Genomic DNA, 127375 nt, shown 5'->3' with positions numbered 1-127375 from the left:
ACCCCCCCATTGGCTAATCTAACACTGATCCTGAAAATGGGAAAATGTGGTTAGTTTGGCACCACATTTGTTCCTGGGGCTCATGCCTAAGGCTGAAAAATGACTGCTTAATGATAGATTCTGATCTTTAGCCGGGAATGGACACTTACTTGTCCCAGATCCCACCTCTCCCCTTCTTCCTAAAGACTCCACATGTGTCATTTCTCTCTCATTGCTCTGGTTCTTCAGGCTGCACCCCTGCAATAGCTCCTAGCCTGGAGCAGGTCAGCTCTCCCGCCCCCTGCACTCAGGGTGTTAAAGCTGTAGGGCTCCTCCCCCTCTGGGTTTCACATCTCTAAGCTTATTTTTATTTTGCACTCCCGAGTAGAAAGATCGTTTTCCGTGATACGGAAACAAAAGCATTATTGAGGAGTTCTGAGTACTTCTGAGTGGTTCTGGAGCCCTTCCGGGTGGTATTTACACTACACTCTCCCTGGGGCCTGTGAGGTGTCTTCCTTGTTCCTTGGCTCCAATAGATCAACAGAGCCCTCTGCGTGGCCACAGCATTTCTCACAAGCCCTGAACTCTGCAGTGACACCCTTTTAATAGGCTTAGGCTTCCTGACACCCTTCCTAAAGGCCCAGGCTCCTCTTGGATGGATGGCCATAGAGAAGCCACTCAAGGAGCACGTGCCTGTGGGCACTGTCTTAGGATAATCTGTGCGTGGGGAGGATGCCCTGGTTTCTCTTTCCCTCGGTCCCAGGGATCAGCTGGCTGCTGCCACCTGCTTTCCCCCAGGCTTCTTTCTCCCACTTGGACACTGCAAGAAGGAACCCAGCTGTACACCTTGCTTGTTCCCCTTCAACTCTGAACAAGATTAGAAATACTTTTGAAGTCGTCCAAGGCAATTTAATGCAGGGAGGGCAGGAAAACAGTCAGAGGAGAGTATTTAAAAATAATAGGAAAACTGTAAGAAAACTTGTACATCCATTATAGTCATCCCTAGAGCCTGCTGTGACATGACTAATGGACACCTGCCCTTTCTCAGTAACCTCATGGGATCTGCAAGCCAGCTCTGCCCAAACCGTCCATCCCCATTTCAGTTGGAGCGACACTCGTGTTTTCCCGTCTTCCCTCTCCTTCTCTGTACCTTCCTGACTTAGATGACATATGCAAAGGTCAGACTATTTGGTCTGCAAAGCAGAAGTCCTCTCCAAATCCACAACTTTTTTTTCACCCCTATGCTTCTCCTCCCAGTGTGCCCACGAGTGGTCTGAGGGCTCGCCGAGCAGCTGTGCTGATTTCGAAGATGCCACTCCTCCCCAGGATCTTGCGGAATGCTATTAATACTCCATGTAACTGTGTGCGTGTGTGTGTGCGTGTGTGTGTGTGCGCGTGGCCAATTCTTGTTTTTCACAGTAGTGTGGTCTATGCAATCCCTGTGAACACCAACTGGTGAACCCTGAAATGTTGCTCCTGGGGGAAATACAGGGTGAGTGTCCTTCAAACATTTAGTCACATTTTCTTTCATCAACTGGTCAAGACATAACTTTGCTGTATGTGTGTTTCTGTTTAAAGACACCTTAGTTAATGCATGTTGTTAATTAGTTACACTGAACTCATGACAGCAACGCTGTCACTCATGCCTGAAGGGAGCCGATCTAACGTGTTCTTGGGAGGCACACCACAGCCTTCTCGAGCTTAGGAGCTCTAGACAGCGCTTCAGCACTGTGCTGAGCAGTGTCCTTCAAACTGACATCAACACAAAGCACCAATATGCGAAAACCGCGACACCAAATAGACGGTGAAAGGGACACTTGCTTACTGTCGGAGAGCAGGAGCAAGAAGGCAGAGCGCGGCCTTGTTCACCCTCAGCTGGGAACACGTCACGTCAGGGGAGGCAAAGTTTGGACTGCTCCGTGCATCTCAGCAGATGACCGAGGAAGCCGCACACCTGATGACGTTGGGGTTACAAATACGTATTAGTGAGTCTGAGAATTCGCAATTCAAAATCCATGAATGAGGATCAGCTCTATACTCACGTGCACACAAGCACTCACACATATACGCACACCCCTATGTACACACTCATACACACACACCAAATATAACTCCCAGGGCAGATCTCATCTGTCTGCGTCGCTCCTGCCGGTGCAGTCCCCATACGGTGCTCAGGACCTGGCACATGTCCGATGGGGTCAATCACGCCCTCACAGAGAGGCTACACTCCAACTGCCATCTACGCCAGGTACACAGTCCGTAGAGATTAGATGCAATTTTATAAAAGCTACCAAGGCCATTTTAAAGTTGCTCATCACATCTTCACCTTCATTAGATACATAATTGTTATTGATGTAATTCTTTATGAGTCAAAAAACACATCCATGTAGTTTCTAAGCCTATAGTGTCTATAGTATGTATATAAGTGGATTGTTGATCCAACCATCATCTGGAATCACTGTGGAGTGTTGTTGTTTTTCGTGGTTTTTTTTCCTTTTATTATTATTCTCCCCCCCCCCCCCCATTAATAAAGCCTAGAGGAGCACTGTGATGAACAGGGTAGTCCGTAGGCTCAGCTCTGTGTGTTCTGACTCATTAGTAATCTGGTTCTCTTTGCGTAGCCATTTGGGTTTCGGGAGCTTAAAGAGGGGAGCCGTGTTCACTATGCATTTCGTAAGAGTTCAAGGTCTCTTGGAGGAGAGAAAATAGGGATGTCTCCGCCTAGTGATCAAAAGCAAAATCTGGAAACGTTGAAATGGGTTTGAACCGTTAAGTATTGGTTAATGCACCAAAACCCTGCCCTTTTCTTGTGAGTCACAGGTTAGGGAGATGAGAAAGAATTAGATTGGTCCAGGAAAATCTGCCAAGATTACTACAGAAAGTGTTTTAAAGATAGTACAGTGTGAGCTTTGGAATCATAAGTTCGAATCTAAATTCCAGCTCTATCAATAAAGAGCTATGTGATTTGGGACACGAGACTTAGTTAACCACGTCTCAGCTTCAACTGTAAAATGGGAATAATAGTATTTATAGCACATTTATTTAATAATTAAGAAAATAATGCATATGAACCAATTAGCACAGGGTTTGGCACATAGAAGGCAGGCAGTGGCAGGAATCATTATTACTTAACGTCCGTTTGGAAGGAGGGACAAAGTAGTTCCTATAAAGGCAGCATTTGAATCACACACATGCATGTGTTACCAGTGAGAAGGCAACATGGATTGTAAAAATGTAAGAGATGAGAGTGTGATAGGTTTTAGTGCAATAGGACCTATTAAATTATCTATCAAATAAATAAATAAGGAGTTCTAGATAATTTGAGAAGAAAGTTCCTGTGTATTTCAGGTTGACTCTCCATGTCAACGGAAATGCACAGATAGTGTTAAACAGGCCATATTTAGTTCTTCTATGCCCACTAAAAATAAAGGGCAGTAAGCTAGTGACAAATATAAACTACAAGATATCCCAAATAACTAATAAGCCCTCATTGCCTTTTTAAGGAAATAGCACGTCTTTGAAATATATTTCTAATCCTATCAAAACAATGGCCAGTGTTTGGTATCATGGTCTTGTGCACTGTTGCCCACAAAGCCTGGCGTAACAGGGGAGTGGATGGACGTGGGAACTCAGGGAAACAACCAGCGTCGTTGGAGCTCCCCTGCTTCCGTATCTCCCACACCTTGAAACTAGTTGGTCTTGTGTTTTTTTGCCTGAGCTCTCTTTTGGGTTGAGTGTGTTCCCCAAAAGCTATGTTGAACTGCTCACCCCCAGTACCTGTGAAGGTGACCTTATCTGGAAGTCGGATCTGTGCGGGTGTAATCAAGATGTCAGGAAGGTGAGGTCATCCTGGAGGTGGGTGGCCCTCATCCGGTCCGACTGGGGTCCTATGAGAAGAGCAGAAGAGACACTCAGTGGAGTGCCACATGAAGACACAGGCACCCACGCAGGGACCCAGGGAGAGCACCGTGCTGTGCTGGGGGGAGACACTGGGTGATTGTCCACAAGCTGAAGAACGCCAGGCACTGCCGGCAGCTCCAGAAGCTGGGAGGGAGGCATAGATTCTGACCTAGCGCCTTCAGGGAGCTCCTGGCCCTGCTGACACCTTGATCTGGGGCCTCCAGCCTCCAGCACTGGGAGAGAAGACATTTCTGTTGTTTTAAGCCACCAGTCTGTGGTAGTTTGTTAAATGCACTATTCCTACCAAACAACTTCCAGGGTGCTGGGCGGTGGGTGTTGATCTAAGCAGTTTTTAGTTCCCTGAAACTCTGACCGTATAAAATCATGGCAAGCTGCCTCTACACAGAAGGGATGAATGGATTGAAATCTTTTGTGTTCAGGCCACACTGAGCAGCAGGTGACAGGGGAAGGACTGAAACATTTAGGATTTTGCACCATGCTGCCCGCCTGGCTGGGGAAGAGACATGAGTTTTCCTCTCTGGGTGGCTGAGCCAGCTTCTGAAGCCTGGGGTTCCAGGTCATGTGCCCACTTCTGCTTTCACAGGATGACATTTATTTAATCTGTCCATGCCTGAACTTGGATGGAAATTTCCAGGACATTTGCCTTGTTCCCTCCTCTCCTTCCCCGCGTCTTTCCCAGCCGCCCAGGGACTCGTCCCCGCGGGTGTAACAGATCCACTCTGCCCTCTCCACGCAAGAGTAGATGGAATTCCAGCTATGAGGCTGGGAGACGGCCTCGCTCAATTAGTGCCCGCCCTGCTTAAATCCACGGTATCTTAACGGGGCTTATTTGGATTTAGGAAATGCCCGACCATCCTGTTGACACAGCGCCTAAAATAAGAAGCAAATGCCAGGCCCCTTACGCAAAGGGACTCTGTTGGCAGCATAATGCCTGTAGTTGGGGACAACTCCGCTAGATGGAGCCCCACTGAAGCCTGGGCCCAGGGTCCCTGCATTGCCTCTGAGCTCCGGCAGTTTCGGGGAGCAATCCGGAACGGGTGAGATCTTTAGAAGGCAGACCTAAATTGCTCTGGCGTTACTTATCCTTAACGTTTGACATAATCCCCAGGTAAGGCGGATCCTCCGACCGCCTGCCTCATTAGCAGCCTCGTTCAGGATCAAGTTCCTCCCTCCCTCCCTTGGGGGGTCAGGATCAACACAACCAAACCACAGAGGCAGGTGGAGGCGAACAGAAGGAGGCTCTCGGGGCTCTGGGGCCTTAGCACCGGAGGCACCTGGATTAGGTATCCTGGTGCCCAGCACGGAGGTGGCTGGGGTGGGCAGCATCTCATCAGTGGATGCCATCTGTTGCTGGGCTGACTGAGCAGATGACCACACACACACAAAAATGACCGCTTTGTGCCCACGAGCATCCTCTGGAACACTCAGAGAGTGACCAGCTGAGCGGGATGAGATGGTTTGACGTGACAGGGTTAAGTGCATTCCAGTTGGACAGAAGGAAGGACCTTTCGCCAACTTCCCCCATCAGGATCGCTATCAGTATTTGAACTTGGGAGAACAGGCGGACATCAGGCTAAAAACAAAAGGGACTGAACAGTATGAGACCCTGAGAGGAGCTCTCCGGCCAGCACACTGTGCACCTTGAAAGAGGCTTCCCCTTTGATCGGTGATAGAAGAGTTTGCTTTTCTAAGTGACAAAGGTCCCATTCAACACTGGCTTCATGACACCCTCCTGATCCTCAGTTTCCTCAAGTGTGAGTCAGGCAAAATAGTTCTTTCCTTGTGGTGCCGTGAGGAGGCTTGGCAAGAAAACATGAAAATTCCTAGCAAAGGGTTGAGCACCTAGTAGGTCTTCAAGAAATAACCTCAATAAATAACTCCTTCCCTCCCCGCCGCTCTTCCGAGAACTCCGGAGGAAAGGGGCTTATAAACACCAGAGATTGACATAATTATTACACACGAATCACCAAAGCAAAGCCACTAAACACCTTGGTGCAGATTTTTGCCATAGACTCAGCCGGCACAAACCCCGCCGTCTCCACCTCCCCCAGTTTCAGTGTTGGTTGTCGGTTTGTGAACGGTGGGGAAGGGAGCCCGAGGCTCCCGGCTGCCCTCCACTTTGCCAGCTGAATGGCTCTGAGGAAGGGCCCAAAAGACAAAGCCAAGCGCTGACGTCCCCCAGTGACCTGGGCGCTGGGGCCTTGATGGTGGCTGCGCTTTCTGAGCCACCCCCTGGACATTGGGAAATAGATGAAGCTGATATCGGGTGCTTTCAATTTCTTCCCTATGTACCTTTCTTGCCTCTCTCATCAAAGTTGCAGGCTCCCAATTTCTTCCCGTTTCTCCCCTAGCAAAACTTGATCTCAGGGAAAAAAACTGATTATCAGTAACTCTTAGCGAACAGACATTCTTACACTGCTCTTCTCTAGACAGCTTTGCCCCCATTTCCTTACCATCAGGAAGGTGGTGGGAGTGTTCTGGAAGGCAGGGGTCTTCAGGTGTCCCTGAGATCACTCCAAAGGACACCTCTGCCCCTCACCCTAGCTAAGCTGTTGGAAGCATGAACTCATTTCAGAAGCCCCTCCTTGGAACAGCTGGGTACTTGCTACTGGAATTCCTGAAAAATAGCAGCAAATATCCATGAATAAATATTGCAAATGAAATACAGAATACTTGGCATTTAACGTGTTTTTAAAGCATTGTTTACCAATTTTCTTCCTCTTTGCCAACTAACTGTTAGATTGCCAAGCAGCTCTTAAAGATTTGGCCTGGCCCCACCTCTCAAATGATGACCCTGGCCCAAGGGAAGCAGGATCTGAATCCAAACAAGCCGCATGTGCCTTTATGCAGGGGTCGCTAATCCATCTCAGCTTTCGTTCTCAGGGAGCAGGGACAAAGTCCCACAGTCCTTCTCAATGCAATTATTTGAGAGTGGGCACCGAAATAAATCTGATTAGACCTTAATGTGGGTCCCTGGTGGGAGGGCCAAAGCCATCTACTGATTGTTAAGTTCTTTAAGACAGTACAGAGTAGGTCTTTCAAAAGAAACAACTGATCGCCCCTAAAATTCCTCCCAACTTCAACGATAGCTAATGCCTCAAATTCTGTCATTCCAACACCCATCCCTGGAGTCCAGAGCCTTGGCACCTACAGGGCAGACACGATACCAAGTCCTCTACACGTGTTTTCTCACGTGATTTTCATAATCTGCTTCTGTTCTCATTTTACATATAACACATAAAGGCTCAGAGAATGAGTTGCCCAAGGTCATACATCCAGGAAGCAGGCGGCAGAGCCAGGATTATCAAAACTAGGTCAGCTTTATCCCTAAGACTCTCGCTTTCTCCAGCGTGTCACAGACTTCAGCGGGTAGGGATCTGAGAAGGAGCCAGGGGGAGAGAGCGTGGGAGGCAGCGGAATTAAATTCCTGAAGGATAAGAGAGCAGGAGGAAGGCTTCAGGGCCAAAGATAAATCACCCACGTTTCAGTCCCGCCTCTGCTGGCCATGGGTTGGAATAAACCCTGAACGGAAGCTGCCGTTTTTCCCAGAATCAAGGTGCGTTCGACAGGACTCAGCAAGCTCTCCCTTTGATCAGCCGAGCAGCAGAGCGCGGATCTGCCGAGCGATAAAGACGCCGCAGCACGTAGGTACCAAAGCTGGCGCTGCTGTGGCAGTGACGTTATGCGCCGATGTTACACTCCGCGTGCAAGCGAGGGCAGAACCTCCCGGAATGCTCTGCCTGCTCAAGGTGGCCCGAGAAGTCACACCTGGAGTGGATTCTTTCAACAGCTCCCCTACCACACAACAAAGTTAGTTTTAGTCATAATCATGAAATTAAAGAAACAACAGCAGGGCAAGAAATGCAAATAATGAACTTTCCCTTTTATTAAACTTCAACTATATAGTCGTGGCAGTTAAATAAATAAATGAGTAAGTAAGTAGATGAGCCCATCGTTGCCACCAAAGGGAAAAAGTAAATACTTTTAAATGCCTTTTTTGTTTGTTTGTTTTTTAAGAAAAGGGGGAAACCTTTTGCCTACATGTTCGTAACACATAGAACGTGGCAGTTTGTTTTTGAGATTCTTTTGCAAATTTGTTGATTTCATCAGAATTGATCTTTCTTGAATAGTCACATGCACTAGGCAGCAGAGCCAGGTGTGTCGATCTATCATCGCGGAGGTGATGGAGGAATATTTGTCACCCACTGTAATTTCTGCAGCAGGAGACATGTAAGTAGTTAGGGAGAGTCTTACGCGTGCAGTGAAATCTGGCAGAGACCCGTATCAATCCGTGTCAGCAAATTCCAGAAACAGCAAGACAGCCCACGCCTTTGTTTCTTCACCATCCATGCAGTTGCAACTTTTTTTCACACACACAAAGAAACAGCACCAGGAAACTTATCACAAATTTCGATTGCATTTGAGTCTCAAGTTTTTCTTCTGCAAAAATCAGAGGATTGGCTAAATGACCAGCAAACGGGGACTTACTTGAACCATTGCTTTCTTGTCTGGCTCCTGGTGAAAGGGGCTCAAGTTTCAAACACAGCCCTTTTCATTTCACCTGGCGGTGCGAGACCAGCACCTTGGGTCAGCATTTCTTCTTTGAACTTGATTCTCTTTTCTAGGTACTTGTCCATTTCCCCACTTTATTGATCGATCGATCGATCGATTGATTGTTATGGAAATAACAGCACTCTCCACAATTCCATTGCACTGGTCTTTGAGGGAAAGATCAGGTACCTTGTTCAAGGTGGATTCCGACAGTTTGCAAATACTTTCTTAAGGTTCCATAGAACAACGGACTTGAGGTCCCCGAAGTTTGTCCCTCTGTCCCCAGTCGCTCCCACTGTTTACCTCTCATGCACCGTTTGGAAACAAAAGCACGTAGCTGAGTACTTGTGAGCAGATGGCCAAATTAACTTCCACATGGAATATGATATTTATAAGGGGTAAACAATAAGAATGCGCTAGTTTAGGCTTAAATGTATATAAGGTTAAATTCAACAGTAACCACAGTGGTTCGAATTTCGACCGAAGGAATATTATATCCCTTCCTTATTTAGAACTGCCAGTGCAAGGCGAAAATAAAAGGCAGATCAATTCCTAGGTGGTTTTATTAACGTTGTAAAATTCTTACAGACGATGCCCCCTCCCTTTATTCCTGCACGAGCCAGGCTGCTCCCACTACCTACTTTTCACCCACAATCCTTAACTAGAAAATTCACTGGCCTTGACCCTGGGGGTTAGATCTCAGGAACATCCTCTTTTGCTCCCATGACCCCATCACTTGTTACTGTGGAGCTGGCTTCAGTATACAGGATTTAAACAATGTAAAAACTGAAACCCCCTGGGTGATTTTCTCCCACTCAAGCTACCACCCGTTTACCTGGGAAGAGGCCCACGGATATGAGTCCAGCTCCATCTCTCTAGTCTCAAGGCCCAGCTCTCAAGGGCAGCAATGCAGCCTCCTTGCCTTCCTGTACACTCTCTCCTCCCTGCCTCTGGAAAGAACCCCAGGTTCTTGTCCCTTTTCAGCTGCTATTTAGCTTTGGGACCCTGGCAAAAATGACTTTCTCTCTGCTTCCTGAGTAATTCCTAAAACCCCTTCTAACATCCTCAGGGGCTGGCTGTGAGGTCAAATGACCTTGGCCACCAGCCTGGGCTCCTGCAAATGGTGCCTATTCAGTGCAAGTCAGCTCTTGGCATGGCGTCTCTCACACTCACCCTTGGACCCAGGGGCACCGCTGACTTATCAGATGGTTATGTTTTCTTGTTTGGCATCTTCAGAACGGTTGGGCCCTGGAGACTTTCAGATGTCTCTTTTTAATCAGAGCCAGATTTCGTGGGCAGTGCCTTCCTAGTGCCAACATTCTTATTTGTCATGGCACTGCCCTCAGAATGTGCAGGAATAATTTCTAAAAGGCAACCCCTGCTCTGTCCCGGGCCCACACTTCTGCTCCATCTATGCCTCACACCAACCTGTGATGGAAGATAAGGGCAGGATCATTCCCATTTTAGAGATGGGAAAACTGAGATGCCAAGGGTTGAAATACATCACCCATGGTGGTGCCTGCAGCTGCCCTTAGGGGCAGAACTGGGACTAAAACCCTCCCACCCAATTTCTTATTCACTCACCCACCCCTACTTGCCTCTAATCATTATACATTAAATATCAAGGTGTCATTAGAATATAAAAAAAGTAATCAGAGTACAGAAATAGCTTATTTCTATATTTCCGTATATTTTTATATCAGGACGTAAAAATCTGTTACTTATATCTGGTAACTACATATTTAGGAAAGAGTCCCCCAAAAGGTATATGCCGGGGATGACAAATTTGCAGCACGTGTCCTGATGGTTTCTGGGGATGTCTGTGGCAGATGGTGGCTTTATAATGATTCTCTTCCCACTTAGCACAGGTGCACCGCAGAATCTTTCCTAGCACAGCTCTCTGCCCAGCCACAGAGTTCACACAAGATTTCCACTAGTGGGCCAAACTGGATTTGCCATCCCTGCTAGCAGTTTTAGGCTGATTATTCTAAGAAATGTGACAAGAGTGAAATTCGGGTGTTTGCAGGCTGCTCCCTGGTGTACTTTCTCCTTTCTGCACCCATACTTCCCCCTAACCCCCGAACAGGAGCCAGGGGTCAGCTAATTGTCAGGAAGTGGATAATCATGGTTTGAAACAGAAGTTACACACCTCAGAGATATCAAACATTTGCAGGAATGAATGACAGCAAGTTATTATGGAAATGATCCTTTTACAAGGCACTTCCTCGGCCTTGCAGAATTGCAGAAATCCCTGGGCAGGCATTCTTTGTAAAGACCCCACACCCAGATGATCCTAAGTGCCCCACGCCCTTGAGAATCACAGCTGAGGAAATGATCTCTTGGAGATTCTCAAAGGACTGAGCCTTGAAGATGGAGTCCAATTGCTTAGATATTGGAAATGTGAGCCATAGGAGTGAGTGTGAAGGAGATACTTTGAGCACCAGCTATGGTCTGTATCCCTGTCATGACATCCACTCTCCCTGTCCTTTCAGGTCAGTCCCACCGTCAACATTAGGTAACTCCAGAATTAAGGACATGCAAGGAACCTGGAGCCCTGTGCTGGGTTGAATAATATTCCCCCCAAATTTCATGTCCACCCAAACCTCAAAATGTATTAAGATAAGGATTGAGATGAGATCATACTGGATTCAGCTGGCCTTAAATCCACTGAGAGTGTCCTTATAAGAGACACACAAGGACACACAGAAGCTCACAGAAGGCAAGTGACACTGGAAACAGATCAGACGGATGTAGTCACAGCCAGGGAGAGCCCAAGATTGTGGGCAAATGCCAGAAGGCAGGGAGAGGCAAGAAAGGGTTCCCCCTACAACCTTGATTTGCACTTCTGGCCTCTAAAATTGTGAGAAAATACATTTCTGTTATTTTAAGTCTCCCAGTTTGCGGTAATTTGTTGCAGTAGTCCTAGGGCATGAATACGCTTTCTAGTGAGAATGTCGGCTCCTAGTTCTTTACTCAGGCTCTGCTCTTGGGAGAGAGCAAATCCAAACCAAGACAGTAGATATATACAGGGTGTCCCCGAAAAATGTATACACACACTCGGATTAATTATAAAAGCAGTGTTAAAATACATTCATTTTCAAAACAGCTATCAGCTGTTAAAGTATGTATACATTTTGGGGGCGGGGACACCCTGTATATCCTCATATTTATAACTGCTGGTGACAAAACTGTGCCTCAGTTTCAGAAATAGGGTCACAAAAACATTAAAACATGGGATTTTTTTTTTTTGTAAGCAATGGTTACAGTGAGAAGGACCATGGGGGGCATGAAGGGTGGGGGAATAATCTTTTCCTTGACACCCTGGCTAAACAGATCTCTAACAGGCTTAATCCCCAGGTGCTTTATTTCTCTTATATGGTCATTGGTTGTGAAGATACAGTTAATCAGGGCATTTTGCCCAAGAAAACTGCTTTAACAATGAGTAGCTCAGAAGACAATACCAAGGTACTTCTCTTTCTCTTATTTGATATATTTTTCAAGGTAATATTTCTTTTTTAAAAAATATGTTTTTATTGCCCGGCCAGGCATGGCTCAGTGGTTGAGCATCGATCGACCTAGGATCCAGGAGATCGCAGTTCGATTCCCAGTCAGGGCTCAATATCCAGCAGGGGGTGGACAGGAGGCAGCCGATCGATGACTCTATCTCATCATGGATGTTTCTATCTCTCTCTCCCTCTCCCTTCCTCTCTCTGAAATCAATAAAAATATATTTAAAATTAAAAAAATTTTTAAAAATATGTTTTTACTGATTTTTTTAGAGACAGAGGAAGGGAGAGGAGGACTGGAGAGATAGAAACATCAGTGCATCGATCGGCTGCCTCCTGCACGCCCCCGACTGGGAATCGAACCGATGCCCTCTTGGTTCATGAGTCGATGCTCAAACACAGAGCCACACTGGCCAGGCTCAAGGTAATAAGCCATACTATTTATTTTTTCCAGTTTTTAAACACGCTCTGGCCAGTGTTATTAAAGCAAAATTTCGCATGGTTTCCTTTTCACCATCTGTCCTGGCATGCTTCCAACGATGTCAGAATCACCTGGATGATTAACAGCCAGTGTGCATACTCCTTAGTGCTTCCCACGCCCTGTGCCCGGTGGGTATCCCTGCCCGGGAGTGATGGACGACAGTCTTGGCCAACGCACTGCAGTGCCCTGCTCAGATTCCCTCAAGGCGGGGCAGGTGCTGGCGAGGATGACCAGTTCCACTCTGCCTTGTCTGCTCGCCCTCAGAATCTGCTTGTACGCCAGAATGTACTGTCCACTCTCCATAACCAGTCGGAGCCTAGAGTTGATTGGCTCCAGCGACGTTTTCATCTTCTTTGCGGCCACCGTCTTCCTGCCTCTGGTGTGGGATGGCCCTCCTTCCCCCAGAAGGCCGGGGAGCAAGACAGGCTATTTGTTACTATTTTTTGAGAGCTCCTGGGTGTGACCCATATTTCATCTTCGGGGAGGAAGAGCCTCAGGCCTTGCCTTTTCTTTAATTTGCAGTTGTTACTGAAAATAATACAAAAGCATTAGCAACCTACACTGTGTTTTCATAAACTTAAAAACCAGCAGGCCAATAGTCCTTCGCAAAAGAAAAATACCTTATCCAGTCAAGAAGTATCCTCATTAATGCTGATTTAAATCTCCGTGGCATTGTCTATTCCCTTTTGGTTGATGGGAGAAGGGCTCTTTTCAGAGCCCTGGTCGTTTCCAGACAGAACAATCGCCTGGTCTCCTCTGCTCCCAGCCAGCCCAGGCTGGTGTCTGAAAACATCAGGAATGGAGGGATCAGCAGAAGCAAACAGGAAGGGGGACAGACAGAACATCCGACTGCAGCATCCTTGTGTCCTTGGGTGTCCTGCATCTCCCCCACCTTCTTCCCGGGGACAAAGCCCCCTTGTGTCCCGCTCATCCGCCCCTTTGCTCCTGGTATCTCTCTAAGGATGACTCAGAGGCTCTGCTGAGCCAAGGGATTTGGGCATGGCTGCGCTTCCATCTCCCGAGCAATCCCCTGCGGCCAGAGGAAGGCCCGGGTGAGTGAGACGAGAAGGCAGGAGGCCTCCAGCTACAGGCATCCACGAACGGTGGCAGTTTCTGCCATGCTCCCCCCAGAGCCGGTGCCCCAGGCGGGGTGAAATCTTGGGACTGCTCACCCCTCCCTCCCGTAGGCTCCGCCGCCCATCCCAGGGACAGAAGGGGCTCCACAGAAGCTCCAACGTGGCTGAACTCCTGCTACCTGCCAGCAGGGGTTCCCAGAAGGGTGATTTTGTACAGGAGTCCCCGCTCATCCACTGGTTCACTTTCCTCGGTTTCAGTGACCCGGGGTCAACCACCACGGTCTGAAAAATATTAAATGGAAAATTCCAGAAATAAGCCATTCATAAGTTTTAAACTGCAGGCCCCTCTGAGTAGCGGGATGAAATCACTCATGGTCTGCTCTGTCCCGCCGAGACACGGTTCATCCGTTTGTCCAGGGTCTCCACTTGGCAACCCTCTCAGCGACCGGAGGGACTGTCTTGGTATCACAGTGCTGTGTTCGAGTCACCCTCATTTACTTAACACAGGCCCCAAAGCCCAGGAGCAGTGATGCTGGCAGGCCCGATGCTCCACAGAGAGGCTGTAAAGTGCTCCCTTTATGTGAAAAGGTGAAAGTTCTCAACTTAGTAAGGAAAGAAAAAAAATCCTATGCTGAGGTTGCTAAGATCGACAGTAAGAACGAATTTTCTACCGTGAAACTGTGAAAAAAGAAATTCCTGCTAGTTTTGCTGTGGCACCTCAAACTGCAAAAAGTATGGCCACAGTGCATGATGAATGCTTAGTTAAGGTGGAAAAGGCATCAGATTTGTAGGGGGAAGACCGAACAGAAAACCTGTTCTGATTGATGGTAACGGGTAGACCAGAAAGCATTGAGCCCATACAAAGACTTCAGCAAGGGATCCCCTGAAACGAGTGACACCAAGCCATTTACTGCGAGGGGGGGACGGTTACACAGATTCAGGACTATGTTTGTCACAAGAAGAAGAGAGAGTACAGAGCAGTAAGAAAGTTAGACACATTCACATAACTTATTACTGTATATTGTTTTAATTGTTCTATTGGTATTGGCTACTGCGGTTAATCTCTTACTGTGCCTAATTTATAACTTACACTTTATCATAGGTGTGTATATCTAGGGAAGACACAGCATCTATAGACAGGGTTTGGTACTATCCGTGGTTTCAGGCACCCACTGGGGGCCTTGGAAAGTATCCTGTTAGATAAGGGAGGACTCCTGTATTCTCAAGACGTGCACCAAACATATGCTTTATTTTCATGATTCCTGAACCATATTTTGATAAACTGGAGTGATTTGTGGGATATATTCCAAATAGAGGTTAACTCCACCCCACACCACTTTCCTGGGCGTCACATGTACCAGGATGCTGTGTGGAAATTCAGTCACTCCAGAAGGGCGGTACCTTCCAAAAGTCAGGAGCTGCCTGGGAAACTGCCATAATGCAGGGTGGGGACATGGCTCGGGAGCCCCAGGGGGCAGTGACCACAGCCTGGTCTAGATCTAGAGATAGCTCTTCTACTAACTAGCTCTCAGGTAAGGAAATACCCCTCTCTTGGTCTCTCGTTAGCTCACCTGCAGGATGGGCAGGTTGTCCTCTGTGGTGAACCAGGTCCCATCTATCCCCAACATTTCCTGATCTTGAAACACACGGAACACCCAGATTATCCTCAGACCACTGGTCAGATGCCCACTGGTTCTCTTGGATGGTTCCAAACTTTTCCTAGCCCTGGTAAATGAAAAAGAAGATGACATAGCCGGCTGGTCTCTCCTTCCCAAATAGTAAGCTTGGAAAACAGCCCCCTTCCCTGAGGGGTGGAGAAAACGAATCAGTTAGGAATAAGGGGGTGACAGTTCAGGTCAGGAAAGAATTTACAAGGGGGACCTGCAGGAGGCTGTTAAAGAAGAGGCCTGCAGATTGTCTCTCCATAAATCGTCACAAAGCTGTAGAGGCAAACCAGTAATCACGTTGTCTGCTACATGCTGCAGCGTCAACTGCAGCTGGGAAGGGGCGGGCAGAGAAAATGCTATCCTCGGCACCCAATTACGCTATAATGACTGTTTAAATTTTATTGAATAAATAATTATCTCTGTGGGTTTAACAAAAAACAAAACACAGCACAACACCCACTAGTCATCTGTCTGTGGTAGGCTTAAATATACATTTAACACTGGTTTTTTTAATTCAGTGCCCTGATTCAGAGGAAGGCCTGAGCTATTCATACCGCCAGGGGGTAAATGATAGTTTGTTTGGTAAATTAGGTTTTTGTTTTCCTCTCTTATTAGAATCTTTGTTTTCGGTTTTTAATTTGTCTGGAACCAAAGGCAAGAACGGAGTGGAACGTGCAGGTGGCTCCTCGTGGCCTCCGTGAGGACTGGGTGTGTGTTGCAGGAGGGAGCGCAAGCCCAGTGGGGTGTCCGGTGGCCCAGTTCACAAGGATCCAAGAGGTACACGAATATTGTTTAGAACAGGAAGGGAGGCAGACAGCAGAGCTTTGGACACACTGATTTGCATTTAAAAGGGTAGTTAGCAAGCCCTCTTTTATAATGTCTGCGCTGGCCTGAAAACAAAGGACAATACTTGCAGATGCAATGAGGAGGGAAGAGGGAGAGGTGGGCAGGATGTTCCCTTCTGATGACAGGAAGCCAAAGCTGTATGTGCCAAATCAGCGGGCAGTCCTCTGTAATTAAAAAATGAAGACATGGGTCATCTCTGGGGTGCTGGCCTCTGAGGTCAGATGTCCTCTTCTGGAGTCTCCCTCGGTCATGACTACATCTAAATTTTCTTGCTCACTCGGCTCAGGCTTAGGGAGTTGAAATCGCCGTGGGTGGAAATGGCAGTGCTTATGGGGGGCCTGGGGCTGAATAGTGGAGCTCTCCTGACGTTGGGAGACTCCGGCAGAGGATGCCAGAGAACTCAGAGTGGGGATCCCTTGGTGAATATGGAAAATATATGTATTGTCATGCTGTGGACAAGTTTGGATAAGGCTGAGCCATTTGGTGGAACTTTTGTGAACATTTTGGGCAACATATGAATTTCTTCACCATCGGGCACCCCTTCCTCAAGAACCCTTTTGTCTTGGTTTGCTACTAAGCCTAGTTTCTCATGGAAAAAGAAGAAAAAATATGTATATTGTGTTTGCTTCATCTTTGTTGGCTAAGTCATCTTGTTCTAATTAAAAATATATATATATATGTATATATATATATATATATACATATATATATATCTTTATTGATTTCAGAGAGAGGAAAGGAGAGGGATAGAGAGATAGAAACACCAATGATGAGTCATTGATCGGGCACTCCCTGCACGCCCCCGGCTGGGGATCGAGCCCACAACCCGGGCACTTGCCCGGACTGGGAATCGAACCCCGATCACCTGGATCCTAGGTCGACGCTCAACCGCTGAGCCACGCCCAGCTGGCCGGTCATCTTGTCCTAGCTTGAATCGCCTGGGAGCATTAATTGGTTGCTGTGGGTGCCCACCCAGGTGCCCATCACCTGGCCAGCACACCTGTTCCCCAGCTGCTTAGAGCTGGTTCCCTGGAGGGATGGCCTGGAACACGGGATCTGCCTTGCCTGTAACTGGCCAACCACTAGGGTACAATGACAAAGGTACAAAAGGCCAGTCCCCTTACTTCTAGATGGGACACCTCTGCCATGCAGTTAGCATTCCAGAGCTTTCTTTAAGTTGATTGACCTTAGGTCCTGATAATTCCCCGGAGAGATTTGTGTAAGAGGTTGTGGTGGCCTGGACAGAACATCACAGCCTTCTGGCTAGAACCCTGCATTTAGGCGTGGAGGCCCAATCTTCCCATTGGTGAGAGGGGTGCTGAGGATTGACTCAAGCTGAAGGTGGTGCCCGCCCTCCTTAACCAGCTCACCCTAACGTGCAGCTCTGTAGGACTATGCAGCTAGGAGTCGACTGAGGCAGCTGACATCAGGAAAACAGCACTGTCTCCAAGAAAGGGCATGCTATCAAAGCCAAAGCTTAAGGCAGTAATAACAACTTTGATTTATACCAAGAACTATTTGTACATAATTACTAAAATATTGATTGTACATCCAGCAATGGCTTAAATTAAAGACAAACCAAATCTGGCCACAGTGCCAAAAGAATCTTATTGCAAACAGACACCGTTTAGCTTTTTCCTGCAATAATCTGGTGGGATTTATAGAGCTCAGTTCAATGGATCTGTTATGTTTTCATGATTGTGGCTCATTGCTGTTCTTAAGGAGCTTCTGGGTGAAGGTATAAAACAGAAACCATGATACAATGTCAATTCTGTAAGTGCAGAGTGAGATAGAAACGGGGATGGGTTGCAAACAAATTCGACAGAAGGGGCAGGAAAAACATCAAAGAGGAAGGACTAGGGGGAGGAAAGGACTCCAGAAACAAGAGAAGAAAGTCCAGGTAAGACAGGATGGAAGGAACTGTAGAGATGGCTGGGAAGGCACATTTTATAATAAATTCAAATTTAAATTTATAACTACTAACTTCAGATGGGCCTTTAGGGTGTGATTGCTGCCTAGTATCACCCTTTAAGATCCTGAAAGACCTCCAGGACCCGCACCCCCCCTTATCTTTTAGACCCCCACCTTTCCACTCACATGGCTTCTTTGCCAAGGGATTGGATTTATCAAGTGTATCCCCTCCTCTGGGCCACTGTGCTTTCTGTTCCTTTTGCCCAAAATGCTTTTTTCCCGATATGTTCATGGGTTGCTTCTCTCTCCATCTCCTTCAGATCTTTACCCAAATGTTAACTTCTCAGTGAGTGAGGCCTTTTCTGTTCTTCCTCCTTAAAATACAGCTCTGCTCACACCCCTTTCCTGATTTACAGTTTTCAAAATATTACTCTATGTATTTTATTACTTGTTATAATCTATTTTGTAACCTATGTGCAGGCAGAGACTTTTGTCTATTTTGTTCACTGCTATATTCTGAGGGCCTAGAACAGTAGTCGCCTTGTGGTAAAATATTCAATAAATATTTGTTCAAGGAATAAATAAAATGACCTTTTCAACTATACCTAATTTGCTATTTTACCCACTCATGAAAGTGTTTGTTTTTTTTAACTTGTACAACTTTATTTTTCCCTTTTCCAATTTATGCCCCCCACCCCCCAAATCTTCCTGGTCATTTTTATAGTCTCTTATTGCTTGCTTATTTTTGTGATTTCTTTTTTTTTGGACTTTAAACTTTGGACACATTGTTATCTTATGTATTTCTGAGTCTGATCATTTCACTACCTGGAGGATGGGGGTGGATTCTGTGGTGCATCCTTCCTGCTGATTGTCACTCACGGTGGCCTATTTGCCTGTATTGTTCATGTCCTTGACTCTGAACTCATTGGCTGACCATAGTTTCCGGGAATCCTGAGGGCCTAAGATAAGGATGCTTTTATTCAGAGAGAACTTGAGTTTGCTTTTGCTGAGGGCCAGGGTCCTAATGCAAGAGTCCCCATTTTTGCTGCCCATTCATTAGGCTGTGGCCAGAGCCTTAGCCTAATCACTACAGTGCTGACCTTGGTGGTCAAGCTCAAGGCCGGGCTGCCTTCCATATGTGCTTGTTCCCCGATCTTCCCACTCCGGGTTCATCTCACTTTTTCCCCTCCTTATTTAACATGAGCTCAACAATGCAATAAAAAAGTCTATTTTCTACAGGGTTAGTTGCGGGCTAGTACACAATGCTGCTAGAATAAATCCAGGTTTTCCTTCAGCTCCCATGCATCTCCTGGTAGCTGTAAGCACTGTTTGGGGGGGGGAGGGTACTAGAGCTGTCTCGGGGCTCTTAGTCATCCCTCAAGCACAGTGCTTTGTAAATAGAAAGTGTCCATAGAGAACTCCTGGCTCGTTGCTTAATATTTACACATCAAATCAGGCAAATTCACATGCTTGCTAGTTGTGTTTTTTTAAGTCGACGCTCTAGTTGCAGGTGGTGTGGCCCTTTCTAACTACCAGAGTGGGCATCGTTCTCCAGGGCTCCCTCCCGACACTCAGGGATCAATGCCCTGTGGCCGGTACAGTCGCCCACCACCACCTCCAAGCCCAGCTTGGCCGCCTGGGCGCAGCTCCCCGAGGCCTGCTTGTTGGCCTCGTGTTCACTGCTTCTGGGCTGTGCTCGCACCTGCTGCCAGCGCGGAGTTATTTATATCAAACCCCAGCAGCCGGAGTGAGCTTTGCCGTGATCGCTCACATCCTCACTGCCTTGCCGCCCCAAGCACTTTGCAGGAGGTGTCCTCACAGGAAAGCCTGCCCTGCTGGGGAGGAGGGACTCCTGTTTCGGGGGACAGGGGCAGCTGCTCCGTCCATCTGCGTGGCTGATAAGGCGGCATCATTGGGATTGGGAGCCACTGCCTGGAGCGAGCCCAAAGAGGTCAAGACAGCTGAGCAACAGAAAATCACGCTGAAACTCCAGTCCTGGGGCTAGGAGAGCCCAGTGTTACTTGCTGTGTGTCAAAGCTTCCAGAAGAGGCAGTCATTGTTTAGAAGTCCCCGATCTTCCCACTCCCAGGCCTGCTCAGTGGGCTCTGCAGTGCTGAGACCCATGTGCACCCCCTCCGAACGACTGTCATCAGTGTCTCATTCTGGCTTGTAATCCATCAGCTCTCATTTTTTCAACCAATGTAACTTCATTCCAGCCAGCATTTCACAGTGAGACGCGGGTTAGAGCCAAACGAAGGCCTTCTGATGTTCTGGCAGGGCTCTAACTCAATTAACAAATTAACCTGAGTCTACAGGCACAGCTCTCTAAAGATACTAGATCACCTCTGACAGGGGTGAGGCGGGGAGGGTCAATAATCATTTTAAATGAAATTGAACAAATCATTGATAGGCAAAGCCACCCTCTTGTTGGTGCTTGCAGAAAGCAGCATAACACTGGGGAAAGGGCCAAAGAGAAGATTTATGGCTTTGCAGAATCTTGTGCTGAAAATAAATATTCAAATCAAATTTATTTATAAGTCACCCACTATACAATCATTATGTAGGGAAGCTGCTCCCCAGAAGCCTGCCCCATCCCATGGCCTCTGGGAAGGAGTTTCTGCCAGGGGAATATCAACATTGCACCACTAGACCAGTGTTGAAATTCAGCGGGTGCAGGGAGGTGGCAAGTGTAGGCGGTAAGTTTCAAAACACTCGTTTTGAAACACCCACTGTGCCTGGCATCACTGGATCTGCGTCAGGCAGAATCATCTTTGCTGTTTACAAATCCACAGAAGGTTATTCTGATTCTCACATTATAAGCAGACCGTTTCCAGTCCTAGAGGAGCAAAACTGGCTGCTTCCGCCCTTGTCTCCTTTTCTCTTAAATGCGGCGCTTGCCCCGGTGTGTGGCCACTGGTTAAAATAGTCCCTTTGCATGACAAGATTCCTTTCTCATTCTCTGAAGGTTGGTCATAATAAATGTTACAATTTGGATTTTGATTTAGGTTGTATCTGTTTCTTTCCTGTTCTCATGCCTTCAATATCCTATCCCCCCTTTTGATTATTGGCAATTGATCTCATTTCACCCAGAAAACGGAAGGAATCGGAAAAGAGCTTCTATGACCCACCTGCCCCAGTCTACTAGCCTCCCTGCACCTGTTCCCATCAGCTTCAGCTTCAGCCGTTACTCTAGTGGCCTGTCCTCCCATCGCCTCCCACCTACTCAAAAACTGCTCCTATGACTAACCGCTCTCTTTCTGGCTCTGGATCCTTCCCACAAGGATACAAACATGTGTCCTATTGCCAATCTTAAGAAACTCTCTTGACCCCACACTCCCCCCACCCCACCCCGGCCCTAGCCACAGCCTCATCCCTCTGCTTTCCTTTATATAGGGATGCTCTAATCAGGGCTGCCCCCACTTCCTTGTCTCCCATTCCATTCTGAACTCACTCGGATCAGCCTTTTGTTCCCACGACGACAGTGAAACCACTCTTGTCAACGTCACCCATGCCAAAGTCAATGTTGGTGGCCAGTGTCTGGGCTGAGGGCTGCGTCTCCGCCAGGCCAGCTCTGTGGAATGCTCTGGGGACACCCTTCCCTTCCTGTTCAGAAGCCCTTGCCCAAGCCTGGTTCTCCAGCCCTCTCAATATTGTTGCAGCCCTTTCAATAAATTCCCTTTGGGTTTAAATGAGCTAGAGCTGGTTTCTGAGGCGTGTAATAAAGAGCCCCGAGCTGATTCGCTGGGGGAGCTAGCCTGACACGGTTCTGAAGAGTCGTTCCTAAGATACAGCGATTTGGGAGACTTCCCGGGGCCCTGCACTGCCAGGGGGAGCAGTGGGGAGCGTTGTGGTTCCATCTGCTGATGGTGAAACAGTAGCCAGTTGCCACCATCCAGACGAGTCATTCCTTTCTCCCGATGCTGCCCCTTGGTGATGGCTTTGCGCTTTGGGAGTTGACCTAGATTCGTCTGTTCAGTGGCGCAAACCTGAAGGGGTTCACAGAAGCAGCATCAAAGGCCAATGAACGTGCAAAACCGCTAGAGCTCAGTAGTAATGAGGGGCATGCAAGCCAAAACCCCAAAGAGGAGCAGAACTGGGGCGGGCGCTGCTGGGTTGACGAGGCTGAGGGCGCTGGGAGCGCAGAGACTCAGCTCTCTCGGGGGGCAAACGGCACTACCCAGAAAGTTAGTGCCGTGCGCACCTTTGACCGCGGCTGTATAGAAACCCAAAGGAACTTGCGCAAGGTGATGCACAAGAATCTCCGTAGCATCGTTGTTTTCAATAACGAAAAACTAGAAACTGCCTAAATATTTATCATTAAAAACTTGGATAAATAAATGGCCTGCACCCACAAAGGAGTATTAGCGGCAAAAATGATTGAACTCAAGCTACCTGTTCAGCATGAATAAGTTTCATGGACATGATGGGAAACAAAAAAGCAAGGTTCAGAAGGAAGCATGTAGTATCCTAATAAAAGTTTTAATATATATATATATATATATATATACACACACACACAAATATATATACACATATATACATATGTGTGTGTGTGTGTGTGTGTGTGTGTGTATGGAAAGCAATGCTATATTTTGCTTAGGAATGCATACATATGTAGCAAAGTATAAAGAAACACTTGGGAATGATGAACACTAAATTATGAATAATTGTCATTTCGGGTATGGGGTGTGAAAGTGTGGAAGACAACGTAAATAATGAATAAGCAAAGTTCTATGAATAATGTTTTATTTAATAAGCTGGGTACACCTTTTCACAAATCTAAAAATATATTATAGTAAAATATTATAGTAAAAACTTAATGAAACAAAGGGATTAGGAAAGAAAGAGGGGTCAACTAGAGAGGTTTTCCCAGGTCACTCAGTGACACCTGTGGTCCTGCAAACACTGACTTTTCTAGAAGTGGCCTCTAGAATCAGCCTAGGCCCTGAACTGGCCAACATTTCCAGTACCATCACCCAGTTTCCTGGTTCATGAAATGATGATTCTGTTGATACTAAATACCTGCCTCCTGCAGCTCATATTACAAGATTTGTTGGGAGGAAAAGTGAGCAGCTAACAACCACTTTTCCCATTTCCTTCCTGCTGTGGATTGGGTTTATTTGGGGTAAAGTGGGTAGCTTGTTTCTGGCAATGCTTTCTTCTCTCTGAGATCTTCTTGGTCATGTTCACTAGCCTTCTCCAGCAGCGGTGGAAAAAATAACCAGAGCATTTGAATAAAAGAGGAGGGGTGCTGTTATTGTGGGCTTAGCGACACCTTTGTATCATAACAACGATGGGAAAGTTAGTTCCATATCCCCTGTACAACAGTACACTGGTTGTTGGCCTCCTACTCCACAAAGAACTGTCTACCCATACGTTCAATACAATACAAACAGCTGCAATACAAACGTAAGTCAACCCTATGATGTGGAAGGGACACAGGCATACACTTTCTGGAAATAAATTAGTAGTATTTATCAATACCTTTCAAATGTCCATGCCCTTTAACCCAGCAAGTCTACTTTTAGGGCACCAACCAAAGGAAATAATCAAATGTTATCAAACATGTATGCCCCCAAGCTATAAAACAAACCTAAAGTTCTCAAACAAGAGGACAGGTAATAAAAAGTATAGAAAATCTAAACAATGTAGGATGCTGCCACCATCAAGTATGATGTGAATAAGGGTTTTAAGTGACATGGAGAAATATTCATAATAGCACTTTAATTGGAACAAGCAGGATATCAAACTGGGATCTACAATACCAGCTCTGTTCTCTAAATTTATCTACCATCTGTCTGTCTACTCAGATACATAAGAGAACGTCAAAAGCATTAGCAGTAGTGGTCTCTGGGTAAAGAAAGGGATTACAGAATTTTAAAAATATATTTTCTCATTTTTCCAAAGTTGTATATGACTATGTATTACTTTAAAAAATTAGGGTAAAGGTTATGAAAAGAAAAGCACATTTGGATTGAGACATAGGTGTACCAAGTGGGTTAGAGAATGTTCTTCCACACCTCTCTGGGTCTCCTTGTCTCTGGCTGTAAGCAGAGGCAATGTCTCTTCCTTGCCCAGAGAGGAACACCTGAGCAGCAACTGGTCAATTGCTGGTGGCTCAGTGTGGAAAAGTCCGAGAGTTAAAAAACCCAGGAGGTCCCAGTTCGATTCCCGGTCAGGGCACATGCCCAGGTCGCGAGCTCAATCCCCAGTGGGGGCCACGCAGGAAGCAGCCGGTCAATGACTCTCTCATCAATCATGTTTCTATCTCTCTCTCCTTCTTCTTTCCTCTCTCCCTGAAATCAATAAAAATATATTTTAAAATAAAAATAAATAAATAAATAAAACCAAGGAAAAACAACAACACCTCCAAGGTGACCCCATGAGATTACCTCCAGGAGCTCAAACAGGTTACCTGGGTAAATACAAGGGAACAAAATCTCCCCATGCTCCTGCCAAGGGGAGGGGAAGGGAACCGTTTTGGAATAAGCTAGAGTACTCTGTTCTTTTTAACAAGACCTACCCTCAGGGGATGTTAGTTAACCAGAGTCTTACCTAACTAATCTGGGGGAAAGCACTTACCCAACTCCAGCCTGCTCTAGCCATCCTGGCCCCCATAAGGAGAAAGAATGAAACTAAGAAACACTTGTGAGGGTCACAGTCCAGAGGCACAGGCTCACTAAAAGACCAAGACCTATTGTGGGATTATAAGATGCTTCCCTTTGCCCCCACACCTCACCACATTATAGCCATGCACTGAATAACAGTCGGGCAATGACAGATCACGTATACAATGGTGGTCCCATAGGATTATGATGGAGTTGAAAAATTCCTATCGCCTAGTGACGTTGTAGCTGTCTCAATGCATTATACAAATATTTACCATCGTGTTACAATTGTCTACAGTGTTCAGTACTGTAACATGCTCTACAGGTGTGTAGCCTAGGAGCTATAGGGGAACATATTGTGTCATCCCAAAATATGTCTCTTTGCATTAGGATTTTTTTAGGCTGGCTAATTTTAAGAAACAGCAGACACGGGAGAAGCTCTGATTACCAAGTAGAAATTACCCTTTTGTAAAAGACATTTACACTTGTAAAGGTGTCTACCTCCCTGTACTAGGAAGAGGGGCATGACCTTATCTCTAGAAATTTTTATTGATGCAGAAGGCAGCGACTTCAATCTGCATAACAACCATAACCTTGTTTATTGTGCTTTTCCTGGTTACCTCCCATAACAGACTTCCCCCACCCCCAACATCTTCATTTGTCTTCAGCTAAAGATGGTATTTAAGGTGGTGGCTTCAGCCATTCGGTGAGTTACTCAGTTTTCCTGGGTCTCTCCCATGTAATCAGGAGGTGTACATGTTGTTAAACTTTGGTTTGTGATGTTTGCACAATGACGAAATCACCTAATAATGCATTTCTCAGAATATATCCCTGGTGTTAAGTGGCACTTGAGCCTTTTAAAGGTGTGTTTACATCAGTTACTTTAACCCAGCACATCATGTCTGGCTAGCAAGAAAAAAATTACAAGGCATACCAAAAGGCAAAAAACATAATTTGAAGAGACAGAGCAAGTATAGAACCAGACATGGCAGGGATATCAGACTAGGAATTTTAAACAACTATGATAAATAAGTTAAGGGCTCTAGTGTGGTAAAAGGAGACAGCATTCAAGAACAGATGGGCAATGTGAGCAGAGAGATGGAAATCCTAAGGAACAACAACAACAACAAAAAAATGCTAGAGATCAAAAACCCTGTAACAGACACAAAGAACTCCTCTGGAGGTCTTATTAGTAGACTGGATATGGCTGAGGAAAAAGATCTCTGAGCTACAGGATATATCAGTAGAATCTTCTGAAACTTAAAAGTAAAAAAAATGAAGACTGAAGAAAACACATAACAATATTCAAGGACTATGGAACAACTACAAAAGGTAAAGCACACGCATAATGGGACGCTGGGAAGAGAAGAGAGCGAGAAATGACTAAAATATTTGAAACAATAATAACTGAGAATTCTCCCCAAGTTAACGTCAGGCGCCAAACCACAGAACCAGGAAGCTCAGAGAACACCAAGCAGGATAAATGCAAAAAAAGAAAAAAAAAAAGAAAGAAAAGAAAAAGGAAAAAACCACCCTCATCTAGGCGTATCATTACAAATTATAGTCAAAAATTAAGAAGAAATCCCAACAGAAAGAAAAGGGGCAAAAACACCTTATCTAGAGGAACAAAAATAGGAATTTCATCTGACTTCTCAGAAACCATGCAAGCAAGATGAAAGTGAATTATTTTAAGTGGTGAAAGAAGAAACCATCAATATAGAATTCCGTAATCTGAAAAATTATCCTTCAAAAGAGAAAGAGAAGTAGACTTTCTCAGACAAACAAAAATTGAGTAACTTTGTTTCCAAGAGACCTGCCATGCAAGAAATAGGAAAGGAAGTTCTTAGAGAGCAGGAAAATGATCGAGGGCAGAAATGCGGATCGACATAAACGAAGGAAGAACAATGAAGAAGGAATAAGTGAAGATAAAATAAGTTTTTATTTAAAAAATTTTTAATTTATCTAAGATTTTGTTGAAGATAATAATAGTAACAATGTATCCAATTATCTATACTTATGTATATATTTTATGTACATTATTACTTACATACAAGGGAATGACAGCAGTGTCAAGGGTTGGGAGGAAGATTAGGGTTATTATGTTATTATAAGGTATTCACACTACCCATGAAATGGTCCAGTATTATTTGAAAGTGAATGTGGATTCATTGTAAATTATATTGCAAATTCTAGGGCAACCATTAAAAATTTTTTAAAAGAAATGTAGCTGATGTGCTAAGAGTGAAATGGAGTCATATAAAATATTTAAGTAAAACCGCAAAAGGGAGAAAAAGCGTGGAAGACAAAAATAAGACATAGATAAAGGGGGAACAAATAGAAAATAGTAACAAATATGGTAGATACTAACTGGGTGATATCAGTAATCGCTGGAACTATCCCTTCCTGATGGAGGTGAAGGAGTTGATTTTACCAAGCACTCTGAGCTCCCCAGCAGGATCTCAATGTTTGCCCCCCTCCAACGCACCTGAGGGCTCAGACACTCACCTCCAGGGCGCAGTGTATCGGAATCAGAGTGCGTGGTGGTGACTGGGGTGGGGGTGGAGGTCACCGTGCCAGCCTTCCAGGAGATTCCGGGATTCCCAACCACTCAAGGTGGGAGGGAGTGTGTGACCACCTTCTACTCAACGTCCTTCTTCAGAATTTTAGGCTCCAACCCGTGTGCACTATCTAGGGCAGGAAGAGTTGGCCTCATGGGTGTGCCTTTAGGACTCATAATCAACCCTTCCCCCCAAAACACCTTCCCCCTTGACCACCAAGGCCCAGAATTCCACTATGGACGTTCATTCATTGGGCTTAAAGCTGTGGTATCTGAAGTGTCAAGGTCATCTGTGGAAGGGGTTTAGACTGGTGAACTGTGAGATCTGGCACGAAGACGCCTTGATCCTGTGCTCCGACCCTTTAGTGTCAATTAATTTCAGATCATTTCTTGGAAGGAGGTTTGGAGAGAGGGTGAACTCAGGCCCTTGTAATCTGAGGAAGGAGGAATGAAAAAAGGGGGGCACACACCACGTTTGGGGTTCCTCACAAGCTGGCTTTTCTCCTCTTCAAGGGGTAGGGGGGCAGAGGAGGGAATCAATCTCATGATTTGAATTGAAAAAGTTGGAGAGCCTGAAACTGCAAAACAGGTATTAAGGAAAGGCCCACCTAGATGAGCGTTATGGGTTGAATTTTGTCTCCTAAAAATTCATATGTCAAAGCCCCAACTCCTAGAATATCAGAATATGACCTTATTTGGAAATAGGGTCATTAAGGATGTAATTAGTTAGGATGGGGTCCTACTGGAATAGGGAGGGGCCCTAATCCGATAGTGTCCTTATGAAAAGGGGACATTTGGAGACAGATGTGTACAAAGGGAGAACCCAGGCAAAGACTAGAATTATGCCTCCACAAGCAGGGAAGGACCAGACGCTAGAAGAGAGAGCTGGAGCAGAATTTTCCCCCATATCTTGAGGGGGAGCACGGCCCTGCCGACTTCTTGGTCTCAGACTTCTGGCCTCCAGAGCTGTGCGAGGGTCCATGTCCATGTTCTAAGCCACCTGGCACGAGGTAATTTGTTACAGCACCCCAAGGAAATCAATACAGTGAGCCTGCAAAAAATGTGGCCTGGTGAGAGAGGCAGGCCCATCACGCCCCAGAAGGGGTGCAGAGAGACTCCCCGGCTGCCTGCAGCCCCACAGGCCCTGGCCTGAGTCCATCGGAGCTCTGGGGGTCCCCTTTCAGAAGGGAATGCACCCCACAGTGGACAGGAAGGGTTAACAGAAACTCCTGTCATACGGGAGCACCGTTTATATAAGTGTCTGGTCCATCGTTATTACTGATGACACACCATCATACAAGTGACTCATAAAATAGGATATAAAAGGAGGGCAGTATCATTTTTAATCCCTTTAATGTAATGTACTAGGAAAATCCATCATGTTTTACAGCAGACGACTGAAAGCCACTCAGAAAGAGCGTCTTCTCCCTCCTGAAACTTGGCAGCAGATGGTTGGCTTTCCACAGTTTTCTGAAATCTTTGCATCTATTTTCTTTTCTTTTCTTTTTTTTTAAGCTTCTTCCTTAAAGAAGCAAACCAAACACTGGTAATGCAGGTGAGGTTGTCATTCTGCAGATGTTAGCGCTCGGACTTCATTGCCACATGAAAAGAGATTAAATGACCAGCTGGCCACCTGGAAGACAGGACCCAGGTCTCATTCCTTACTCATACTCAACAGTTACTCTCAGCTCTGCTGAGGCCCTCTAAAGGCTTCGCAAAGGGAATTGAAGCTTCACAGTGCCCCAAGGGATAGACATATTTCAGCTAAATTTGCAACACAGTAGTGTGAAAGGACATCCATATGGAGACAGAGCCGGTGGAGCCAGCTGGGCCACCCAGATGGGCCGGGCACCTGATTCAGTGCCTTCCCCCGCTTGGCCCCAGCAACCACACAGCAGGTGCTTGGTGCAAGTACATGAGGCATTCGCACCCGGGAATATGCTAAGTGTCCCTTTAAGGCTCATCCCCGGCCCTGACAAACCCACACTGGTCCTTCACTGCCCAAGCTCAGCCAGAGAGGCCGCGAAGCAGGTTCCGATGTCAACAGCGACCACACTGCCTGCAAGAGTACAGCCAGGGTGACAGTGTGGCGTGCGGCCACAGGCTGCCGAGATTGACGCCATCGGTATTATTTAGAAGGCTTCTGCTGCTGTGATGTGAGTGTCGCCAAGCTCACCCAGTGAGGAAATTGGATCTGTTCCAGGCAAACCTAAAATGCCAAAAACTAACAAACTGCCACCACCGAGGAGAGCAGTTAAAGCTACTAAAAAAAAAAAAAAAAAAAGGCTCTGGCCTTGTTAGTGTGTTATGGATTCAAATGGCAAAGCAGAGGAATGTTTCCAAAGAGTTTTTGATTCACGGATAAATAGTGGTTCCAAGAATCAGGCCTTTAAGCGTCCCAACTGAGAGAGCTTCCAATAAGAAATGTAATAAACTGACGCAGTTACGCAAAACCAGAGATTCTTTGGTGGTTTTCATTAGCCACCTCCTGCCACCTTTTGTGGCTGTGAAAATTGGCGAGAAGACCCCAGAGCAGTGTGCTTCACCCCCATCGACTCTGGGGACACTCACGTCTTGGTGGAGATGGCTCATGACGAGCCGTGCCCTCCACAGGCCCCTGTGCCTCGGCCAGTTGTCCTTCCTGCCTTCCGCTGTGGGATGCCTGCTGCTCTGAAGGACACGGGCTGTCCCTTCTGCAGGTGCCAGGTGTGCAATATAATTTCTTTTCTGCATTCCGTGAGCAATTTGTTGGGTGTCTACCGTGTGTCCAGTCCAAAGCTCAGTGAAAGACTTGGGTATGATCAGTCCTGGAAAATGTCTTATTTTACCCAGGCCCACCTGTTCATGTAGAAGCAGGCCTCGGGTTCAAATCCATTCACTTCCCGAGTTGTGGAAAGTGACAGCAAGAGATCAGATAGCAGTAGGTACTCTTTGTCCAAAGAGCTCTATTTCCAAATGTTTAGCTAAATGCTTCAGTTTCTGAGGAATGAGGGATAAGGGCATTGATAAGGTGCTTCCAAAAGAACCAACAGACTGACAATCCCAGCACAACATTCATTTCCAAATGCTAATGTGACACAGAGTCCCTCCTGGGAATGGATTTTATTGTGTGTTTTTTTATAAAACATTTTATTGTTTGAAATATTTGAAAAAAACATACCCAGAAATACGAATTTTTAAAAAATAATGCAAAATTCTCATCTTTTACAAACCAGTCATCTTACTTGCCTTATTTCCTACTAGCCTTTTTAAAAAATGTATTCATATTTTATACATAATTGCACAACATAGATGGAAATTTGCCCCATTTCTCCCATTTTGACCTTAAATCATAAGCATAAATCATAAACAAATTCCCCATTTTGACCTTAAATCATAAGCATCTATAAAGTTTTCATACTTATTCATGTTTACCGATTCAAGATATTCACCAATATCATAGACTTTAAAAAACGTCTAGTAAATGTGAAGCTATTTACCTACCAATATTTGCTGTTACAACGAGCTGTGACAGATCTTCATGTGTCTATTGTTTTACTCTCTGATGGAGTATTTCCTTAGGAAAATTCCCGGGATTAGGATTATTTGTCTAAAGGCCATTTTCATTTCATTTTATTGTTTTTACTAAATTGAAATGTGTTTGGCTTGAAAAATTTCACAACAGCTTTAGAGGTCATGGGAGCACGGAGCGTTACAAAACCAAGGCTGGTGATCCCAGTGCCTGCGCTGAGTCCGTTCAAGCTATACCACTCGGACAGGGACACACCCTGCCGACGACCTTTATGCACAAAGGAGAAAGCGAGACTTATATCTAAGACGACACAGACCTGGCATATAAATGACTAGACTAGAAAAGTGATCTTTTTGCCTTCACTGACTTTTTTTTTTCCTGCTGTTGTACAGCATGTTATGAAAATGGAGTTCCCAGTTTTCATTTGTGACTCATCAGAAAATCTTTTCAGCTACGTCCCGGGCCAGCTGTGGGCCTTGTAATAACAGGTGCTCAACCAATATTTGGGGAATTAAGTGAAAGGGAACTACATTTTTTTAAGGCTTCATTCCATTTCTGCAGTGGACATATAGCGTGTGCAAAATACAGACCACTGTGGTAAGCCCAGAGATTTGGGGCTTGTTTGTCACTGCCGCATAACCTGTGCTCTCTGTGCTAATTAATTAATTTATAGAAATATTCAGCTTGATTCTCTGAACTCAGAATCAAAAGCCAGACTCATTAAATACAGAAAAGCATAGCCCCACTGGTGCGGGAAATGGGGAGTGGGGATTTCCTCTTTAGCACTTAGGCTAGTTTTACTATGTTCTCCCAAGCCAGCAAAGAAAATTGCTCTGATTAACGAGTTCTTTCCTGAAAAAGGTATAGAACATTTCTAAATTAAAAACTAAAAAGAATTAGTGGGACACTCCATCTGGTTTTGAGTAATGTTTATTGTTTTACTGATTATAAAAATATATTCTTTGCAGAAAATATGAATGATGCAGAAAATTAAGAAGACTATACAGCTCATCTGTAATACTGCCACATAAAGAGAACCGCTGTGATTATTATGGTGAACCTCTATGCAGTCTTTTTCTGGAGCAGGGCTTGGCAAACCTTTTGGGCATAGGGCCAGGCAGTAAATGTTTTAGTCTCTGCAGGCCTTTGCTATTGCAACTACCCACCTCTGGCACAGTGAGCGAGCAGCCATGCACAGCACCTAATGAATGACCTTGGCTCTGTTCCCGTGAAACTGCATTTACAGAAGCAGGCAGTGGGCCTGATTTGATCCTGCCCGCAGTTTGCTGTCTCCCTGCTCTCGAGCCTTCAATGTGGAGAAGGGCAAGCATAGAGTCCCACATTGGCATTTCCCCTCCCTTCCTTGTCATTCTCATTGTCGTCACCCTACTGAAAGGATCTCATTTTGTCTTACCACACTCATCTGCCAACAGGCATTTACCAAAAAGCCTACTGCTATGCAGTGGAGCCTGGAGAGGGCAGGAACCCCTGCCCTCTTAGGGTTGCAGGCAGTAAGAAAATCATTACAAATATGTTCATAATGGCAAGTGTGCCCAGGGCAACTGGAGGCTCCCCTGGGAGCGTGTAACCAGAGGGTGTAACCTGATTGGAGGCTCGGGGCAGCTTCCATGGGAGTGTAGATGAAGCTGCAACTGGAATGAAGAGCTGGGGCTGCCTGGGCCGCGTGCTGGGAAGAGAGTTCCAGGGAGAGGGAACAGCAGACCTGCAGGCTGCAGTGTGGGGCAGCCCCGATGGCTGAGGAGCTGCAGGGAGGCCCACGCGGTCAGAGCACGGAGATACCATAGCCAGGGAGAGGAGCAGGCAGGGCTTTTACACCACTGGAAGCACTGGGAACTTGATCATGTGGGCGACAGGAAGCCACTTTAAGAGCTTTAAGCGGGGGCCCTAGCCGGTTTAGCTTAGTGGCTAGAGCATAGGCCTAAAGGGTCTCGGGTTCGATTCCGGTCAAGGGCACGTACCTCAGTTGCATGCTCAATCCGGGCCCGGGTCAGGGCGGATGTGGGAGGCAACCAATCGATGTGTCTCTCTCACATGAATTTTTTCTCTCTCTCTCTGAAAAGCAATGGAAAAAATATCCTCGGGTCAGGATTAAAAACCAAAAAAAAGGTTTTAAGCAGGGGACTCATGAGATCAGCGTTATTTCAGTGGGTCCTGAGCTCAGCGCCCACACCTGCAGCCTCTGGGAGGTCTCCCTGTCAGTCCTCTCTGTGCACGCTGCAGAGTAAGCTTTTGAGAACCTTCCCTTTGTCATGGCTCTGCTCAAACACCCTCACTAGCTCCCTCAAGGGTGTGAAATAAAGTCCAGACTCCTGGACTCGATTTACAGCTGCCCAATGCCCAATGTCCCCTTGCTTTTCTTCTCTCCAAACTAAGTCATTTGCGTTTCCCTGTACATATCCCCAGTGCTTTGGCTCAAGCTGTTTTTTCCATCTAGAATGTCCTTACTCTAAATTCCATAGCCTAGGCCCACTTTGAATGTAGTAGCTACCATGTCCCTTGTTCAGGTATTGCGTGAACGCCTGGCCACCCTCTCTCCTCAGGCTTCTGTAACGTAGTTACCTTCCCTTTGCCATCCACATCGCTGTGTGTCTTGTATGAGGGTCGTTTGTGCATTGATCTTATGCCCTCTCCTTGATAGTGTGAAGGAAGGGGACCGTGTCGCTTCACTAACAAGAACCGCTATTTGTGGAGCACTTAATCTATGGCAGGTGCTAAGTATTTTACACATTTTGTTTCATGTTTATGACAACATGGACGTCATGTGGTGCTAGTATTGCTATTTTGAAAATAACATTGAGTTATTTGCCCGATGCCATCGAGCAAATAAGAGATGATGCTAGGATTGGAACCCAGGTACACCTGACTCCAAAGGCTGTGCTCTTCTCTGCGGAAGTTTCCGTCACTGCTTAGTACTTACAGTGAGTTCTGGTTGGCAAACAGAATGGTAAGAGAAAGAACCGTTAGAAGTGCCTGCAGAACAATTCTGCCTAAAGCTTGCCTTTCCTTACGTGGCCCACTACGAATTTTCAACCCAGTAGGGGTAGTGAACCTCTCTTCGCAGTGAAGATGCTGATCCACAGAAAAAGATCCATCAATGTTATGGCTGCTAGGTTTAGCAAATAAAAATACAACACGCTCAGTTAAATGTGAAATTCAGATAAACGATGAATAATTTTTTCACATGTGTCCCAAATTCATTGCTTATCTGTTTCAAATTGAAGTAGCACTGCTATATTTTATCTGGCAATCCTAACCAACAACTCAAGGAAAAGTAAAAAAGAACTTCATTATTATGTCCAATAACAACAGTTTTATTTTTTTCTAAAACATTTAATTTCCAAAACTTAAACAATTTTAAAGCCTCAATGAGTAATGTGACAATTTGTTACTAACATTTTAATGAAAATAGTATTTGCGAAGAATGTTGAGACTTAAAATACAGAAATACCTATATATAAGAAAACGTGGAAAATAAAAATTACCTCCAGTCTTGCTCTCCAGAGGTGATCACTGTTAATCGATGGGGCATTTTCTTACAATTTGTATTTTAGCAGCATTCAGCTTGGGAAGTCAAAATGGCAACAACCTGAATGCAATGATGATTCTTAGGGAAAACGAGTAGTATTTCCCACTTATCTGCTTTTAAAGAGAAAAATAGAGGACGTGAGATTTTATGTGCGACAAATGCAGCACCACACCCCCTGGCCCACGCGGGCCTTATTCATGGAGACAGTGAGGGGAGAGGAGAAGCGAGGATGGTGAGAAGGGGGGGGGGGGTGGCAGGGGCAGAGAGGGGCAGGGACCCGCAGAGCAGAGAGGTGCCAACAGAAGGCCAGAGTAGGGAGGGGAAAGAAGCGCCAGTGCAGCAGGAGTCTGCAGGAGAGAAAGAATGGGGGAGAAACACAGGGAAGGAGAAGCTTCAGTTAGTTTATTTATCTGTAATCTGCTCCGGGCAAAAGGGAAATAAAGTGGAAACAGTGGGAGAGAGACTCAAGTTAGACAACAGGGAAGGTGCCGAACTCAAGTCCTGGGAGCCCAGGTACAGAGGCTGAAGTGGAGTCTTTTTGTTTTTAAATATTTTTAATGGAAGCATAACATGTGCTAAAGCGCACAAATCATAAATGCACATCGACAAATTCTGACGAAGTAAACACAGTAGTGGAGCCTCTACTCAGAACAGGAAATCAGGCCTTTTAAGCACCCCGAAATCTTCCCGTTTATGCCTTATTCTCCCAATAATGACCCCGCTGAAGGTAGCCACTATCCTGATTTCTACATAATAGATTAGTTTTGCTCACCTGTTTTTGAACCTTATAAATACATTTATATATAAATTAAATGAGATGACACCATAGGTATTCTCTGGGATCTGTTTCTTTGGCTCAATATTATGCTTGTGAGATATGTCAGTGTTGCTGTGAAGGGCAACATGTCATTTTCATTCTTATCACAATTTTCCTTTGCATGAGTGTTCAACAATTCATTTATTCCTTTGACTTGTATAGACATTTCTCCAAAGAAAATACATAAATGGCCAAGAGGCACATGAAAAGATGCTCAGCATCATTAGTCAATACAAAAATGTAAGTCAAAACCACAAAGAGATACCACTTCATACCAGCCAGGATGGGTATTATAAAAAAATAAAATAAAAACAAAACAGAAAATAACAAGTGTTGGTGAGCATGTGGAGAAATCGACACCCTCGGACACTGCTGAAATGTAAATCGGTGCAGCCTCTGTGGAAAACAGTGCGGCGGATCCTCAAAAAGGTAAACATAGAATTGCCATAGGGTCCAGAAATTCCAGTCCCAGGTATGTACTCAGAATAATTGAAAAAAAGTATCCAAACAAATATTTGTACATGAATGTTCATAGCAGTATTCGCAAGAGGCAGAAACAACTCGAATGCCTGCCAATCAGCGGATGGGTAAACAAAATGTGGCATGTCTATACATGGGAATCTATTCAGCCATCAAAGAGCTGTGGTTGCACAAGTCTGTGAATGTACTAAAAACGTTGAGTTCTAACTTTAAAAACTTATACCGAGGACAAAAACTGAAGGTTACTCACAAACCTCCAAGTCATCAGTCTACAGCTTCTGTTGTACTGTTACCTCTGGGACAGTGTGAATGGAAAGGTGGTGTATCCGGAGGGTGCGTTTTAACAGGAAGAAGAGCCTTAAATTGAAGTCCCAGAGCTCTGGGTACATGTCCAGCATCAAACCATGAGTCTGAAGTGAGGGCTGGGGTCTCCTAAAATAGTACTGGCCCTCACTGAAGGGAAGGCTCATCAGGTTTGCTTAACACCATTATAATTTGCTTTCAAACCTATTGGACTTCGGTGAGGAAGTCTTGCAGTAAACACGCCTGACTGTGAAATATTTAGAAGCCCTAATATAGCATTTACACTTCTGCTAAGATATGTGGGTAATGTTGAGAGCAGCTCAGGGCAACGCTGCGTCATCAGGATAGTGACAAATTTAATACGTCTAAGGTTTTTCTCATCTCACCCTCGATGTCCCTTCTGCCTTTTAAAGTAACCATTCCCCCACGGCATTCTTTCATACTTTTCCCTTCCCTCCATTCCACAGCGTCTATACTTAATTCTGCTCCCCTCCTCCAGCTCAAGATCATTCCAATGTGTCTTACGAGATCTCAGACTTTGAGAAAAGTGATTCTTGGAATGCCATCTGGATAACCATGAGATGTGTCCAGACAGACGGGTTGTGGATTAGCTCCAGGAAGGGAGAAAAATAGGAGAGAGTCTCAGAACTATTTATACAATTATACTGCAGGCTCAGGCCCGGAAAAGAAGAAACTAGGACTTTAAGGTATTTGATTGCATTTTTCCTTTCCTGCATTTCATGAAGTTTAAACTATAACCATCTGTTTCAGACGATATAAAGACCCTGATTTCCATCTTCTTCCACATTAACCAAATACTAACCCTTTGGGGAATCTTTCATTAATGGAGGTGCTCACTAACGACTCTACGAAAATCACAGTGTAAAACAAGAACCAGGCAACATCTCGTTACCTGTCTCCCTCATTTGCCTCTGGAATCTAGAGAGGAAAGGGGCATCTTTCCCTAAACTGCATCTTTTAATGTGGATGCTTGCCTGTGGACCGATACTGACGTTCTGTTTTCTGCTCGTTTAAGGATGGTGTTGAGGAGGGTGTGCGAATGGCAAAAAGCTCTCTTTCTTCTAGTTCTTATTAGAGACCATTAAATTACCTTGGGCTTATTCTTTCATTCATTTTTAGTTCTGAAAATATCTCCCAACCCTTCCTGGTGGATTCAAAAGCATTTCATACTTGGTGATTACTTTAATTCGCTTTTGTTCTTACGGCCTATAAGATAGCGTGGGTGTGAAAAACACTGAAATTCACCATCTGCAGTGAGTCCTGTCCCATTCCCCGCGGCCGCCCCTCCCCTCTCAATTTGGAGGGTAATCCTCCGTACCTTCCCTGAAAGCCCCAGGGGGAACCTGACCTTATGGCTGCACAAAAAGCCTTTCCTATGGCAAAGAGAACCACCGGGCTCCTTTCAGTTGATGTGCTAGACTCCCGTGTTCCTTCTCAACAGGCTTTCTCGTTGTTTCTCTCGGAAACATGTTCTTATCTTCTTGCCATTCATAAACCTTTATTGAGCATCCTCTGTTTTCTAAGCCCCATGCTGGGCACTGCAGATACTGAGATAAACAAAAGCGGGGATTTATCCCTGAATAACTGAAATTGAAAGTAGAACAAGCCATGTAAATAAATTACCTACACGGCAATGAAACAAGGGCTTTATGAGAAAGGTGTTGACTGGTGTGGAGGAGCAATGATTCATAAGCTATAAAATGTTATTTTTTCCTTCTACCATATCTGATTTCCAAGTATTTGAGGGTGAATTTATTTTTATTTTAATATTATTCTATATATCTTTGAAGTCTCTTATGTTCTCAAGACTTATGTTTTTCATCTTCTTTTATTAAAACACTCTACTTTTTGTGGGTCTCACAGATAAACATAACCTTTTATCGCACCATTTGGATTTTTATTTGGGATCTAGAAATCACGTAAAGAGAAAGATCTGGAGTGAGTCAAAGTGTGGCACCTTATTGGTAAAAAATGCTTGCTGGCATTGCTGAGTGCTGAGACAGAGTATGCAGTCCCTGTCCCTGTCTCTTAGGAGGAAGGGACAGCAAATGAGTCAGAAGGCATGAGGAGAGGACCCCCCCCTCCCCGCCCAGCCACAAAGAGGAAAGAGAAGGAGAGCTTGGAGGCCCATGTGCCTTTCAAGAGAGTAGCAGAATACATACCCGCAGAATTCAGCATGGATGGGCTGCCTCGCTGTCAAGGTGAAGTGTCTTTAAGAACTAAAACTAAAAGCAAGTAGATCTGCTCAGGACATTGTTCCTTCCTGTGAGGGCCCTAAATCCATGAAGAGGCTCAAACAAGCGTCTTAGAACTAAAAGTAAAATGTGGCGGTTTTGTTTGTTTTTTTTCTAAGAGAGAGAGAGGAAGGGAGAGCGAAACATGGATCGCTGCCTCCTGCACGCCCCCGACTGGGCACGGAGCCCGCAACCCAGCATGTGCCCGACCGGGGATCGAACCCGCGGCCTTTCGGTGCACTGGCCGCTCCAGCCGACTGAGCCACACCTCTGCCGACCAGGGCCATCTCCAGGAAAAGCACTCACACTCTTGTCTGAGCTGTGAGCTGAGCTAACTGCTTTTTTCATGGACCTCTTTTTGCTGGAAAGAACTGTGGTGGTTCAGACCTGGCAGTTTGGCACCCGTTTTCTTGAAAATGAACCAAGTGAGCTTTCCCACCAACGAAAAGCAACCGAGAGTATCTGTTTCTTTTGAGCTTTTAAGCAAAAATTAGATTTTTAAAAAAAGCTTGTATCAGGCATCATCAGCTTGGCAGCTTCTCAAGACGTAAAGGCTTCTCTGATGAGACTGGTGCTGATACGAATAGCTGTGGTTTTTTGATATTATGTAATGAAATGGGTCAACATGTGGAAGATCTCCACTGCTCAGCAAACCAGTATTTTCCAAATAGTCAGTGCATGATGTTATAAGATTACGCACGGGCACAGATGAAAGATCCTTTCAGGGTGCAAGATTAGAGCCCTGGCTGGTGTGCCCAGTGGTTAGAGCGTCGGGCTGTGGACAGAAGACTCCCCGTCAAGGGCACATACTTAGGTTGCAGGTTCAGTCCTCAACCCCAGTTGGGGTGCATGTGGGTGGCAACTGATTGAGAGGTTAATGCAACTGAGCAGACAGATATCACTGATAAAGTTTCAGGTTCCACATCGCAACTCAAGAAACTGCTACTTGGCTACTTTTGGTGAGGTTTCAAAGAACACCCAGAATTATATGAAAAGGCTACGAAAATTGTCTTCTTTTCCAAACACATATGTCTGTAGGAAGCCAGACTTTTTTTTCACATACTTAAACTGAAACAACATATTACAACAGAGTGAATGCAGAAGTAGATGGGAGAATCCAGCTGTTTGATATTAAAAAGATATCAAGCCCGATATTAAAGAGATTTGCAAAAATGTAAAACAATGCCACATTTCTCACTAAGTGTTTTTGGTTTTGAAAAATATAGCTATTCTTCATAAAAAATATGTAATTTATGTTAATGCATAATGGATTTATTGTTACTTTTAAATGATTTAATAACCTTTTAAAAATTTTACAATAGAGTAAATAATTAAAGCGCTATAACTCACATACACCAAAAACCGTTGGAGTTCCAATAATTTTGAAGAGTATAAAGAGATCTTAAAGCCAAAAAGGTCCAGAACCACTGCTGTAAAGATACAATTTTTACCAACAGGGCAGCCTGTGGAATGTGTGGAAATGATAGCAGAGGATGAGCTGAAGTTACAAGATATTTAATTGAGCAAAGGCTGCCACAGGGCACAGCTACTTACTGATCTGGGCCCCATGTACCCCGATGTATGAGCACGTTCAGCTGTGTTTGCACAGTTTTAAAACAACAGAGACTCAATATATAAACTCAAGAGAGTGTGTTACATACCTTGGAATACTCTACATCACCTAACTGGATGAGACTAAGTGATCTTGAACGTGTGTGCTCCAGGAGGCAGGAGACCAAGTGTGTCTTGTTTACTGGTGCCCCCTCTTGCCTAGGACAGTGACTGTCTCATAATAGGTTCTCAGTAAACAGTTGGTGAATGAACAAATGAATGAATGGCATGCTAACTTTTATACAATATTATTAATAATCAACCATCAAGTATTTATTACATAGCTCCTATATGAGAGCCGACCTAGAGCCCTGGCTGGCGTGGCTCAGTTGGTTGAGGATTTCAACATGGATTCGGGGGGGACACAAACATTCAGTCTACAACACTAGGGTTAGATACAATATCTGTGATCCACGGCTGAAGTCCTCTACTCTGGCAGTAGCAGTGGAATCGGAGAGGAAAAGTCAAATCTGAAATACAGGAGTTAGTGACAACTTGGAAACTGAGACGGAGCATGTGGAGCACTCAGAGATGACCTCCCAGGCTCCCAGACTCCCAGGAGGGAGATCGGACAGGACACATGTGTGAAGGTAGTGATGGGAAAACAGCTGACCTGTTTCCTGATTGCACCTCCTTTAACAACTGGTTCTTATTATTTATTATTCTCAATAAACCTAAAAAGTTTTTTGGTTTAATTCCATGAAAATATGTATTTTGCCTTCTCCCTCCATTTTTGCTTTTCTCCTAAATTGCTTCCTGTTCTTTGACCTCCAGTATCATCTATGTCACTAAGAATGGCACGGGACAGCGATACATCAATAAGATGACGAATTGCAATAAGTATCAGTTGATTTAAAGGCGAACACTGCGTGAATGTGGCTCTCCTGAATGGGCTGCCTTGGTTCTGCATTCAGTCAGTTCCTCAATGCTGTTCTCTGCTTTCCAGGTAATATCGAGGCATTGCTAAGCCAAAACAAACAATCAAAACCCTTTATTTATAACCAACTTTACCAAAGCAGGGCCAGGGGCATGTGACTTGTCCAAGTATTGTCCAATAGTCAACTAATAAAAAGGGCACTCAAGAACAAGCATAATACATTCCATGCAAGTTGCTCCTTTTGTTCTAATGCTGACAGCATGCACTGTACAGATCATTGCTTTGAATTTTTGTAACTTTTATAAACCTTATTTTGGATCCAAATAAATGTGTGGAATATCCGAAGTGTAGCAGGGCTACTGGATGTTAGCAAGGCTGTGTGGCAAAGACATTTTTTAAGCCTATGAAAGATACTCCAATGCCATGCATACTGGTTTCCTGGGTTTATTTCCATCTTCTCTCAAAATTCAGTCTAGGCCGCAGTAACGGTTTCATGCTAACATACAACACCTTTGTAAACACGCGGTGTTTACCTTGTCCCGTACACTAAGATACGAAGTTTGATCATGGACTGCATTATCCAACATAGGAGCCACCAGCCATAGGTGGCTATTTAAATTTAAACTAATTAGATCTACACAGCATTTAAAATTCAGCCCCTTGTTCTCAAGCAGCCCATTTCAAGTACCTCGCAAGGCCAGGGGCTGCCCCGTTGGAGAAGCAGCTAGGGGATGCTTCTCTAGCCACAGAAAGGCCTCCTGAACTGTGGTCATCTAGAGCCTCATCAGGAGTTCTCATATTTAATCTACGGCTGCATGAAGGTCATGCCTGATTCTTAAAGAATGTTAGTAATTTGAAAATGTCATTGCATTTTTAGAAAGACTGAGTTTTTGCTTTAGAATTCTGGTCACAAATCCATGATTTTAAAGTAATTAAAATGAATGCAGTAAAAGCGCATATTTGCAAAGCAGCTTTATTGCAAGCCGCGTATTTTACTCCGCCAATGTTCTTTTTTTTTTATTCAAAAAATATTTGCTGAGTGATTTTTGCATGCCAGGCACTCTATGGGGCCCTGGAACCAAACAAATAAAATCCCTGGCCTCATGGAGCTTACGTTGCAAGCAGTGGAGTGAGAAGCAAATATTTCTGTTTTCAAGGCCAGAGATAAAGCAATTATGTGCCAAAGCAGGGAGCAAACCGAGAGTATTCCAGTTCCTATGTTGTTGCTCATTAAGAAGTTATAGAAGAGGCAAATATTAAGACTATAACTTCTGATTTTAGGAGATATCCTCCCCATCAAAAACAAGACAGCCTTGTTTTCAAGTGTTATGTTAAAATATCATTTCTGGAAAACTGTCTTTGGCTGGCAAAGTGTGCTAAGAACTGACACATATTCTCCAATGTCACCCTCTTCCTTCACGGAAGCAGAGTATCTCCAGCTGGAAGTGGCTTTGGTCTCTTCGGTCCCAGCTTTCCTCCACAGCAGCCACGCAGTAACCACTTCATCTCCAGCCGAGCGCTTTGGGCAGGAGAAAGCACGTCACTGTAATAAACAGCAGGAGCATTTTCCTCAGTCCTAATTTTATTATTATCATTATTATTACTATTATTACCATGACTGTAGTATCCCATATCCATAGTTAAACGTTTAGATATAACAGATAAAATAAAAAATGTTAAATTAGTTGTATTCTTGCTCAACAAAGAAATAATTACCATTAGCACTTTGATATATATTCTTCAAGAATTTCTCTCGATCTCTCTCTCTGTGTCTTTTTCTCCATCTACATGTATATATATACACACACACACATACATGTGACATTAAAGTGGTACCATTTATATCCTGCTTTTTTCTACTTAACCATGTAGTACAAACATATTTTCATTCAAATAAGTATAGCTCTACATCACCATTTTAATAGCTGTGTAATATTGTATTTAATGAAGATACCATGATTTCTTTAAGCCCTTAAAAGTTTACATAGCTCTAAATATTTCACTGCTATAACCAATACTGTGTTGAACATTCCTGTACATGTATCTCTGTGAAGCTGTTTAAATTTCAGTGACCAAAATCTAGAAGTGAAATTCCTGGATCAAAGGTTCTGCACATATTCAAGACTTTTCATACACATTACCAAGTTTGTCCTAGAAAAAATGTATCTTTCCCCTTATTCCAGCAGTAATGAGAATGCACTTTCCCCACGCCTGACCCATGATACTCTTTTAGGGAGAACTTTACCTTTTCTCTGTTTTTCACTCATTGGTTCCCAGCACTGCCCTGGGACAACCCTTCTAGTGTTTGAACGAAACTGTCATGTCCTAACAGAGTCTCCTCCTCTTTAGACTGAACATCCGTCCAGTATGGATTAATAAATTATCATCAGCCTGGCACCTGGAAGATCAATAGTTCTGTCCTTGATCTTTCACTGCTCAACATTCTAATAGCTAACTTGGAGGAAGCTGGGGAAAGCATGCTTGCAGATTCTGCTCAACATTTATTGAGTGCTTACCAGAGGACAGGCAGGATGCCTTGTTCTTAGAACATAAATACTAACGAGCCCAGGCCCCAGCCGGGTAGCTCAGTTGGTTAGAGTGTTGTCCTGATATGCTTAAGAGTTCAATTCTCTGGTCCTGGCACTTACAAGAATCAACCAATGAATGCATACATAAGTGGAACAACAAATCTCTCCCCCCACCCTTCTCTCTGTCTCAAATCAGTAATTTAAAAATACAACAAAAATAAATGAGCCCTTTTCCTTGCCCTCAAGGAGCTCACAGTTCTCCCCAGGAGGAAAGGAGTATGACGGGGCTGGATTTGGGGTTTCCCACATGGCTAACGTAAGAAATGATAGTATTTGCAACAGAGGGCCGCAGCCCTGTCCCTTTCACAGACTATACTGATGGGAAAGTCTGCTCTCTTCAACAAATATTTATGGAGCCTCTTCTGTGTGTCAGGCCCTGTCTTCCAGGACAATCCTGTAGGAATGATTTTCGGTGTCACTTCCAAACATGTTTCCTTTACATTCGAACCCAAGTGTCCTCTAGCTTAACTATTCTCCGTCCTACATAATTTCTTTTCTCAGACAATTTCCCAAGAGAAATTTTGGCTGGCTAATATAAAACCAAATGCATTTTGAAGAATTTTAGAAACCAAACACATTGACCTTAATGGGAGATAAGCTGCTTTTAAATCCTTTTGGGAGGGACAGTGGGCAGTGCTTAAATACCAAAGAGGGTGATTCTAGAGGTCCACTGTGAAGTATAAATTAGGCTGGAATGGAAAAAGAAATGCTCCCAACTCTAAAACATGCAGCACTTGGTGGTTGAGGAATGATTCTGTTACTAATATCAAACAGCCAGAAATTTCTTCTGAACTGTACTCTGAGATCAACTCATCCCTATGTTCTATCTCCTCCTGGGCCTTAACAGTCAGGTCTTAGGTTCACTTCATCCTCAGAGAACAGGTGGTTACATGTGCCAGGAAACCCTCGTGACTGAAGGGCTTGACACAAAAAAACAGGCTTTCTCATGTGTGGGCCTCCTGGGCAGATGTTCTGGCAGGGCCAGAAGGACCTAGGAATGGTTACAGTACTTTGAGCTGTTGGGCGTTGGAAGCCAAAGTCGATGTCCCTTTTTTGCAGAGAAGTATAATCAGCTCACAATTTGAAGCATGAAATAATGAGACATGCATGGTTCTATTTCAGATTTATATGTTTTCATCGTTGGATTGGTGCCTGACGTTTTGTTGGATGTCACAATCGGTTGTGGTTGATTGGAGCAGAAACCGCTGATCTTTGCCCCCTACGTGTTTTATGAACCAGGGCCCACTCACTAGAGTTCAGGGAGCGTACCAAGGGCTGGCTCTGCCTTCCCCTCACTTTCCTTTCCAGAATTTTATGGCCAAAAGGGAGAGACACAAATGTGTCTGTTCCCCTCCCTCACCGGGTCACTGCCATGGGGAACTGCCAACAGTCTAAGTCTTCATTTTCCAAATCCAGTTCTGTTCACACTCTCTGCAGACAGCCAGGCTGAGCCCACCCTTGGCCCAGGGGGGTACAGGGCTACAGTGCAGTGAGATCGACCCAGGGGGATGGCGGAGGGAAAGGCCGCATGGGCCCTGGAAGTGGGCTGAGTCTGTCTCAGCAGGGCCTTCCAGCGCCCTGGTTTGGAAAGGGGAGCACTGAGCAAGTTCTAGACAAGACCCCTCAGCCTCTGGGCTCCTTGTCCTGTGAGGAGGGGCCAGGCTGAAGGTGGCCACAGGGGTCCTCTGAAGCAGGCAGCCAGCACAGGGGCAACTTGAGTGCAGGTTTATGGGCCAGCCACACCTACACACACACACACACACAGATTCTCTCTCTTCATTCCTCCCTCTTCCTCTTTCTTTTTTAATTTGAATTTTTATTGAGACAATTGTTGATTCCAATGCAGTTGTAAGAAACGATACAGAACTTGGACATGTTGGCTGGAGTGTCCACACATACAGGGTGTCCTCTAAAAATGCATACAGACTTTGAATAATTATTAATTCCAGTGGGTTAAATCTGAAGAAAGAAAGAAGAAGAAAGAAGGAAAGAAAGAAGGAAAGAAAGAAGGAAAGAAAGAAAGAAAGAAAGAAAGAAAGAAAGAAAGAAAGAAAGAAAGAAAGAAAGAAAGAAAGAAAGAGAGAAAGAGAGAAAGAGAAAGAAAGAGAGGAAGGAAGAGAGGAAGGAAGGAAGGAAGGAAGGAAGGAAGGAAGGAAGGAAGGAAGGAAGGAAGGAAGGAAGGAAGGAAGGAAGGAAGGAAGGAAGGAAGGAAGGAAGATCAACTGAGCTATCAGCTGTTAAAGTGTGTACGCATTTTTTGGGATGCCCTATATGTGATAGGTCCTTCCTGGAGTAAGACGAGAAGAGTGGTGGGCAGGCCATGGGCAGGGGCAGGGAATTCTAAATTGGAACCTGCTTTCCATGTCATTAGGAAGTTATATTTGTCAAGGAAGAAGGCTATAAATGTCATTTAACAGTCTGTTAGCTTGATTCATAACTTGATTTATAGACATATGGCACTCAGGCCTCCCTTTGTACCATTGCCCACACCCCTGCAGGTCAGGGGTGGGCCTAGGGCTCTAGGGGGGTATTATTCCTAAATTAGTTTCCCCAAGAGAGAGTATTAAGATTCTGACACCAACTAGAATAGCCTATTAGCTCCCAGTAAAGCTCGATCCTTCCCTTGCAGAGCCCTCTGAGTCTGGCAGCCAAGGGAAGGAATCTGCCAGCAGTACTGGGATGATGTGGAGCCCGGGGGTTTGGGACCAGATCCTCTTGCTAACGCTGAAATGAAGAACTCTTGTTCTCTCGGGATAAATGGCCCACGTTCAGTAACCATGTCTATTTCTCTGCTTTGGTGTTTTCTTCTCTGTTCTTCTTTTGCGATTTCCCTTAGCCTCCTAGGAAAATTCCATATGAGCAACTCCTATATGTGTGGGCTGAGCTGAGAGGCTGTGCGCTTGTGGGCTTGACCAGCTGGGGAGCTCAGAGCCGGGGCTAGGACAGACGCAGTAGCACCAGGGCAGGTGGAGCCTGGAAATGTTTTGCAACCTCTGCTACCTTGTGCTTCACAGCATTGACCAAGGACCCAGCAGCTTTAGAAAGGCGGGGGCTGTTCCTGTCCGACCTCGTGCCCAGGGTGTGTGTGTGCTCGGACAATGTTTGCTGAATGAATGGACAGATGTCCTCATCTAGTATGGGACACAAAGTAAACACTCAACAAATTGTTGAGTTGAAGCATTATTTTTAGCATTTCAATGAATTAAGAATTACTGATTAAAAATTATAATTAACAATAAACATAAATAATATAAATATTAACAACAGATTATAAGTAAATAGTATGAGCAATACATGATCATATAATTCATAATAATTTCATAATTTAGTTAAAATTTAAGTAGTAAATAATAAAATATCTTTATAAAGACCATTTGATTGAATTTATTTGAACTAAATGTACACCTAGAAAGTTCGACTGCTCTGTCAAAGAGTAAAAAGGGAATTGTTAGGTTACTAAACTGAAAATAAGGGGATAATTTAAAATAGCTTCAGGCAAATGCATCATAATTTCTTCCCAGTTTTACATAGGGACTGGCTCCTTCTGGATTGCTTGCAGTATCCTCAAGGGATCTGCCCTCGATGTCCACTTGTATCTGTAGGACAGTTCATCCACTAAGATGAGAACCATTGCTCCTAGGGCAGGCCTGCCAGTAAGTCTGCTCAGATTTTCTATATATTCATTTCAAATTCTTGAAAAAGTCCCTAGATTATTGTCTCAGCATATGTGGTTCTAGTATTTATGCTTAACGTTAACAGTTCTACTGTTTTATCAAGTATACCAAGTGCTGTGTATCTGACCTTTGGCTGGAATGTATTGATTAGTTACCACGACTCTGTGCAGGGTGGGCTGCAGCCCATTCTGACATGTTCTATCCACACCTATCAAAAATAATAAGACATATAGATCAATGGAACAGAATTGAGAGTCCAGACGTGAGCCCATAGACCTATGGTTAATTGGCAAGGGTGCCAAGACAATAAAATGGGGAAAGAATAGTTTTTCAACAAATGGTATTGGGACAACTGGGTATCTACATGCAAAAGAATGAAGTTGTACCTCTATTTTATAGCACATACAAAAATTAACTCAAAATAGATCAAAGACCTAAATTTAGAAGCTATGATACTCTTAGAAGAAAATATAGGGGTAAATATTCTCGACTGCATATTTGGCAATGCATTCTTAAAAATGACATAAAAGTGTAATCAACCAAAGAAAAACAAATTAGAGTTCATAAAAATTAAAAACTTTTGTACATCAAAGGACTATTAAGAAAGTGAGAAGACAATCTACACAATAGAAGAACTGTATTTCCAAAACTTGTAAAGGACTTGTATCCAGAACATATTAAAAACTCAACCACAAAAAGACAAATCACAAAATTTAAAAATGGGCAAAAGACGAACATTTTTCCAAAGAAGATATATAAATAACCAACAAGTACATGAAAAGATGCTCAAGATCATTAGTTCATTAAGGAAATGCAAATCAAAACCACAATAAGATAAATTCACACCCATTAGGATGGCTACAATTAGAAAAAAAAATGGAAATGAACAAGTGTTGGTTAAGATGTGGAGAAACTGGAACCCTTGTACATTGCTGGTGGGGACGTAAAATGGTGCAGCCACTGTGGAGAGCAGTTTGGTGGTTCCTCAAAAAGTTAAACATAGAATTACCATATGATCCATCATCCCAGGTGTATACCCAAGAGAACTGAAAACAGGACTCAAACAAATAATACGTGTACATGAATGCTCATTACAGCACTATTCACAATAGCCAAAAGGTGGAGACAACCCACATATCCATCAACGGGTGACTGGATAAACAAAATATGGCATATCCATAAAATGGAATATAATTCAGCCATAATGCTACAATGTTAAATGCTACGTTCTACAATGCAGATGAACCTCAAAAACATTATGCTAAGAGAAAGTCAGACGAATAGGTCCCTTATTGTAAGTTTCCATTTATAGGAAATATCCAGAATAGGTAAATCCATGGAGACTGAAAGCAAATTAGAGGTTGCCAGAGGATGAGGGGAGGAGGGAACGGGGAATGACTGCGTAATGCGTACAGGGTTGCCTTTTGAGTTGATGAAAAGGTCCTGGAACCGGATGGAGGTGATGGTTGCATAGCATTGTGAGTGTACTAAATGCCACTGAACTCTATACTTTAAAATGGTTACTTTTATGGTATATGAACTTTAACTCAACAAAGTAAAAGATACCTCTGTGGAGCTGGCTCTGTGGACTGAGCCCAGCGCCCACAAACTCTCAGGGGCAGGAAGCACAGTGCAGCCCTGTCCTGCCATTTGTTGGGGCGTGTGGAGAAGTCACACGTGCCAGGGCAGTTCCTGATCTCGCCGAGCGCCTCTCCTCCTTTTCCCACGGCCTGCTGCTAAGCAAGTTTCGGGTGTCATACTAGGACTGTGGAGCCTGGTGCAAAGTGAAATTGTGGGCCCTCTGTTCAAAGGTTATTAAGAGTCCAGCTGGCATGGTTCAGTGATTGAGCATCGACCAAGGATCCAGGAGATCGAGGTTGGATTCCTGGTCAGGGCACATGCCCGGGTTGTGGGCTCGATCCCCAGTCGGGGGCGTGCAGGAGGCAGCCGATCAGTGACTCTCTCATCATTGATGTTTCTCTCTCTCCCCCCCTTTCCTTCCTCTCTCTGAAATCAATGAAGACATATATATATACATATATATATATTTTAAAAGGTTATTAAGGGTTTCAAGATAGCAATAGCATTTCAACAAGCACAGCACTCTTCTCTTCTGAGCATGGCATCCTGCTCCACAGGTCATACATCTGGTGATGCTCATCCCTGTCTCTGGTTGCTGGCTTTGTTGTCACTTTGTATCACCACAGGTTCTCTCTGTATCAATGATGAATGCTTCTGTCCTGTCCAAGCTGCCTTGAACCACTCAGCTGTCCCCACAGAGCCATCTCAGAGCCACCTTCTGAAGCAGATTAGTTTAATATCCTCCCAGCCTTTCCCTTCTTGCCCCCTCCCTCCCATTGCTTGGGACTCAGTTTGCCTCAGTCCTCAGTGGGCCTTGCAGAAATTCTGGCTGCCACAAGATCTTACTCTGTGGACAGGAGAGATGTGGCCCTGAATGTGAGCATACTGGGAGGAAGCATGGCAAAAAAGAGGCCCTGTACCAGGGGAGGAAGTCGACTCTGCTGAGCTGTCCCTTCAAGCCCTGAGATTCTGTATTTAATCGAGGTCTATGTATACGATGACCCCTATTTCCACAGATGAGTGAACTTGAGACTCAGTGAGGTTCAGTCACTTCACTAAGGTCACACAGCTTGTTACATTCTTTATTTAAGTACAACTGTAACTTGGGAAAATTTAAGACATTTATTTCTTTTACTTTTGGTAATACTGGCTCATAAATAGTTTCCTGCTAGGACTCTGTTAAAATCAGGACCTTTTTTTTTTTTTTTTTTAAATAGCTTTGCCGGCTAAGTTTCAGTTTCGTTTCCTATAACTTAAATTTCTGTTCTGTTTCTCACGATATTCTAGTGGTATTGTCTGATCCTGTCTGCAATAATTGTTCCTTTGTGCCCATATAACCTGATTAAAATACACCAGTAGGTCTAAGGCAGATTTCCTAAACAGGAAGTTTAAACAGACTTAAGCTCAGTGCCATGCAAATTTAGCCTAGTAATAAGCAAAACTCGCCTCCTGCATTGCTGTCCCCAGGAGCTGCGTCAGCATCTCTGTATCCACGGCTTAACATATCCTGCCCGCACATTCCTTGATGTGAAAAGGCCACCAAGTATCTCTGACCCCCGGAGCAGCCTAACATGAGTGAACCACAGCCCAGGTTTCTGCCTTTGCTGGACAGAGAGCCGGTGGAGAACTTTCTGAACTAGCTGGTGTTCTGTACTTAAGGTGGAGGAAAGGAGCCTGGGGGTCTCTTCACTCACTGCTTGTTCTCAACTCTGTTGAAATCCAAACAGCCCAAGGGTCCCACGGGCCACCATCAACTGGAAAGATTGAGGAAATGGCTCAGAACAGTGACCAAGTGGTTAGATCATTCTTCAGATTTGACACCACTTAGAGAGAAAGAGAGAAGAAAGATTGAGCTTCTATTTAGACAACTACACATGCTTCAGACAGTAAATTGCTAAGATATTTAAACTCTAAAAAAGTTCGGCTTGAAACGTAAATCCTTGATGGCCTCAAATTTGAAATTACAGTGTTTTCTATCCCCAAAGTAATATATAGGCTCCATTTTGACAATTAGGAAAACAGGAAAAAAAATGTAGAAAGAGAAAGAAAAAAATTCAACTTGCAATTCTGCCATTAAAAAAGAACTCCCTTTAGCATGTTGGTACATTCTCCTCGATTTCTTTTTTCTACTCATATCTTTGCATATTGTTTTGACCATGTGATATGTAAAATTTTATACCCTGATTTTTTTTCACTTTAAAACATTTCTTTATGTTGATGCAAATTTTGCCAACTACATTTTTAATGGTTACATAACATTCTTTCATATGTATAGAATGTATTTGCCCATTCACTTACTTTTTGGACATTAATAATACAAATTATCCCATCAGGAACATATCTGCACATCAAGCGTTTTTTTTCCTTTTTCTGATTTAAGATTATTTCCTTAGGATGCATTCTCAAAAATAGGTATATGAAAAGGTACAAACAATTTTTAAGATTTTTAATACACACTTTTAAGTTACTTTACAAAATTGTTGTAGCAGTTTATACTCTAAAGTAATGTAAATGTTCCTGGTAAAAATCAGCTGCTTAAAGTTGTCTGAAGCACATATTCCATTAAAAGCAGTTTGACACTCATCTAATTTACACAAAAATGTCCTTTATTTTACCTATGCCTCTGAAAGATTTTTAGCAGTTCACCAATGTGACCATATTTTGGTTGAAAAATCGAGCTTTAATCAGTTTATCTGACACAGAGGCATAAAGAAGAGTATAAAATGTGGTCTGTGTCCGACAGGATAGAGAAGAATTACACACAAAAATATGGGGGGAAAAACAACAGGGTTGCTGAACTGGGTCGTTAAGTGCTCTGAAGGCTCAAGGGAGAGGAGACTCAGGGGACTGCAGTGGCTGGGAAAGGCAGGGCAGGTAGTTACACCGTCAGACTCGGGTAAATACAGATGAGGCGAGAAGGGCCTTCCAGACTGGGAAGATGGGATTTACAAACAGATCATCGTAAATATTAGAAAACGAAGAGACAGCAGGCTAAACTTTGCAAGTGCTGCAGACTGTATTTGTACACTAAATTCTGATGTCCCATTTCCTTATTTGCATTCAAAGACATGAGTCCACATTGGCTCATATAATGTTAGAGCTAGAAGAGACATAGCTCAGCCTAATACCTCTCATATCCTACATTCTGCAAGGGAGGAAGTGGACATTAGCGAGGGCTTAGAAAATTTATATGCTCATTTCCAGGACAGTGCTCTTTCTACTGGGCCCTACACTCAGGTACACCACATGGGAATCTGACAGAGACCATATTATTTAATGCATAGTATTTATATGTTTACACACACAGCATTCTTACAGAGCCAGAGACAATAAGGGGAGGGAAACACCAGATAGGAATGATTATGTAGCTATAAGGAGGTGACTGAGTTTTGAACAGCTTCAAAGTTTAGTCCCATACCTGTATTAGGATATTTTGCAAGCAATGATTAATGGTAACTATCTATCGGAACTATTTGTGTCTTGCATACATAAGTATATTTAAAGAAAACCCACAAATAAAATCATCAGATTAATCAAACTTTTTCTTGAACCCTTACTAATAGAAGTAACCCATTAAATTTTACAAGGAATTCAAGAAGTAAGGATGTAGCCCCAGGGAACTCAATTTAAGCTGAGGAAATAAAATACAGACTCATATCTACAGGTGGAGAATTATTTGATACGGACAGCTGTTATATAACTTCTGTTACCTAATCAGTGTCGCACAAAGAGAGAGCACTCAGTACATATTTGCTAAATGAATGAATGAAGGAGAGAAAAAAGAGCATTTCTGGTGGGAGAGCCATGGGAGAACGGAAATTTAAGCTTGGTCCTCGAGGATGGTTAAGATTTAAAAGAATGAAGAGCAGATAAGAAATATTCCAGACAAGAAATTAAACAGAAGCCCAATGTGCTTATTCTTGGCAAGTTAGATAAACACATTATCTGATCACTAAAAATTAACTTTCCAAAATAGATAAATGTGGTATAACCAGGCATGTGAACATACATAGCGTAAATTTAACACTATACCTCTCCAAGAGGTAGCTTTAGGGCAAGAGAAAATAAAAGTATTCTGAAAGAATACTTTTTGAAAAGTAAATAAACTGCTTGTCCTCCAAAAAATAAACACAACTAAAGAAAAACCAAACTCTAAACACATTTCCCCAATGATACTGCTATAAACTAGAACAGTCAGGAATGGCAAATATACCACTTGCTGAAATGTCTAAGAGATATTAATGATTAGTCATCACATAGTCAAAAAAAATACAAAAAAAAATACTGGTGGATGTAAATTCTCTCCTGGTGTAAAAGGTCCGTAAGTTCAGTTCTGCAAGGGGGCAAAGGTGATGCGAGTACACACTGATCACTCACTCTGAACACAATACCTTTGCCCCAAATAATCCTCTGCACCTTTTAGACTGAAAGAATTAGTTATTATTCTAGGCACTAGTCCCAAAAATATAAAGGCTTTCTTTCCTCTCTGAAGACTATTAAACCACAAGACATGTGCTACTGACAGATGCAGAGCATGTGTAAAGAGTTTTTGTTGTAATTATCTTTCTCCATTAAAAGCATTTGTTTTTTGAATGAAAAGAGGCTTAATAGGTATTGACTCTAAACCCTAAAACCTGTTTGTAGATGTATGTAGTAGACATACAGTAACATGGTGTAAAGGACAGGAGGTGGGGGATGTGTTTACACACCCTATAAATGGTTAATGAACCCTTTTATTACAAGGTAAATGAACCTGTGTATGAACCTAAGCAGTGGTAAATGAACCTATATGTAATAAGGTTTCTATATTTTGCGTGAAGTGGAAATAACATCAGGCAGTGAAATGTTAAGGATGTATACCATATTCCCATAATAATCAGGGGTTGTGGGAGAGGGGATACAGGGGCAGGATTACTGGGATGACTGAGGGAGAAGCACCCCCAAACTACAGTGTATAATATATGTACTCTGCGCACCTATACGCCTGTGTACACACCTATACACACACGTCTGCACACACACATACACTCTCAGGAAAAGAATGGAAATGAATTGTATAGCATTTACCTGTAGGTAGAATTATGGTTTATTTGAAATTTTTTATTAATAAAAATTTTAATAGTGAATGCATGTGGTTTTTAGAGTCAGAAACATGGTAAATTTTATTTTAAACTCTTTGTGTCCTTGACTTGAAAGCATTTCACATTATCTAGATGGTATAATGGTTGAAAATGTACTTGTGGAGTAGCCAACGAGGGTTTGAATCATGTCTTTATCACTTTCTTGATTGAGACCCTGGGAAAACGGCTGAATGTCTGGGTCTCAGTCTCCTCGTTGATAAAATGCCATATACCTGAAGAATGCTGTGAAGATTAGAAACTGTGTATAAAGTGGTTAGTACAACAGACCACAACCTAGTGCTTAATAAATGGTCTGAGAGCACACTGTTTCCGTGGCTCTGTTTAGACAGACGTAGGCTTTGCTATGGAGAAATGATTCTTTTCTCCTGGCTGCTGTTTCTCTGCTCGGTCTGACTTCTTCAAGTCACCAGAGTAGGGACCACCCCAGCCAGCAAGGATTAGGTGGAGGTGGAAATAATCACCGCATCTCTTTGCATTATTAGAGCTGCTCTACGTTTGAACCCTGCAGTCCCTGCACAACCCGACTTTTAAGGTCTCTGCCCAACTTCACAGGCAGAACGTGCTAGAGAGGTGAGCTGTGGCGTGGCCATTGCCAGAGCTGTCCCAAATGGGGATCAGAAGCTAGGATGATCCCACACTGGGGCTTCCCTCTTTGCCGTGGGACATTTAATGCTTGTGAGGCCTTGCAGCCAGAGGGCGAGGTGTGGAAGCGGAAAGGGTGCTGGGGGAAGGATTTTGAGAACTGATAAGGTCTATGTGGGTCTTTAGCACCATGTCCTCATTTCTTCCAAACAGCTGATGGCCTGACTCACCAATTGAGACTTATGATGAAAAACCTTTGAGGTTAGCAATGCTGATGGAACATTTTCAATACAAACATTACGTGTAAGAAAAAGAAACATTAAACCTGAGGTTTGATGGCAAAATAAATATCTTTGAATATTTCAAGTATAGTCAAACAATAAAACCAGTCTTCTGATGGATAGATAAGCTCTGAGATAAACACGGCCAAGAGTATTGTTTAATTCAGGTTATGTTTGCTTCTCTTGCATCCACATAGTTCCATCATAATTGGTTAAAAAAGTGAAAAATAAAACAAATATTCTTCTACATTATAAGCGAACTGGGTTTTAATTGATTAGTTTTAAATGAATTGAAGAAATTCCTCATTTATTTAACATAATTTAAACATATTTTTTGTTTTAAAAGTCAATTTTTAAGTTAATTAAATCTTATATAGCATCAGTTTTCATGGGATTTAAGTAAGAATTTTTAGTATGTATTTCTCTTTACATAAAGGTTTCTAATCAGCCCTCTGAAGTTTACAAGTAACACTTAAAATTTTATAGTTTATTTTTTTTAATTCTTCCAAACAGATTTTTTCCCCAAGAAAGATTAGTATTCTTGAGATGGTATTATTTAGATCTAAATGATGATTTACATTTACATGGTGTATAAATTAAAATGAAATCAAAGAAGACAGCAGGCTGCTCAAGTCACCATATATAGGCCAGGATCCAAGAAAGTGGTATTTGTTTACCTAGAATTGATAAGATTCAGGGTAAGTGACCCTCCAACTAAACTGACAAGGGACTGATAAACCAGAATGTCAGTGTATTTATTTACAATGTGGGATAGCCCTTTCTTGGGAGTGAATTATATATCTCTATTCTCCAGGGTATCCGGTCTCCCAGCATTAAGTATGGGAAGCTGAATTGCTAATCAAAAGATTGTTGGATTCTGAATCAGAATCACAGGGTGAAAACTACATGGTCTCAGAGATTTTTCAGGAGGGTGGGAGAAGAGTCCAAAGAACCAAGTCTTCTCCAGGACAGCGCCTGTCTTTCTAGATGGGAAAGCATGTCCACCAGATGTTTTACAATGAAAAAACATGTCCACTGCTGTTTATGACGAAAAGTCTGCACCAGTCTTCAATGCACAGACTGTCCGTTTCCCTTACTTTAGATTACAAGCAGTCTCCTTAAATCCCTTTTGAAAGAAGGGAGATTTTAAAAATTAATTAAGATAATTTAATTATGAGGTACTCCACATGGGACACCATCCTCCTAGTACTTCCCCGTGATTCCGTGGAATTCAGTTCCAGAGCAATTATTTTGTTCCGTTCCTTAGGAATGTTTCTGACTGAAGGTGACCTTGCTTGCATTTGGCTCTGTGCCAGGGCTCTTCAGCACACACTGACAAACTCACTCCCGGGAAGCCTTCTGACTCTGCAAGCCAGTACACTGATTCTAACCAGGGCTGCTCTCTCATTTATTTGAAAGGCCAATATATTGGGGTAACAAATGCAGAAAGCCAGTTTTCCATTAAGCTTCCATGTTCCTTTTACATATCTTATTATTCTATTCATCTGTAGTTCTATAGGGATCTTGATTAATGTTTTGACCCATTTACAAAACTATTTAACCAAGCTTAAATGTGTTAAACTGCATTCATAAATTTAATACATTTTGTTTTATTTTTTTATTCATCCTATGGATGTGTACTTGTGATCTTCATTTTCCCACTTTATTTTTTAAAATGTTTTTAATGATTTTTAGAGAGAGGGAGAAGGAGAGAGAGAGAAACATTGATGTGAAACATCGATGGGCTGCCTCCTGCACACCCCACACAGGGGATTGGGCCCACAACGCGGGCATGTGCCCTGATTGGGAAACGAACAGGCAACCTCTCAGTACACGCGATGACACTCAACCAACTGAGCCACACTGGCCAGAGCTTCACACTTTATTTTGAAAAAAACATATAGTGCACCTACAGATAGGTGGAATAATGTCTGCCCATAAAATCTTCACCTAGATTTGCCTATTGCTAATATTTTGCCACATTTGCTTGTCTATGTATATATAATTTTTAAATTAAAAAGTTATAAATATTATGACATTTCAACCTTCGGTGCTTCAGCATGGACTAGTTGAAAACAAGGGAATTTTTCTAAGAAAGCATCCAAGAAAGTTAGCACTGATAGTGTAAACACGTCTAATAACAAGTCCATATCCAAATATACCTAATTATCCCCAAAATGTCTTTTAGAGTGTTTTCTGTGTTTAACCCAGGATCCGATCACAGATTATGAATTACATTTGGTTGTCATGTTTCTTCGGTTTTCTTTCATCTAGAACAGTCCCTTGCCTGTTTGCTTTCATGACATTGACATTTTTGAAGATTGTCTCATAGAATGTCCCACGGTCCAGATTTGTCTTATTTTCCCATGTTTAGATCCAGTGTAAACAGTTGGGCAAAAACACTGCAAGTACTTCCAATGATATCCACAACATGAAGAATATTAGATTGTTCTGTTATTGGCAATGCTAACTGTGACCACATGGTTAAAGTGGCATCTGTCAGATTTATCCACGTAAGAGTACCTTTCCCCCCTTTTAATTAAGGTGTTATTTTGAAAACATGTGAATGTTTCCCTTCCCAACAACTTCTCATGCAGTGGTGAAAATGCCTCAATCAATCATTACACTTGGTGGTTGTGAAATTATACTTTGCTTCTAAATTTTTGGTTGGCACCCCTCTGTAAAGCACAGCTTTCCTGCACCCTCATCCACACCCTTTTCCTTGAGGACCCCTATGGACTTGGGTTCTTTTTTTTATTCACTGGTACCATCTTATTCTTTCTGATACTCAGATTCTGCCAGATTGGCCAGTGGAAGCCCCTTCATGTAGAGTTTATTGGCTTGTGTGTCCTCTGGGCATATCCCAACCTTTCAGGATTTCTGAACCAATTGGCAAGAAGTATGGGCTCTCCTAGTTGGGTTATTAATCAAGATCTACCCACAGAGCTGGTAAAGGTATCCCTCAAGCCACAGGGTGTCTTTGAAAGAAGGCTGGATACTTGGGGGGGAAAAATCAGCCTTCTATGAAGGCAAAAAGATGATGGGTTTAAGCTGGGTTGACAATCAATAGCTCACCAATAATTTGATGTAAGCATGTACTTAAAGAAGTATATGAATCCAGCAAATTCCATTCTGGAGAACACTGCTGGAGCGGTGACTATTTTTCTATCAAGCAAGCCAACTTTCCAGGACTTCAATCCCACCTCTCTGCAGGTCCTTAGACCATGTTGTCTTTTGGGGGAGACAGCCCCTCCCCGCTTTTAAACAGTTAGGCAAGAGGTCTATTTGCAGACATGCCATAGAACCAGGCAAGTGCCTAATGTCATCCAGTTCCTCAATTTCTAACACGAGCCAGTAGCTTGAGGATTTTCCAAACCAACCCACTTTAGAATCAAGTATTTTTCTGGACAGGCTTCAAAGATTTGTTGGGTTTTAGGGTTTCTCCAAAAGTTTAATGTACAATCTGGAGAACTTGGGCAGCCTGGTCAATCTAAATCCCTAAGAACCCTTCTGACAAAGGAAGTACAACTCCAGAGACTCTGAGTTGAACCCAATGGTAGTCTTCCAGAAAAGGTGGCATACACCATAGCTGGGCATGGATTCCCAGCATATCAATGGGAATATTGTCACAGCATCAATACTTACTATTTCTATCTCAAATCTGTCTTGTAGGGTGTTTTTGTAACCTTACAAAAACTTAAAATTTTTTAAAATATGCAATTACCTTTTTCCTAAAGTTGTATAGCAAGGAATAGCATACCTGTATTGTTTTAACACCTTTAGGAAAGCTTTTAAACTATTGGCAATTGGCAAGAAGTATGGGCTCTCCTAGTTGGGTTATTAATCAAGATCTAATCTTTAAAAACAATTTAAGGGAGCATTTGATATCTTGATTCATGGCAATTGCCAGTTTTGGCTCAAATAAACTCATAAAAATTCTCTAAAAAATTATAAACTTAATATTTAATCTCTCTTAAATGTATGATCTAACCAAGCAAAAATATGTGATCCCACTGAACAAACATTCATTTTTGAGGTACCTAAAACCCATGACAATTTAAGTGATCAAAACTACAGATGGTGAGTGCAATGACATCGGATACATATTTTCCTTCCTCCTTTCCAACAGCTCTTAATTTTTGGCGGGGGACCCACATGATTCCGAAGTAGCTGACTCCACTTCTCTGGTTCCAGTGAAATTACTAGGAATGGGCATGTAACCTAAGCCATTTCAGTTAGAATGAATCTCAGGACTAGTCTGGGTTGGGACACAGATGTTTTCTCTTCCCTGCTAGATATGAACAAGGATCCAGGTGACTCCAGGAGCTGTTTGCAGTTACTTTTGGTTCCTGGAGTGTTATTCAATCATCTGTTTATTCATCAAACATCTACTGTGTTCCAGATACCGAAATATAAAATTGAGTAAGACATGATCACTGATGTGAAGATATTTATATTCTAATGGAGGAAACAGACAGGGAAGTGTAATGGAAAAGGAAGCAACTAGGTCAACATTCCCAAGAGACAAATTCTTGGTATGGATCAGATTGGCTGCTTTTGGAAGTGGAAGTGGCTGTATCTGGGTATTCTTTTTCTGGAGTTGATATCATTATTAGTCTGCGCTGAATCATCCAACTAACTGTGGTTTCAGTGAAATTTCTTGCAGTAACCCAATTGCAAAAGGGAAGGTCTCGCCAATCCTCAATCACTGGCTACTGTCTTAATCCAAGGTATAACCTTAACTTGTAAACAGTGTTCTGGCTACATATAAATATTTGGACAGTAATGTCAATAATAGCATCCTCATTGTTAAAGAGGCAGATAAAACAAAGTATATTGAATATGCATTAAATATCATCTAGGGACAAGAGGCAATAGAACTTTGTGCCCTTAAAGATGCCTTTTATGGAATATATCCCTCATGAAAGATTCGGGTACATACACCCTACCATTACTACAGTAACACTATCTGGTCCATCTGAATGATTACACAGGCAATAAATAGGTGGGCCCAGTGGGAGGAATATCTTCCTAGGGCATTTTATTAGAATCTTCCGGGCAGTTTTCCCCAACTAAACACAACTACACCTCACCTTGGGATTTCCATCTGGGCCCCTCCCTGAAAAGCACTGAAACAGTACATTATTCTTACTGAAAGTGTTCTCTCTCACCTATGTTAGGGTGGGAAAAGTATTGAGGCCTAGTCGCGTGAGTTGCAGTATGGAGAGAGAGCTCTAAAACAATGCACTGGAGAGTAAAGAGCAAATTGTCCAGCTGATGGCTGACAACCAGAATCATAAAGTCATGTATATATGTCATGTATGTGTAGGAGCTTTGATCACTGCACTTTCTAACACTGGCTAAAGATAGAAGTACAGAAGTCATCATTATTGATTACAAATCTGAATTCTGACATAAAATTTAGGGATCAAGTGTTGTGAAGAGTTCATTCATACCATTGGCTTCTTGTTGCCAAGGAAATGTAGACTTTTTGCCTGGATCACATATAAAAATCACCTCAGGGGTAAAATATTAGCTTACTGCACAAAATATCCTGATCTAGACAGGTGACTATGGACCTGTGACTATCTAGCAAGAGTAGTATTATTAGTTGCCTAAAGTATTTCACCCTAAGCTTTATAAATGTGGGAAAAGGAGAGAGAGAGGGTAGAAGGTTACAGGGCAATTGAGGTTAATAGCAAAAAAGAGCAAGAATTGTTAACAAGTCTTCACAAAATTTTCTCCTGATTGTAAGCATTTCTACATTACACCCAAAGAATGCAAGGCAATGGCAAATTACATGAAAGAATGGCTTTTAAACAGTATTTTGTCAATCTCAAATGTGTTGAAAATAATTCTCTGTCTATTTTATAGAAGAAATTGACTTAGGCTTCAGTTCAGCCTTTTACTAAATTATAAATTAGCTTCTTAGGGCATCAAGTTTTGTGATAAGGAGGACTCGGCATAGGCTCTCCCACAACAGACATCAGACATTTCAGAAAAGAGTAACGACGTGACCCTTATTTTTTTACATACTCCTATCATGTAGCTGTAGTAGGACTTCTTAATTTAAAAACATTAAGGATAGCCCTGGCAGGGTTGCTCGCTGGTTAGAGCGTCCGCCGGTGGCCTGAGGGGTCCCGGTTAGATTCAGGCCAAGGGCTCGTACCCCGGGTGTGGCTCGGTAGGCTGGGCGCCCTCCCCTGCACCAAAAGGTTGCAGGTTAGGTCAGGGCACGTGGCGGGGTTGCGGGCTCCATCCCCCGTGGGGGGCGTGCAGGAGGCAGCAGATTGATGTTCAGCGATGTTTCGCTCTCTTTTTCTCTTTCTCTCTAAAAATCAATTTTTAAAAATCTTTAAAAAAAAGCAAAAAAACAAACTACCCTATTTGCCCTCCCCCGTCCCCCAATAGCCTCATTCTCTAATCCGCTTCAAAAAATAAATAATGGATGGTGTGTGTGTGCGTGGGGGGGGGGGGGCTTTGGCTAAACTGTCGTAGGAATAATTTCCAAAGAGCGTTACACACCAGAGGCAACGGCCGGGCCAGAGGCGGCCAACCCAGCGCGTCCGCCCTCCGCGCAGAAGCAGGGCGCTCCCTCGGGTCAGGCCGGCACTGCCTGCGCCTCTGGGCCGCGCGTCCCCCCCTCCGCAAGGTGCACCCCGCACTCGGCGTGCGCGCCTGCCCGGGATTAAGGTGTCCGGGGGCCCCCCAACCATGGCCACAACCCGGCCTCCCGCCCAAGGTCCGCGATCCTCAACCCTTGTGGAGTTGTGGTGGGAACGATCCCGCTGCTGACTTCCAGAAGGCCGGCCAGGCTGCGGAGGACAGACAGAGCTCCCGCCCGGGCCAGCGCGCTCACTTCGGAGGAACACCCGCTCCCCGGACGCGCTCGGCGCGGCTGCGGAGGGAACACGCAGCGCCGGCGGAGATGGGGCGGTGGCCCGAGCAAGGAGGCAGAGCGGGGGAACCAGGACTCAAACGCGGGGCCAGAGCCCGCGGCAAAGGTGACACTCCCCGCTTCCCTCCTCTCACGTGCGCCTCGCGCGTTCTTCGCCGCCCCCCGGCTCACCTGGCCCCCGCCCCACCGTCCCACCCGCGTCCTCCCACCCGCGGCCAACAACCAGACCTTAAGACCACGCGGAAACTGCCGGGAGGGAGGCGGCCGGGCAGCAGTTGGGCGTGGCTTCTTAGAGAGAGGCGGGCCTGGGGGCGGGGAGACCACGCAACCGTCGGCTCGGGCCGCTGATTGGCTGAGGTGCCTGCGCGAAGCCCGCAAGCGTCTCCACCCGGACGAGCCGCTCCTCCTCTTCTCCCAGCTGCTCGGTCCGCACCGGCTCGCGAGGGAACCGCTCCGGCGCCACCGCACCCGACAGTGAGGACGACGGGACCGAGGGAGGTAGAAGGTGGACCCGCTTTCTCGCTCCCTCCGGTACCGGGGCTCCCAGAGCCGGCGCGGAGCCCAGGGGGAGGAGCCGCCGCGGGCACGCCCCGCCTCCGGCCCGGGAAGACGACGCCAGCGACCTCGCCGGCCGGCCGCCGCCCCCTTCGCCGGCGGAGACCCGCCCCTGACCGTCCCCCGGCGGCATGGAAGAGCCTTGTTCCTGACCGCCGCGCCGCGCCTCGGCCCCCGCCCCTCCTCCCGACCCCTCCCGCCCGCCCCCGCTCGCATGTCCCCGCCGCCTTAGCCGAGGATGCTGAGGATGAAGCTGCCGCTGAAGCCGACGCCCGAGGCTGAGGAGCCCGAGGCGGATGCGCGGCCCGGAGCTAAGGCGCCGCCGCGCCGTCGCCGCGACTGCCGCCCCCCGCCGTCGTCTCCCGCGGGCCCGCAGCGGGGCCACCCGCCGCCGCCGCCGCCGCCCCGGGGGCTCGGGCCGCCTGTTGCTAGCGGGGCGGCGGCGGCGGCGGCGGGGGCGGGCATGCCGGGCGGCGGCGGACCCGCGGCCGCGCTGCGCCAGCAGGAACGGGTGTACGAGTGGTTCGGGCTGGTGCTGGACTCGGCGCAGCGCTTGGAGTTCATGTGCGGGCTGCTGGACCTGTGCAACCCGCTGGAGCTGCGCTTCTTAGGCTCGTGCCTGGAGGACCTGGCGCGCAAGGACTACCACTGCCTGCGCGACTCGGAGGCCAAGGCCAACGGCCTCTCGGACCCGGGGCCCCTGGCCGACTTCCGAGAGCCCGCCGTGCGCTCGCGGCTCATCGTCTACCTGGCGCTGCTGGGCTCGGAGAACCGTGAGGCCGCCGGCCGCCTGCACCGCCTCCTGCCCCAGGTGGACTCGGTGCTCAAAAGCCTACGCGCGGCCCGGGGCGAGGGCTCGCGGGGCGGCGTGGAGGACGAGCCCGGCGAGCACGGCTCGGACGGGGTCGGCGAGGAGGACACCGAGAAAGACGGCTCCGGCCCGGAAGGCAGCGGCGCCGAGTCCCGGGCCGGCGATGGGCTGGGCTTCAGGGCCCAGGAGGAATTGCTGCTGCTGTTCACCATGGCTTCGCTGCATCCGGCGTTCTCCTTCCACCAGCGGGTCACCCTGAGGGAGCACCTGGAGAGGCTCCGCAGCGCACTCCGTGGGGGCCCCGAGGACGTGGAGGTGGAGCCGTGCAACTTCGTCGGCCTCAGGGCCCAGGTAGGGCGCGCGAACCTCCCGGCCCTCGCGGGGCAGTCACCGCCCCGGCAGCCGCCCCGGCCTGGGTCTGGGGCACCATTAGGCGGAGCCTGACCTCCCTGCGCAGGTGGCTCGGAATCCCCACCCGGCGTCCCAGCCTGGTAGTACTAGTCTTCCTTTTGCTGGGCCACCTCGGTTCCACTCACCCCCCCGCCGCCTCTACCCCCGCATTCACATGCACCCGCCATAACAGAATGCTCTAGAAGTCTCTTCCGTAATGGAGTTTCCACGGAAAACGTGGAGCCCTGAGCCCGAGCCGTGCTCCGGGATGAAGGGCCTCGGGACATTTTTGGCTTTGAGCATCTCTCCGGCCCTAGGTGCTGAGTAAGGCGAAGCGCTAGAAAAGCCGGTGTGTGAGCCGCAGTCTGGTCGTGGGCCGTGCCTTCCCTTTCCCACTGGTGATCTGCTCGCACGTTTTAAAGCTCTGCCTTACTCCTTGGCCAAGTGTCCTAAGGCGCGCCCCCGGCTTGCTGCCCCGTCTTGAGCACAAAAGGGGCTCTTTTTGCTCAGTGTGTGCCTGTATTACAAGGGATCGTAAGGTTCTTTTGGCTCCTGTTCAAATAACTTGATTTCCAGAAGAAATCTTAAGTGCAGACCTGCGAATTGACTCAAATTAGTTTGGTAGCGCTGCTTGTCTGGGTAAGGAACCTCTCCTAAGGCTATACCTTTATCTCTGGCATAACCTGCTTTCTAACGGGCTTGAGTAGTGCCTCCAGATTTGGGTCCGAGAATATTTGTTGGGCCTTTACTGTACGCATAAGTGTTTTCTAAAAAGTTATTAAAAACCAAAGTGTAGTAGACGAGTGTCCAATGAGTCACTTGTTGCAAACATTAAGGAAGATGAAATTTTTATAGAGCCATGAAAACAATTTAATAATAATATAGGCCCCATATAAAGCCCTTGAGCATGACAGTTTAATGGTGGAGAGGAGAGGAGGTTTCAGTTAGAATAAAAACTATGTACAATAAGAATTTATTTTCATGGTTCACAAGTATTTAAAAAGTACTAATTTGTATGCCCTTACTTTTCAATTTAGGTGGTTTCCAGGCTGGTATACTGGAAGAGGGGCTTTGCCCCCTCCCCGAAAATTAATTTAACTCATATATTTGCTATCATTCAATGCCCTAGAACTAAAACTGGGCACCATATTTATCTAGTGACTGTATGGACTCAATACCCATAGAATCAAGGAATTGGGGGGACCAAAGATATTTAGTGCTAATCTAGGCAGAGCCCCTCCTTTTTAAAAGGCGGCTTCTGGGAAGTGACTGACTCAGTTTGAGGATATAGTATCAAACTCAAATATTATATCAGATATAATGTCTAATACTCTTGGTGAGCTTGAAATTTTATCTTAAAATGTTTATTTGCTGGTAGCATGCAACTGTAAAATGATGGTAAAAACCCTTTCAAATTCTTAAGAGTACTCTCTAAAATAATTCAGGGAAGTTCTATATGCACTGCCATTTATATTTCATTTTTAAAAAATTTCTTGTTATAGTTTATGTCGTAAAGATAACCGTAGGTTGTAGATGAAAATGCTACAATGGAACCGTTTATATCATTACGTTCATATTACAACAAGGGTAACCGATTTCAGATTTAACTGCTAGGAGTCTTTTTTCCTTTCCCCCTTTTTCCTTTAAATTTTGCTTGTTATGCAAGTGTTGGAAGGCTGGTGACTAGACAAGGCGGAGATGCGTGCAAACCAGAGTAATGAGATTTTTATCTTGACTGCAGTGAGTGCTGGGAGGAGTGGAGAAAGCGAGGCTGGGCATGCTGCCATTAATTTCGGCACATGGTTACTTGTCAGGAGTGCCCAGTGCAGTGGCCACGGGTTGAAGTGGGGGACAAATCGGGATGTACGTACTACAGATGGCGCCGAAGGTTATTTCTAGACACTAGTGTGTTCTACTTTTTTCTCCAGTAGTTTACCATAACAAGTCATTTGCGTCTCATTAAATTGTTATGAGCCCGCATTTTCTGCTTGTTAGCGTGAACTCCGGGTCCCCCAGCTGTGGCACGCTCTGGCCTTTAAGGCATTTCCGCTGCTGTTGCTCCCAAGCTGTCACTCGGGAGGCTGCTGACGGGTGGGTGCTGACGGTCCCCAGTCGCTGTAGCGCGGTCCAGCTGTTCTGGACCTTTTGCCGAGCCGCCCGGGGAGGGAGCGCTCGCCTTGGCGTCTTCAGGGAGGCGCCCGAGTCTCGCGTGTCCGTCGCGCATTCAGCGCCGCAGCTCGCTGAAGGCCTGGCGGCCACTCGTGGCCTGCACCCGCGGAGGGCCTTCGGGAGCCTGTCCCGCGGGGCTCCGCCCCTCCCCCGCCCTGCAAGATGGCGCCTGCGCGCCGCCCACGTGACTGCCGCGCCGGCCCCGCCTCCCGGGGGGCGGGCTGAGGGTGGGGCTCGCCCAGGGGTGTCCCCTCGGCTGGCTGGGCGGGGTGCGGGGCCCGGTGCAGAACCACGCGGGGGGTGCAGTCCGGGAGTGCTGAGGGGTAATTCAGGTGGCAGCCCTGGGACTAATCTTTTAGACACGTCTGTAACTTTTTAATTGCTTAGGAATCACTGTTTTTCCTGCTGTCTCAGTATCATCCTTACTGAATGGATACAAGTAGAACTAATGTTTTTATTTTTTTGTATTAGAGAAAGAGTGGACTAGCCCAGAATAGTGTTCCTGGCTCTTTCAAGACTTGTATTCAGTGCCTAATATACAGCAGCTTCTCCTTTAAAAAATTTTTTTAAAAACATGTTTACAGGTATAGCATGTGCTTAATGAGAACGTTCTAATAATGATCCGCTTTCTAGTTGACCAGGCTCAGCAACTGTTTAGTCACGTACAGTGGTTACCGTGTTAATGGCGGAGGTGGTAGGTCCACAAGTTTCACCACTAGAACATACCTACCAGGTCATTTTAGAAAAATAGAGGAAGATTAAACAAGTATATTTATAACTAACATTTCTAGAATTTTCCTGTGTGATTTGGGTGATTTTAGAGTGTATGTTAGATTGGATTGTAGTTGTGTTGGCATGCCTTTTGGAGACTTGTGTATAAAGCTTGTGTTCTTCATAATCGTAGTTGACTGCCAGTCACTTGCATTAAATTCAACAAATAGGCCAGTGGGCAGTAATGAAAATACTCTAATCATGTAATAGGAAATTTGGGCAATTGATGTAGTTACTTGAAAGTTACAGACTACGTGTATAATAGCATAACTGAAAAGACCTGGTTTTAAAAATGGATCCCTTTTTGATTGGGACCCAAACTGTAAATGATGTGTTAGTAATAACAAAAAAAACACCCTGCATAAATATTTTAAAAGGTGATAGCTTTGTTGCTTTTTCATTGAAAAGAGAAAAGACAGCCAAGCTTTCTCTCTTTGAATGACTAAAAACACTCTTTAACTGTTCATGAAAATGAATATTGTAATTGTGGAGACTTAACCCCTATGGAAAAAGCATAGTGGTTAGTGGTTAATATTCTTGGTATGGCTGTATTTCTCTGGAGATTGTGTTTTTAGTACCCTCAAAACTTAGTTGCTTTGCAGGTAGTACTAATGTTTGAATTAAAGGTAGAAACTGATAGATCATCCTGTGTCTTAGTGTTGAGTTCACAAAACATATTTGAACTCACAAAAATTAAGTGGCCATGGGTCCTTTACTTACAGAAATCAGTGGAGTTACTAAAAAAAAGAAAACTGCAAAATCATTACTTCTCATAGGATAGGTTAACTAACTATTTGTACTTGACAGAGCAAGTACCTCAACTCATTTTAATACAGATCATGTATTGGTAATGTTGGGGCCTGAAAAAGAAATTTTTCAAAGACTTTTAACATAAAAGCCCTACTCTAAGATAACTTGAGTGTGTATGTGGCAGCTGGAACCCTAGTGAGACAGACCACTGACTCAAAATGAGAGGAGAGAGGTTAGTGGTTAGAATTTCAGTTATTGTATTAGACACTGAAAAGATGCTTCCTAAAAATGATTTTTTTTAAAAACAGTTCTAAAGCTCACAGGTAATGAATACCATTAATTTGTTGGCCACTGCTGGGAGATTTTCCAGTGAATTTTCTCAAGGCTTTTCCCACTCCTACAGAAGGGATAATAATGCTTACATTAGGATTGTGGGAATTAAATGAATAAGTACCTACAAAATTAATGCCTGGCTCAGGATCTTCAATAAATGTCAGCAATTAAAGGTCAAAGTTAAGCCTTGTTTGGAAGGTGGTGGAAGAGTGGGTACAGCATCTCATAGATTGAAAGTGGGGTCAGAGCTAGCTAGCCATGTCTTTTATGGGAAATTTTAGGTTGGTTTGGCCGCAGCAACTAATAGAAGCACTTCAGTTATAACTGCCTTTTGGCAAAGGCTTTTACAGTATCAGAGTTAAGTAGTGATTATTTTAGTAACAAATGGGAGCTGTTGGGTATCCTCCCCCAGTTACTTACGTTGTCCTGTGCAATGGTTTTCTCAGGTAAGGAGAACTAGGGAAAGTCACATTTATACCTCAGGAGAAGAGGGTTGTAGAGACAGGAAGCTAGTTCTTTCCCTGAAATTAACCAGTGTAATATATATACTTTTTAAAAGCTACCTTTTTGATATTTTGGGGGGAGGGGACAGGAAGTGTGTTATAGAAGCTATCAGAGGCCTTGAGTGATAGCCATGTTTAGTAGATCCCTATACTTGGAGGCCTAAATTCCAGCTCTGCCACTAGCTCTTTGATATTAACCTGGGCGCTTAGATCCCTGTGCAGCAGGCAGTCTTATCTGTAAAATGAAGATAACTGCCTTTTGAGATTGGCATGATTGAATTAATGAGATAAGTTGTAAAATAATTCACATACTATCTTGAGTACGAGTTCTCTGTTGAGAATAATGCTCAATGCATTTTTCTTTTCCCCTAAGATGCAGTCATCAAGATTGTTCTAGCAGTTGTTTTTGGAAATGGGTTTCTCCACTCAATAAAAGGCCATACAGTGTAGTATTTCCTATATTGTTTTCTGTCACCGTAACTCTAAATTGATTGATGTTCAGGAGAGGTGGGTAATTGAAAAGGTAGTATTTGAGACAAATTTATTTGGGGCACTTATTTTTGTTAATACTTACTGACATTGACAAGATCTGGTATGCTACAGATAAAAGACGCCCAAAGAAAAAGGAAAGAAAAGAAAAGAAAAAAGCCCAGCATTTCTCTGAGTCACAAGTGATTAAAATACATATTCTCCCCATACTGGATTTGGGAATGGAGAAAATACATGTTTTTAATTTGGATTATCATTAACTATTATGCAACTGTAATCTACTTAGATTTTTACCCAATTTTCACATTTAGCTAGAAAACTATTCTAGAAAGTTATTTTTCAGTTTTGTTAAGTTACATAATTTTTTGTTAGTTTATAGCACAGACTGGAATCCATGGATAATTAAGGAACATTTTTTATATCTTTTTTATAGATGCTATTAAATTGACTAATATTTAAGCTTATTTAATATTTTTGTCCTTCCTGGAAGAAATACTCAGCTAGTATTTTTTTAAAAAGAGAAACAAAAGACCTGCATTCCCCTTAAAGCAGATGAGCTTCCCTTTTATGGACTCGATTTTTCATTATGGAGGACTGTATGTGACAGCACTCCTTTTACTCACAGAGAATGCTTTGTCACAAAAGCCTCTTTCATCCAGTCTATGTAAACAGTCACTCTAGAAGGGAAGTGCGTAATCGGGTGTTTATGTTACAGGTGGCAGAGCTGCTGGGCACTCAGTAGTCCGTTTCCTTCTGTTCTTCTTATGCTCCAGGGAACATTTGGCCTTTAATTCCCTTCTAAATGTCTTAGTGCATTAGAACGGTTTTATGTTCATTCAAGAAATAATTTGAGGTTGGATTAGGTTTTGAAAAGGTCACTTTGGCAAGTTTAGTCTTTCCCACTTTCAGACTGCTCAGTAGAAAATGGGGGTGTCATCACCATTTATTGTATATGTAACTGCAGTGAAGATGAACATGTATATGAAAATGCTTGCTAACAAGATATGTATACAGATATATATATCAATCTATATATCGATTGTTCAGAGGGTGACTGTAGCACAATTTGGTTGCAGTGGATGAACAGAAGTACAGAAGTTGAAAGAGAATAGTGTAAGGGTTGGGTTCAAAGGGCTTTGAAGGTCAGATGAAAGGGATAAGTTGCCAACAGTACAAATTTGTGTGTGTTTGTGTGTGTGTGTGTGTGCGCGCATGTTTGTGGGCCTGTATGTCTGCCTGAAATGGCCACTGTCACTTTAAACTTAATATGTATGCATCATTGATTTAAAAAAAAAAAAAGTCTTCCAGAGTCATCCAATACTCAATACTACCATTATACTTCTAGTCACTCTCTCATTTGCTTGATAACCTAAATCTTGGCTCCCCTCATATTCTGAATCCATCCTTTCCTCATCCTTGGCTAACACCATTCCCTTTTGGGACTTTATGCTTAGACTTTTTTTTTTTTAAACATATCTTTATTGATTTCAGAGAGAGGAAAGGAGGGGGAGAGAGAGAGATAGAAACATCAATGATGACAGAGTCATTGATCGAGCCCGCAACCTGGGCATGTGCCCTGACCGGGAATCGAACCGCGATCTCCTGGATCCTAGGTCGATGCTCAACCGCTGAGCCACGCCCGGCCGGGCATTATGCCTAGACTTTTAATAGTCATCTCCTAACTGGTTCCCCTGCTTTCAGCCTTCCCATCAGTTATCTGTTGGATACCGCTGCCAGATACATCTTACTAAAGCAATATTAATATCACATTGTATTTCAGTGATGGCTGGAGTCTGGCCACTGATAAGTCTTTGGACTCAAAATCTCTCCCACAATTTCATTTTCATACATCCTACCTTTCATCCAGGGCTGGCTCATGCCATCACCTTTCTTGCATAGTGGTCTCTGGAGTTGTCCCTATGCTGGTCTTCTCTTAAGATGCTTTGCCACCTCTGAATTCCAGTATCACGTGTGTTCTGCGATATAATTTTGATACTTCTCCTATAATTCTTTGAATTATTTTTAACATATAAAATTGACCTTCCCTCCTAGATTTTAAGTTCCCCAAAGGCTCAGACATCACATCTCATTTTTTTGTTGGCGTTGCATATATCCTGAGTGCTCAGTCAAAATTTTCTGTGCTTAGGCTTTTCACATATAGCTCTGAAAAATGCCAATATGATAAATTAAGAGAAAATGCATTAGGAGTAATTTTTTGGGGGGTCTTTTTTATAAACCTCTTTTGTAAACCTTTGCAGCTGTATATCATAAGCACAGTTGTTTTGGAAATAATAAAATGAATTGTTTCTTTAGGTAAAGAGCGTGGAACAGTATAGATTTGAACTGAGTCTTCAGTAGGTGAATGCTGAATAATTGTGCTTATTTGATTTCTCTTCCAAAATCAGACCACTGGTGCTCCCTAAGTTACTAAGCTTTGGAGGGGTGCATAAATTGGTGCAAACCTATGGGTGATTCTTTGATAGGATGGAAAAGGTCATAAATTACAAACTCTTTTATTATTATTTTGGCAGTTACCTGTAGTTGTCGGGTGTTGATCTTCAATTTATGATTTGCTTGGAGGCGGTAGGAGTCAGATGCGGAGGTGAGATTGTACTTTGCTTATGATCAGAATGTTAAAAACTTTAGTCACTGAGTGAACAATCTATAAGAGTTGGTGGAATTTTTATGTTTCTTGTTATGAATGTCTAAATTAGAGTAGTAAAGAAACATAACTTTCCTGCAGTATAATTGATTTTTGTTTTGGATATCAAATGATTGAAATTCACTAGGTTAGTGATCTTAGAAGGGACAGCATGGTCACATGTGAATCAAAATGCTGTAGCATTTGGAGAGTACTTCCTGGAGAACCGGGTCATCGTACTTATAAAGAGGTTGCACAGTGGGGGTGGTGTTGAGTGGTTTTGTTAGTTTGGGGAAGGTGCCTGTTCTAACAGGTGGCATTAAGCACAAGTTCTAATGCAGTGTTTCCCAACACTGTAATATTTACCAACCTATAAACCACTTATCATCAGGGATCCTTATTAAATCTTATAATTTCTTAAAACTTCAATTTCAACACAGTACCAGGAACATTTCTTCTTGCCACTAGGAGTGAAGGTAATGACTCTGCAGCAGGAGCCAGAAGTCCCAGTAGTTCCCTTGGCTGTCAAGCTTCTTAGTCCAGGACTCACTCCCTACCAGGGATCCCTGCTGGTCCCCTTGCTCTCATCTCCAGTGGGGTGGAGCTGGGAAGGAGAGGACAGATAGGTCATATATAAGCTAGGGAGGAGAGACACACCCTCTCTTGATCCTCTTGTACTCATGTTCATAGGTGTGTTCTTTTCACCTCACCCAAAAATATCCTGACAAAGTAGGGATTTAAAGATTTGGGGGCTGCTAGCCCAGGGATGTAGCAATTTTTGGTTCAACCTCCTAAAAGAGGAGAGCTTCTCCCTTCTGTGGTAGGAGAACAGAAGGTTGGTAAAGAAGCACAGATGCTGGTGCTAAAGAGGGGGGACCCCAGCTTTGGTCTAGGAGGGAAGCCATTACCACTCTCCTCTCCAGTCTAGACCTTTGTAGTTTTATGGTCCAATGATGTATATTTTCTGCCGGACCACCTGTCAACTACAGGTGGGGCTGTTCAGGTTGAAATAGAAACAGCAACGCCAGTTCTTGGGTAAAAACTGCAGTCCTCACTTCTCTTTTGTTCTCTATTCCCCTCTTCCCTGTAGGCTTCTGTATCAGCATTCTTTGGCTGGATCTTCCCTAATCGTGCCTCTTACAAGTTCAGTTCTCTAGAAAAGACAATGACATCTACAATTTTAATGTTTTTATTTGTAATAAATTCATAGAGTTTCCAAAATACATAAAAAGTTACAGCAATGAGTTTCCCTCGCCCATCTTGTTCTACCCACTGGGTTCCAGCCCCCCCCCCCCCCCCCAATAACTACTGTTCACAAATAATCAGGTTAAGAATAGCTCAGATAGCTGCGACTGCAGTGGCCTGGTCTGGTCAGTGGGCTGTGATAGGGAAGAGTATGTGCGGATTCAGTAAATCATCTGGCCCTTGGCACCACGTTCAGTAGCTAGAGTGCATTTAGCGTCACTTTTAAGAGAGCTCTGCTGCTTGGTCTTCTTGAGTCATCTTCCCTCATTTCCGATTAAACTAAACAGTAAGTTACATAGGAACGGTGTCCGTGATCATAGCTAAATCTATATCATGCTGTTTCTGAGCTGTTGATTCATTGGTCCCCCTTCCCTCTGAACTGTTGTATTTGTTTGGTTGGTTGAGCACAACTTTAATACACTTACCAGCCATGTTTCTTCTCACACCAGAACTTGCCTTTCATCAGGTGCTGTAGGTGATTCAAGGCCTTACTTTGGGTTGGGTTGTGCTATTTCATTGAGTAGAGATGAGACAAATGTCCGCTGCCTTGACCACATCCTCTCAATTAAAGAGACAGACAGTAAGTAATTCTTAATTTTTCCTTAGCATCTTCCCTCTTCTTCTACCAAAGTGGATAAAATTTGACATCTCAGTAATGTTTCTAATGAGTCATTTTCTAACATTCAACACAAGACTTTCTATGAATCTTACTTAAGTAACAGCATATGCTTTGGTTGTAGCCCTGGTTATTTAAATAAGAGAATTGGAAATCTGTAACTGTGTAACAAGTTACCCCAAAATTTAGTGGCTTAAACCAACAACTATTTTATTATTATTTCTCACAGTTCTGTGGGCCAGGAATTTGGACAGGTAACTAATAGTGAGGGCTGTTGGTCTCTGCTCTGGGATGTCTGGAGACACAACTGGGGACTGGAGGTGCTTTCTCCCTCCCGTCTCTCTCTGTGGTCTCTCAAAATGTAAGAGGTATTTTAAAATTTACAGTCTGCATCAAAGGACTAGAGGAAATATAGAGAGCATTGTTAGATGAGCTAAACTAAACTCCATCTAGACCTTCGTTAGAGTAAAATGAGGCCATTGTGTTTGACCTTTGTTCTCATGGTATGTTTTCAAAGAAGAGTCTTTTTCAGACTGTCCAGCCACTTGATTGTTTTACAGACTTTCCTACATTTAAGAAATCTCAAGTATGTAATTGTGATGGATCTTCACGTGTAAAAATTAAATCTGAATAATTTCTGAAATGAACAAGATGTCCAGCTCACTTGTGTTATCTGACACGTGGATTTTAGCTAACCAGGAGCTCAGAGGAGGCTTGCCATAGGACTGAAGAAGCTTTGCTCAAATGAGTTGTAGAAAGGAGGAGCACACACTAATGTTCTTTGCGTCTTTGTGTGTATTTTTGCAGGCTTAGAATTTTTTAACTTTGTTGTCTTAATCCAAGCAGAGAAACATTCTCCACTTTTCACTGGGTCCTAACACTTTCTAATTGGTCTTTGTAAATGCCAATTCTGGCATGACATCCGTATTGCATTTTCATGGAAATCTGAACTGGGTACAGAAAGTGGGTATAATTCCTCTCTATAAGATTCCATTAAACCAAAATTCTCAGGTTTTATGGTGCCCTTCCCCCTCAAAGTAAGGGAAACAGCAGAACTGACCATTTGCTGTTGGGACCAGTAAACTCTATGATTCTGATCTCTGTAGCTTATGAGGCCTTAGAGTACATTTTTATTAAAATTAATAAAATTTTAAATTTTATAAATAGTCTCTAAACTAGTGTAGGTGACTTTATAGCATCGATACATGCTGAGACTTGGCGTGGAAAAGAAAATTTAATTTGCAGGTATTTCGTGGGTTGATGAACTTAGGTCCTTGAATAGAATCAAACTCCATTTTTCTCCCTAGTTTATTAAACCAGGAGGCTTTTTCTTGGTTGCTAAATTGTGTTCTTAAAGTAATTTCAGACTTTAAAAACTGTGATTTTGATTATGAAGCAAGCCACTTTCTCACGATCACTTAAATATAATATTTGTGGAGGCAGCGTGATAAAATTTTTTAAAGTTTTTATTTTTTATTGTGAAATATATATAACATAAAATTTGCCATTTTTATTGTATAATTTAGTGGCATTAAGTACATTCATATTGTTGTGCAACCATCACCACCGTCCATCTCCAGAACTTTTCTTTTATCCCAACTGAACCTGTATATCCGTTAAGCAAATACTCCCCATCCCCCTCTCTCTAGCCCCATTCTGCTTCCTTTCTATATGAACTAGGTACCTCATATAAGTGGAATCATACAGTATTTGTCCTCTTGTGTCTGGCCGTACTATTTTACATTCCCACCAACAATGCAAAGAGTTCCAGTTTTTCCGCATTCTCGCCAGTAGTTACTGTTTTTATTTTTAGTTTTTTGGATAATAGCCACCCCAATGGGCGTGAAGTGGTGTCTCACTAGTGGTATCTCACTGTGGTTTTGATTTTTTTCATTTCCCCATTGAAAACTATAGGGTTTTGCATATTTTGCACTTATTTATATTTGAAGGTATGTGTAATTTTAATTTATGAACCACATATAAGTATGGTAGAAAAATATTCTATAGGAAATGGTTGACCTAGTCAACTAAACTTCTTCCAGTTAACGCAAGTATTTGAGAGGATTACAGTGCTTTATTTATATTGATTTTTAAAGTACTAAAAGCAGTGTTAGGCCAATGAGGTTTTATTACTTTGTAGTAAATGATTATATGGTCTGGGTTAGGATATACATTGATTGTGTTATCGTTAGAAGAATTTACGTATCCAGCTTTTAAGAATCAGTAATGATGGAAAGTGTCACATGAATGCCATAGTGCTACATGTTTCAGAAGTAGGATGTGGACTTAAGAGGTCTGTGCCGTCGTTCTCATTAAGTTGTTCTGTGTAGACAGTCTTTGTTTCTTGGGTTTCTAGAGGAAGACAGACTACTGTGTAAGGCTGAAGCTTAGCTTCCCAGAGTATCGAATGTGATACTTTATTCCCAGAAATAGAGCTGTCAACTGGCAATTCACACTCATTGTCAGACAGGATGCATAATGAGACAGCAGAACCAAATAGTTTATATTAGGATTCTTGGGAAGTTTAGGCTGTTCTGTTTGCTTTATTTCTGTACACAGTTTTTTTTGTTTGCTTTGTTTTTAAATATATCTTTATTGACTTCAGAGAGCGGAAAGGAGAGGGAGAGAGAGAAAAACAACGATTGGCTGCCTCCTGCATGCCCCCCACTGGGGATGGAGCCCTGACTGGGAGTCGAACCATGATCTCCTGGATCCTAGGTCGATGCTCAACTGCTGAGCCACACCTGGCCGGGCTGTACACAGTTTTAAAATATGAATGTTATTTCAAATTTGTAAAACTGTAATTGGTTCAAGAAACGGAGGTGATTTTGGTTTGAGTAGTGTTTTAAGATTATGAACATGAAGGACAGGGGTGGTGTGAGTTTTGATAAAGAACCATTTTCTTTTTTGGCTTAACCAGTGTATTGCAGTAACAATCCACGCACAACAGTGTTTGAGTTCTGAAGAGCTGTGTGTACATCAGCATGCTCTCTATCCCTTCAAGCAGCAGTTCTCCTAGGGGTAAAACTCCAGTTCACTAACGATTAGCTGAGCAAACCCAGTTAGACTTAGACCACCCGGTTACTGTGAGGTGGTATAACATTAGTAATAAACACATTCTTGTTTAGAAAGATTGGGCATGTGTTGATGATACCTTTTATAAAACTTTTTCCTAGCAAAGCATCTCATCAAACTGCCACTAAAATCAAGTAATGAATAAAAATTGCATAATAATTAATGGCAAAAATACCAGTGCCCTTACATAGGGGGATTAGCATAAAGGGTACCACCTTTTATTTATGTTGCTTTGATTCTCCTTCACTCTGTTATAGAATTGACATCATTGGCAATTCTGAATAGTAACATGCAGTATGTCCCATGAAAAGTGGGATAGTGAATAATTAATAGAATATTACTGTTAAGTGAAGATGTATATTGATACTTCTTTTTCCTTACTGCTGTGACACTTTACACATTTCTGCCCTTGCTTTGTAATCACCTATTTGATCGCTAAAAATTGCTATTAAAATGGTTGCTATTGCTTGGCCAGCTCTGGCTCAGCAGTTGAGCATCGACGAGGTTTGATTCCTGGTCTGGGCACGTGCTCAGGTTGTGGCTCGATCCCCAGCAGGGGGCGTGCAGGAGGCAGCCAGTCAATGACACTTATCATTGATGTTTCTATCTCCCTCTCTCTTCCTCTCTCTGAAATCAATAAAGACATATTTTTTAAAAAAATGGTTGCTATTAAAAGTATAGACTTTAATCTGGTTTATTCTTATGGAATGTACTCTTCTTAGTCAATTAACATGTGCCCCCTTTTCTGATCTAGAATGACTCTGCTCATGGTGATTACGTGCAAAGTAACGAGGCCAGTTTAATAGAACAAGCCCCAATACCTCATGACGGACTTACTGTGGCACCTCATAGAACCCAGCGAGAAGGTATGCTGTATTTTTTGCTAACTTAAAGCATCTATAAGTGGAAAGATTGCAGTGCTATTGACATTGGTTTGCTCTAATTCTTCTGCCTCCTTTTTGGAGTAGAAAAAGCCTGCTGGTCCTGGGTCTATCTCAAATGCCAGTCCTCCCACTTGTTGGGTGAGTCTGTGTCTGGGCTCCCGCTCCACTGCACTCAGCCTGTCCTAGTGTTTGCTTACTTGGCTCTGCCTTGTAGTCAGCTGTCTTAAATCTGGTTACATATCTCTGGAGTGCAAAAACCTTAACATATTCCAGAGTCTTTAGTATAGGGCTTTATCTGTAGGATGTGCTCAGTGTCTACTGAAAAATTAATTTTACAGAAGTTCGCTGTAAGAGAAGAAATTCCTTACAAGGCCATGCTTCCTACAATAATGCAGTTTTCAAGAGGGCTGGGGATGGGGGAATGAAAAGACATTCCTATGTAAAAAGAAATGAGTTCAGACATTCCCTTAGCATGTGGGGAGTCAACTACCTGTGTTCAGGGGAACACAGAAATGGAAAATGTAGACTGCCACCTGTTAGCCTTGGAAGAGTGAAGGACGGATGAGAAGCTCAGTTATCACTGCTTGGAATTGACGTTATGTCGTGTGTTTCTAGTCCTAATAATAATCCTTTTGGTGTAATACATTTTCCAGAGGAAGAATGGGTATGACTGTTTAATGTTTAAAAAAAGTTTAAATTTCTAATCAAGACTGTCACAGTACTTGAATCATAGACTATTTACTGAACATGGGAGTCACCTAAAGCAGAGTTTGGTTTTACAATGAATATCCTTTTTTAAAAAAAATAAAACTATTTTTTAAAATGGCTACATCAAAATGCTAATAGTTAAGGTGGTACTATAGATCATTTTTGTTATATTCTTAATTTTTAAGCAAATGTATGTAATCCATGCTTTTTAGTTGTAATGTATGAAGCTTAGAGCAGGCTCTCCCATTGTCGGCCATCCTCACCACATACTCTTTTGTCCTCTCGTCTCGATTCTGATAGATCACGGCAGGTATAACTTGAAATCAAGGCTGAAGACATAGCCATGTTCCAAATGCCCTGGTTGTCCCCTACCTGTAGCCCACCAATTTGCAGCAATAGAGCTGCTTTATATTTCTGAACATAGATTAGTTCAGATGGCTTTTATTTAATAGCATCATCCTTTACATAAGTTAATAGAAAAGCTTTTGAAAGCAGTAGACCCTCCCTTCCCTTGTTGGCCTTTATGATACTGCGGGAGTTCTGGTTCTTGAGATTCTTTTGTCTCCATCCTTAACATTTCTCACCCACTAAGGGAAAATTGGCCCAGAAGCAAGCCACCAAACACTGTATATTTGGAAACTTGTCACAAAATACTGGCAATGAAATCTCCTTAGTTTTTCATGAATGTCTGCTTACCAGCAAATTTCTGTATCTTGTTTCCTGCTTTCTCATTGCCCACCTTCCGTGATCTATAACAATCTTAATTCTTCCTGTATACTTTTATTACTTTGTATATTCTACTTCATCTGTTTTAACTTCTTCCTCTAAGGCAAAGTGAATCCTTCCCTCCTCTTCTCCATCTCCTGCCCCCTGAATCTAGCAGTGACGCTAGTCCGTTGAGTCACTTCCCTAATTTCTTCCCCAAGACCTTTATCATCTTCATTACTACCAGTCTCATTACTTTTTAAGTACTATTTCTTTTGAATGAATCTGAAGTACTGTATTTGTAGTAATCTAATAACAAACAGTTTTGATGATTATCATCTCTAAAATAATCTTCACTGCAGGCACCTTTTATTTATCTTTTTTATCTTTGGTGCTTAGCAGAGTGCTTGAAACTGCTTAGGCACTCAGCATGCCGCATGATACAGAGAAAGTTACTTCATGGATGGATGGCACATTGCTTTGCTTCTGGGGTTTTTCTGGTGCTTAATCATGATTTAAGGGCAGTAGTAAAGATGAAGATAAATAGTTTAATCGTGTAGCATTTGTCACATCGGGTAACTGAAATGTGTGTCTAGTCTCTGTAGAACAAGTCAGCATGTTTTCTTTCTTTCAGCTGTACACATTGAGAAGATAATGTTGAAAGGAGTCCAGAGAAAAAGGGCTGACAAATATTGGGAGTACACCTTCGAAGTAAGCTACTCTCACCCACAAAAGATACCTTATATTTTATGTTCAATAATCTTTCAGAAAGAATGAGAATTGATCTTCTGGCAGGTTTGCTAACTTAGAAAAGCCATACGTATGTATACATTTGTCTAAATTAAGGGAATGTATTGCTTTCAGTGTGTTCTGCATGGTTTGCCAAGTTTTAAAAATTATACCACCACATGAAAATTACTCTGACAGTTTTATTAAAAACAACAAAGAGCTTAGATATAAGGTGTAAGATGTATCTAAAAAGTAAAAGTAAGCATTTTCCACCAGTATTTTTAAAATCAGGATCACAGGCCTTGTCTTTTCCTGGCATTGCTTCCCTGATATTTTTCTCCTCTTTTTCTTTCCCCATGATGGTTTTATTCCCTGGCCTTCGTGGCCTTGTCTTCTTATCTCTAATTGCTCTCCTGTCATTCTGTCCTTCAAACAGCGCTACTTAGCCTTAAAGCCCACCTCCTTTAGTCCGCAGGTCTCCTTTCTGCCTGCTCACTGTCACGTGAATTCTTTGTCCACATCTTTCTTATCCCTCCCTGCTTGGGCTTCCCTGTCTAGCCCTTTCTCCTAAGGTCGTACACACCTTGAACCACATGGAAGGACTCCATGTTTCTGTGTTTCCTATTTCAGCTCCTCCCCAAAGGTACTGCTTGCCAAATGTTAGCTGTACCTTTCTCATGAAGCCTCTTCTGATCCTCCAACAAAGTGTTTTTTCATTCATCCAAGGTACACTACATCATACCTGTCACAGGTTCTTACATTTGGGTTACGTGTTTTTTCTTTCCAGTAGGTTATTGTCTCATGGAGAGCAGAAGTCTTCATCCTCTGTCATCCTATCATATCTGACTCACTTAGTACATTTGTTGAACGAATTTCGGAACTTTGGCTTCTGCTTTGTGGGAGAAACATCCTCAGTTTGCAAATTTTAAGTCGACTCTCCACCGACAGTTTTGTAACATGTGGCATACGCCGCTCTTTGCTGTCTTCATTCAATTTTACCAGCTCTCTTCTGTTCCTGGAGCTCTTAGATTGTTCCTTCCTTAAAGCCTAGACCCCTTGCCCTGGAATGATCTTCCCTCAGACCTTGGCACAGCTGTTGTCCCTTCAGCGTACAGATTGGCTCAGACGCACCCTCCTCTGACGCCTTTCTTGGCACCCGTCTGATGGGCTTCTTCCTGCTCCTGCACCATGCCCTACTCATTTTCTTTGGAGCATTGACCGCTGATGGGGATCCTTATATAGCCATTTGTTTCATCTGTCTCCTACACTAGAGTGACCTCAGCCAGCAGCGACTTTGGGCTGTCTTGTCCATTCCTGTATCCCTTTCACTGAAACAGTGTCTGACACAAGTAGCTGCTCAACAAACATTTGAATAACTAAAAAAAATCATCTAAAGGATGTGTCGGTTAATAAGGATATTTGCTTTGAGGGTTGCTGGATAAAACTTTGTATGTCCAGTAGGTCCTTGAATAACAATTTTTCATGTAACATTGTTTCATTATAGCATTAATAAGATGCTCTACGAACTTAACTCTTGTTTTTATCAGTTAGCCTCTGGTAGAATTGGTCTTACCATACGTTGTTTTATTTAATTCTCAGAACCTATTGATGATGTTAAGTGAGGACTTACTGTATTTTTAAGTGTCTGATTGATTATACAATTAGTTGATAAGCCTTAGATATTAGCATAGTTCAAGTATTTACTCAGCTCAAATAATTGTAAAGTAGAAATTATTAGTGGGCCACCATCAGGTCCACTGTATTAGAGGTATCCAAGAGGTAAGGCGGCATAATAAACTTCAGTCTGGCTCTGCATTTACTTAGGGTTTAATCTAAGTAAGTTAACCTTTTTGAGTTTTAGTTTCTCCATCTTTAAATGGATCATACTTGCCCTATCCACCTTATTAGGATTTTAAAGAATTGAGATGAAGTTGAAATCTCTTCATAAATCCTCATAAAAATACAATATGGTATTACCAACGAGGGTAGTAGGCCCTAATTATTTCTCTTAAGAGTGTGTATTTCCTAAATTCCAGGAGATAGAATTCTTATCTTCCTTGGGGCATAGAGCTGCACTGTCAGAGTGTTATTTTAGAGTCCTACAGCTTCACCAAGGGAATGTAAGACATTCCTCTTTCTGAAAAGTTACCAGAATATGGTCACATATTTTTAAAGACAGTTTTTTTTAAAAAACAAACAAACCATGTGATTTGCAAGGAGTTACTAAGATATTTTTGAGTAGAATGTGTCAGTGTAGAGTTAATTTTAACAATTTTGAAGAAATGATGACAATGCCAGAGTAACTTTATATTTCTAATTTTAATAGAATTTAAGTAAGGCTTTTTGTTTTACCCATGGCTTTTTTCTAGCCGTTTCCCCGCCTAAGAAATAACCATATAATATGTGTGTGTGTTTTTTAATCAGGTAAATTGGTCTGATCTTTCAGTCACTACAGTAACAAAAACCCACCAAGAACTACAGGAATTTCTACTGAAGGTAAAAGTATAGATTTTGTTGTTAAAATGATTTTTACATAATATACAGAATCTGAAAACCTTTATATCAAAATAAGTTTCAGAAAAATTAAAACACCTATATACAGGTTGGGGAGCTCTCCGTGAACGTTGACTGTATAAATGTCATGTTATTCTAAACATAAGTTTTCTTCCCTTACGTTACCAATATAAAGAAATGATGAGGGATTTTCAACATTTTTAAAAGATGAAACCTTATTTCTAACTTCCTTGCCGAGATATGTATTGTTGGTGGCTGCTTGCAGGAGTACATCCTTTGAAAGTGTGTGTCTGCAAAATGAGATGAGGCTTGTTTGCATTTGGTGGTGGTTCAAACAGCTATTCAGCTCCCTCTGTGGACTTTCGTAAACATATCTCCATTTGTTCCTCCTTTGAGTTCCATATCCCCCTCCACTCCCACAATGATAGAATCTCCAAAGTATTGAGAAGACAGGATAATGGAAACATCTCCCAGACTCGCAGAGGTGAAAGGTATCTAAGATAATCTTGTTCAAACTCTCACCTGTTTCTTTTATACTAATTTTATTTTATTGAAAAGTGTGTGGTAGAGATAAATATTAAAATAAGGGAGTAGGTTTAAATGGTTAACCAATAAATTACTGTTTCCCAATAAGCAGGTATTTTAAAATTTATAGTTAATACAGAGATAAAACAAAGTCCAGAAGCAGGAAACATTCCCAACTGAATTATTAACTTTTAGGTAAAGATGTGACATAGTTTTTGAACCAATAACATGAAATTTTCAGGACAGTGCTTGTCACCATAAAGCCATTCTTTCAGATCACGTGGGTCTCTGCTTACCTTAGAGCTGGAGCTTGCGCAGCTGTGGGCAGCATAGGAGGCGCCGGCAGGGTCAGTCCCGCGGGGTGAACTCCCTGGCACGACTTGAATATTTCTGTTTTCCTGTGGCTTATTTTAAACTAACTCTGGGTAAGCGATGAGAACACTTCAAGCTGGTAACCTAACCGCATGTAAAGACGGGGATTATTAATTTCCAGTTGCTGCAAGTCACATGCCTGTGACAGGTCAGCCTCAGAGAGTGTGGGGATGAGGGAGAGCGCGGTGGAAGGAACGTTGTTTGAGCACTGTTGTCCAAGCGCTCTTGTCCACAGCAGAGGCCCTTGGCACTGCAGAGAAGAAAGTAGCTCCTGGCTAATGTCCTGCCTGTTGAGGAATAAGGAAGGGTGGCCTCACCCCACCACACATGTGCTTTTAAATTCTCTTCTACTTATTTGTGACTTTTCTCTCTTGACAGAATAAATATATCCAAGTTTTAGGTCAGGTAATCATGAAGCGGCCTCATTTGGGTTAGAAAACAACGTGCTTCATTTCCCTTCTGTTGCCCTTTCCCTGACCAAATTCTAGTACTGGAGGGTGGGTTGCAGGGGATAGAGAGCTAAGACTGAAATACCCTGCAGTATAGATTCGGGCTTGGTGGGGTCCAGCACGGCCAGCTGTCAAGGCTGGTTACTTACCGAGTTTGAATGGGGCTGCTACTTACCTGTCCCCTGTGCCAAGAGAGCACATGACTGACCCCCAGCCTGGGGCCTGGCACCTGGGCAGAGTCTCTTTCTCCCACTGGGTTATCCTAACTTCAGCTGCTGTCTGTCTTGACACATTTCATTTTTGTTACACAATTTTTCTAAAAGCTTAGGTACTTGAAAAAAATACAGCCCCAAATAAATAATTCACTCTTCAGAGTTATGGTAATTAATGACCCCCCTGCTTAGCCAGCATTTGACTATTACTATTTTTCTAAAATAGAACAAATGCCTTATCAAGTTATATCAATAATTGGCAACATATTGTGTATGTCTAGAAATTAATTACCTATTTAAAATACACTTTCACATTTGCTTAATATCTTTTTTCTTTTTTACGTTCCTTTTAAAGTCATCTACAAAAGTTAAGAGCAAAAACTGTTGACAGCCTATACATTCTAACTTTTGTAGCTTCTGTTTAACCAAACCTCTAATTTGCTGTAATGTGGAAGAGAGTTTGAGGTCACTGCTTTCACGTTCTTTTCCATACACCGCAACATCTGTCCTCCGTGTCCTCCCAGCCTCCTCCCCCTGCTGCTCCTTAGCACCTGACACCCTGTCTGGTGTTTCTCAGGACCAGGTGGAAGCTCCACAGAGGCAGGGCTTTGTTTCTTCTTCCGCTGCTGTGCCCACAGTGCCAAAACAGCACCCGGGACTGGGGTGGAGTTTGAATATTCGTTGACTGAATGAATGAGCAAGAAGTTACAAAAACTAAATTGTGATGAGGTCTTATAGGTGGTTATCCATTAGGCCTCAGTATTGTTAAAAAACATCTGTGATAATGAGGTGTGAACCTCCCAGCACTCAGGGTGGGAGGCCTGGGTGTGCTGGAACCAAGACCCAGAGGTGAAAAAATCCAGAACAGTGACTAGAATAGAAGAGACATGATTGAAAGAGAGATTTTTAGCAAATATGCCTTCCTCTAGAACTGGAAATAGTCTTTGGAAATTAAAGATAAAAACCACTTGAAAGTAGATCAGTGTGCAAATACCTATGACTACACATCCACTCTGCCCCAACATCCACACTGCCTGGTCTCGTGAACAGTCATTGAGCAGGTGAAAATAGATGTACTAGAAGAGCCTTCAGCAATTGGGTAGTGGAAACAGACTTCTCCATGGAGCTGGTTTTTTTATGCTATGTACACATATTCAGGAGAAATCTTATTTAAAATGGGGGTGATATATGTAGTATCCTAAATCTATTAAGACAATGATATCAAAATGTAAATTTTGAAATGAATAGTCATTTCTGTAGAAAATGTGTCGATCCAGAACTTGTTTCTTCCTGTTAGTGGTCAGAGGCCCACAGTGGGTGTGTGGGATGCCAGCAGAGCCTTCGACCTCAACAGGTTAATAAAAAAGCTTCATTCTCACATAACATCTTGCTTCCACAGTCTCACTGTGCTCAAAATTAAGAATACTTTTTGCTACCTCTGTTGAATTTTCCATTTGTGAGTTGTTGACTCAATTCTGATTTGTCAGACGAATACTTACTTTGGGTTCTGCTTCTCCAGTTAAAGATCAGTCCGTAAACTGACCATTTGTATAGATTGTTCTATTCCTGGGGCTCTTAAGAGACTGTGTTAATGGTTCTACTCTTAATTTTAGTGAAAGTGCCAGTAATTTGGGAGTTCGTTGCAAAGACTAGGTATCAAAAGTCAAATTTAAAATGTTGAATTCTTGAAAGACTTGGAAAGTCAGTTTTATATAGAATTTTTTATTAAGAATTTATAAAAGGAAATTAGTTACTAAATAGAATGACTTCAAATTTTGTTTTTAATTTAAAAACCTTCCTGGCCAAGTGATTGTTTTTTGTGTGGTTTCTTGTACATTGCTCTGAGGGCACCTCCACCACATTGAGGCAGAGGTAACTAAACCTTCAGTTAGTGTTGTTTTTTAAATGTAAGTTAGATTAAGAATTTTCACCCCATTTTCCACATCCAGTTCTTCATTTGACATCTAGCACTGGTAGCCTGACATTGCCTGAGATTCAGTGTAAAAGGAGGCGTAATAGGATAAAAATAATAGTGACTGTGCTGTGCACACATTCCTTTTAACTGAGAACCTCGGTGTGGGTGTTGCTTAGTGTGCATGTGGGAGTACGAGTGTGAGGTATATGCAGGTATGTCCCAGCAGCGTGTTGAGTGCTGCCAAGTGACCTGCTCCCTGGGATGCCCTGAGGTGTGTCCGGAAGGCAGATGGCGTATTTCCTAGTGGAGGAACCTGTGCTGCTTCAGTATGGGCCCTGCATGTGAAGATTTAGAAAGGAGCTGCTTTGAAGTGGTTCCTGAGCAGGAGCTATTTATCTGCCTCTGTGCCTGGGTTTGTAACATGCATGTTTACCAGCAAGTGAGAAACTAAACCCTGGCCATGCTCTTTTTTCTTTTCCAGCTTCCCAAGGAACTGTCTTCAGAGACTTTTGACAAGACCATTCTGAGAGCCTTGAATCAAGGGTCACTGAAGCGGGAGGAACGGCGACATCCTGATCTAGAGCCCATTCTAAGGTAACGGTTCACCGGACACTCGCCCAGCGTCACAGCGTCAACGGCTGTCCAGAGCACTTTTCCCCAGAAAATATTTATTGAAAGAGGCCCTTGTCCAAGAGCTCAGCTTTGGAGATGTTTTTGTGTTGTTTTGTTTTGCTTTAAATTGTCAAGTATGATTAGGCCAGTGAGTGAGAAAGTGAAAGGACACAACACTTCTGAACAACGCTCTTCTGTGCAGAGGTGGTTCAAGCACAGCGGTGGTGGTTCAGGCATGGTGGTGGTTCAGGCACAGCGATGGTGTTTCGGGCACAGTGGCTGTTCAGGCACAGCAGCAGTGGCAGTTGAGGTTCACTGGAATATAAGGTCAGGTCTTGCTCTTGTGAAGTTGAAGCATTATTGGAAAAGACGGTGTAGGTGAGGCGAATGTTACATATGCTGCTAGTGGGGCACAAACCCTGTCTAGGGTTAACTTCCAAAACATCCTGTGTGCTGGGAGAGAGAGGAAGAGAAGATAGAGGTGGGAGGGGCACTGTGTTTCCGAGGGCATACACTTGGGGTGGTTCCAGCAGGATGTTGGAGCCCACATGGGGTCAGGAGGGTAGCTGTGCAGAGGTTGGAAGGGAGTAGCAGTGACAGTGGGAGGTAGATTCCTACAGAGGAATTGGCCGAATTAGTAAATATTTTAATAGAACCAGGTTTCTCTCTGTTGGAGAAGGGAGTAATAGTATGGACAGGAGAAAACCAGAATGAACCCTCAAGTGTGATGTTCCAGAATTGAAGATACTAGTGCAAGCTCATGACTTTCGGTGTATGTAGGTAGATACAGAAATATGTTCACATGTGTTCCCCGGCTCTGTTCATTGAAAGAGTCTGGAAGCAGCCACACCCCAGTAGCAGTGGGCTTACCTGGTAGACTTGTAGCCCCCTTCTCTACTAAATGGAACTAGGGCTCCATGAGGAAAAGCTGATTGCAGGGCTGGAGTAGGAGAAGTACAAGATGAGCCTGTTGGGCCAGGAAGCAAGGGAGTGCTCGAAGAATGAGGTGGCTGGGCCAGAAGGACACACAAGCCAGCTGGAAGGGGCTCCTAGTGGGCAAATCGGACATCCAAATAAATAATAACACTGAAGAAAACAGGAAATCATGAGTGCACTTGAAATAAATAAGTTAACAGATTAAAAATTTGAGGAATAGGATATTTATAATATCAAAGTCCTTTCCCACAAAGTAATGCTTTTTCTAATAAAGGGAGGAAGAGTAACTTCAGAGTGGAGAGGCCTAACAGACGCCAGCCACTTTAATCCAGTAAGGTGAACTTGATGAGTGAGGGTCAATCACATCGCTCACCACCATAGGCTGCAGGGAAGGAACATAGCCTCAGGCCCATGATACGCCTGCCGGGAAATCTAATCCCTAAGGAACATCAGACAAACCCGACAGAATACGTGGGCTGTCCTCTTAAACCCACAAGAGTCACAGAGGGCTGAGGAGCCAGCCAGGCTGCTGGGTACAGCACAGGGTCCAAAGTGGTTCTGTGTGGAACAAACGGACTTTAGGGTCAAGTGGCAAAACTGAAATGGAGTCTCAGGAGCTTGTAATTTATCAGTGGTCATGTCCTGATATTGATTCTAGGACAGTGTCTTTATTGGAGATACTAGTGTCTTACCAGGTGTGGGGACATCAGAGATGAGCTACTTATGGTTCAGAAAAAAAAAATCCTTTTTACTGTATTTGCAACTTTTCTGTAAGTTTGAGGTTTCCAGAAGGAGAAAATATTTCCATAAGGAGCCATTTTCAGAAATTTGGCTCTTGGCCAAGACCACAGTTAAGAGGTCTGTGTCTGACTCATAGCTGTTAGGGGTCTCCATGGCGTAGATCATGGGGGCGGGGTGTGTGTTAAGCTAGCCTATTTACTATAAAAGTGTTTATTCAAGATATTTGTGAAGAATGCAAAGGAAAGTGTAATGTGAGAAGCCTCTAATTTCCCTTTCTCCAAATCTAGTCACTAGAAGTAGCTTTCATTAAAATCTCATACGGCTTTTCAGAAATTTTCTGTGCATGCATACATCCTTGAATTTATGCATTTGTGTGTATTTCCTTTACTGTACAAATTGCATTATCCTATACACTTTTCTGGCACTTACTCTTTTCATTAAATATATAGGGTGGGGCAAAGGTAGGTTTATGGTTGATATGGAAAATAATGCAATAATTAATAAATAATAATACAATAATAAACTGTTTCATGCACTCACAACTGTTAACCTGCTTTTGCCCACCCTATATTGGACATAGTAATAGGTCAGCACATGTAAAAAGATTGCCGCCTAGGTTTTTTTTGCTTCACAATATTCCATTTTTAGGTGTTCCATACTTAATCAGTATATTTTACAGCCATTTTGGGTCCTAAATATTAGGCTACTACAAACAATATTATAGTGAATGTCTACATTAATGTTCTGTAAACATTTAATACATGTATCTGTAAGAGGAATTTCTAGAATTGTTTGGTCAAAAGTTACGCTTTTTTTTTTTAATCCTTACCCGAGGATATTTTTTCCATTGCTTTTCAGAGAGAGTGGAGGGGGGGGGAGGGAGAGAGAGAGAGAGAGAGAGAGAGAGAAACATTGACGTGAAAGAGACACATTGATTAGTTGCCTCCTGCATGCGCCCCAACCAGGAACCAAGCCTGCAACCGAGATACGTGCCCTTGGCCGTAATCAAACTCGAAACCCTTCAGTCTGCGGGCTGATGCTCTAACCACTGAGCAAAACCGGCTAGGGCAAAAGTTATGCATTTTTTAATAGGCAATATTTCCAAATTACTTTTAAGGAGATAGCAACACTTTATACCCTAGCATTTATTTGTATGTCCAATTGTAAGCCTTGTATTTGTATGTCTACTAGACCTCAGCAGACGTAAAATACTCTCAATTTCTCATCTTTGCCAGTCTGAAAAAAAAAAGACATCTCATTTTAATCTGCATTTGAGTGGCCACTTGCACTTCCCTGTGAATGGGCTTTTTCAGGCCTTTCCACATTTTTATTTGTCTTACTAATGTGTAAGAATTATTTGTTATATTAAAGAAAAAATCCTGTTTGTCATTTCTCGACTATGCAGATAGTTGAAAATTTTATGTACATATTATAGATGGATTTGTCAGTATTTTATGATTTCAAGGTTTTGTGTTCTGCTTGGAAAAGCCTTTTTTCCTCAAAAATTATGTTAAAAAATTTTTTTTTAATACTTCCTTTTTAAAAAACTCTTTGGAATCATTTTTTGAATTCAATTGTTTGGCTATCCTGTGGTTTCAACACCGTTAAATAGGATATTAGGACACTTAGTTCTCAGTTTGTGAATTTTAGATTAGTATCATCATTTGTTGCTTAAGAAATACAGCAATTTTTTGGTGTATTTGGTGTATGAGGGGGTACAGTGCAAGTGAGAAATAGGAAATGAGTCTATAAGTGAAGTAGAGATGGTTGATACAGGACACACTGCATTCAGTCCCAAGTACACTATAAATTAGGGAAATGAGAACGTGGCCCTGAAATGTACACTTGGGGTTGGATGATTTGTGACGGTGAAGTGTGGTCCTCTTCTCTTCGTCACTGCATGAAGGAGTTTGTGGCCATTTAGACTTTTTCATGCAGGTGGGATCGCCGTGCTGTGGTTAGGAGTTAATGACCCTTGACTTCAATCTCTACACTGATTTTAAGCCTGGTCCTTTATCTCAGTCATGGTTCCTGTAGTGGACTTGCAGTTGACATGTGGAGTTGCGGGTTGGATCTGGCCTTCTTTTGTGACTTAAGCTTTGAATCAAAGGTGTGCCTGCTTGTCCTTTGGACCAGCTGGTTCGTAACTGGAGAATAGGTTCTACCGTTGCCTTTGGATTTTATCCCCAGTTTTAGGTTATGTGTTCAGACCTGGAAGTTTAGATGTGCCTCTTCATATCTCAATTTTTCTTCTATCTGTTCATTTCCCCCTCTTTGTCTTCCTATGGAATATTTATTTACCTCCACATTTTGAGTACCAAGAAGCAATTTTGCTTTATGTATAAGGCAACTTTGGCCCGTAAGGGCCATATCTTGGTGTGGTATTTAATGATTTTATAATTAATCTGAATGAAAGGTCAGAAATCTTGGGGAGGAATTAAGAATTAAAATTTTAAATGAGCATTTAAAGTGTTCAAAAGTCATGGAAGGGGATTTGTGTGTTGAGCAGCAGGGTTACAGTATAATTTACCTATACTTTCTGAGTGGTAACCTTGAAGAATTGGTAGTATCCCCTGTGAGGAAATTGAAGCTGAAAGGCCTGTTGGGGGTGGTTCAGCTATTCAGTGGTTCAGCTGGTGTTCAGAGTCATGAGTAGACACTCCATTAGACCGTGCTGTAGCTGTGTCCCTTTTTGTAGGGCCCCTTTTGTAGGGAAGACCTCCAGTTGGAAGCTTTTAATTATAATAATAAAATATGAGGAAAGCTGGTTTTCAGAGATAACAGCTTACAGTCATGGTGTGATACACATTAAAATGAATCATCGCTTAGTCATGCCTTAGAATGTGGTAATACTTGTAACTGACCTGACCACTATGCTCCATAGTTTCCAGGACTCTTAGCATCCCAGACTTCCATCTCCTATGTCTAGAGTGTAGGAAGGTTTCTTTATGACACGCCAAATGATGAAAGGTCACACCTATGAAGAAGTGTACTTCTTTTTCTGAGCAGAAAGACTGGACCACTTGAGCAAAAGGCTGAAGTAGTATACATTTTTTGCCAGAATTGAAACCTTACCATTAGATTATACAAAACTAAAAGCCTGTTTATTAGATTTTTGCAAGTAAGTTTTGTTAACTTTTATTAGTTCCGGCTATGGGAAATACATTAGAAAATATTATTTTCCTTAGGAAAACAATTTTTTTTTATATCCAAATTAAACTGCCACTTAAGTTTGTGTTACAGTCTAAACTGAGACTCTTGTGTATTTATATTGCATGAATTAACAGATCTCTTTTCTTTTTATGTGCAGGCAGCTATTTTCAACTTCATCACAAGCTTTTCTCCAGAGTCAGAAAGTACACAGTTTTTTTCGGTCCATGTCATCAGAGCCTCGACACAACCTCAGTAAGCACCTTGTTCCTCTGTAGAAATGTGACGTGTGGCTCTGTGGATAGAGCGTCAGCCTGCACACCGAGGGGTCTCGGGTTCTATTCCCAGTTAAGGGCACGTACCTGGGTTGCGGGTTCGATCCCCAGCCCTGGTCAGGGTAAGCGGGAGGCAACCAGTCAGTGTCTCTCTCTCTCTCTCTCACATTACTCTTTCTTGCTCTCTCTCACTCTCCCTCCCACTTTCTCTAAAAATCAATGGAAAAATATCCTCGGGTGAGGATTTACAAAAAACAAGGAACAAAGAAAACATGTAATTTTAAGTGAATTTTACACTGCAGTTTTAAAGAAAATACTGTGTAAAAGCTAATGTCACAAAACAGACCGATTCCAAGGCAAGGACCAAGTCTCTCAAATGCCTGCACATACAGGATCACCAGGTTCCCTGACAGACCTCGCTCCGGGCTGTGAAGGAACCGCGGTGCTGGGTGCGTGGTGCCTAACAGCCGCTTACAGCCTCCCCTCCCCCTGCGTCCCGTGTCCCGTAGTGAGCTCAGCTGCCAGGCTGCATGCCGTGGCCTGATTCCTTTCTTTTTCCCTTTATGCAGCCATTTTTAAGGCCGGGCCACACTGGGCGGCGGGTGCTGCCTGCGCCCTCTCCTCACCAAGCTCGTTGTTCGTGAGGCCTTTTTTTTCTTTCCGTGAAGAGACTATATACAAAGCCTGGCCCTTCTCTCCTGTTCTGATTTCTCATTGTACTTTCACCTCTCCCAGAATTATCTCAGGGATCAATTTGTTAATCGCCTGCTCAAACCGTTCAGAGCGTGGTATGAGATTCCGTCCTGCGGGGCCTCCTTGGCCCCCCCATCTCCCTGTTCCAGCTGCTGGGAGTCTGCGCGGTCGCTCAGTACCCCTGCCATTTCCTGCCCGGTGTCTTGGCTCATTCTGCACCCAAACTTAATATGCTCCCTTTTGTCACAGACTGTTAAAATCACATCTGTTTTAAGACCCAACTGACATATCACCTCATGAAGATTTTCTAATTTTTTTTCACGTTCCTGTAGTTTGATTTTGCCTTTTGCTTCAGCATTCATCACAGCCTGCCTTGTGTTTAGTTTTATACAAATCTATCTCAGGTGCCTTTATTTTTAATCTTCATCTGAAGATATGTTTTTATTGATTTTTTTTTTTTTTTAGAGGGAGAGGAAGGGGGAGAGAGAAATATTTATGTGAGAAACATTCATTGTTTGCTTCCCATACTTGAACCCACAACTTAGGTATGTTCTTTGAGAGAATCAAACCCATGATCTTTTGGTGTACGAGACGATGCTCCAACCAACTGAGCCATCTGGCCAGGGCTCAGCTGCCTTTTTAACAAAATATTTGCCAGTAACAATGATGTGTGCTTTAGAATTTCTGCTAATTTTTTTTTTTTTTTTTAAATATATCTTTATTGATTTCAGAGAGAGGAAGGGCGAGGGAGAGAGAGAGATAGAAACATCAATGATGAGAGAGTCATTGATCGGCTGCAGCCCGCAACCCGGGCATGTGCCCTGACCTGGAACCCCGATCGCCTGGATCCTAGGTAGACGCTCAACCGCTGAGCCATGCCCGGCCGGGCTAAAATTTCTGCTAATTTTAAGCATAGCCACTATCACAAGTGGCTAAGTTGGTTTTCTTTTTTAAATCATCTTTCTTTCAAAAAAGTCATGTTTTCCTATAAAGGGGAAAGAAAATACATATTTTCTCAATATGTGGGAAAGAAAGGTGGGAGAGAAAGGTAAAAAAAAAAAACATGATTGAATATCATAACATATAGGTTAACTTTGAAAGTTTTCAAGTCATTTGTGTGTGTGTACATATATGCCTTAAATATTTTAAACAGATAAGTAGCAATTAGAATTAATGACTCTTCATGACTAATAGACTAAGACAGGATTAACAACTCTGTGGCTAAATTTACATTTGAATAGTGGTAATAGCTTTTTAATTTTAATTTATTTGTAATCCTCACCTGAGGATATTTTTTCCATTGCTTTTCAAAGAGAGTGGAAGGGAGAGAAAAACATCGATTTGAGAGAGACACAATTGGTTGCCTCCCACAAGGGCTGGGGATCAAGCCTGTAGCCGAGGTACGTGCCCCTGGCCAGATTTGAACCTGGGACCCTTCAGTCCGGGGTCCGATGCTCTAACTACTGAGCCAAACTGGCTAGGGCAGCAGTAGCTTTTTAAAAGAGAATCCTGGTCATTATAGAGCTTTATAGATTTAACAGTCAGTGCTTTCTGCTTAAACTAAGTAAGTATTTTTTGATTACTTGTAAATCACACCTGACAGGCATTGGAGCACAAAGTTAAACTTTTAATTCAGATTTTAATAGGCTGCCGAGGAAAACTCATCCAAGTGAGTAGTACATACATAAATGACAGAAAACTCATCTTGAGAGCTTGGCAGTATTTGAATGATGTGGGCAATGACTGCAAAACAAGCTGGTAGATTTTGTTTTAAGATACCAAGTTGTTGTGAAAATAATGTATTAAAATACATGTTTGAAATTATGGACAATCCAGTCAGGATGTCCAAGCTGTTTCACCAAAGAACATGTTGTCAGAGTTCATTTGCACTCGCTCTTCTGATAAATAACAGCTCTTACCTTTCTTCCCCTGTGGGATAGAGAGCAACATTCCATATCCTACCAGCTGATTAAACAAATGTTAAACTTATAAATGACTTCAAATGTTGAACGCTGGAATCCCACTGGATTTTCTGTATTTACATGGAGAAGTAACCCAGTGCTATCACAGTGTGTTCTGTGGGTCGGTGCTGATCCAGAAATGACTTGTCACTGGTCTGCAGTAGAAGAACGAAACTGAGAATAGACACTGAGTCTTTTGTAGCAGTTTGATATTGCACAACGTTATTTTTGTATTTTATAAAAGGAACAGCCCACAACAAATTAGACATTTTAAAAAGCCTTACAACACTACAGATATTTGAGAAGCACTTGAGGAGGTGGGGTTGGGGTGTGAAGGGGGTGCAGGCAGATGTGAAGCAACTTGCTCCAGTCCTGTGGTTTTTATGGGGAGACCTGACTCCACAAATTAGGGTCCCCATTCCCAGTCCTGCGTTTTGTGCTATGTCATCTTGCTTATTAAAGGCCCTGTTTAGTAGAAATGTTCTCTGCTACTAACTCTCCATTCTAATCTTCCTTGGGAGAAAAACTGACATTGTATTTGTTTTCTTTATCTCTCTATTATAATTTTCCTAAAAAGTTAATGGCATTGCATACTTCCTACAGATAACTTACAACCCTCTCTGAAGACTTCCAAGACATTAGAACACTTGAAAGAAGACAGCTCAGAAGCTTCAAGTCAAGAAGAAGGTAAATGTCCATTCACTGGGATAAGTTCTTCTGCCTGGTATTGGAACAAGGATAGGCAAACAGACCATTAGAGCAGATTAAGGAGCCGAGAAACAGAACATATGGGAACTTGGAATGTGACAGGTGGCATTACAAATAAGTGGGGAAAGAACAGACTATCCAATAAATGGCGGCTGGCTTTCCAATAAAAAAAATATATATAATTCCTTATTTATATCATGCACAGAAATTACAAGTGAATGATAAATTAAATGTAACATATAAACTTAATGTAATATGTAAAATATAAAACTTAAAATTTTAAACTTTCATAATCTGGGACAAAAAGGCTTTCTTGAAAAGGCAAAGCATGACCATAGTGGAGATCTTTCTAATCTAAATTAGAAATTAACATGTGACAAGAAATCAGAGGATTAGAAGACATTTGCAGGATATTTACAGATAAAGACTGTCCAGACTATAGAAAGAGTCTTCTAAAAATGAATGAGAAAATCAATCTGATTGGCAGTATTTGCAAAAGATAGGCAATTCATAGAAGAAAAAACTTGAAAGCCATTAAACAGTGTTCAACCTCATGAGTAGTCTGGAAAATGCAAATTAAAAACGATGTGTGGGGAATACATATACAGATGATACAGAATTGTACACCTGAAACCTATATAACTTTATTAACCAATGTCACCCCAATAAATTCAATAAAAAGAAATTATTTAAATAAACTATAAAAATAAAAACGAGATACCATTTCACACTCTTTGGATTGGCAAAACATTTTTTGTCTGACATCAAGGATATGAAGTCATGGGAATTCTCATCTGCTGATGGGAATATGAATTGTCAACTATTTTGGACAGAAATTTTACACTGTGTAGTGAAGTTGGAGGTAATTAATTTTATGCTACTGCTGGGCAATTCTGCTTCTATGAAAATAGTTTTCCATGTGTCAGGGGACAGGGACTGAGGTTCTCAAGGTACCAATAGCAGATACACGGATATTAACCCAAATGCTTTAAATGTTAATAAAGGTATAAGTAAATTGTGACATACTCATATTCCTACTAGATGGCATATAAAATAATTACAGTATATTCAAAAATGCAATACCACTGTATGTGTTTGTGAATACATTTACGGGTAGTTAAAATAAAAACAGGCACTGGAATATTTCCACTAGTTTATCTTGGTAGAGAGAGGGAGTTGAATGGAACGGAAGAGGGCCTTCCGTTGCTTCTGTAATATTTTGTTTCTTAATAAGAAGAGACATAGAGATATCTGGGAGGTGGGCACATGAGTGTTTGTTATACTAATAAATATGTATTTTTCATATTTGAGACACTTCATTTTTTTAATGGTTTTAAAAAATAGCCTGAAATTGAGTATTGTAGTTTTGCAGTGGCATGGTCATAGTAAACTCTCGTAGTTTTGGACAGAATTGATTTACTATTAGGTGAACACATTTGAGAGTATATTTAAGGAGATTGTCATTTATTTTGTTTTTTGAAAAATTGATTCTTTAAGGAATTTTCTGTGAAAAGCGCTCTATAAGGTCTGTCAAAACTGTTATAGTCACTCCAATTAGTTGCATGACCCTGTTGGATTTTTGCAGAAGCATTTGGCATAACAAATTGTTTTTCCTCCACTCTAGAGTTACAGCACACCATAATCCATAAGAAACACACCGGGAAGAGTCCCACTGTGAAGTAGGTATCTAATTCGTAAAAGGAGAGATGTGTGTGTATTTTAAATCAGTGTCTCATATACTTTAATTACTGATAAAGAGTTGGCTAATATTCTACCATTTTACTATTTGCTTGTTATTTATTGTACATTTTCTGTGTTTTGTTTTCTCTCCCTGCTTTTGGGTGATTTTTTATTCTTTTTTATTAGCCTTGATAGTTATACATTGTTTTTTGTTATTCTAGTCGTTACCCTGGAAATTATATTGTACATCTTTGACCTATTAAAGTGTGATATTGCCCGGCCGGGCGTGGCTCAGCAGTTGAGTTTCGACCTAGGATCCGGGCGATCGGGGTTCGATTCCCGGTCAGGGCACATGCCCGGGTTGCGGGCTTGATCAATGACTCTCTCATCATTGATGTTTCTATCTCTCTCTCTCCCTCCCCTTTCCTCTCTCTGAAATCAATAAAGATATATTTAAAAATAAATAAATAGTGATATTAATTGTCCTTGTGCCACTTACCATGTGAGGATCTTCAGTTACCTCACGTATCTCCTCACAACTTACAAACTGTAGCAGTCATGCATTTTAATTCTGTCTATATTTTAAACCTCGTGAAACCTTTTTTTATTAATTTAGCATTGACCATTCCATTGTTTTTCATTCCTTCCTGTGTTTTTCGGGGTATCCATCTATGATTGTTTTCCATCTAACTGAAGAACCCTCAAGTACTTCTGTAGTCATATCTGCCAGTGATGAAATTACTTTGTTTTTATCTGTAAAAAATATTTATTTTGCCCTCATCTTTAGAGGACATTTTTCCTGGGTATAAGATTCTAGGTTCGCAATTATTTCTGTTAGCGCTTTGAAACTATATGGGCATACCTTGTTTTATTGCACTTCACAGATACTCTGTCTTTTACAAATTGAAGGTAAGACCCTTCATCTGCATAAAGATTACAGCCTGCAGAAGGCTCAGATTGTGGTTAGCATTTTTTAGCAATAAACTATTTTTTAATTAAGGGATGTTCATTGTGTTTCTAGACATAATGCTATTGCACACTTAATAGACTACAGTACAGTATAAACATAACTTTGATATGCACTGGGAAATCAGAAAATTTGTGTGATACTCTTTATGGCTGTGGTCTGGAATCGAGCCCACAGTATTTCCAAGGTATGCCTTTAGTTTTACTGTCTTCCAGTCTAATGCCTTTGATCCCTTGCATCATATCTTCTCAGCTCAGCCCTGATTTCTGCTGCAGATCACATAAAGTCGTTTATGTGATTTCTGACTCTCCTCACATTACAACTCTTCCACGGGAAGCCCATGCCACAAGAGTTTCACCTTCTGCCTCAGGGCCTTTGCTGATTCTATGGGCCTACTTGGCCCTCAACAAGCATAGTCTAGAAGTGCAAGTTAGTTTGCCTTGTGGTGAGGGGGTCAGTCCTCAAGCTTCCTGTCCTTTGGGTAGATCACTTGAGGAGGTCGCAGCTGGTTTGAGCCACTGTTGCTTATTGAAGCACCCTCAGTAATGGACCCTCACATTGGTTTAGTCTTCTCTCCTATTTCATTCTCCCCATTCCTTGCTCCTGTTTCCTGGGGTCACCTCCCAAATCAACTATGACATTCCAGATTCTGCTTTTAGGGGGAACTCAAACTTAAGATAGCTGACATCCATTGTTTAATCTTGTATTGCTCTTTGGAAGTTAATGTGCTTTTCAAACTTTTACTTCTTTTTAAGATTTTCTCATTGTCTGGTTTTCAGCAGTTTTCCTACAATATGTCTGTAGCTTTCTTTGAATGAATTCTGCTTCTTCAGTCTGAAGCTTGATACCTTTTGGTTTTAGAGAAGTCCAAGCTGTTAATCTCGTCAGATATTACTTCTTCCCTATTCTCTTGTTCCCTCTTTTTAAAAAAAATATATCTTTATTGATTTCAGAGAGAGGAAAGGAGAGGGAGAGAGAGAGAGAGAAACATCAATGATGAGAGAGTCATTGATCGAGCCCGCAACCGGGGCATGTTCCCTGACCGGGAATCAAACCCCGATCGCCTGGATCCTAGGTCGACGCTCAATCGCTAAGCCATGCCCGGCTGGGCTCTTGTTCCCTCTTTTAAGATTCGGAGTACTTATGTTAGACTCCTCACCATGTTCCCCATCTCTTGAACATTTTTTTTGCATTTTCTGTATTTTTTTTCTCTCAGTGTTCCAGTCTACTTTCTTCTGACCTTATTTACTATTCACTGATTTTTTTTTCATTTGTTTCTATCCATTGCATATTTAACTTTATTTCATTTTATAGTTCTAGAATTTAAATTTGGATCTTTTTTGTATTTTTCACTATTCTTCCAAAACCCTCCATCTTGTTAAGCACTATTATTTACACATCCACACACAGTAACTTCATTCTCAGGATTCTGTTTGCGTCTGGTTCTATAGTCTGTTTCTTTTTCAGTTACATTGTTTGTCCCTTCATATGCCTTAGACATCCACAGTGCTTAGTGGTTCTCTCAAGATTGGGGTTACACTCTGACTATAAGTGGTGCAGGATGACCATTGCATAGTCTAAAGACAGAATGTGCATCTGTTATCAGTTTCCTTAGAGGCAGAGATTAATTATTAAACAGATAAGATGGCTGTATAGTGGTTTATTCTCATAGTATATATACGTTTTTCCTTTAGTGTATTCTATATATACTAAAGAAAGGGTTACTGTAGCTTCTTCATTATATGATACAGTAGATTAGATGATTGAGGACAGATTTTCATACTTGTATAAACTTGCCTTTTAATAGCACCATTGGTACAAGTTGTTCTCCATTGGATGGGCTCTGTGTGCAGTATTCTGAACAGAATGGCATTGTGAACTGGAGGAACCAAAGCTGCACCACCATTCAGCACCCTGAGCACTGTGTGGCCTTAGCTGACCAGGTATTTGGGACCTTTGCTTTGTCTTCCTGCCATATTGTTAAAGCATTGCTATTTGGTAAGAGCCGAGTTCTATAAGCATTATTATGTCAGGTAGTATATCTGGTAAGGGCTGAAGGAATGTTTGTTAGACTTTAAATTTAGTTGGTTTATATGATCTAAGCTGTTCTGAGACCTGAAAAAGTTTTAGATTACTTTTATTGTTCAAAAAATTAGTACATTTTAATATGATGCCTAAAACGTTAATTCTAACTAGGGATACATTAAATTGTTATGTCAGTTTTTTGCTTTTGAAAGAATTATTCACATTTCTGTCATTAGATTGCTACTGGTGATGTGAATTTTGAAACTGACCTTCCCTCATGAGTAGTTGGGCCAGTTTACTGGCCCTCTTGAGTGTAATTAGGACATCCCTGCTTCCTTAGGGATTGGTGGCATTGGAAAGCACAGTGCTCTCAAATGTGTTCAGGTAATTTGGCACCACAGATACAGGGGGAGTGGTTGCTGGTGCAGCCATAGAGAGAACCACTTTCTAGAGCATAGATTTGTTAACCTGATTTTTATTTCTGGACAACACTCAGATCCAAACTTTAACCTTTACTGGAGTGTGTTTTTATGAGCTTAAGCATTAAAGCATATTTTGAGAAGTTGTATGTTATCTTAGCCATACTTATTTAATGGCCCATTTTCAGAGTACATCGTTTATACTTGTCTACCTCCACTTCGGTACCTGTGCACCTTTTCTTGTTACAGTTGACAAAGTCATGTGTTGCAGTTTTCTCAACCTGAACTTTAAGAAAACACTAGTAAACCTATAGCAAGTACCAATTACGTGATTGTTTTATGTGGTCAGAAGGAAGAATACAGGTCCACTTTAAAAGCAAAATACTAAATAGATATTTTTCTCATGATTAATAATAATAAATACTTGTCAGGGAATATAAAAATTTTAGTGGTTCTGGTAGGTAACTTCAAAAATAGGTTGAAAATCAATTTATTAGAATATACAAGTGGGACTGTGCCATTTTAATGCTGACGTCAGAATAAGAGGATACCTGCAGAACTGAGGGTTAGCTTAGTGTTTAATTTCTTTTTATTCTCTCCACAGCATTCCACTGAAAAGCGAAGCTTATCTTCAATAAATAAGAAGAAAGGAAAGCCACAGATAGAAAAGTAGGTTCAATTCAGTGTCTCCAGTAATAGAAGTTGGTAAGAAAGGGCAACGTATAGCATTTGATTATGGGCATGTTTAGTTTATGTAGTATACATAGTATTTCGCCATTAGTTTACTTTATATTTTTATTTCTGGGCTTAATTTTTTTTGTTCAAAATAATCAATATATGCAAGCAATAAAAATGAAGCTGTTGCCAGGTATTATGTTCAGTTTGGAGGGGCAAAGCTCTCAGAACTGTACGCTAAATCCTGCTTTTAGATTATACCTTACTAAATTTTTTTTTCATTATAAATATTTTTTGAGGGGAATTTTAGTAATACTACTGTACTTAATGTGTTCTCTGCAGAACCTTATAAAAAATGTTGGCAACTTGTATACTTTTGATTTAGGGAGAAAATTAAGAAAACTGACAACAGATTGAATAGTAGAATGAATGGTATTAGACTCTCCACTCCTCAGCATGCCCAGGGTGGTTCTGTGAAAGGTAAGAATGCTTGTTCTTATTTCAAATACCTATCACCAAAATGTATTTGGTATGATACCTTTTATAGTAGGTATTGTTATGTCAAATCCTGATTTGCTTTTATCCTGTGTTGATGTGAACAGCAATGTCTGACTTAAACAGTTCTGAAGTATTATTGGAGTTAATGTAGGAAATGCGATTCAACTGTGGAGTTGGCTACAGTTCTGCTGACCCGGCTCTTCTCTCCTCTGGTGCCAGCAGCCTCCTCGCCTGTTTCCTTCTCAAGCTGGTCCCTGCTCCAGAGGAGTGGTCCAGGGGACCTGGCAGGTCTTTCCCACCATCATGGAAATCGGGACCCATTCTTATAGGAAGTCACTTTTTAGAATCTTGTTGACTTTTTCATGTTTAATGACTGTCCTCTAGACAGTCGTGTCTAGACTGTCCTCTAGAGTTTTATGGGGCTTTAGGAGAATTCAGACCCTCAGATTCTTGTTGTACTAGATTTTTGTGGTTTCCTTTTACCTACCATTATTTTAAGGTCCCTTTATTTTTAGGTGAAAGGTTTTGTGTTCATTTGACTGAGAAATGTCCCTTTTGCTGGTTCATTGATAACTTTTCTGTGTTATGTTGACCTTTCAAAAAGGACAAGCTCACATATCACTAGGAGAATGTTTTGTTCACTTGTGTACCTAACACATTTGTTGACTGATACCATAAATAAGGATTTAAAATTTAGGTTTTATTCAAATGTTACTACATTAAGTTATGATGCAACATAAATAACCAGAATATTTTTTAATGGAGTATTCTTTTAACCAGATATTTGTTTAAAGATTGAATATTGATAAAGGAAATGTGGTTAATTTTGACTATAAAATCATTGGACCAACTCACTGAATGAATTAACTGAGCTGTCTTTAGAGGAAAAATGATATGGAGGGAAAAACATGTTGTTTAGGAGTATATTGTAACACTTTCATGTTTCCTGTGGTGATGGCAGCTAAAAAAAGGAGGGAAAAGCTGAAATAAGACAAAAGGTCTCTGCCAGTGGGTAACTGGAAATAGCTTCTGCTCAGTCTCCCTGTGTCTGTGCTTTCCTCCAAGTTCATTGTGTACACTGCCGCCGTATTGTCTTCTAAGGCACATACGATAAATCAGGCCATTCTCCAATTGAAATTCCTGTCAAATACAGGGTGGACCAAAGGCGGTTTACAGTTATAATACAAATACATAATAAAATCACTAATATATAGTAATAATATAAGAATAAACTCACTTTTTCACAACTGTAAACCTACTTTTGCCATCCCTGCATATGCCACACACACAGGATCACTCTCTCGTCTCTCACATAATTTGGGAACTAGTGCTCACCCAAGAAGTTTGTAACACTTCTTTCCTTTTTAGCTTCATATTTTCAGAAGAGAAATGCATGGACTTTGATCTCAGACAGATGTGGGTTTGAATCTTGTACTCCACCAGTTCTTTAAATGTGTGGCCTCTCTGAAGCCTTGGTTTTCTCACTTGTAAAACAGGAATAATACGTACCTCACGGGATTGTAAAACTTGAATGTGACAGCATATGAAAGCATTTAGCTAGCACTAAGCACATAGGTGTTCGATAATTTAGTTCCTTTTCACTATCCTGTTAGAAGAAAACATATGCTGTAAAGTTTATTAAGAACTTTTTAGTAATGTCTCAAGCTCCAATTTCTTTCTCTGATTTCAAATATTATGAAAGTACAACCTCAGGATGTTTGATTAAGATAAACCTTAACTTACTCTGTCTGTTTTATCTTGTATATACATGTCATGGATTCATATATACTTACATTTCTAGAGCATGATTATAAGTAAAATATACTTTGTACAACTTGTCTCATTGATATGTTTACTGTCTCCAACTTAGGAAAAAACCCTCTGTTAATTTCTCTTTAAAATATTGAGGTATCAAGGGATTATCTTTGGCATTCAGTAAACTCAAGAGATATTTGTGATTTCTTTTTTTTATGGAATAATCATGCATGTCATAAAATGGAGATACTATATTAAAACTGAAAATATTGAGTCCTGATTTGTATGTTGTTCAAATTTTTAAATAACTCAATCTAGTTTAAGATAAGTATTATTTATTTTTAATTTAAAAATTTAACTTCTGTTTTGAGTAATAATCCATCCATGTAGTTCAAAATTCTAAGAGTACAAAAAGGAACAAAATAATCCCTCACTGTCCCCCTCTATGTTGCTGCCTCCCCAAAAGCTCTCAGTGCTGGTCATCATTGGTATTCTTGTCAGTGCATTTATTTTAAAACTCCATGCTTTAACTCTCTCTGCTGTCGAGATGTATTAGATTTACCTCTCTACGCTATAAGAACTCTGTTCCAGTAGTGAATCACCTGTGTTTCTTCCACTCTGCTTTTGTGTTGCTGATTGTGGCACCAAAAAGTTTGGGGGGGGGGGAGGATGAAGTAGTTGACTTCTCAATTTCTTTTAAAAGGTTTTGGTGATTTAAAGATCTATGACTTCCTTTAATTGTGGTTCTGATGTACCTGAACAGTTAAGTCTTAACTAATTTCTGTTTGTTCATAAATACTGATAACCAGGATTTTTATTGTTAGAATGTAAGTTTTTGCTTTTGTCTTCTTGCATGATCTTTTACCCTGTGAGACACAATAACATTTTGGCATTTTATTATTCAGAAGGAATTAGCAATATTTAATGACTTTATTGTTATTCAATATTCATCCACCATTATGATGGGGCTAGGCTAGGTCATCTTAAACAATCTTAACAGTTACAGATTTACTCCCTTCAAAAGATACAGATTAGTCAACTAACTTGGTCATCACAAACCATCTTTTCTCTAAGACATATTTTGTCCAAGTGATTAATAGTTAATACCTTTCATTGGTTTTACCAAGTTGCCATAGTTCTAAAGATCCCTCTGGAATCCCTTTTATGGGAATTTATACACAAAACTATACACTAAGCAAGTTGATTGCTTGCTGCAGACTAGAAACTGTACTAGTTATTGGATTTACAGAAATAAATAGGGCAGTACCCTAAGTTAGAGCCAGTGCAGGAATGTCCAGTACTAGGTATACCAATAATCTCTCCTCTGTGCTCAAAAGAGATGTAGCTAATTGATCATGACAGGTTTTGCATTTCACCCCTAACACCACCTATGTGTCACCTTGGCTTTCGGGTAGAACTCAAAAGAGCTACTCAGTCCACTAGTAGGACTTTACTGTTTTTGAATACTCAGGCATAGTAATTTTAACTGAATGGGCATTTTTGGCAGTCATTTCTATTCTTGAGGTCTTTTAAAGAATGAATGTCCAACAAGTTCTGAGAAGTTTAACTATGTAGACTTCGAAAGTGGCCCAACATGCTGTTATTGGACAGACCCTACAAAGAACCTTAACTCTGATTTTTTTTAAGTCAATAAGATTGACTTTTTCCTCTGCCTTTGTTGTTTTAAGAATGTATTTATAAATTATTTTCAATTAAAATTGTGATTTAATAATGAATTTTTACCTAGATCAGAAACCAGCTTTTTAGGTAATTGTAGAAAAACTGAAAGAAAAAAAAACCACAGGTGTAACTAATTTCTACTGGTTCAATTCAGAATTTAACTTAACTACTTAACATGATTTTTTAAAATAGAATTATTATTTTTAGATGCGAATTTGGACATTGGATCTGGACATGACACATGTGGAGAAACATCTTCAGAGAGTTACAGTTCTCCCTCTAGCCCACGACATGATGGAAGAGAGAGTTTTGAAAGTGAAGAAGAAAAAGACAGAGGTTTGCTCTTTGGAGTGAACATGGGGGTAGTGGAGGGAAATACGTGTTGTCTCTTAAAACCAGTCAAACATAAGTATTTTTATGTTCTCATAAATGTCATTGATTTTTAATTTAATTGATATAAAGAGTGTATAGACCATTGACTTAGCAGGTCTTGGCAATGTTGATTTTTTTTTAAACATTTCACTGCATATGAAATTAAATAGAAGACAGTCATAACAAAATGTAGAGTTAGTGTAGAAAGATTGAAAATTTATATGCTATTAGATGCACATATATTTATAATTTTTGTCTTCCTGATGGATTTACACTTTTATCATTATAAAATATCCTCCTTTGTCTCCAGTAACAATTTTTGTCTTAATTTTTATCTGAAAGCGATATAGCCACTTTAACTCTCTTTTGGGTATTATTTACAGGGTACCTCTTTTTCTGTTCTTTTACTTTTAAACCTATTTGTGTCTTTGAATCTCAAGTGTATTTCTTATAGATAGCATTCAGTTGGGTTATGGTTTTTTAGCCATTCTGCCCATCTCTGTCATTTGATTGGAGTGTTTAATCTATTTAAATTTACTGTCGTAATTGATGTTAGGATTTACATCTTTTGGTACTTGTGTTTTGTATGTATTATATCTTCAATTCCTCCTTAAACAGATGCTCACATTTGGCCAGAAATGAGAGTTTAGGGACTTCTTAGGTCTTTCCTGGGCATGCATACGGCCCTAGACAATGAGTGTGGCATGGTCTTCTAGAGTCCCAAGAATATATCCAAAGCTTTTCAAAGCTCCCTGTGGACATCTCATTCTCCAGTGTTTCCTTTTAAGTTTTTTGGTCAGCCTTTTGTTAGCCCTAACTGGTAATGCTGCCTCAGGCAGCCAAGTTGTTACACAGTTGATGCTGATTGATTGTGACCAGTGCCCTATGGGTAAAAGGCTTTTAATATAGAGTGAATTGAAGCTACCACACAGTCAAATAGTGACAGTTTTTTGGGAATGGCTTTTAAAGAGCTCCAAACCCATGCTTCTTCTAGTGGTTGCTAGGCTGCTGGTTTTCATAGCTAGTGTAGTTGCAAGACTGTTAGTTTATAGGGCTACTTCAGGGCTGGAGAAAGTGAGATAGAATTAGGCAAGGTAATGCCACAGTACATGGAATTCCTGAGATTTAGCTGTTTTTCTTGAATAAACACTCCTCAGGCTACTGCAAGTCGTTAGTTAACCTCCAGAGTTCTGAAAAATTTGACTTTGACAGTTTTTGCCAGGATTCTTGTTGCTTTTAAGGAGTGAAGTATCAGAAGTCCTTACTTTGCTATTCCAGAAGTGAGATGTCAAAAATGTGTAAGTTGAATGAGGATATCATTTTCGACATCTGATTGACATCTGATTGGTGACATCTTGGTTATAAGGTGAACTATGCTGGTGGGAAGTAATAGATGATTTATCTTGGACCACCTGAAGATCTATAGAGATCCTTAGACCACAGTGTTTCAGCCACGTGTGGCGTCCCTTGGGCAGTTCACAGCTCTCTGAGACCCTAGTTTCTGTGTTACGGTATTTGGTCATATCTCAGAAACAGTGACAATTGCTCTGCTATATCACATACAATTAAAGCCACTCTTTGCAGTTATTTTTGAGTCACATGCAGTGACTCTACTCCCCCAGTTTTACCAGCCTGCGGCAATACCACATTTCTAGTCTGCAGAGTACATCTGTACTCTTGGGTTACTTCACGCTGTCATCTGTAGGGTGAGCTGGTGGGCCAGTGTAGAGGAACTTGCCCTTTTTTGGATAGGCTGTTATCAGTGACTAAATGAGCCTTCTCTAAATGAAAACTCATTTAGGACTCTCTAAAACCAGCAGGTGGTGAATATCCACTGTGATATTTTGTAAAAAAAGCTTTAATTTTAAGTGCATGAAAAGGTTGCTTTGAAAAGCATGGGACTTTGTTGTTGCCTTATTGTTCCTAATGGGGTATTGTTTTGAGACTTTATACTCTTTCAAAGTCAACACACAAAAAAGGAGGAGGCCTACCTCTAAATAGCTAGATGAGTCCTTCCAATGCCTAGAAAATCATTTGGGACCATTTAAAATCATGGGGCTGTTTGCTGCAACTTAAGGAGATTTAGGTGCACCCTCCCTCTCTGGAGCCTTTCCACCCCCCTCCTCACCCCAGGCTCCTTACCTTTGCCTGTAACTCTCCTGTGCTCCAAGGGCCCTTCCCTTGTTTCTGTAACTTGTTTTCTGGGCCTACGCAGTCCAGCTGGCTCACTTCTACTACCTCTGTAACTTTCAAAATAAACTTCCTCTTATAATCTGAAAAAAAAATTTAAACAAAGCCCAGTTTATATAAAAATTTAATTGGCCGTCTGAAAAACGTTGCAGCGTTTTTGTGGACTTCAGGGTTTATCTTTAACTCTGTACTCATAATGATGGTACAGATTTAGATATAATGCCTTAAGTAAGTGATTACTTTTTGGGTACTTTTTGTTTTGTAAAATTTAGCAATAACCACCTCAGTTATTAAGGGGAGTTTATGCTAGAACCATTTACTTATAAATTGAACCTCTTCCCTCTGATGTAAATTATAATAGTTAAATTAATATAATACCATGATGTTCTGTCACTGAGTAAGTTCTCTTTAATCTTTTTCCAGGAAGACTTGTATGATTTGTTTCTAGTTTCCTGCTTTTAAAAAATTTTAACATCTTAGCTAACTATAACTAGTTTTTACCTTAATAAATATAAACCTTTAAGTATTGCAATTCTGCTTATATATGAGCAGAGAGATGCTAATTGCATGGTCTCTGTACATATTATTGCAGTGCCTGGGTTTATCATATTTAAACATTGTGAATTAGATTTCATCTTTTCCCCCTTTATACCAAAAGTCAGGAAATCCAGGGGAAGTCTGGATTGAAGTCTGTTTACAAGCATAAGAATGCTGCAGTAATAAAAACAAACGCAGTTTAATTTTGTCTCCGCCTCTCTCATTTTGCTTTGGGAGACAACAGTGCTCTCGTACCTGCCCTGCTTCCTCTGTGCCAGCACATTTGTTTTATGATTGTGACAGAAGATTTAAATGTTTGTTCCCCCACTGAAATAGTTAAAAGTCAGAATATTTATTGCATTCTGAAAAAACTCCCATTCCCTACCTCTAGATATTTGAGTTAAGTACAGTCTTAATTGAGCTCTTTTAAATTATATAATTTATGTGAGACAAATAGGAAGACCTTGGGTTTGACAGCACAGAATATAAATCAGGTGAATTGCCTAAAATTGATTAAAATTAAAAATACTTGATCCTTTTTTCAGTAATAAGGTCATATTAAATAAATCTCTGTATTTTATACTGTGCTTCATTCAGTCTCTAATTAACCTTTTATTCTCTCTCCATTGATTTTTTTTAAATTAAAGACTTTATTTTTTTTAGAGCAGTTTTAGGTTTACCATAAAAATGAAAGTACAGAGATTTCCTGTGTTACCCCTTTTCCTCCCACACATGTATGACCTCCCCCATTTTCAAAATAACTCACTAGAATAGTGCATTCACTGATTTGTTTATTTTTACCAAGGATGAACCTACACGGATGCATTATTATCACCCAAAGTCCTTAGTTTACCTGAGAGTTCACTCTTTCTGTTGTTGTTGTTAATCCTCACCTGAGGATATTTTTTCCATTGAATTTTAGAGAGCAAGGGAGGGAGGGAAGGGGGGGAGAGAGACAGAGACAGAGACATTGATTGGTTGCCTCCCGTGTGTGCCCTGACCAGGCTAGGGATCAAACCTGGAATCCAGGCTCGTGCCCTTGATGACCCAAGTCGAGCTCACGACCCTTCCACCTTTCGGTGCTACACCCACCAGGGCTGAAAGTTCCCCCTTGGTGGCATACTTTCAATGGCTTTGGACAAATGATTAATGACATGGTCTATCATAATGATAATATTGTAATATAATATCACAGAGTGTTTTTGCTGCCTAATAATCCCTGTGCTCCTCTTAGTCATCTCTCCCCCATTTTACACCCCTAGCAACCACTGATCTTTTTGTTGTCTCATAGTTTTGCCTTTTCCAGAATCTCCTTATTTTTTTAAATAAAATCTAGAAATCCAAAAATTAAAAGAGGGCCAGCTTGGTAGGTAGGAAGCTGAAGGGACACATTTCCTCCAGTTCCAAATTTCAGAGCTCATTTTGAGTAGTTTGAAAACTTGTTTCCAGCAGGAGAGACTGGAGCTAACATTTGTGTTAACATGTATTTATATTTGTTTCCCTCAGACACAGACAGCAATTCCGACGACTCTGGGAATCCATCTGCAACCAGGTTCACAAGTTATGGCTCTGTCAACCAGACTGTCACTGTCCAGCCACCTGTAGAAATGGCTTCCTTAGGAAACGACAGCGGAAGCCTTTTAGATGATCCCTTACACTCGCCCAAGTATCAGCATATTTCTTTTATGCCAACTTTACACTGTGTCATGCACCACGGTGCCCAGAAGTCTGAAGTGGTGGTTCCTCCCTCCAAATCTGCTGACGGCAAAACAATAGGCATGCTTGTTCCAGGTCCTGTTGCTATTTCTGCCATAAGGGAGTCTAGCAGTGCAACTCCTGTTGGGATACTAGGGCCGGCGGCTTCTGCTGGGGAATCAGAAAAACACCTGGAACTGCTGGCTTCCTCTTTGCCTCTTCCATCAGCGTTCCTTCCCCATAGCGGTACTCCTGCTTTGCACCTAACGATTCAGAGGCTAAAGCTGCCCCCACCACAGGGGTCTTCAGAGAGCTGCACACTGAACGTCCCGCAGCAGCCGGCTGGGAGTCTGAGCATCGGATCACCAAACACAGCCTTCATTCCTGTCCACAACCCAGGCAGTTTCCCAGGATCTGCTGGTGCTGCCACGGACCCCATCACCAAATCTGCATCCCAAGTGGTAGGACTCAATCAAATGGTGCCTCAAATTGAGGGAAACACAGGGACAGTCCCTCAGCCTACCAATGTGAAGGTAGTTCTTTCAGCAGCTGGCCTCTCAGCCCCACAGCCACCAGCGCCCTATACCTTACCAGGCTCTCCCCTCGCTGCCGGTGTGCTGCCCAGCCAGAATTCCAGTGTGCTCAGCACAGCGGCGACATCCACCCAGGCCGCGGGGGCCGGTCTGAGTCAGGCCCAGGCTACAGTCCCTCCTGCGGTTCCTACCCACACCCCAGGCCCCGCTCCCAGCCCGAGCCCTGCTCTGACACACAGTACTGCACAGAGCGACAGCAACTCTTATATCAGTGCTGCAGGAAACACGAACACTAATGGGACAGTGCTGCCGCCACAGCAGGTGGGCTCAGGTCCATGTGGTTCTTGTGGGCGAAGGTGCAGCTGTGGGACCAATGGAAACCTCCAGCTAAATAGTTACTATTATCCTAACCCAATGCCCGGACCTGTGTACCGACTCCCTTTCTTCCCTCTGCCATCCCTCTGCAATGGCAGCTACCTCAGCCAAGCACATCAGAGCAATGGAAACCAACTCCCTTTCTTTCTGCCTCCGACTCCATATGCAAATGGACTGGTACACGACCCGGTCATGGGGAGCCAAGCCAGCTATGGCCTGCAGCAGGTGGCAGGATTTGGGAGATACTACCCTGTCTATGCAGCACCCAGTGTAGTTGCCAACACAAGCGGTTCGGGGCCTAAGAAGAATGGGAGTGTTTCATGTTACAACTGTGGTGTAAGCGGACACTTTGCACAGGAGTGTAAGCAGTCATCCATGGAGGCCAGTCAACAAGGTAATCATGAGAGCTCCCAGAGGACTTGCTTTTAGTGTGCCCATGTCTCCCCGCCTTGCTGGTCGTGGGGATTCTGTTGAAAGTCGTGTGTTTGTTTGTGGATATGACGAATTGTAAAGTGCAGACAGCAGAGCCTAGTGTAGACCCAGGTCACACAGCACCAGGAAAGTTTAGAGGAGTTCAATTTCCAAGCCAGGAAGAAACCAAAAAGGCACTTTTAAAGGAATATAATGGGAATTGGCATTACAGAATGTCAAATCTCTGGTTTGCAGCACTTTTTTTTAAAGCTACAATCGTCTTTCATAAAGTAAGCAAAATTTTAAAATATTGAACTAGGAAGTAATATAGTCATCTGCCATGTAAGATTTTTAGTTACTATTTAGTATATCTCTGCATAACCAGCTGGCCTCAGTGTATTGCCCATGCTCTTTTCCTGCCCAGCAAATATTTGAAATAAAATGCTACTGCATTTTAAGGAACAAAATATTTTAAGCACTATTTTGGGAGTAAGGGAATTTGAACTAAATTGAATATTATCACCACCAAAAATACAAGAAAATGTTCTTAAATAAGTGTAAGATACCAAATTCCACATGACCTCAAATCGTTACCTTTAACTTGCATTTGGCTTTTGTCATTGCGCCAAATATCACCCAGAAGTAGTCTTGAATTGGGAGTATGTACTTGGCATTGTTAAAGGAAGCTGGAGTTTGATAGCTTTAGGTTGAACTTAGAGCACAAACTCCATATTACTTTTAGAAAGTAATTTTATTTACCGTTTTGGAATGGAGGTAGTGCGGAAGAAGGTGCCTTCTGCTGAGCATGCCCATTTGATATCTTGTAGTAGTTTGTGATGCGTTGCTTTGTGAGCAGTGACTTAGCAGTTCTCTTTCCCGTTTTAGGCACTTACAGACTGAGATACGCACCTCCCCTCCCCCCTTCTAATGATACGTTGGACTCTGCAGACTGAACCGAGTAAAGCTTGCCTACCTAATACACTGAAGTGTGGGGAGTCATGGTGGGGTGTGGAGGGGAGGAAAGGAAAGGTATTTTGTTCGTGTTTCTTTGTCTATACATTTCTGAGATGTCTATGCAGTTGGGTTTTTCATTTCTTCTGTACTGATGTCCAAAACAAAAAAGAATGCATTGCTTTTGAGCCTCTGGTCTCCTAGTTCAACAACAGGCTTATCTGTATGATACATGTAATTTAAACATCCAAACAAACTATCAACAGGAAAATGGATGCGTGGTGGTTTTTTTTTACACTGAATCTTTGCTGTGTGCAATGTTTACTGAATCTTTAAAACTGTGTATTTGACCTTTTTTTTTTTTTACAACACTGGTGACAGTTGTATGGTTTTGAAAAAAAAGATATTTTGCTTCTTCCCCAGCTTTTCTCACTTTCATCCTAAAGTACACTTTCTCCCCACCGCCCTCCCACTTTCCCGGGGCCCACTGCAGGGGGCGGCTGGTGCGTTAGTCCACACTTCTGTAAACTGCTCAGCACATAAATTGAGAGTTAAACTGTTTCACCTTCCTCATAAGGGAGAAATCAAATTCCCCAAGTAGGGTGTATATTTGTAATAAACAGCATCACGTAAATATATGCAGCGCTTGTTGTCCAAATAAAACTTAAAATAAGTGGAAGAAGTAAAACCATATGAAACTGAAAAAATATGATATATGAAGTGGACAGAGAGCTTTTTCTTATAAACAAACAACTTTTTTTACTTCATCATACTTTTGTAGCCTGTTGCTCAGAGACATAAAGTGAACAAACTAGTGTGAATGCTGTTTTCTGTGTTTGTGTTGGCAATGGCAGTCGACAGGCTGTCTTACTTGTAGTCTACCATGTGTCCTGCGGAGACACTACCTGAGCGAAGATCTCTTTTTTCCTGCACCAACTGTTACAGTGTTACGTTGTGTTGAAATGTGTGTGGTTTATCGCAGTCTGAACAGAACTCTAGATTTCTGCAAAAGTCAGGTCTTTGTTCCCTAACCTCTCATAGCAAAGTCACTTTTATACCAGTTTACCACTGTGCTCGATTATAATGTGAAAGACTGAATTCCGAGTGTGTTAAGACGGTATTAATCATGTCAGTGTCATGTCACTAAGTTTAATGCTGCTGTTTAAAAAAAAAAAAGGTTTTTTTAAAGCCAATCTATGTACTAAATTGCTTCCAGGTAATTTTTGATTTCCTAAAGTGCACTGAGGTTATCTGGAAGATTGGGTGTGTTTGTGGGCTGCTGCATTCAACAGCAAGGAGCACCTGCCACTGCTGGTCACGGGCAAGGGGTGGGGCTTGGGTCTGTTCCTGTCCCTCGGGACAGAGCAGAAACGAAGGGTTTTTGTTCTGTGCAGCAATGTTGGTGTGCAGCAAGGAACCGCGATGTTCGGTCTGGGTTCAGAAGCCCAACAGATTGCTAGACAAGAGAAAAAACTTGAAGAAAAAGAAGCTTCATCCAATGCTTCCTAGGTAGCATTTCTATTTATAGCACCAATGTACATTTTGAAACTTTCAGGGGTGGGGATTAAAGGGGGAGGGGCGGGTGTGAAGGGGTAGATGAAAGCTTTAATTTAAAAAGAAAAAAAGTTTGAGCAAAGGCAATTATTTTGATTAATTATATTTTATTTGATCTGGGTATTTTTGGACCACATTATAAATTAATTGTTAAGCTGCAGTTGAGTTCAAGTGAGAGTTTTGATAAGCCACGTACTGACCGCGTTGTGAATCACTCACCAGTTGTACTTATGGAGCTTATTTTATGATTTAAAATACTGTACTGTACATAGGAGGTGTGCTGCCTTCTCCTTACTTGTATGTTTACCATATACTTTGATATTTGAAATGTTATGTACTGGAAAGGCCACTTATATTTCTAGAACAGATTGGATTTTATGCAACCTTTTTTCCTTGAATTAACAGCAATAAAAAAATGAAAAACAGCTTAAGAATTGTCCTTTATTACAAATTTTGTAAAAGTGAAAGCTGAGAGAACATCATAATCATAAGAAAAAAAACAATTTTTCTTTTTAAAGAATCAACCCACTATATCCCTGCAGTGTGGGCTTGTGAACCCCTGTTATTTACCACCCGGAAATTCTTTAGTTTTCCCCAAGCAACCTGACTATATAGTTGCGTGTGTGACCACTCAGAGCAGAGACCATTTCTGTGCTTGCGAACATGCACCGTGTGCTGCTGTGGTGCCTGGACAGAGTCCTTGTCACCCTGGAGCTATGTCTCTGGTTTAGGCGTTTCTCACCGAAAGTGTAGAGGACTTCATTTGCTTTCTCAAATTCATCAATATGATTTTGTTTTCCTGGAAATTCTCTCAGTACAATGCTGAATATCTTTATTTCATTGCTCGTGTCTTCTATAATCAATTTATAAGAGATTATGGGGAGGCGCTTTCCAAGGATTCCTACATCAGTCGTGTCCTCTTGCAATGGCATGACTAATGTCACTCTGCCCAGGCCCCTCAGGTTGTCCCGCAACATTCTGCACAATCACTCAGAAGGGCTCCAGCTCTCAGGGCAGATGTGATTGGAGACATCTAACGCAATTCCCCTCTGTCCCTAGTGGGTGGGGTTTGATGGCTTAAGTGCACCACCTTTTCCCTTTAGCCAGCAAGTGTGCACCCACGCGTAGCCTCCGTAACTTGCCAGCCACCTCTAGATTAGCATGCAGGTCTCCAGTGTCACTGCCTGTGTCCTTTCCCACCCCTTCCCCTCCTTCCCCACCGCACAAGGTGACCACTACCCCAAATTTTACTCTCACATTTCGTATTCTCCCTTAAATACACGGATTTTACAGAAGGGGTGTCCTGGACCTGGTCTTCTGTGACTGTCTCAACTCACCCGATTTTATAGTCCTGATGTTGCGTTCCTGAGGTTCAGCCATTTTTTACTAACGTTACACTATTCTATTGCATGAGGTGGTGGGGCTATAAATATAAACACCCCAAGATGTGCTGTGCCTCTTCCCAAGAGGTTTGCACTCACACCAGCGGCATACAGGTCCCTCAGCCCATCTCCGGACACCCTCCTGAAATGATGGTGGTGACAGTGCCTGGAAGGTTGGAAGTGGGGACACAGCACGACCTGGACACATTTGTGTCAGGCTCTGTGGAGCAGGTGAGTGTGCAGAGCGACAGTACAGGCAAGTTTTGGGGGGGCCCGGTGTTGGGGAAGGGACTGCACTCTGGGGAGGAAGTGTGTGTAAAGAAAGACAGACTAGGAGTGGCAGAGGTGTGTTGTTGGGAGGTGGGGAGGGAGACAAGGGCACTTGTAGTCAAGGGAACATTTTGAAAGAGTGAGGAGATTTGTGGTTCAACAGAACAGACCTTGCCTGGAGATTTTGGAGCTGACTGAATGAAAAATGAGAAGTGACCAAGTTTTAAATAGAGGAAGAAACACGTTGACCGTAGTTTTTGAGGAGACCATTAGGTGGCTGAGCTTAAAGAAAGCCTAGAAGTTCAGGGACTTGTTAGGGTGAGGCAGCGGGAAGGCAAGGGGGAAGGAGCGACGAGTGGAAGGAAACTGGCCTCCGCTTCATTGTCCATAGACACAGAACGTGATTGTTCATTTTAAGTTATGGCGACAAAGATGAAATGAAAAACGGGAAGAGGTCCAACCTACTGCATGAAGAAGCACCAGGAAGGCACTCAAATGGTAGCTGAATTCAGCTTTGATGAGCAGGATCGTGACTGGTTTAGAGACAGCATGTGGAAGAGGGTGAGGCCTGAGAGCGGTGGCGGTGAGGAGCCTCGCAAACAGTTCTGCATTACATTAAGGCTGTTTCCGCGCTCGCCACTGAAAAAGACACAGCATATCCCTGGTCCTCAAAAATGAAGTCTAGTTGGAGAGCTTCCCGATTAATGGCAATATGGGATATATACACATACTTATATACTTTTTTGTATACACACTTCAACAGCTGATAGCTCAATTTTGAAAATGAAATGTATTTTAATAAACACTGCCTTTATAATTGTTCAAAGTGTGTATACATTTTTGAGGATACCATATATGTGTGTGTGTATGGATATATATATATATGTTTATATGTATACGTATATACACACACGGGCTCAGTCCCATAGTCCTGATTTTTTCATACAAATAGAATAAGTTTATTACAAGGCAAACCCACATTTAATTTTTTATGCAAGTGCTAAAAATCAACATTTTCTGAGATGGTTCTGAAAACATTAAAGCACCATGTATAAAATAATCTTTTTTTTTTTTTAACAGGTAGCATCTAGTATTTATGAGCATCATCCATCTGAGTGGAAGACACCTCTTTTTCACTTACCCATACTGATCACAAGACCATTCCAAGGTTAAGGCGATGAAACCAGATGGAGGCACGCTGAGATGATAGCCCAACCCTGTAACCTCCTATCATTTTATCTCAATAAGAAAAAACACTTCCTCCACCCTGCTCACCCTCCAAAAGGACCCATTTATTTTTAGAGAAAGGAGCTGAGGAGGGAGAGGAAGTCACGGAAGGGGTGCCCCGGCTTCCAACATGGTCACTGCGCTCTGGACCTTCCTTCTCTGGGGAGTGAAATGGAGGGGGCAGCTATTAGGAGGATGAAAGGCTCTGGGGTCCAAGGGTGGAGAGGCAGGTGTGAGCTCAGGCACAGGGCGTGTTTTCTTCTTCTGCACCACCCTAGACCCTCCCACGACCGTGTGCAGGGGCCAGCACCGTCCTCTCCAGCACACTGATTCCTAAGGTCAGTCTCACATGTGCCCTCTTGAAAAATGTGAGCCCTCTGGACACATTGTCTGAACTCTGTGCAAATGTCTGTCTGTCCACCTCGGAAGCACAGAGGCTTTAAAAGGCTTCCTCTTTCCTGCTCTGGGAAGAGGCTCGTCACAGCAGGGGCATCAGAGGCGCGCCCCCCCCCCCCCCCCCCCCCCCCCCGCAGTGACGACTCCTCGTCAGCGACTTTGAGCCTCAGTCACTGGCACCCTTAATCCGGAGATCCTGTTTTGCTATTCATATCTGGGAGTAGGGGGAGGGCGGGGGGGAGGGCTATGGATTCTTCCTTGTGTTTCTTTTTCTTCCTGCAGTTTTTCTTCTTGCAGCTCATTCGCAGTGAAAGGTCTCAGCCAGCCTCTCAACCAAAGGAAATTGCTAATTGGGAGGCAGTGCCACCGCGTGGAGGATGACAGTGCACGCAGGCAGATGCTACTTCCCGCTGACCTAATCTAGAGAAAATTGAACATAAGACAGAAAACATTTGAGATTGTAAGCCTGTGCCCAACACCTTCGAGAGTGCAGGCAGATGACCGTGAAAGTAACTTGAGCAGTCCCCTCCCTGGGCCATTGCAATCCAAGTTTGTTACAAACATCTTAAATGCATCGATGGTACTTTGCACTTTTTCTCTGGGGTCACTGGTCAGCGTGGGATCTTTCTCCTCCCTATTGTTCAGAATAGGAACTTGGGGTACAGGGGGGCGAAGTGCCACAGACACACCAATGATGGAGGCCAGGCCCCAACTTCAGACTAATGCTTACCTCCCACACTGCTTCCTGCCCCCAGGTGCTTCTCAGCAGAACCAAGGGCATGGCCTTTAAAAACCCTATAAAGCGATAGGGATCCATGGTCTTAACCATGGGGCCCCTGGATTCCTGAGATGGGACTGGGCCGGGTCCTAGTTGCTCAGAATGTCTCTTTTCTGTGTCTGCGTTGAAGGATTTGAAGAGGTGGGAGGAAGGAACATTTCCAGAGATGGGAACCTCGGGGCTCTTGGAACCAGGCATTAAGCGTGTGCCGGTCTCAGATCTAAGTTCACAGTTATAGACACGCATACATACATGCCCCCGCTGGAACACCGAGTTTCGCTCTGCACAGGTTTTTATGATCCCCGGGCATCTTGACAAACTGAGCCTTAAGTGAATATCAGTTTTAAAACTTAAGAAATTAAAGCATAAAGTAGTAGGGCAAGTAGAAAAGACACATAACTGCTGATATTTTTAAAGCTCTGACATCTGCCTAAAGATTGCCCCTCCACCAGCCACCACTATTCGATCAAATACACTCCAAAGGCCAAGAAAGATGGCCTTTGTCTTCAAGCAGGAACAGTGATGGCCACACCCACACCAAACGAATGCTGAGAATGCGGCCAGGTTAGCAGTCCTGCTCAGTGCTCATTCTTGCTTGCGTAGCAGGGGTGGGTCATGCTTGCAACATGGTAACTCAGTTGTGCATTGGACATCAGACTGACTTGTACAGGAGGTGGCATCGGTCATGGCTCTATTCTCGGCACCCACCCACTGTACACAGACCCTTTCTCAGGCTTGCTTACAGAGTGGGGATGGCATTCATTTTGTAGAATAGTGACAGGGGTTAGATTTGGCAAAATACATAAAGCCCTTGATGTCGAGCTCATAGCAGGGACACAGTAAGTTCCTAGTGGTAACCACGCCTGAATGCCCTTTAGAGCCCAGACACTATTGGCTCCTTTCTGCCTCACAGCAGCCCTAAGAGGTAGGGACTGTGCCCCGTTTTACAGCTGGGGAAGTTGAGGCACAAAGGTTATGTAAGTGTCCAAGGACACAGAGCAAGTGACAGGGCTGGGATCGGAACCCACTGCTGTTAACCGCCGGGCCACTCTGCTTCTGCTCTGTGCCCATGTCACAGGGCCTCCTGGGTATGTGAATGTGACGGCACAAGCCCCGCGCTGGTATCAGGCAGGCAGCACCCTCGGGCAGGCCCGCCTCACCCTCTGCCGTCGGGAGCCCCCGGTCCCCCTGGTCCTCTCTCCCCTTACCTACAGGCCGAGTGTGTGACTGGGAAAGGATGGTAGAAATCAAACTCCGTGATCTCAAAATTCTGTGGCTGGAAGCTTCTCACTTTAAATGATTCATCAAGGTTTTCTAATTCTTTACACTTATTTTGGGTTTAACTGATTTGAAGTCCTTACTGGGTGAGGTCAGGGACACAGACCCCAGCTGTCCCCACGTGCTTTTTCCAGGCCCCTGGGGCCGGCCGAGAGGGAAGACCTCACGTTGGGCTGACCGGTCACTAGGTGGCAGCCAAGGCAGCGTTCCAGCCAGGCTGTCTAGCTGAGGAGCTGTGTCCCCCCTTAGCCCCTGTCATAGTTTCTAGGCGCTTCTCTACTTGTTTCGGTAAAGTTGTCGTTTGTGGGCCTTTCAGTCAAAGCATGAAGCTCACGAACAGTCTTGTGCTGAAGGACGGGGTGAGGTGTAGCCAGCAGGGGGGCTATGAGGGTCAGCAAACCACTACCGCAGCTAAGAATGGTTCCTACATCTTTAAATGGCTGAAAAAGAAAGGCATGATTTTTCATGACACGGGAAAATCAAGTGAAATTCAAATTTCAGTGTCTACCAAGGAAGTTCCCTGGGCCCGGCCGCTCCCGCAAGTGTGTGCATGGTTCGGGCTGGTTAGTTCCTGCACCGCGAAGGTGAGCAGTTACGACAGAGGCCGTGGCCCTCAGAGCCTGATCGTCACTGTCTGTCCCCTGTGGAAAAGCTGGCCGACCCCTGACATATGTCAACCTGATCCAAATGGAGATGCCCTTGCCCGTGTCTCAGCTCCTCACACTGTGAGTGTGGGGATTTTCACACTCCTCGCGGGTGCTGGCTCGTCTCGGCACAGTGAAGCAGCACCTTGGGAGGGGCAGCGAGGGGCATCACTAGCTTGTCACAACAAGGTGACAAGTGGGATCACAGCGAGGACAGAGGTGAGCGCTGCCGACTGAGAACTGGGGGAGGATTTTCAAAGGAAGGCGTGAGAGATTCCTTAGTGCAGAGGGGAGAGATGGGGAAGGGAGCTGCATGGGAGAGGCGGTGCAGAAAAAGCACCGGCAGGGGGTGCGTCCAGCAGGGAGCAAGGCTGGGTTGGGGGGGGGGCGGTGGTGGGAACAGGGCAGTGCAGACCCTTCCTTGACCCAGGAGAGGGCAGTAGAAGTAGGTTTGAAAGAGAAAAGCCTGAGGTGCCCTGCTCGTGCTGAACTTGGGTGCCGGGGTGATGCCTGGCGGTCTAGGGTTCATCTCCAAGCGGGGCCTCGGCGCACCTGCCGCGGAATCACCTGAAGGGCTTCACTAGGACACAGATGCCTCTGCTCTCCCTCCACCCACGCAGACCTTCTTGGGGGGCGGGCAAAGCAGAGCCCTCAAAGGAGGCTGAGTGTGAGAATCCCGAGATGCTGGGAAGACAGAGCATGTGCCCCGAAGACACAAAGAAAATGACCATTTCAAGAACGAAGTGGTCGTTAGTGCCATGTGCAGCGAGATAAGGAATCGTGGCCGGGGAGTTTGACAATCCGGTCACTTAACGTGACAGGGACTAGAGGAGCCATGGAGAGGGGTGCAGGGGACAGGGATCAGCTCCAAGAAGGCGGACAGAAGGACGTGGAGTGGAATTGGAACTGGTGCCGCAGGCAGGTTGTAAGGGGTCGGGGGAGGAAAGTGACCAGATGGCCCTTCCTTTTGGGATGCCGGGCACCAAGTGGAGCCCAGCACTCCCGAGGGTCCCCAAGGCTGTGAGCCCTCATTTGAGGTGTGGCCAATCGCACAGCACTGTCGAAGGGTTTCTCTAACACGGCAGGACCCTAGGGGTTCCAGGGCGGAGGTCTGAGGCCCTGCAGAGATTTTGTGCTGGTTTCCCCGCTGCCCTCCCTCACTGGGTGGCCTCTGTGGGGCGTCCTCCCCCCCCCCCCCGCTTCCATCACTGACCCAACCAGCTCTGTTCTGTCACCTCCGCAGCCCTGCCTGCCATGTTTGCTGTTGGAGTCAGGCCACAGCGGCTCTGGCCAGGGCCCCAGGGAGTGCCCCCCCCCCCCCCGCCTTCACTTTCCCTGAGTCCCAGGCATCCAGGACACCATTCTCCGGTTAAATCCCAGGAGATCCAAACCTTGTCCACAAGTCACTAGTCACTCCCAGCAGTCAAACAAGCTGGGGACAGGAGAGAGGCCCCAGCCACCAGCAGAGCTGTCTTAACACAGAGCACGTGGGACAGCACTGAACTTGCAGGAGCAGCCGGCCAGTGGAAACTGCCTCCCTCCCCCCCCTCCCCGGGATGGCACTAATTTGGATTTACAGAAATACACGCGAAGAGGTGAGTGACCGACTTTGCCTGTCACTATGATGTCGAGGAGGGGTGGGGTGTGGGGGAGAGGGTGGTTCACTAAACACAGGAGCACCAAGTCCCTTTCAGGTCAGCGTTGAAGCCACTAGGACAGCAATTTAGAGGGACCTGGTTACTACCAAAGAAGTGATACTACAGTTCGACTCTGTTTTCGGAGGTCCCTGGACAGCCTTTAACCTCAGCCTAGTTGCTGATATTTTGAAAGCAGGGTAATAGAGTGGTTGTCAGCATAGACACTTGATCCCCAAAGCGGCCGCCTGAGCTGGGGCCTCTGAGCACAGTCCCTCACCTGTAAGCAAAGGTGACAGGAGTGTCCTCCCGGTGGGCCGTGTGAGGGTCAGTTCTCTCCAACCTGGTGTCCAGCATTCACTGTTCTCTTTCCTTTAAAAATGTCTTCTTGCCCGGCCGGGCGTGGCTCAGCGGCTGAGCATCGACCTGGGATCCAGGCGATCGGAGTTCGATTCCCGGTCAGGGCACATGCCCGGGTTGCGGGCTCGATCAATGACTCTCTCATCATTGATGTTTCTATCTCTCTCTCGCCCTTTCCTGTCTTCTCTCTGAAATCAATAAAGATATATTAAAAAATAAAAAATAAAATAAAATAAATAAAAATAAAAATGTCTTCTTAACCAAAGGCCTGGGGGGGGGGGGGCTGGTGGCCAAGGGTCAATGGGACAAAGGGGACATCTGTAATACTTCAACGATAAAGATGAATTAAATAAATAAATAAATAAAAAGATAAAAATGTCTTTATTCAAAACCCGCCTTCTATTTCTGGGCCTGTCACAATTAGGAACGCCTCCCTTCTTTGGATTGGACTGTGCTTCTTTCTTTTGTTTGTGTCAGCTATTTTTGTTTTACACAACTGCCCTTTACATACATTTTATATCTCTCTTCTTATAATTGATTAGCCAATATTGGTACTTTATTGCCAAAGTCCACAGTTGGTGTTAACATTCACTGTGTTGCACGGTCTGTGGGGTTTGACAGATGTATGGTGACGTGGAGCCATCACTGTGGCGTCACTCTGAGTAGTTTCATTGCCATGAATTTCCTCCGTGATTCCCCTATCAGCCCTCCTCCCTCCCAGCCCCTGGCGACCATGGCTCAGTTACTATCTCCATAGTTTTGCTTTTTCCGGAACGTCATACTCGAATCGGATGGTATGTGGCCTTTTCAGACTGGCTTCTTCCACTTAGTAATATGCATTTAAGGTTCTTCCATGTCTTTTCAAGGCCTATAGCTCATTTAATTTCTTTTCTTTTTTTTCTTTTTTTTTGCTGAGTAATATTCCATTGTCTGGATGCCCCACCGTTTATTCATCAGCTACTGAAGGACATCTGGGTTGTTTCCAGGTTCGGGCAGTGACGAACAAAGTTGCGCTAAGCATCCACACGCAGGTTTTTGCGTGGGCATAACTTTCAACTTATTTGGGTAAATACCAAGGAATGCAGTTACTGGGTCACGTGCTAAGAGTATGCTTAGCTTTGCGAGAAATCGCCAAACTGCTTTCCCAAGGGGCTGCACCACTTTGCGGTCCCACAGCAGTGGGCTGGAGTTCCTGTGGCTCCACGTCCTCGACAGCATTTTGTGGTGTCGTCATCTTGGCTTTTAGTCTTTCTAGTCAGTCTGTAGCAGTATATCCCATTCTCGTGTGAATTTGCAATTCCCTAATCACAAGATGTGGAGCAGCTTTCTGGTGAGGTGTCTGTTCGTATCTTTTGCTGATTTTTAAAAATTGAGTCATTTGTGCTTTTCTTGTTGAATTTCAAGAGCTCTTTGTATATTTTGGATACCAATCCTTCGTCAGATACGTGTTTTGCAAATATTTCCTCCTTGACTTTTCATTATTTCAATGTCTTGTCCTTTCTATTATACTGAAATGTAAATGTGGGCACACCCCGGGACAGAAACCAGCCAGATGATTTCAGCTGTGCCTTTACTCTCTTCTTTTTTCCTGTCTTTATTCTCATAATATGCGGCACCCGGCATCTCCAGTGGTTCTTCCTTGTGCTTTCAGAGCTGACCAGAAGGGGATTCCCCAGTGGCTGCCACATCCTCAGCCCAGAGCTGGTGCCGCTCGCCTGGCTACGGGGGTGGACCCTGGGGGTTTCCAAGTCCCTTGTGGGGACAACCAGGCACTCTCAGGGGGCTGGACTATTGCTTGCCCAGAGGACAGAAATTGTGGGCAGACAGTGCTGTCTCCTCGGGACACAGAGGACTGAGCTCCTCCCTCAGGTATTTATAGATGTGCAGAGTAAAGACGTAAGCAGTTTCTAATTCAGACCTCGGGCAGGGCTACAGGTGTCGCCTGTGGCTGCTCAGGGCAGATATGCCTCCCGGAACACACACAGACCTTGGCAGGGCCTTGGAGGAACAAAAGACAATAGCCCAGACTATTAATCCCATCTGCTTCCCACAGGATGGAAAAGCATCACGTGGCCATGGAAGGGAAGGGAAGCTCCATGGAGGGGCTTTTCCTGCGGGTCTCCAGACTGTTCCTCCTACCCCACCCACCTCCTGAGGAGTTGATGCGATGTCCTGAGGCTTCAGAATAGCTACCCATCCTCTCTGGAGTTAATATTAAAATGCACACATTTTTGGCTCTATTGAAACACGTGGCAAAGAGGAAGGGAACTGCCCTGGAGGGTCCTTGACCCCAAAGAGAACACAGCATTGGCCCAGCGGATCTGAAGCCCAGTTTCCTCTTAAGTCAGACTTACACCTACTAGAAAGCAGAGGTGCATTTACTCTGGCAAAGGTGGTCAGAATTGTTAGTGGAAACACTTGGAAAAGGCCCCTCAAGTCCAGTGACAGTAAATTAAAAGCACAAACTTTAGAAGCCTGAAAATCTGAATTTAGATTTTGACTCTGTCGCCCCGTAGCTTGTAACTTTGGACAAATACTTAAATGCCTAATTCTGATCTGCGAAATGCGGCTGGTAATAATGGGGTGGCGGAGATGCCACCCTGTGCCCGCACAGCCACCAAACGCCCCAAAGCGGGAGTGTTGAAACACGAGAGAGCTGCCCCAGAGACGAGGAGAGGGGTTTAGGCAGGGTAGGGTGTCTCGCTCCTCTGCAGCTAGTTTTGTTTCACTTGAAATAATAATAATGACTGGCTTCTCTGGAGTCCTAATGCACTTCATTCTAAGCACTTCTGTGCATTCAATCCTCAAACAAGCCTATGAAATAGGGATCCTATGATACCCATTTTATAGTTGAAGAAACTGAGCCAAGGAAAGGTTAAGCAAGTTGCCTATGGTCACACAGCTAGAAAGTTGCTAAGTCAGGATTTGAATGTGGGACCCCAGAGCCTGGAGCTCTCTCATCTCCTGGGGCCCACAGCCGTGAAAGACCTGATAATAAACTGATAGAGGAAAACAGAAGCAACCACAGGGTAAGAAGATTCAAATCACCATTATTCTGGAGTGTAAGACAGAAGAAAGTGAGATCTACACCCATTATCCTTTCAGAGATGCTCACAGTCTGAACCTGAGATGTCCAATTTGGTAACAGTAGCCACAGGTAATTATTTAAATTCAGAATTAATCCATCAATGGAATAGAAGAGCGAGTCCAGCTACAGACCCAGACATTTACCAAAAACTGATTTCGACAAAGGTCCAAAGGTGATTCAGTGGAGAGAAGGTAGTCTTTTCAGCCAATGGTTCTGAAACAGTTGGATACCTACATGCAGAGAGGGAACATCAATTCTTGCCTTGTGCCACATACAAAAATTAACTCAAAATGGACCCTAGGTCTAAACGTCAAAGCAAAATCTATAGAATTTATAAAGAAAAATGGGGAAGAGCCTTTGTGACTTTGGCTTAGGCAAAGATACAAATCTTACATGCAATTCTGAAAACACGATTTATGAGAGAATAGGTTAATAAATCAGACTTCATTTGAGCTGAAACTCCGCTCTTTGCAAAGCACGGTTAAGAGACTGAAAGGACAAGCCGTTGACGGGGGAAACATTTGCACGTTGCGTACGTGATAAGGGGCTTGTATCTGGAATATATAAGAACCCTCGAAACCCCCAAAACAAGAAAACAACATTAAAAAGGGGGCCAAGAATCTGAACGCTTCAGCAAAGAAGAAATAGTAACGTCAAATCAGCCCATGAAAAGATGCTCAACATTGTATGTCACCAGGGAAACGCAAATTAAAGCTGCAGCAAGGTGCACCGCACGCCCCCTGGAGTGGCCATGGCTAAAGCAGACTGACCGCGCCGGAGGCCGGCGAGGGCCTGAGAGACAGGCAGGAGCGAGACACAGGGCGACGACGCTGGAAAGATGTGTCAGTCCCTTAACAAGCTAAACATAATGCCCACGGCGATCCAACCATTTTACTTTTAGGAATTAACCCAAGAGAAATGAAAAGTGTATGTTGGTACAAAGATTTGTTCATAGAAGCTTTATTTATTTGTTCATAGCCCAAAAGTGGAAACAACCTAAATTTTCATCGACAGGTGAAACTGGTGTCTCCAAACAATGGATCATATTTCTGTCTTTTAATTTTTGGGGAGCTACCATGCTGTCTTCCACAGTGGCCGCCCCATCTTACATTCCCCAGGGCTGTCTCCATGTCCTCGGCAGCAGTTGTTATCGGCTGGTTTTTCGATAGGACCATCCTAATGGATGTGAAGTGGTGTTTCAGTGTAGCTTTTACTTGTATTTCTCTAATGACTAATGATGTTAAGAGCATCCTTTTAAGGGGCTTGTCTGCCATTTGTACATCTTTGGAGAAATGTGTATTCAAGCCCTGTGCCCATTTTTTAATCAGCTTGTTGGGTTTTGTAGTCGCTGCTGTTGATTTCTGAGCACATATTGCTTTTAACATCAGAAACAAATTTTATTTTATGAAGAAAGGTGGACAGAGCGTACAGAAAGCTTGGGCCCTGGAATTAGCATGTTCAATCACCATAATTATCGAGCACCTAGTATATAAACCAGGCTTATGTAGTAGCTCAGTGACCTAATGCATAGGAGCAGCGCTCGCCTACTTCCAGCCCCCGGGGTCTGCGGTGGAGGAGGGGAAGGGCGGGAGTTAGGGAGGGACAGGAGGGCTCTGTGTCATGCAGTCGTTCCGGGACCTAGGCTGCCTCCATCCTGTGACACCGACATCCTCAGCGTGTGGCCTCCCAGGTCACCATGGGCAGGACGAAAGGGAGGATTCCAGGAGGGTGACTTTTTATGGCCCCGTCTTTACATCAGGCTAAACTTGTAACAGCCCCGCCCTCTGCAGAGGAGACTGGGAAGCATCCTCTTTCTGTGCGCCCGGAGGAAGGGAAGTCGCACTGTGTCTGTCACAATACGCTCCTTTGGTCACCAAACCGTCTCATCCCACACACAGGCACTCGTGCCCTTCTCCCAGGAGGCAACCCAGAGGCACCGGGGTTCCCAGGGCAGGCACCCCTCTCCATCAGGGCCGGGTATCAAGCCTGTGTTCTGAGGACCAATGAACTGAGGGGGGTAAGCTGTCTGCCAGCACCCACCCAGCAGCCTGGCCTGTGGAGGTGACGGCTCCCTCCTGCGAGACAGGCCTGCGGGCTTCCCTGGCCTGGCGAGGGCGCCGTTCCCTGCGCGGTTCCCCTCTGACCTCTGGAGGAGACCTCTCCCCCGTCCAGTTTTCTCTGTGGATCCAGGCTTCCTTCTTTTTATTATCTTCCCTGACTACACCTCGAATGTTCCTTGCGGAGGAAGCCCTTCTCCTTGGCACCATCCAGTTCTTGGAGCTTTCTCCCCACTCATGGAGCCCAAAGGGTTGTGTTAAGTTTACCACAGTCAAAGGTGTTTTCGAGTGACTACATGGTCTCTCTGGCAGTAAGTGTCTCAGGAAGTTCATGGATGAGTGAAACAGAGAAGGCTGGGAGGGGAGGCTTGCCATGCCTACTAGAGATCTAGTTGGATACAGGAGCCTGGCACTCAGGGAGTCGTCCAGGCTGGAGAGATTCACTGGGGAAGCCTCGCCATGTAGCTGGCATTTACCAGGAGGCTCTCCCACGTAGACAGAGACGAGAAGAGATCCAAAGACAGAGCCCTGGGCCACTCCAGCCACCAGGGATGCTGGGAGGTACCTGCCAGGAGACAAGAAGGAAGGGCCTGGGAGGCAGGTCAAAATCCAGGAGAGTGGGAGGTCCAGGAAGACCGACAAAGAACATGCCTGGGGCAGAGGCTGTGCTCCACTGAGTCAATGGCACTGATAAGCCAATAGGACAAGAACTGAGGACTGACAACTGAGGGAGGTCATTGTAACTTTGGCAGGAATGGTTTCCATGGAGTCGTGGAGTGAAAGGCTGACTGAGTGCCTTCCACCGAGAGGGGAGGAGAGAGGTGGGTGAACATGACTGTGGACAGAAGAGTCTCGCCGTGAAGGGGAGCAGGCTCAGGACCCGGTGCACACGTGGAGCAGGACAGGTCGCCCAGAGCCCCTGAGACAGGGCAGGGGGTGCGCTGGAGACGCTGGGAGATGGGGGCCCGGAGCGTAGGAAAGTGAAATCTATGGTCAAGTTAGAGCAGCTCAGCAGCTCAGATGAGGCCAAAGAGGCACGTTGGAGGGTTGGGGGAGAGAAACTGGATGCACGTGTGGTCTGGGAGAGTGAGAGGGTGAAGGGACCAGGGAAAGGTGGGATTGCTGGGCAGCAGGAAAGGCCACTTGGTGTTTGTGGTCACGCGTTGAACGAGAGGCCACCCCTTCATGGCTGTGCCTGTCTTCAGCTGAGCACAGCCGGTGCGCACTGGCACGGAGCAGGCAGAGAACTGGGTGTAACCAAGGTTGGAGTTTTTGCCACCTTTGTCTCCCCTGGTTCTCAGGTCTGTGGGGTTGAACTAGAACAATACTGCGTGCTTTCTCGGGCCACCAAGTGGCAGGTGGCCGATCATGGGACTTCTCAGCCTGGTAATTGCATGAGCTGATCTCTCATAACAAATCTCTATGCCTACATCTGTCCTATTGGTTCTGTTTCTCGGAGAACCCTGACTAACACAAGGCGTGTGGGGAGGGGAGAGGAGGAGTGGGCCTGTGGCCAACTTAGGGAGGAGGGATGGGGAAAGTTCTGGAAGTGCAAGGAGCAGCCAGGAGGAAAACTGGCTCTCCCGCTGGCCCAGAGGAGGGGACAGGCATCACTGAGAGAAGGCAGGACCCTTTGTGTTCAGGTGACAATTGGAAGGCCCACTCTCCAGGTACTTGCTGTAGATTTCTATCACCCACATAGAACAGGACAGTTTCCTGACCAATCGGGCCTATGCTGTCTGCTCTAGTTGGGCTCTTTTCATAGCAAGAGTCTTAAGTCACTAAAAAGAAAAAAACAGGGTTTATTTTAAGGTCCCCCATGCTGAGTGAGAATTGGCAAAGACACTGTTGGGGATGTGAAGGCTCCACATGCTGGTGGGCAGGATCCTACTCCCCTGTGAGTCGCTGTTTCTCCCTGGACACCCACCACTGGGTGCTCCTCCTCAGCCCAGCTTCCCTGCTGCTCACAGGTCCTACTTGCTCAGAGGGAGCCCACTGTCCCCTCCAGACCTCTGCGTATCACATCTCTTGGACTGCCTCATTCTCACTGTCTCTTAGCTCCAGCCCCCAAGAGAGAGGTGTGGACTAGCCCTTGTATTAGTCTGCTTGGGCTGCTGTAACAACATTGCACAGCCTGGGTGGTTTAAAATAACAGAAACATATTAGCACACAGTTGTGAAGGCTGGAAGTCCAAAACCAAGGTGTCAGCAGAGTTGGTTCCATCTGGGAGAACCAGTTCCAGGCGTCTCCTCTGCTTC

At 43.3% G+C, this 127375-nt stretch overlaps 1 protein-coding gene across 2 annotated transcripts; it reads left to right on the top strand.

The window, feature by feature from the left end:
- The first annotated feature begins 61570 nt into the window (after window positions 1-61570).
- Window positions 61571-112428, top strand: ZCCHC2 (zinc finger CCHC-type containing 2). Of its 2 annotated transcripts, XM_081150360.1 has the most exons (14): window positions 61571-62966; window positions 76352-76463; window positions 78529-78605; window positions 81048-81119; window positions 85092-85204; window positions 90210-90304; window positions 93582-93665; window positions 95311-95365; window positions 98141-98276; window positions 99382-99446; window positions 99838-99932; window positions 103593-103721; window positions 107991-109481; window positions 110384-112428. In XM_081150360.1, exons 1-14 carry the CDS (start codon window positions 62043-62045, stop codon window positions 110449-110451), a joined length of 3516 nt encoding a protein of 1171 aa, XP_081006486.1. In that variant the 5' UTR covers window positions 61571-62042; the 3' UTR covers window positions 110452-112428. The 2 variants fall into 2 exon arrangements, with proteins under 2 accessions (XP_081006486.1, XP_081006487.1); XM_081150361.1 differs by lacking the exon at window positions 103593-103721.
- Window positions 112429-127375: the final 14947 nt, after the last annotated feature.

Source organism: Miniopterus schreibersii, assembly GCF_964146895.1.
Source record: "Miniopterus schreibersii genome assembly, chromosome: 10".
Classification (NCBI taxonomy): Eukaryota; Metazoa; Chordata; class Mammalia; order Chiroptera; family Miniopteridae; genus Miniopterus; species Miniopterus schreibersii.
Note: the sequence above shows the minus strand (reverse complement) of the source record. Positions and strands in the feature narration are given on the sequence as shown.

What these genes read in the sequence shown, in the direction of transcription:
- ZCCHC2 (XM_081150360.1), top strand. Translation starts at nt 62,043, where the DNA reads ATGCTGAGGATGAAGCTGCCGCTGAAGCCGACGCCCGAGGCTGAGGAG. An exon ending in ATTGGGAGTACACCTTCGAA is followed by an intron (nt 78,606 to 81,047) that starts GTAAGCTACTCT and finishes TTTTTTAATCAG; the next exon opens with GTAAATTGGTCTGATCTTTC. An exon ending in GTGTGGCCTTAGCTGACCAG is followed by an intron (nt 98,277 to 99,381) that starts GTATTTGGGACC and finishes TTCTCTCCACAG; the next exon opens with CATTCCACTGAAAAGCGAAG.